Source organism: Manihot esculenta, chromosome 18 (genome assembly GCF_001659605.2).
Source record: "Manihot esculenta cultivar AM560-2 chromosome 18, M.esculenta_v8, whole genome shotgun sequence".
In the NCBI taxonomy this organism is placed as follows: domain Eukaryota; kingdom Viridiplantae; phylum Streptophyta; class Magnoliopsida; order Malpighiales; family Euphorbiaceae; genus Manihot; species Manihot esculenta.
The window spans coordinates 2937404-3052312 of NC_035178.2; the positions used below are offsets into that span (position 1 = coordinate 2937404).

General features: G+C 34.0%; 13 protein-coding genes and 3 non-coding genes across 29 annotated transcripts; 4 read left to right on the plus strand and 12 right to left on the minus strand.

Moving 5' to 3' along the window:
- The first annotated feature begins 2098 nt into the window (after positions 1-2098).
- On the plus strand, positions 2099-6961 carry LOC110606685 (nucleobase-ascorbate transporter 3). Of its 3 annotated transcripts, none has more exons than XM_043953299.1 (15): positions 2099-2226; positions 2586-2774; positions 3302-3399; positions 3496-3672; positions 3860-3960; positions 4106-4181; positions 4267-4323; positions 4403-4587; positions 4677-4773; positions 4912-4998; positions 5081-5139; positions 5815-5906; positions 5999-6076; positions 6187-6347; positions 6501-6961. In XM_043953299.1, the coding sequence occupies exons 2-15, from the start codon at positions 2618-2620 to the stop codon at positions 6717-6719; spliced, it is 1644 nt and encodes a 547-aa protein (XP_043809234.1). In that variant the 5' UTR covers positions 2099-2226; positions 2586-2617; the 3' UTR covers positions 6720-6961. The 3 variants fall into 3 exon arrangements, with proteins under 3 accessions (XP_043809234.1, XP_021601299.1, XP_021601300.1); XM_021745607.2 differs by lacking the exon at positions 2099-2226 and adding an exon at positions 2251-2399; XM_021745608.2 differs by lacking the exon at positions 2099-2226 and having other exon boundaries at positions 2251-2774.
- A 929-nt stretch (positions 6962-7890) lies between these two features.
- On the minus strand, positions 7891-10546 carry LOC110605766 (protein OSB1, mitochondrial). 2 transcript variants are annotated; one of them, XM_021744398.2, is made up of 4 exons: positions 10041-10546; positions 9807-9945; positions 9251-9434; positions 7891-8594 (listed from the first exon to the last, which is right to left on the minus strand). In XM_021744398.2, exons 1-4 carry the CDS (start codon positions 10385-10387, stop codon positions 8089-8091), a joined length of 1176 nt encoding a protein of 391 aa, XP_021600090.2. In that variant the 5' UTR covers positions 10388-10546; the 3' UTR covers positions 7891-8088. The 2 variants fall into 2 exon arrangements, with proteins under 2 accessions (XP_021600090.2, XP_021600089.2); XM_021744397.2 differs by having other exon boundaries at positions 7891-8618.
- A 4048-nt stretch (positions 10547-14594) lies between these two features.
- Positions 14595-15723, minus strand: LOC110606842 (transcription factor MYB73-like). Its single transcript, XM_021745829.2, has one exon. The coding sequence runs from the start codon at positions 15469-15471 to the stop codon at positions 14728-14730; it is 744 nt and encodes a 247-aa protein (XP_021601521.2). The 5' UTR covers positions 15472-15723; the 3' UTR covers positions 14595-14727.
- A 7418-nt stretch (positions 15724-23141) lies between these two features.
- Positions 23142-24507, minus strand: LOC110606319 (protein MIZU-KUSSEI 1). Its single transcript, XM_021745074.2, has one exon. The coding sequence runs from the start codon at positions 23926-23928 to the stop codon at positions 23236-23238; it is 693 nt and encodes a 230-aa protein (XP_021600766.1). The 5' UTR covers positions 23929-24507; the 3' UTR covers positions 23142-23235.
- Positions 24508-27100: 2593 nt separating this feature from the next.
- LOC110606746 lies at positions 27101-36237 on the plus strand. The gene is made up of 19 exons (XM_021745718.2): positions 27101-27507; positions 27581-27768; positions 27887-27991; positions 28117-28188; positions 28408-28555; positions 29600-29682; positions 29960-30015; positions 30482-30618; positions 30735-30825; positions 30923-30988; positions 31106-31328; positions 32310-32411; positions 32736-32821; positions 32910-33032; positions 33815-33884; positions 33975-34066; positions 35419-35523; positions 35607-35732; positions 35844-36237. The coding sequence occupies exons 1-18, from the start codon at positions 27149-27151 to the stop codon at positions 35718-35720; spliced, it is 2220 nt and encodes a 739-aa protein (XP_021601410.2). The 5' UTR covers positions 27101-27148; the 3' UTR covers positions 35721-35732; positions 35844-36237.
- A 1662-nt stretch (positions 36238-37899) lies between these two features.
- LOC110605843 lies at positions 37900-39321 on the minus strand. Its single transcript, XM_021744504.2, has one exon. The coding sequence runs from the start codon at positions 39170-39172 to the stop codon at positions 38108-38110; it is 1065 nt and encodes a 354-aa protein (XP_021600196.1). The 5' UTR covers positions 39173-39321; the 3' UTR covers positions 37900-38107.
- A 2774-nt stretch (positions 39322-42095) lies between these two features.
- Positions 42096-47348, minus strand: LOC110605969. 2 transcript variants are annotated; one of them, XM_021744669.2, is made up of 12 exons: positions 46706-47348; positions 46483-46571; positions 45914-46021; positions 45695-45811; positions 45147-45402; positions 44907-45061; positions 44470-44831; positions 44283-44382; positions 44063-44122; positions 43863-43946; positions 43654-43770; positions 42096-43521 (listed from the first exon to the last, which is right to left on the minus strand). In XM_021744669.2, the coding sequence occupies exons 2-12, from the start codon at positions 46540-46542 to the stop codon at positions 43219-43221; spliced, it is 1722 nt and encodes a 573-aa protein (XP_021600361.2). In that variant the 5' UTR covers positions 46543-46571; positions 46706-47348; the 3' UTR covers positions 42096-43218. The 2 variants fall into 2 exon arrangements, with proteins under 2 accessions (XP_021600361.2, XP_021600359.2); XM_021744667.2 differs by having other exon boundaries at positions 44907-45064; positions 46706-47331.
- A 6134-nt stretch (positions 47349-53482) lies between these two features.
- On the minus strand, positions 53483-53555 carry TRNAF-GAA. Its single transcript has one exon. It is a non-coding gene; the product is annotated as a tRNA-Phe (tRNA).
- A 79-nt stretch (positions 53556-53634) lies between these two features.
- On the minus strand, positions 53635-53707 carry TRNAF-GAA. The gene has a single exon. It is a non-coding gene; the product is annotated as a tRNA-Phe (tRNA).
- Positions 53708-53788: 81 nt separating this feature from the next.
- Positions 53789-53861, minus strand: TRNAF-AAA. Its single transcript has one exon. It is a non-coding gene; the product is annotated as a tRNA-Phe (tRNA).
- A 2152-nt stretch (positions 53862-56013) lies between these two features.
- LOC110605854 (serine carboxypeptidase 1) lies at positions 56014-61773 on the plus strand. Its single transcript, XM_021744516.2, has 8 exons — positions 56014-56475; positions 59709-59816; positions 59964-60232; positions 60328-60579; positions 60697-60803; positions 60995-61087; positions 61207-61312; positions 61396-61773. The coding sequence occupies exons 1-8, from the start codon at positions 56088-56090 to the stop codon at positions 61537-61539; spliced, it is 1467 nt and encodes a 488-aa protein (XP_021600208.2). The 5' UTR covers positions 56014-56087; the 3' UTR covers positions 61540-61773.
- On the minus strand, positions 61699-82017 carry LOC110605855 (uroporphyrinogen-III synthase, chloroplastic). 6 transcript variants are annotated; one of them, XM_043953268.1, is made up of 10 exons: positions 81748-82017; positions 80509-80593; positions 80005-80071; positions 79394-79512; positions 79145-79240; positions 78985-79040; positions 78334-78419; positions 78125-78259; positions 62298-62366; positions 61699-62201 (listed from the first exon to the last, which is right to left on the minus strand). In XM_043953268.1, exons 1-9 carry the CDS (start codon positions 81961-81963, stop codon positions 62318-62320), a joined length of 909 nt encoding a protein of 302 aa, XP_043809203.1. In that variant the 5' UTR covers positions 81964-82017; the 3' UTR covers positions 61699-62201; positions 62298-62317. The 6 variants fall into 6 exon arrangements, with proteins under 6 accessions (XP_043809203.1, XP_043809201.1, XP_043809204.1 ...); XM_043953266.1 differs by having other exon boundaries at positions 80005-80074; XM_043953269.1 differs by having other exon boundaries at positions 79157-79240; positions 80005-80074; positions 80506-80593.
- A 3140-nt stretch (positions 82018-85157) lies between these two features.
- LOC110606634 (polyadenylate-binding protein RBP47) lies at positions 85158-90014 on the minus strand. Its single transcript, XM_021745528.2, has 6 exons — positions 89239-90014; positions 87911-88379; positions 86336-86403; positions 86123-86253; positions 85927-86023; positions 85158-85621 (listed from the first exon to the last, which is right to left on the minus strand). Exons 1-6 carry the CDS (start codon positions 89608-89610, stop codon positions 85460-85462), a joined length of 1299 nt encoding a protein of 432 aa, XP_021601220.2. The 5' UTR covers positions 89611-90014; the 3' UTR covers positions 85158-85459.
- Positions 90015-98922: 8908 nt separating this feature from the next.
- LOC110606458 (nodulation protein H) lies at positions 98923-101249 on the minus strand. 5 transcript variants are annotated; one of them, XM_021745259.2, is made up of 6 exons: positions 100940-101246; positions 100169-100404; positions 99833-100091; positions 99575-99754; positions 99348-99503; positions 98923-99256 (listed from the first exon to the last, which is right to left on the minus strand). In XM_021745259.2, exons 1-6 carry the CDS (start codon positions 100970-100972, stop codon positions 99080-99082), a joined length of 1041 nt encoding a protein of 346 aa, XP_021600951.2. In that variant the 5' UTR covers positions 100973-101246; the 3' UTR covers positions 98923-99079. The 5 variants fall into 5 exon arrangements, with proteins under 5 accessions (XP_021600951.2, XP_021600952.2, XP_043809004.1 ...); XM_021745260.2 differs by having other exon boundaries at positions 98923-99253; positions 100940-101242; XM_043953069.1 differs by having other exon boundaries at positions 99575-100091; positions 100940-101249.
- A 1047-nt stretch (positions 101250-102296) lies between these two features.
- Positions 102297-105379, minus strand: LOC110606311 (probable inactive heme oxygenase 2, chloroplastic). The gene is made up of 5 exons (XM_043952940.1): positions 104771-105379; positions 104186-104409; positions 103235-103342; positions 103005-103143; positions 102297-102635 (listed from the first exon to the last, which is right to left on the minus strand). Exons 1-4 carry the CDS (start codon positions 105285-105287, stop codon positions 103051-103053), a joined length of 942 nt encoding a protein of 313 aa, XP_043808875.1. The 5' UTR covers positions 105288-105379; the 3' UTR covers positions 102297-102635; positions 103005-103050.
- A 4481-nt stretch (positions 105380-109860) lies between these two features.
- On the plus strand, positions 109861-111836 carry LOC110606841 (patatin-like protein 2). Its single transcript, XM_021745828.2, has 7 exons — positions 109861-110004; positions 110082-110263; positions 110353-110539; positions 110713-110874; positions 110964-111266; positions 111362-111540; positions 111628-111836. Exons 1-7 carry the CDS (start codon positions 109861-109863, stop codon positions 111695-111697), a joined length of 1227 nt encoding a protein of 408 aa, XP_021601520.2. The 3' UTR covers positions 111698-111836.
- Positions 111837-114909: the final 3073 nt, after the last annotated feature.

Below are 114909 nucleotides of genomic sequence, written 5' to 3' on the forward strand. Positions count from 1 at the left end.
ATAGCACTTGTCCCAACGCACCGCATGGGGTTCCTCTTTTTCACATGCCTGGCTCGAAATTTTATATCTTTTCTTTCCAGGGGTAAGGTCTTTATCTCCTTCATAAACCCCCAGTAGCAGTCGTGTCAATTGCCAAACGCCACATGTATCCCTATTTTCACTTCAAAAATGAAGATCAGCAGTCACCTCCACGGAGGAAAAAAGAACAGGAAACCCTCAGCTTACCATCCTTTGACTATTAAATCACCTGATCTTACCATACACACAGTTAACAAGATTTCTCGCCTGATGCATCATTACAGCAACTAGCAAAGATTCTTACTACGTAAGGCTAAAAAATAATTTTCCATGCACTATTTTTTTTTTTTTGGATAGGTTAAAGAAAAGGTGAGTTCTAGCAGTGTTTTGGATAGGGTGCCGACTATTATCTGTCCGTCCTCCCTTTATTCAAAAGATAATCATCTTATCAATTATGTGTAATTTGTTTTTAAGTGGGGACTAATCGTATGAGATTAAGGTGTTTGAATTTAGGCCTCTTTGGTTATCAGAAAGTGAGATTGCCACTTGCCAGCTTTTTCTATGAGAATATATATTGGCCACATCTTTAAGAAACAACCAAAAATAGAACGGTGTATGAATGTGAACAAAACATGGGTGAGGGGTCCTTTCATAGAAAAAGCTGGTCCGAGGGCTTTCACTTATAAAAGAAAAAAAGCTTAGGTCATTTCATTCAGTACAATCATGGAGCATATATGAAGCAACTATAATTTGGTCATGGTAAAGCAAGTTTTTCTTTTCTTTCTTATTTTTTTTTTTTTTCTATATCATCAATGTTAAATTCAATGCATTAAATTTCAAAGTGCTAAAAAGTCATGTTCAAAAAGTTGTCAGTTACATAAACCACATGGAAATTTTGCTTTTGGACCATTGTTTTCAAGTTGAATTGGTGTTGGTCTTGTTAGAACAAGAGAAAATTAGAATAAAAATATGGCTAATTTTTAATTTCCCATTAATTAATTTCACTCCATTCATCAAATCCTCTCAAATGCTTAAATATTAAAGAAAATCGAAGCCCACAGTCTCTAGTTTCTTGAAAAAAGAAAAAGAGAAAATTTTATATGCAGTTACATAATGTTTATTCAAAAATAAAGTTATATGAAATACAAATAAACTTTAAATAAAATTTATTTAAAATGAATTTTATTATTTAATATAACATAATTTAAAATATAGAATTTAATTAAATTTGACATAATTTATTTTTTTCATTTTTTTAAACTATTTATAAGAGTAAAATAAAAAAAAATTACTCTATTAAAATATTTTATATTCAATAAATTTATAATGATTAATAAAAATATAAATTTATTAAAAATATATCAATAAATTTAAAATAAATTTTGAAGATTTACATAATAAAATAAATAGTGTTGCTAGTAAGAAAAAATAAGTTTAAATATTATCAAATTAAAAAAATAAAAAAAATTATATAATTATCTATATATAATAAAAAAATTATTTTTATAATTTTAATGGGAAAATTATTTAAAAATAGCATTTTAGTTCAAAAGGTATTATTATGTAAGTTTTATAAAATTTATTTTAAATTTCATCAAATTTAATAAAAATTAATTTTAATTATAATAAATTCTATGAAATTAAATTTCTAATATTGAATTCTAATTTTTATTATTCAAACTAAACACGCGGAAATGACATTTAATTAAATTTTATAAAAATTAATAAGTACGACTAATTGGGTTTTGCCCTCTCTCGTGAAGACGCTGAAGAAATGATGATTTGGTCGTCATGGCATGGGAATGGAAATGAAGGGGACGTAACCAATTCTCGAGTCCTGACAAGGATAAGGCTAAAGAGTCGTTAAAAGCAATGGTAATGTCAAAAACAAAGGGCAATAATGAATATCAAGCTCCATATTTCTCACAAATATACAAAATCAATAGAAAATATATATATTAAAATTTTATTAGAAGATTTTAGATGCTGATGTTTAAATAAATTTATATTTTTTTAGTGAGTTAAGTGCATATTATCGGACAATGCGAGTAAAGAGCAAAAGCTTGATTTATTATTTTTTTTTAATAATCCAAGAAAGCTTGTTAAATTAACAAGTGCGAGATTGCGAGTTCCAGGAAAGAACTCGAGGCCCACGCGTTGTTCTGCCCATTCGTTACCCAAAGGCCGAAGCGTTCATGTTTATGTAAAGTTAAGTTATGCTTCTCGGTACACGACAACCTTAACTCAATCCAAAAACTCCATTCTATCTTCTACTTGTGCTGCTATTATTTTTAATTTCTCTCTGTTTCTGAATATTATTTATTGATGATTAAGGAATGATCTCTAACCCATTAATCTAATTTCCCTTTTCTCTCTTTCTGGTAATTTATTCCTTTTCCTTTACTGGAACTTCTCTATAGAGACTTTCCTCCTCCCTTCTTTCTTTTCTTACTCCATCGATTTCTTTATTGTTTCTGTCGGTGGTTTACTTCTAGCTTTTCAGCGTATATAGAGAAGTGTAGACAAGAGAGAGTTTTTGGAGTTTTATAGTTTATCTTTTTAAGCAGGGGAGGTATAGAGTAACTAAGAGACGATAAAGATGGGAGAGACAACCAACAACTACCAGCCACCTCCACCTCAAGCGGCTGCCCCACCACCTCCACCTCCATCTCTTGCCGTTTCAAGGGGTCCTACTTGGACTCCGGCCGAGCAACTCCAGCAGCTCCAGTACTGCATCCATTCCAATCCTTCTTGGCGTTAGTATCTCTTTTTCCTCTGTCACTGTCTTTTTGCTTCTCTGGTGATTCCTTTTTGTAGTTTATTACTTTAATAAATCAATAAATAATATATATTTCTTCACCTTTTGAATCCTCTACAGAAATTTGGAGGATAGAATAAAACTAATTCTGGTTTGTGCATGTCTTGGGCTTTATGATCATGGGATTGAGGCTTGGAGATTGATCTTGAATTGTATCATATATGCTTTATGTATCTTCTTTCTTTAAACTGGATTCTCATTCTGTTTTGGATTTTGAAAAGTCGGTGCTTTTTTCTGCCATTGGTGTATGTAGATACCATAGCTGATTCCATAGTATTCTATAGAGGAGCAAATCCGCATCAATGGTAGTCTGATAAAACTTTTATTAATGTACTTTTTGTTGACATTTCCCAGCTAAACTCAAAAAGCGCCACTTTTAAAACTTTAAAAGATTCTGATCTCGATTGTTTGCTATGCTTTATGTTCATCTGCAACTAATCCCAGTTGAGCTATTGAATTTTGCAGCCGAGACAGCTTTTCTGGCATTTCAACACTATATTGTGATGCTTGGAACTATAGTTTTAATTGCCAGTAATCTTGTGCCGCGAATGGGTGGGGACCATGTAGGTTTTATCCACCATCAGAATATTTTTCAGCTACTTACATATTGATGGACCACAGAATATTTGTTTATCTGAATTTGGTATTGCTATGAACAGGGTGATAAGGCCCGTGTGATTCAAACATTACTCTTCATGGCTGGGATTAATACTCTGATTCAAACATTCATTGGAACAAGGCTTCCCACTGTGATGAGTGCATCAGTTGCATTCACCTTACCTGTGTTGTCGATCATCAAGGATTTGGCCGATGAAACCTTTGCAGATGAGCATGATGTATGAAGTCCTAAACATAGATTTATTTGAAACTGGAACCAAAAAAAAAAAAAAAAATCATTGCTGCATTATTTGCAAGTTGTGGAAAATCACAACCAGCTTCCCTTTTTTGGTTTCTACTAACATTTCCTTGATGTTGTTGATTATTCTCCAAATCTCTTGATCACATTGATATGGGTGGTTGCAGAGATTTACTCACACTATGAGAACTATTCAAGGATCGTTAATTGTTTCTTCCTTTGTCAACATTATCCTCGGGTTTAGTTTTGCGTGGGGAAACTTGACAAGGTAAGTTGCTTTCAGATTGACTTCATTCTAATTCTTTTGGTACTGAATCTCTGAGATCAGATCTAGGCTAGAAAATCAGCATGTTTCATTTTCTTTAAAAAAAATGAGATCCTAAAATCATCTCCTTTTTCTTTAACCTTCCCAGGTTCTTTAGCCCAATTTCTATAGTACCAATGGTTTGCGTGGTGGGTCTTGGCCTGTTCATGAGGGGCTTCCCACTGGTAATTTCTTGTTGACAAGATTATAATGCTTTATGCTATTGAAAATTAATAACAAGAACCACAAATAATCCTGTGCATTACTCAGCTTGCTAACTGTGTGGAGATTGGTCTGCCTATGCTTATTCTACTAGTTATTTGTCAGGTAATTCTTCTGAAATGTCAAAGTTAACCATGAAAATTCTACTCTATGTGATTGTAATAGAACCTTGTGTTTGCTGTAGTATTTGAAGTATCTCCATCCAAGGGGCCACCCTATACTTGAAAGGTTTGGCTTGCTTTTCTGTGTTGGAATTGTCTGGGCTTTTGCTGCTATCCTCACTGTTTCTGGCGCCTATAACAATGTTGGACAACAAACTAAAACGAGTTGTCGCACAGATGGATCCTTTCTTATATCATCTGCTCCATGGTATCATTTGGATGATCTCTCTGTTGGATTAATTTATTCATTTTGTGTTATTTAGTTTATTGTAGTAATACAATTTTTCCTGTCTTAAGGGTTCGAGTCCCATACCCTTTTCAGTGGGGTGCTCCTATATTTAGAGCAAGCCATGTCTTTGGGATGATGGGGGCAGCACTTGTTTCATCTGCAGAGGTTCAATTGCCATGCTAGCAAATTTTTAATGTTTTATCAATTTGAAATTTTTACTGCTGTCATTTATTATTCAAATTAACACGGAAATTTGCTCTTCAAATTTTTATTTCCTAACCAACTTATGAACTTCTGATGTAGTCCACTGGAACATATTTTGCCGCAGCAAGGCTTGCAGGTGCTACACACCCTCCAGCACATATTCTCACCAGAAGTATTGGTCTGCAGGTTAAGTTTCTGTACTATGCACTCACTTTCCTTCATAAAACATTGTCACTTAGATATATGATTGTGTAGTTTTACAATTCAGGGTGTTGGGATGCTGCTTGAAGGAATCTTTGGTGCTGCTGTTGGCAACACTGCATCTGTGTAAGTTTGGCCCATTAGATACAACAATGTCACATATCCTGCAACTGCATGTTTGCTTTAGGCAACTATTTCCAATTTTCCATTGCATCACAGATACATTATCTGGTCTAGCAGAGAAAGCTGATCTCATCCTGGATAATGAGCCTCCAGGGAAGAGCTTAACATTGTATAGCCCATTCATGCATTGTCCCTTTCTTTTGGATTTGTCTTTGTCTTGAGTTTTAGCATTTTAAATGGACCAAGCAAGGTTGTCAGAAATGGAGTCACCCCCTATTTGTTTATTGTGAAATTTTCTTATAGGAAACAAATACTGAAACTGAAAGGGAAGTTTGGTTTCACATGCTTGCATGTGCACCTTGATAATGACACAGCCACTTTTAAGTAGCATAATTATTTTTTTATAGATATCTTACTAGGCAAACTGAACCTTCAATTTGCTATGCTTTTTCTTCATTCTTATTTTGATTTTGGGCTACCTTTCTGGCAAATCTCTTTAGAATTAGCTCGTCTGTTTGATTGCTGCAGAAAGACATGAGTTATTAAATTTGAAAAGAAGTTTGATTTTGAGTTCTGTGATGAATATGTCACTTAAAAGTAGTAGTAGTAATAATAATAATAATAATAAATAAATTGATGATAAATTGTATATAAATTTGTGTGCTGATGGTATTGCAGTGAAAATGTTGGCCTTCTTGGACTTACACACATTGGGAGCCGAAGAGTGGTGCAGATATCAACTGCTTTCATGATCTTCTTCTCCATATTTGGTTTGTTTCTGTGCATTCTTCATAAATTCCTTAAAATTTTTACCTGGGTTTGTAATTTTATGGGCTTTGACCCATTACCTCTTATCTTCCAGGGAAGTTTGGTGCCTTGTTTGCATCTATTCCTCTCCCAATATTTGCTGCTATATATTGTGTTTTATTTGGCATAGTTGGTGAGTGATTCTGTCATCATTTTGGATATTTTAATTCGTTCCTAATAATGTTATATAAATATAATTATGCACTTCTTAATGAGAATTTTCTTCTGTTTTCCTTCCTTCAGCTGCTATTGGGATTTCCTTCATACAGTTCTCTAACAATAACTCCATGAGAAACCATTACATCCTGGGCTTGTCATTGTTCCTTGGGATATCAATACCTCAATATTTTGTCAGCAACACCACCATGGAAGGGCATGGACCAGTTAGAACAGATGGTGGATGGGTGAGTTGCAATTTTATAAAAAATAAAACATAACACTTCTCTTTGGACTATCATTTGATTCATTTTTGCTGTTCATCCACTAGAATCTTGTTCCTATTGAGATCCTTTTATGTTGGTTGATCTGATGTTCATCTTCTGTGAATGTATATGCAGTTCAATGACATATTGAACACAATTTTCTCGTCGCCTCCAGCCGTAGCAATGATCACCGGAACGTTGCTGGATAACACACTTGATGCGAGGCATACGATCAATGACAGAGGAATTCCATGGTGGAAACCTTTCCAGCATCGCAAAGGGGATGTTCGAACTGAGGAGTTTTACAGTCTTCCTCTCCGGATAAACGAGTGGTTGCCCTCTAGATTTCTCTGAAAACAAAAACACTTTCACCTAGTTGTATAGTAGGCATACGAGTACCAAATTTCATGTTTATATGCATGATGAGGCATCAACATTCAAGCAGGTCTTAAATCTTAAGAAGACAAAAACTGTAACTATTGGGGAATGTTTTTCTTTTTGCCTTTTTTTTTAATATTGTAGTTGCAGTTGTTCCTTTCGTAGTTTGCAGTTTATCAGTTTATAAGAGAGTGAAAATAGAAAGCTCTTTCATTTTCTTTCTTTCTTTTTTTCTGGGAATAAAGAAATAAAAAAGGGAAAGTCAAATTAACCCATTTCAGAAATTAGATTCACAAGACTAAACCGTGAGAAATTCCCCAATAATTTAATCAACTTTGCTTGTATAACTTAATTTATTATTAATTTTTGTTTCAGGGAAAAAAAAATTAAGTTTTGCATTAGAGAATTTTTATGATACCATATGTCAGTTTGCATCATGACTAAATAATTTCGTCGCATTGGAGCTTGGACCCTCCTCTTTAGAGCGTATCCCTTCAATTATTTTCTTGATTTAGAGTTTAATTACTTCACGACTCAAATGTCATGATTAAAGCTTGATAGGTACAATACAACTAGAGGGTATGATTCCTTTAAAGGGAAAAAAAAAAATCAAAGATTTATAGATATCTTAATCGATTTTTTTTAACTGTAAAAAGTAACAAGGTCTCAAATCTAAAGATTTTAATTTATTATATAATTTATTAATTATTATTTTTGGTTTATTATATATCATATCTATTGTTTCATTCGCTTTTAACTAGAATTTGGGAATCTCTAATTACAAATTTAACTAAGCAGTTGCTCGTTGAAGCTTTCTTTCAGCTACAGTTGTTAAAATTTGTTTTTTTGAAAAATTAAAATTAATTATTTGGTTTCTATAAATTACAAAGTCAATGATTGTATTCCCAACATTCCAAGTTTATTAATTATCATCTTTCTTTTTATTAAATTACTTGCAAGTGTGTATATTTTAACGAAAATGAAAATCCACGCCTAGTTTCCTTTTTCAACTAAGACTCAAAGTCTTAGCATAAAAGCCGAAGGGGAGATCATAAAGAACGACATGGAAGGACAACTCGCATCTCGAAATGATACAACTGAGTATTCACATTCCATAACACTTGGCTTGGCTGTTGGCTCCATTACATTCTGTTAATAAACAATCTCATTTTAGTTCAATATCAGTACTTAATATACATCAGTTTCAGATTACAATTATCAGCCACCAATGAGATTTTAAAGCATTGATTTCAGTCAATATGTACAAACGAGCAGAAGCCAGAGATGAGGAAATGCAGAAAGTGTAACTATGTTGTGTTATAACTCCATTCATTTTAAAGATTCTCTAGATCAGTTCCTCACCGTCAAACTTCCATTTAAAGACATTTTCCCCTTGGCCTTGTTTTGCCATATTGGAATCATGAAACTGGAGCTGCCTTTTGACCCATGGGGGATCATCCTCACTCATCCAAAGAGCTTCACCGGAGAACTTGTGCTTAAAATCTGGTGACCGTGAGTTTTTCTTATTTTGCCTATTGTCCCTCCATTCATGTGGGTTTCTGAAAAAGACATGCCATAAGTGGTGCTGGCTTTTCCTTCCAATGCCAGATTCACATCCACCTTGTGCACGCCTTTGTTTTGCAATTTCCAAGTCAAGCAATTGCAGTTGTCTTTTGACCCATGGGGGATCATCCGGCCTCAGCCAAAGATTTTCACCAGTATTCTTGTGCTTAAAATCTGGTGAAGATGAATTTTGTTTATTTTTCCTCTTATCCCACCATTCATATGGCTTGCAAAAGAACAATTGCCACAAGTACAGATGGTTTGCGCAATTTCCCAAGCCACTTTCACCTGAATCCGTTGCAAGAGACATAGCTAGAGATAAGGATGGAAGAAAAGAAAATGTTAAGGATAAAGGAAATAAAGGATACATTAGCCTATGTCACTAATAATGTAATAGAAACATTCCCAATAAAACAGCAAGCTTGATTCCTATAGGTTCAAGTTGGGAAATTTGGCCTTGTCCTAACATACCTAGCTCTCGTTGGGAGGAGGTTTTTTAAAGAAGTTGTACGAAATTGAGAAGGTTTTCTTTTTAAAATCTCTAAATACCTTTGAAAACTTTCCATTTCTCCCAAAAAAAATTATAAAGATTTAAAAACCATGAAAAACCTTATTTTAGAAAATCTTACTTTACCATAAATGTACCAACGCTCAAATTAAGCATTCCTGCCAGGAAAGCTTTTGAGCTGAATACTTCTTTCTCATATGCAAAGAAGCAGTGAAGCCCAGAAAATGGCTAATTACTAGGATAAGTCTTCTCATTACTTTGTCAGTAAAACACATCTTATACTGTCAATCCACTCCATCTAAAGTTATGTCCTATTAAGTTGAATTGCAAATTGTTTCTAATTTGAAACCTCATATTAACTACATCAGGAGTAAGGCAAAAGGCAGATTGACATTTGCATTAAAATATACTTCAATAAATAGTTAAAAGCTGATACCTCTCACTGATTGTGATTCCTTTGTTCTTTCGATGGGCTTTGATTGTGATTCCACAGACTTCTGGCAGGGCTTTGATTGTGATTCCACAGACTTCTGGCAGGCCTTTGATTGCAGTTCCTCGGGGTTTTGGGAAATTGGGCCTTGATCACACGGTGCAACATAGTACAAATCTTTTACAATTATCTACAGAGAACACACGAAATCATCAAATTTTCTGGAGTCCTAGATATAATTATGCAGATAGAGAAAGTGAGCAAATGTGTTCGATGTGCATCTATGCTCGCCCTCTTAAATGATTAAGGGTACAAATAACCCCCAACTTCTACAGCATCCTGTAAACCCAACCTTCCCGACATGGTGACAAAATTTTGATTCTGTGCATAAAACATAAATTGTTGGTCATTTTAAGAATATCAAGCTTCAGTTGAATGGCACGTTCATTCAAACCATCGAAACATAATAGAGCAATATAAAGAAAACATATGAATTGAAAAGAAACGTACCAAAATTACATGACTAGAGATGAAGGGAAATAAACAAATTGCCAATATGCACCTTGTAAAATGATATGAGGTTTCCATTCCCATCGGCCTTCTTGTAAGACCCTAAACGTCCCGAAACATACACAGTATCGTTTTTCTTCAGATGTTGATTTCCCACTTTTGCCATATCATCCCGCATCTCCACTTGCATTCTGTTCATAAATTCTAAAATCTTAGTTCACCGATATATGGAAATCCCAAAAGAATCAATACAAAAAAGAAACGGCAGGCTTCAGTGGTCGCTAACCTAAACGTACAATTTGAACGACCAGGGTATCCCACATGGATAAAGGTATAAGCCCCAAAATCGTCGCCTTTTGTCTTGTAAATCTCCAGGGGCCCACCAACGCGTCCAATAAAGCTGACAGAATTCTCCAGCTGAGGTTGCCACCTTATGGTGGTCGGCCGCTGGTGCTGGAGAGCATGTCGATAAACAGAGCTGCCTCCTTCTTCCGCTTCAACGTCGTCTTCATCGGTAGAGGAACTGAGTGATCTAGGGATTGCAGACGAATACGAGGAGAAGGAAGCGAGTCTTTGAAGTGAAAATAGAGTAGCGTTCCTAATTAGGAATTGGAAAGGACACGCCTTCTTCATGCATTCCAAGTGTAATTACAGATGAGAAATGACATACATGGTTTGGTAATTGAGAAATCGTCCGGCTACGAGTTTTTTCTGGCGGTATTTGAAGGGTGGCGCGTCGCCGGGTTTGTAAATTCTGACAATCTGCTTAATTGCAACATAAACTAGCAAAATTAGAAGGAAACAGAAAAAGGATTAGGGTTTAAGGTTTAAAGGCTTTCAGGCCCAGTTTTTTCCAAGCGTAGTAGGCCTGGGCCTATTTAATGAATACACAGCATTTTTATAGAATTTTCCTGTTATATAAATGTTAAGTAGAAGTACGTTTAATAGGTTTGATTTAAATTAAATTAAATTAAATAAATTAAAATTAAAATTAAAATATTTATTAAAATTAAATTAAATTATATAAAAAATTGATGTAAATAAAATTAATCTAATTTAATAGTATTGATTAATTTTTTTTTATATTTTATTTTAAGTATTAAATAATTTAATTAAAGTATTTTAAACTTGTTTAAAGTTTAATCTATATATTATTAAAAAATATAATATTAATAAGTATTCAGTTTTGATTTTTTCCAATCAAATTAAAATAATTAAATTTTTAAAAATTAAAATTAAAACTAATCAAATAAAATATAAAATTAAACTGAATTTTTAAATTAATTTAATTTAATTAATTATTTTAATCTAAATCAAATATTAGTCTCCTAAATATTAGATAATATTTTTATAATTAGAAAAAAAATTATTGAGTTTCGATAGTGTATAAAAACTCATTAAATATTTTTATTTTTTATAAATATATTAACAACTTTTCTAAAATTTTAAATAAATTATTAACTACTAATTTTATTTATTAAAAATTAGACAAAAAAATAGTAAGTTTTCCTCTATTGTCTCTTTATAACTCAATATTTTTATTTTTTTTTCTTTTTAAAATTTAACTTCTTATTTCCTTTCCCATGCAAGACGATTTCGATTGATTATCGATAAAAAATTTAAATATTATTATTCCTATAGAGAGTTTCAGAGATATTCCAATCAATTTTCATAATATATAGATTTCTTTGACATATTTATGTCAGAAATTCTCGAACAGTTATTGTATTAAAAGATTTGATTCCTAATTACAAGCCAGACGTTTTATTTTTCATAGAAATAAAAATTATTAGCTCTCGTATGAAATATTTTTATAATTTTTTACATTTTGATGATTGTTTCTCAGTTAATAGACAAAAATTGAGAGGAGGTATTTTATTAACGTGGAAGAGTTAGGGGTTTGTTTATGTAGTTGACTTTTATTCAAATTTTATTGATTCGATTGTTTCAAAAAGTAATGTTGGATGGAGATTTACTAGTTATTATGGGTTTCCGGAATCGCAACAACGACCTCAATTTTAGAACTTTATTCGAGTTTTATTTTGTAGAAACTCTGTTTCGTTATTTTGTTTGATAGACTTTAATTATTTATACTCGAAAGATAAAAAAGAAGGAGAAATATCTTTGTCAAATTATCTTATATAGGGGTTTAGACATATACTTAACGAGTATTTTTATCAAATTATTTTATGCAGAGATTTGATTTTGAACGATTGTAAATTTTTATTAAACTCTGATATTTTTATTAGATAAATTCGTTGTAATACTACTCTAATTATTTATACTTTGATTAGAGAATCTATCAGATATGATCGTCTCTTTTTAGTATGATATCCCTCTTTATATAATAAAATTTTATTAATATAATAGATTAGTTTTGCTTTTAAAAAAAAATAAAAAAAATCCAAAATTAAGTGAAAAGTTATTATCTTAATAAAAATAAAAGAAATTTTTAAAATGGAAAATTTCTCTCTAGATGTTTTTACAACGTTTAAATTGATCTTTTAAAACTGAAAGTAATTAAATAGTTGGTGAGCATGGATGATGATGATGATGTCTTTTAAATGAATCCGGAAGAGTAGACGTACACATTTTAACCATTGAATAATTTCCCATGAAACTCAAAATGGGCCTCAGTTATAGTATATTGGTCTCCTTTGGCCCAAAAAATGAAAAAGAAAAAAGGATGCTGGGCTGAGGATGGGCCTGGACCATGCCCTTGATTGATTGTAGATATTACAATTTCATAAGACCTCTCTTCATAAGCTTAGCTACCATTTTAATTCTCATGAAAATGTAATTATGCATGTTTAATTTAATTAAATCCGGTTCCTAAGAGATAAAATCCAAGCCAGAGTATTACTGATAAATATAAACATTTACAATATGCATGTATCTCTTTGTTGAAATATAATAATAAAATCCAAAAAAGCAGAACACGATTTTCGGTACATTTCATTTTCACCCATCACTTTTTGGTTTCCCTAATTCTTTCTAAAACCATCCCTTTTTTTATTTCACGGCCTTCAACCTGTTACCTATTATATTTTCTTTTATTTCAATTTGTCCAATAGTAATATGTATCAAAATTTGCTATAACTTTTAATGATATATATTTGTTATGTATAAAATAATCTTGCTTTAATCCATTCTTTTAATTTTTTGTTTTTCTGAATACTGATTTTTAACACGTGTGTATATGCGTATGAGCAGCATTTCTTTCACTTTATAAACGTTTAAATTCTTTTTCTTTTTTTCCAATTGAAAAAGAAGTTACTTAGCTCTCTTGTCTTGGTGGTCAACTGTTCACACTCGCACTTTTCTCTTTATGTATATAATGTTTTGAAAAAATAATAATATTGGATGTTTAAAATGATTATATATTATCAATTGGTTATTATTAATCTTAAATATTAAATATTATGCGAGATTATTTTATTTAAATTATAACTCTTTTAGAGTAGTGTTAATTATCATATACCATAATTAATAACCGATTAAAAAAATATATTATTTTTAATATTAAATTTTGATGAATAATATGAGAAGCAAAATAATTATCAAGGTTTATGTGTAACTGATACTTAATTTGAGTATTAAATATTAATAGCATATAATTATTTGAATTCTGAAGTATAACAATATTTTATTAGCTTGAAAAGGAATTTTAGAGGCTGAACTTGGTTAACTTAACTTTTGAATTGGGCTCCAATGAAATTAGTAGTTCGACCTGCTGATCAGTTCCCATTAGGGCTGAGCAGAATCCGGTTCAAACCGAAAAAACCGACCGAATCAAACCGATTTGAAATTTTGATTCGGTTTTTTATACATTTCGGTTCGGTTCGGTTCTAAATTTCAGAAATTCTGGTTATTTCGATTCGGTTCGGTTTTGATAAAAAAAACCGAAAAAATCGAACCGAACCGATTAGGGATAATAATATATTTTTTCAATAATATAGAGAAATTAAATTATATTAAAATTAAAATATTTTAATTAAATTTTAAAATACTAAAAATAAAGAGTAAAAAATTAAAAAAATATTAAAAATCGAAACCGATCAAACCGAACCGAACCGAACCGAATCAGACCGGTTCGGTTCGATTCGGTTTCTGACCAAAATCGGTTCGGTTCGGTTTTCATAAAAACTAAAATTTCGATTTTCGGTTTATTCGGTTCGGTTCGGTTTTGAATCGAACCGACCGAATGCTCACCCCTAGTTCCCATTCCAATCACTTTAAGGGAAAATTACAACCTTCCAAACCATGACTGGAATTACTACCATGTGCTCTTTACCTCTTCCAAATCCTAATCCTCAACCCACCTTCTCTTTTTTTTTTTTTTTTTTTTTTAATATATATCTGTATATTTGTATTTATTTTATTTCATTGCTATAAAATAAAGTTCAAGAACCCATTAAAACGCTTTCTTAATAGTAAGTAGAACTAATATTTTTTTTTTTTAAGATAGAACTAATTTTTAAATTTTTCTTAATAGTTATATTTTAATTCAATTAAACATTATTACTTGCTATTTTAAACAATGCTAAACACACCTTAGAAAGCTATCTCTTTTTATATATTATTTTTCTCTCTAAAAACTCTTTCAAAATAAGTGTTAATTTTAAGAAAGTTTGCCTTCTGTTAGTAACGGATTTTCCTTCCGGTCTCCACTGTCCTTTTCTTCTCCTTCTTTATCTCTCTCCTTTATTTATTTTTTTTTCTGTTCATCTTTTAGAAATTTGCCAAATCCACCGAGGGGCTCTTGCTCTCTTTTATCAATTTAACTTTAAATTACGCAACCATATTATTAAATAAATTAATTAGTTATCCAAACCTTTAATTTGAGACATTCATAATCTTTTTATATTTTGGACTCCTTGTGAAAAGGATCGGAAAATACATAAAAAAAATTCCTATTAACAAACAGGAAATTAACTAAACCCAACAAAAACAACACCAGCAGTTTGTTTCAGCTAATGAAAACCCCATGTAGTCTCATTTACAGTAGAACTCATATAATCTCGCACTTCCCTCGCAATCACATTCCTCATCACATCCCAAAACCCAGATGGAAAATTATCCACTCCCCTCTCCGTTTCCATTTCACTGCTACCGCTACAAATACCACCACTACCACCAATCCCCGGCTGCCCCAGAGTCAACGCAGTCAACGCTTCCTCTTCTTCTTCTCCTACCGCCATGCACCTTCCAGATCCTGATGTTGCTGCTGCTGCTACACCACCACCTTCATTAATGCTGTTATGATCAATAGTACTCTCCATCGTCATTTGATGCTGCTGTTCTCTTGTCCTTCTCTTCAATGTCGAGTTCCAATGGTTCTTCACCGCATTATCAGTTCGACCTGGTAGCAATCGAGCAATGGTTGCCCACCGATTACCGTACCTAGCTTGGGCGGCCAAAATGGTCTCATCTTCAGCTGGAGAAAATGGACGATGTTCCACGTTTGGGCTTAGCTGATTGCACCATCTAAGCCTACATGATTTACCTGATCTCCCATTAATATATCTACTTATTAAGGACCAATTTCTGGGTCCGTGTCGCTCAACAAGGCGGGTGAGAATCCGGTCCTCCTCTGCACTCCATGGACCTTTTATACGCTCCGTTTTGTTCCCCTTTCTTGGTGTAGAATTGTCATTAAAAGAAGACTCAGATGAAGAAGATTCTGAAGAAGTAGAACACATGTTCAATGCTTCCATTACAGAAAAAAAAAAAAAGCTTTCGAAAGGAAAAGCGAGATAGAGAAAGATTTTGGGTAGTGGGGTTTGAACTTTGATCGAGAGGTACAATAGAAGAGGAAGATGGGCGAATGTGTTTATATATGAATGGAAAGAGAGAAGAAACGGAGAGGTGCATGAACTTGGTTCGGCGCCCAATTTGGTGTTTTTTAACTTGGTAAGAGCAGAAGGGCTTCTTCCTGGAAACTGGCTTTTGTAAAGTTGGTGGCTATGCACACCTTGGGTTCTGTTACCATTTGTTCTTTTTTTGATTTTCTTTTCTGTTATCAAATTTAATTTGTGGCTATCTTTTCTTTTTTTCCTTCGTCTGCCCTTCCCAAATTAATCTATTAAATTGTTAGTATTAGAATCAATGTTTCCTTAAGCTTTTCAAGTATAAGTGTGATTAATGAGGGGTGATATTTGATTCGTTGATTAATTAATTATTAAGATGCATATACGATATATATGTACGAAAAATTAAAATATCTACAAAAAATTAAATTATCCAAATCTAAACATTCTGTTAATAATATTTAAATTCATTTTCAACATTAAAAATTAATTTAAATTATATAAATTCATAAAAAATTAATTATTATTATTCGAATAAAATTTAAAATTTTATATATTTTAATTAATAATTTATATAAAAAATATTTTTTATTTAAAAAATTTAATATTTTTAAAAGTATTTAAATTTTAATTTTTAAATAAAAATATATAAAAAATTATAAATATTATTATAAAATATATTTTTTATATTAAATTAATTATTTATATAAACACAAGATAATCTATATAAAACTCAAATCTAATTCCAACTCCTTAATCATTTTTCTTTTCAAATCTAAATCGCCTCGAACCTAATTATAATTATTTAAATTTATTCAATTAAAAATCGATCGGATTAGATATTTAAAAATTTTCGATTCTAGAAATTTCCTATGCTATGCATATTATTATTGAGAAAAGTTCTATGTTTAAAATATATAGCTGTAGCCTTAGATTAGGGCATGGTACAACTTTATAAATGTTTTGTTAATAATTAGCCTTAGATTAGGGCATGGTACAATTTTATAAATGTTTTGTTAATAATTTTATCTAAAATGTCATTCCTTTCTTTAATTACTACTATATAATTTATATAAATATTGAAAATGATCAGATCAGATTTAGGTGTGGGGGCAAAAAAGGGAATAAAGAGAGACCAAGGGATCTTGAGACAGGAAAAATTAAATAAAAAAATAAATAAATCATTCTCGTACTCGCACAAGGCTAATAGAGTGCGTTTAAAACATGACAGGAAACGCAGAGCTGTTTAACACAAAAACAAACGTTTCAAAAACAGGAAAGTGGGGCCAATGTCTTTTTGACTAGTTGGCCAGATTTACAGCTGTGAGTCCAAATCCATAGCCTCAGTCACTACAATCAACGGCCTCAATCAACCGTCTCAAAAGTACCCCGTTAAAATAACTGGTTTTGAAGATGACTTCAACCTCTTCCACGTATGAAGGGCCCACTCCCAGCCTGTACGAATCTCACGTGATTCGAGTTGAATCCCTTTGACTTTCTGGTCTAATCCTTTAGAACTCTGAACACACTCTTCGTCTAAGAGCGTGCCTCTCACTAAACGCGCATTGTTCCTCCTAATTGGGTTTACTTTTAATTAAATTCAAAACAAACAACCAACCTTTTTTTAAAAATTAAAAAAATACACTTCAATTTCGTATCAATCGTTTTTCCCTTGTCACTTTGAAAAATATATATATATATATTTCCTTTATTATATATATATTAAATTTAAATTATATGTATATCAATTTATATTTATAAAATTTCATTTAATGATAAATATATCATAATAAATTTAAAAGCTCCCAAATTCTTTAATTTTTACAAAATATCATAATTTTTTAAATAATATTAATAAAATAATTTTCATATATTCATAAAATAATTATATCTATATATTGTTTTATTAAAAAAACCTATATATTTATGATTATTGGCTTTTTGATCATGGTTCACAGCAAATTATTCAATTGGAAAAATGATAATGCCAAACCATGAAGATATTTAGTCTTTTAGATTTTTAAAATATTAAAAAACATTATATTAGTGAGAACATCTGAGGTCTTAATCCGAGCACACATCAGGAAGTGTAGTTTACGCGCTTTACTAGGGCAGGGATTTCACAAAGCCATTATCTGAAACGAATCGTTATCATAATTACATTGTAGCCGCCCACGTGGCAAAAAAATAATGGATACTGGAATCATACGGTGGAGATATGATGTAAGTTTTGGGAGAAGCAGTTGGGCAGTTGATGCTACAGCTGGCATCAAAACCCTAACTCACCGACTAAGTTTTGAAGTTCTCCAACAGCACTTGAATTGAATAATTGTGTATTGGCAGTTGCAGAGTGGGACCTGAAACCGGACAGTTGATTGTGAAGATTAAGATGAATTTAGCCGCTTGATTTGTAGTTATTAGTAGGGTCCTTTCTGTTCCCTTCCAACCTATTTGCCGGTGGTTTCGTCCTGCCACTGCCCTGTGGCCCACTGCCGCGTGGGAATGGCTCGTTTGTCGTTTTGTTACCTAGTCAACCACTTGCTTCTCTTCTCTCCGTCTTTTTTTTTTTAAAGAATTTTCAAAAATTAAAGATCAATTCCAATCAGTTTATAAAAATGACTTTTAAATTTTATTAATAAAATATTAATATATTATTTATTTATATAGATATATTAATATATATCCAATATATAAAATTGAAATAAATTAATATTATTTAAAAAAGTAAATATAAAATAAAATCAATTATACTTCATTATGCTTGAAGTTAATTCAATCGAATTAAATATCTAAAAGTATTTGATTTATTTTCATTTATATTTATTATATTATAAAGCCAAAAATTAACAAAAATAATAATATTGATATGCACAAAATAATCATTACTTTTTTATTACTTAATTTGAAGTAGTTTTAAGCTTCTGTTTCCTTTATTGAAAATATTTTTAAGAAAAATAATTTTTAAATTTTTTGTCATTTAAAATATAAAAAAAGAATATTTTAATAAACAAAATTAAATCAAAATGATTTCCTCTTTTAATAAAAAATTAATAATTTTATTAATGCATTCATATAAAAACTTATTTATATATTTTATTTTTAGATTAAAATTAAACAATAAAATATAAATTCCATTGTTGGAAAATATTTTGTAGAAAATATAAATTATTTTTAAAAAATAAATAGAGACTAAATTAAATTTAATTACGACATTCAATGTGCATTTTGCTCATTATTATTATTATTATTATTATTATTATTTTCATTGGCATAACAATAAAAATATATTTTTTTCTGTTCTAAAAAATAAATTATTTTTATTCATTTCAAATTATAAGTAAATTTTTTAATATTGTAATTTATTTATAAATCTTATATATATATATATATATATATATATTAGAAAAAATAAAATTTATTTTTAATAATAAATTAATACTAACGGGATATAGATTGAAAAATATAATATTTATTTTATTTCATAATTTTTTTATATTTTTTAAATTGTTTTAAATTATTATTTATTTTTATATTATAATAGCATGTAAAGAATTATTATAATTTTATTTTATTTTATTTTTAAAAAATGTTTCAAAATATTTTTTAATATTTAATAAAATTTAATATTTTTAAAATAAATATAATTAAAAATTAATAAAAATTATATTTTTTATTATATATAAAAAATTAAAATGGACAACTGAAAAGAATGTATAAAATTGATACCATCGGATCGCCATGTCAACTTGTGCACAGCTAAAGTGCCTTGATATATTTATTAGGTTCTGTCGTAGCTTTTACCACTCAAACAAGCTACGTAATGTACTAACTGCTGAGCCAACTGGCATTGAAAATGACGCTCTATGATTTTGTTATTTGGCTTTCAAGATTTTTTTTTTCTCACAATTATTATTTTTAAATCATAATAATATAATATTTTAAATTAGTATATCAATTATAATAAAAATAAAATTATAATAATTTAATTACAATATAAAAATAAATAATAATTTTAAAATAATTAAAAAAAAAACATTATAAGGAGGATGAAATAATATTTATTAATTTTATTATAATATTTTAAAATTTTATCAAAATCACACTTTTATTTTGTTAAAAAGTTTAGTTATTTTCTTTATTTTCACAATGGATAATATGCAGGATTTATTTTAATTTCTATATTTGTATGGTTATGGGCGTGGCGTGTGTCTGGAAGTGATTGGATGTTGTTGGGTACAACTGGAACATTCTCGATTGGGCTTACTTGGGCCATTTCGTCTACTACTAAGATAATATAAGCAACCCATTACAGTTATAAGGTTAAGCCCAAAACCAAAACGGGCTTCAGTTTAAACTTTTAACACAAGCGAGGCTTCCCCCGCAAGGTGACATAATTATTATGGCCTTTTGCTTTGGACATCTCTGCAAACCATACATTGTCTCCAAAAATTCTTTCCAAACCATTTTTCAGAGAAAGAATTTTCTCTCTTCCTTCTGTTTCTTCCCTAAAGCCTAAGGGCTGTCTTTTTGCTGGTGCTGTGGATGGGACAAGAGTGGCTCCTCCTCCTCCCATGTCCGGAAGTGAGTTTGCTCCCTTCTCTTTTGGGTGAAGGTTGTATATAGTTTTTTTTTTTATTATTATTTAATAAATTATGCTTTTTTGGAATTTCTTGTAATCCTGCCTTGATAATTTAATATTTAGTTATTTCTTTGCTTCCTCCGAATCTTTACTTCATGTTCGAAGACTGACGATGGTGATCGATGATAACTCATAAAATTCCTTCACTTTTTATTGGTGTGTTTAGTTTAGACAGGTGCTTCTAGTTCTAATTAGAGACTCTTTGCGATTGTGAAAGTTATTCCTTCCCTTTTTATAGGGTCAGATTGTTCACCACCTCGTAATGCATGCTCAATGGTTTCAGCTAAATCCGGTTTTGCATGTACTTTTCTGCTGCTTCTTTACTTTTAAAAATCTATGATTTGTTGTGTAATGGTCTTTTATGATTTAATTCTCTAGAGATTTTTTTTTATCGGTTTTAGAAACCCATGTATTATGAACATCTGTTAAGTCATGAGTTTCATGAGTTTTGTACTGTATGGGTGCATTATGAATCTATCTTTATTTTTTATTTGAAAAAAAATAGTGTAAGAGTATATTTAATATTATTATTAAAATTACCGCTTAAAAAAACACTCTTTTAAATATGTTAATTAAAAATTATTAAAGATAATTGAAATATAAATTTGATAATTTTTAATTATAAAAATTATTTAAATAATAAAATAATTTATTTCTATATTACTTTTTTATATAAATGTTATATAATACGTACTCCTTATTTTATTCCATAATCATTATAATTCTATAGTGGTTAAATCGGTTAATTTTTATCCAGTCAACTAATTATTACTCTTAAAAAGTTTTTAAGAGCAAAAACATCAATATGTTTCATACGATATACTTCTAAATAAATAATAAATAATATAAAGAGAATTATATATATTTAATATAATCTTTAATTTATTTTTATTTTATACCAATTTATATTTATATTATTCTTTAAAAACTCTAATGTTGAAAAATTAATCAATACGACAACTGAATTATAAAGAAGAAATTTTATAAGGAATAAGAAGAGAAAATTGCTATAAAATAAAAAAATACTTTCTTTTGAAATAATCCTAATATGTAATATTACATTTTCGTTGGTTATTTTTTAGTAGATTTTTTTTTAATATTTTCTTTATAAATTTCATTCTTTATAAATTTCACTGGCATAAATTAATTTATTATATATAAATAATAAATTAAAATTTGATTGAATTATTTTTATATTTATTTTTTTCGTATATAATATTATAATTTTAATATATTATTATGGAATGAAATTATAAAATATATATTATAATTGAAAGACGAGAATAAGAAATTTTTTAAATTATTCTTAGTTGAATATGATCATAATATATTTATCTTTATTTTGATTGGTTAACAATTAAAAAAATAAAAATTAAATTTTGAATTGATTAGATTAATGTTTTTTTTAAATTTAAATTTTATTATTAAGTAATATTTATTTTTTAAATTAATCTAAGTTAAACTAATTATTATATATGTAATTAATTAAATTTTATTGAAACATCATTTTAAACAAATTATTAATTTACGATTTAATGTGTTAAATTAAATTTTAAGAAGCTCATAATAATTTATTTATTATTTTTATTATTTTTCATGCATTTCTTCATTCTAAGAATTTTTAACATAATATTTTATTTTATAAATATTAATTATTTTCATTATGATTTCATTTTATTTGTACTTTCAAAAAGTAATTTTTAGATGTTATAATTAATATAGAACTTTATTGTTAATTTACAATTTTAACTAAAAAAATTATAAAACTATTAAATTTTCTAGTTATTACATATTTTAAAAATAAATTCAACCAATTAAAAAAATTAATATTTGCCAATTTTAAAGTAAATATTATATTTTATTATGAATTATATTTTCATATAATTTATATTTATTTTATTATTATAAATTTTATAACTAATTTATTTTTAATAAAGAATAAAAACTGAAATTTATATATTTAAAGTTAAAATATATAGTTTTTTAAAATAAAATTATTTTAAAATAAAATTTTAATAAATTTTAGTTTTTTAACTTCCATGTAATAGCATTCATGTAGGTTTAGTCGGTAATTTTTTAATATTTTATCAATAAGTTATGATATTATTGGTTTGATATATTACCCAATATTTAGAGTGGGTAATAATTTCCCATAAAATAAGTGGATAAAGAGTGCGGGAGTAAGAATAAAGCTGGTCGACGATGATTGTGACGGTGACTATGAAGCAGCAGCGGCAGCTCCTCTAATAAAACGGTGGTCCATATTTCATAGTCTTGCTCTCTGGGGATGGTGACCCTCTTGCTGAGTTGTGACAACCTTCATTTCTGTAGATAAGGATGGAGACCCGAGACAGCATTCGACACTTCATTTATTTTTGGGCAAAAGCCCATTGCCCCACACCAAACTTTGATATTGAATGAGCTGCTGCCAACTCTTTTGATCTGTCCATTCAATAAAAACCACACACAATCTTCTCACATTCTGCTTTCTGCTTTTACCTCAGATTGGCTTCTCTGCTCTGGTTAGCTAAAGATACCCTTTCACAATCTTACATGTCGGCCGTGTAAAACTATGTTCGCTACGTTAATTTTTTTCGTTTTTAGTCTCATCAAATGTGGGTCAGGCATGTCATTGATATGAAATTTAACCATAATGAACAAGAATTTGGAAAAAAAAAAAAAAATCTACTTATCAATTTGGCAAATCCCCATGATCCTACCTTGTTTTGTTTGTTTAGACAGAAAGGCTTTTGGGGTATAAGGAGTTGATGAGAAACGCATTCTCCCAGTCATTAGATTCAAGAATCAAGAACAAAAGAGTTTTTTATTTTTTCCTCAGTTTTTCTGTTTTCCCACAGAAAACTGCAAACTATGATAATTTTCAGGTAATTGGCATGGAAATTGTATTAATTTAAGGTATTGCACAAAGTGATCTTCATGGGTTGGGTATGGGAAATTTATAAACCATACAAACTTGTTTCCTGTTATGAATTACACAAGAAATTGAAGTTAAGACATAGCACCTATAATTTCTAATGAGACCTGACAAAGAAAATACTCAATTCTGCCCCTGGTGCACCATCTGGATTAATCATATGCAAAGCTTCAGAATCCTTGGAACCTACCACTCTCTCAAACCTTGCCCTTATGTACGTCAATTCACCGTATGCTGTACTTTCCTTCTCATTCGGGCTTGGAAGAACGCCTGCGCCCATCGAAACACCTCTCAAAAGCTGCATAACATGAAGCTCATCATCGGACATTTGCTTCCTTCTAATAGAGTAACCCATTTTTCTTCCGTTACAATATACAGCCCACACGAACTCCTCCAGCACTTTCTTCTTATGAGTCTTGGTCTCGCTCTCTAGCGCGATTCTTACTATATCAGATGCCATTTCTTTGTGAAACGCACTCGTATGCATGGGTAGCTCTATAACAAACATTGGCACAGAATGAGGATCCTCTTGTATGGTTAGAGTTACTCTTCCTTTCCGGTAACCGAAGATGGTACCTGTAGTAGCATTGTCTTTAAGTAAAGGTTTTCGAGGCCTACCTAGAAGCGCAACCATCTTGCAACCTGAGGTTAACATGGGGAAAAGTTTGAATATTTTAAGAAGACCACCGGAACTAGATTTCGAGCGCTTCTCGCCGGTAGTTTTCCGGAGCAAAGATAGTATGGCTGGATTCTCCATTTGGAAGTAGGGGCTAGAGTGCAGAGGCGGCATTGTAGGAATCTGGGGTAAGGTTTCTGAAATTTAAGAAATAAAACACAACAAAGATATTGGAGAAATGTGTTGGAGTTGAGCTACTGACAAAGTATAAGATAAATATAGAGAGAAGATGGCCAGATTTGGAATCTCTTTGAAGTGAGAAGAAGGAGAGATCGACCCCTCCAAGTTGGTTGAGAGAAAAGGAAAAATGAGTAGTAATGGTAAGATGTGACCGAGTTTAGTGATGAAAAAAGAGATGGGACTTCGAATATGATAAAATAACAGAGGTCGGACCACATAATGCAGGGATAAAAACTCAAAAAAAAAAAAGATGAAAAAAAGGACTGCTAATGTTGGCATGGGCATGTGCCTCTCTGATCATTACATGGGTCATCAACATCACTTGCTTTTGGCTTTGCCAAACTCTTACCTTAATTATTGAAGTGCAGCTCATCTTTCCCTCTATACAGTTTCTCCATTGGAAATTTTTGCTTGCGGGTGACTCTCTCTTCCGTCAACAGGATTGCTTAGAGCCAATGAAGCATCCACACTACTGGGGTTCATTTACCTTCAGTCATCTCTACTGGGTACGCTTTAATTTCACCTTTGAATTAGTTTCATTTACAGTGACGGTGATAGTTGGAAAATCGCAGTCATCGCATTAAAATTTCTGATCTAATTAATCAATGTACAAACACAAGTTGATCCCTTACCTTTAAGTGCTCACCACATGCTTACAAAAATGTCCAAACAAAAACAAGTCAGTGTCCAATTAAGATGGGGTCCTTTTACATAGGCTAAATAGAAACAGGAAGGATATTGTATGTATCACCATTGTGCACCATGAAAATTTAAGTTACTGGTTCTTTGCTTTGAACACAAGGACATAAATGAATGATAAGAAATTGTTATGGTAGTGTCTAGAAACGGTATGGAGCATCCTCAACATTCTAATTTCATGAATTGCCCCCCCCCCCCCCCTCCCCCTTATTGAACACAAGAATCATCAAGCACATGTAGTGATTGGACAAGAGGTTATATTTTCATTTTCTATTTCTATTTTTTGTTTTGCTTATTACAAGAGGACTCATATTTCCTCGTTGATGCAACATAAAGCTGCAAGAACAGACACCCATGATCCTATGACTTGAAACAGTGTCAAGGCTTTATCTTAATTAACACTGTTCAGTATTGACATCTTCTTCTTGTCTGTTTTGTTTCTATAACTGGTTTTAGAGTCAATGAATTGGAAAAAGTTATTTAAAGCAAATAGGAGAGCTTGAAATTGGCTGAATTGATGTAAAATAAAATGATTCCACAATCTAAGCTATGCCTTTGTCGTTTGGCTTGTAATTATTGTGGGTGTGATGGGATACATATTGCCACTGATTGTTCCTCTGTCACTTATCTTTCAGTTCAGTCCATGTGATATTTAATTGCTTTTTGGTTACTTGCTATTAATAGATTTAATTTAAGAAAGAGAAATTGAAGCTTCATGTAATCTTTTTTTTTTCTTTTCATATCATTATTTTTTTTTATATGACCCACTAGACTAAATGAACGAGTTTAGCATTCTAGCTTCTTTTAGTGTTAAGTGGTGGGCTTCTTAATGCACTACTGGTTACAGCTAACAAGATGGGCAAACACCGATTGCTTGTAATCCAATCTAAATGCAGCTAAAGCTTCATAAAACCATTGGAAAAAATAACACACACATAGAAGCTAGGTTCTTATATCTTTGAAATTTAAAAAACTATAATGAATTCTCTCATACATTATTCTGATTGTAATTTTACTTAATATTCTTCCACCTTTAAAATGTAGTAAGGTCTCTAGTTTGATTCTCCTTATCTGTCTGTCTATTTTGATAGCTCTTTATGTTTCCATTGAATCCATTAAAAAGATTAAATCAATTTTCTTTTATTTGTTAAAAAAAATGAAAAATGCAGAATATGATATTGGAAGAGACTCATCCACCTTTATAGTTAATTGCAGGGCTGGCATTGGATAACCATCTTTGATAAAGAGCAATAACGCCCTGCTTGCATGTCCATTTTTGTTTAGAAAAGAGAAATAAGATGATATCATCATATTATAATTAAAAAGAGGATTCAGTAAAGCCTTCTCTTACTATCCTTAAAAAGTTTAGTTGATCATATGATTGGTGTGCTCCCCCAACAATGGCTGAACATTTTATAGTGTTGTGTTATGCCCCATGTGGATGATCTTCTTATATAATTATCCATTCTACTTCTCCTTTGAGCCCTAAAGGCTAAGGCTCCCACTTTGTTTTGTTTTGTTTTGATTTCATTAAAAGAATGATAATGTTTCATATTTCATATTTCATTATTTTCATTATATAATAAGTTATTTTTTAAAAAATAATTTTTATAAACATATTTTCTAAACAAACAGAATTTTAATATATGTAAATCGACTGGTTGAGGATATTGATTTTATTTCATATATGTTGATTGTAACTAAAAAAAGGTTGAAAGTTACTTTCAAAAGAAAATCAGGGAACATTTTGTAATTAACACTTTGTTTTTGCCATCGGCCTTTTCCCCTGGCGGATTTGGGTCCTAAAGGAGGCTCAAACGAGTTTATTCTGGACAGGCTAAGGCCCATTTTCAGCCCAAATTATCATGGGCCACTTGTGTATAGAGAGCCCGCAGTGTCCCTCCTGCTCGATCAGTTAATAATAATAAGTTAATTAATTAATTGAGGGACACTTTCTGTTATTAATTACATAGATTAGAGTATGTATAAATCTTAAGAATGTGAGATTTAGATAAATGAGGCAGTTTTGCAAGGCCAAATATAGAGTAACGTCTTAACTATCTCTTATCGTTAATAAAATATATATATTAAAGGAAATAATTTTCATATTTACATATAAAAAATAAAATAAAATTATTGAACCACAAATAATTAGCTAACTATAATTATGCATAAATTGAACCAAGGTAAAATTTATATAAACAAAATTAATTATATTATAGTAGTAAGATTAATTTGCTTTTTCTTTATTTGTATTTTTTTAGATACTAATTAATTAATTAATCAATCTAATATAATTGAGGCTCTGCTAGTGAGTTTTTAAACCTTCCATGATCGCTGCTGAGGACAGGAGAAATCCTGGTTTCGTCAAAATGAAGGGTGGAGATTTGTTCCAACTCCCAACATTTGTTCCCTCATAAAACATTCAAATAAAACTCTCTCATGTCTATATTTTATGCGACCAGTAACAGTCAACTCGATGGTTTTCTCGGTTACAGCTGCTCTCACTCGCTTATCTGCTCTATCTTATTCTCATCCCCGTTCTTCTTCTCTCTTCAGATTTACCCATATTCGTATAATCACCGCTACCATCTCGTCCAAGAGGCAGCGTCATCATAGCTCCAGAACTATGACTTCTTCAGTGCTGCCAGTAGAATCAGCTGCTATGCAAGATAAGGTCACTGCTCCTTACGGCTCTTGGAAGTCTCCAATCACCGCCGATGTCGTCTCCGGCGCATCCAAGCGACTGGGCGGTACTGCCATTGACGGCCATGGTGGCCTTTTCTGGCTTGAATCCCGGCCCACTGAAGCAGGGTATGCTCTATTATATCTATCTTTGTGATTTTAAGCTGTTACTGATTCTGGGTTGTGGTAATTTTTTGCTTAGACGATCGGTTCTTGTTAAGGGAGGTGAGAAATCTGGAGAGGAAGCTGTGGATGTTACCCCGAAAGAATTTTCGGTGCGAACAACGGCCCAGGAGTATGGAGGGGGCGCATTTACAATATCAGGGGATACTGTTATCTTCGCAAATTACAAGGATCAAAGACTGTACAAGCAATCTGTCGATTCCATAGGTAAAGCATGCGTTATTGCGTGCGGTTCTGATAGTGACAAAGTGCATGTGGTGTAAATTTTTCTCGTAAATATTCGATGGCAGTTTGCTGATATATTCTGTATTTGTTATGGTGTCAGATTCTACTCCTGTTCCAATTACACCTGATTATGGTTCATCAGTTGTCTCTTATGCCGATGGAATCTTTGATTCACGCTTCAACCGTTTTGTCACTGTAATGGAAGGTATATTATCGTGGATAATTCTGTTAATTTACATTGTTGGCTGTACGGAGTAGTTTGGGCTGGAAGTTTCAATTCATATCAGTATTTGTTTATGATTTTGATTTCTTCTCTATGCAACTTGATAGATCGTCGTGTAAGCAGCATGAATGCAATTACAACGATTGTAGCAATTGGGCTTAATGATTCTGATATAGAGGGTAAGAGCTTACTTGAACATGCTAATGTTTTCTCTTTTCTTTCTTTTTTACCTTAGTTTTACTGATGGTACTTAAAGAATAGACCTATATTTTGCAAGAGTTTTTACGATTGTCTAAGTGCCTGGTGTTCTTATTTCTGTCACTGTTAGATTTTTCACCATTTGTGGAATAAATGACATTCTTCGTTTTTGGTTCCCTTATTGTTTTCTTGACATTCAGAACCAAAAGTACTAGTTAGTGGCAATGATTTCTATGCATTCCCACGGATGGACCCCAAAGGTGAACGGATTGCATGGATAGAATGGGGTCACCCTAACATGCCATGGGATAAATCAGAACTCTGGGTTGGCTATATTTCTGAGAATGGGTAAGCAAAATATGCTATGTTTTGTTTATTAGGCACTGTTATCAAATATTCTTTTCTCAATTTTGATTTGCAAGGCTGCAAATTGGCATGACTGCTTACAAATGATGACATTGTTTATGTACAAAAATCGGTCTGGCATAATTCTGCGATGCCTGAACCTAGTTATTTTTGGTCTTGCCATAATGTTCTTATTATTCAGAAATGATATCTTGTGAATAGTAAAATTTTCTGGTGGAATTGTTTCAGAGCTTATGTCCGTAGGAAGTGTTTAAAGACTATTATCTAAAATACAAATCAGGAGGTGCTATTACCCTTAAAGTTGACCCTTTCTCCATTATTTTGTTTCTATAGATTTTCACCTGTGCCAATCTTCTCTGCTTCCTTGAACCTGCTCAACTTTTAAAGTTTAAATTTCTGACACATGTCACCAATCTCTTAGAAACAGAATTATATGATTTTTTTTTGAATTGTGGATAAAATTTAGTTTGAGTGATTAGTGTGCAGATTTACTCGTATAAAAGTGAATACTCACCCTAATGCATGCATATAAATGCTTCTACACACATAAATGTATGCACTCTTCAGACTGCATCCTTTGTTCATGTTTGCCCTTTGTGCTCACTGATCATTCCTGTAATCTGAATTCAACATGATTTGTTTTTGTTTTTTTGTTTATTTAGTTCAGTAGGTAACTAATCTCTAGGAGACAGAAGTATATGATTTCTTTTTGAATTGTGCATTTATTTAGTTTGAGTTATATGCTGATTTATTTAAAAAAAAATGAATAGACATCCATATCACCTGAATTATATGGACTCTTAAGACTTTTCCTTGTTCATGTGTGCCCTTTGTGCTCACTGATCACTCTTGTAGTCTGAATACTACATGCTTTGATTCTGCTTTTGGTTATTCAGTTCAACTGATGACCTATATGACTTTTATTCAAATTTGACTAGTCATTCAGGGGACTGATTTTAGTTTTGCCAATCGTCTTTTCCTCGTTTTATGGTTGATGGTGTTATTTTGATTGATTCTGTCATGCAGAGATATCTACAAACGCATATGTGTTGCTGGCAATGACAATAAAATTGTTGAATCTCCAACTGAACCCAAGTGGTCCTCTACAGGTATTATTTTCATTATTTGCTTAATGACCTTCATATAAAATGCCATTTAAAAAATCTATCATGCTAATTACAAAAGCAATCAAAGATCAAACATAAAGGCACTGTGACTAAAAGTAGCTATTGCATCAGCAACCTGGGCATTAAGCTAAAAATTCTAGTAACAGTTTGGTTCTTAAAGCTTTTTGTTTGATTCCATAGGAAGCTAATGGTAATCTTTTTTTTTTTTTAATGCTTCAAATTATTCTGTATGATAATGCGTTTATTTATATTGATGCAGGGGAGTTATTCTTTATCACTGACAGAAGAAATGGATTTTGGAATCTCTACAAATGGGTAAGTTCTATGCTAGGATATTTTAGATTTTGACAGAACTTGTTTTCCTTCATACATGGTGAAATGCTTATCCACCAAGTGGTCATAAAGTTGTGATGACATGTAGAATTTAGCTGTGTGGCAACGTAATGGTAATACCTCTCATTACATGACAGCAAAATTTGGACAACAGTCTGCACGGTATTGAGACATTATATTTTCCATTTGCAGCAGTTGAACTTTATTTAGTTTTACATACAAGTTAATGTGGAAATTCTAATAATTATTGTAATAGTGTATGTTTCTAGCAAGTGCCATAGAAGGCCCTCTTTTTTACATGAGAGACTAAAACATGTGCACGATTTTGGGACATATATGTATATATGTTAAAGTACTTGGGCTTTTCATTTCATGCACATTGCTTGGATTTGTTATCTGGTCAGTCATCCATTATTTGGGAGCCATTATTTTTAATATTTGACAACAGATTGAATCTGTAAATGATGTACAAGCACTCTATTCCTTGGATGCGGAGTTCTCAAGTCCATTATGGGTATTTGGCATAAACTCTTATGAGCTTATTCAGAACAAAGAAGGAAGAAACTTAATTGCTTGCAGCTACAGGTCATTTTGTGCTCTTTGCAATTGAATTTTTCAAATTTGTTTATCTACTACTCTTGAGTGCCACGTGTGAAAATGCAGAACCTCTTGTAACTGAAGTTTTCGATGGTTGCTTGCAGGCAGAAGGGTAGATCACATTTTGGTATTCTGGACTGTGCTCAAAGCTCCCTTTCTCTGCTAGATATTCCTTTCACAGACATCAATAGTATTGTAATTTTGGAAACCTTATTCTTTCTAAGATGCAGCATGAACAAATCTGTCAAATAGGATTTTAATGATTCTAACATGTGCATCTTTTCTCATACAGACTTTAGGGCATCATTGTCTGTACATTGAGGGAGCATCTACAATTCATCCATCCTCAGTGGCTAAGGTTCCGTGGACTGCCTTTTTTATGAATGGCACTATTTCTTTTCCATAAATACTGGTGATTCTAATTCTATTAGAGAAAAATAGTTGAGGTTAGCCATCCATTTTTGGTATTTTTCAGGTGATTTTGGATGACCAGGGATCGAAAGTAGTTGATTTCGAGATTGTTTGGTCATCATCACCTGATAGTTTAAAGTACACATCATATTTCAGCTCACCTGAGTTGATTGAGTTCCCAACTGGGGTTCCTGGTCAAAATGCGTATGCATACTTTTATCCTCCTTTGAATCCCATTTACCAAGCTAGTCCAGAAGAAAAGCCTCCATTGTTGTTGAAAAGTCATGGTATGTTAAGATTATTCTCATCCTATTAGATTGATCTCATTGGCTGTATGCATGGCTTGTTTGTCTATTTGATTTTGATATGTACCTTAGTATGTTGGTGTGGCAATGGATAGGTTGATACAAAATTAAAGAAAATAGACAATTGACTGAGGGATTGACTACTTTGGGGGGGCCAAATTTCGCCAAATTTATCACTTTGAATGTTGATATAGTATAACCTTCTTAAATAAATTAGGATTTCTTTTATGCAACTAATACTTTTTGTAATGTGGTATCTGCATTAGTTTCCTGAGATATAATCCTACCAATTAATGGACCCAAAAACTAAAAACAAGGAGATTAATTGACTCCAAATAAAGTTGTGTATTTTGAGTAATACTCAAGAAGAGGCATATGAGAGTGCTGTAAGACTATTTCTAAGATTCACTTTTGATGGTACTGTATAGGCATCAAATTGGGTTTTCAAGTCATTTTGACCTTTCTAAGGTTTTGAAACCCAATTTTGGTCCATGTTTCTGGCTTGTGTCCATTCATGAAAATGGTTTTTACAAGAGTATTTGGAAGTTGCCTCTGAGATCCTTGTACCTTCAGCCAACAGAGATGAAAAGGTTAAAAGAAGCCCTTTAGTACATTATTTTTGAGCAAACTATGAAATACGAAAAAAGCAGAATGAAAGAGTATCAAAACTTGACACTTATGGATTTATGTTGTAGTGATAATATGAAACAGTTTGTCTTGTGCATCAAAACATTTTTTTTTCTTTTTTGGGTTCAAATAAATCGTTAATGCTCTGTTATCATGTTGACGAGATGAGAGAACATTTTAGTGGAATAATTCTCAGAAGTTGAGGTGGTTGGACCAAGTTGTGTGTTGCTGAACTTGTCAAGTGATGTTCAGCCTTTTACTTTGTGCTTTCCATTGAATAATTAACTTGCATTACTATTAGAAATATAATATCTGGTGGTGTGTAACATGTTGTAGGAGGACCTACAAGTGAAACACGTGGGATTTTAAACCTGAGTATCCAGTATTGGACAAGCCGAGGTTGGGCTGTCGTGGATGTAAATTATGGTGGAAGCACTGGTTTGTCCTCTATTTGTCTATAATTTAAATTCTGAAATTCCATTTTCATGCAATCTGAACATAATAATTCATAAATCAGGGAGGGACCTCTTCACGTTGATTGTTTGAAATCTAGCTTGTGATCTTACTCAAAAGGAATTTGGTATTGTTTCACAAATACATTTGGTCCATTCTGCTCTTTTTCTTTCTGATATAAAGGAAAGAACCTGGGCAGTTTAAAGGAATTTGGTATTGCTATTACTGTTGTGGTTTCTTTTTGGAAAGCAACATTAGATTTATATGATCACATCTGTATGCTAAAGTTGCATGGATGTTGTTTTGAAGGTTATGGTAGAGAATATCGAGAACGATTATTAGGAAATTGGGGAATTGTTGATGTTAATGACTGTTGCAGCTGTGCAAAATTTTTGGTAAGTATTTGTTCTTTCTTCTACTCCCTGTGCTGGATATGCATGTAATATTCACCAAGTCATAATAATGTACACAATTTTCATCAAGGTGGACAGTGGAAAGGCAGATGGGGAACGACTCTGTATAACTGGTGGCTCAGCTGGTGGTTATACAACCTTAGCTGCCCTTGCTTTTAAAGAAACATTCAAGGCTGGAGCTTCATTGTATGGTGTAAGTGCCTCAGTGCCTGTCTGTTTGATCCTATACTTAATTTTAAATTGACTCGATTGCGGTCAAAGATATTGCTACTAGCCTTTGGCTGTTCTTTGGTTACTGAATGCAGCTCACTGATTGGGCGAATCTGATATTTGTTTCAATAAATTAATGCAGCTCTTGGAGTATTTCCTGCTTTTAGGTTTTATCCCAAATTTTCAGAGCTATTAGTTTTGACTTTTGAATAATTAGTGTCTTCCTAGTGAAGAAAGGTTCCGATGAGTTACTTTATGTGCTAGAAGTGACATGGTATACCTGTTGAGATTATTTGTAGATGAAGGTAGAAGATGTATGATTTTAGCTGACTCAAACTGACAGATACTTGTTCATGCTATTTTTTGGTGCCAATGGCAATAGACTGATTGAAGATCAGATTTCAGCATCTATTGGAGCCTTGAGTTTGTTGATCATTTGCTGAAGTTGATATTGGGCATATGAAAGGTCCTTTTCGGGAGTGATTATATAATTATCCGAAGTGTGCCATTAGATATAAAAAATTTGCATATCTTTATTGTTGTTATGTAATTTTATTCTGCGGCAAATTTAAGAGAACATCTTTCAAGCCTCTTTTCTTATTCTTATGTTTGATTGTGCTCCATTCCTTGCATTATTCTCTCCCATGTGTAACATAACTTATTTTCTTTTGTATTTATAAATATAGATTAAAGTTTAGAATATAAATTCCTTATCCAATGTACTGATACCTGACAAATTTTTATGCCATGTTGGTGTATGAACAGGTGGCTGACTTAAGCATGTTAAGAGCAGAAACTCACAAATTCGAGTCTCATTACATTGATAATCTTGTTGGTAAAATCAATAAAATGCCTCATTTATGTTGTAATTTGTATATAATCCATTTATTTCATTTAGTGGTGAGCAATCCTTAATTGGGTGCAGGTGATGAAAAGAATTACTTTGAGAGGTCTCCAATAAATTTTGTTGATAGATTTTCCTGCCCTATAATTTTGTTCCAGGGATTAGAAGATAAGGTATGAATACCATTTTTTTTTTATTCCATGTTCTTTGGATGTGAGAATGACATTTAATAAGCTTTGGACCGAAAAGAAGATATGCATTGCTGAAGTTGTTAGTGATTTTGTAAGGGATACATAGGACTAGCGATTATCTATTATTAATAGATGAAAAGTCCTGGTTGCTTTCCCAGTTCTACTTGAACTTGGAAATATTTGTTATCATCTATTATTTACATGGGTGCCTTGTTTATCTAACTTTTCTTTGTTTGTTTTTTTTGGGCTATGTAACGTGCCAGTTTGATTAAATTACATGCTGTGTCTTTAGTGACATGAGACTAAGTAATTAATCTGAATTCTTCGTCATCAAAGACTATTTATATGGGGAATCTGAATTTATAAAGTTTGGGCTTTTTCCTTCCCTAAAATGATGTGGTTCTTGTGTCAGTCTCTTCTGAGGTGATGTCTTTTTCTGTCTGTTCCTTTTACATTGTTTTTGACTATTCTTTTGTTATGTCAGAAACCTTGCACGTGAGGTAGTTCCTGGTAGAGTTAGGAACACAAATGAAAGAAATAGGGATAAACAGGGAGAAAAATACTGGACTGTATATTGAATACTCAAAATTTATCCAACCCCAAATTGTTTCAACTGCTCAAAATCACTATAAACTAAGAATCAGCGGGAAAAGTTCCCGTCTAGCAACTGCTAGCCCAGCAAATAGAGCTGAATATAGAGATAAGAAAAACAAGCATACCCTACACAATACTCATATCCTCTTTTTATAACTGCTTATTCAATAAATGGAATATTGCCTCATGATTCATGCTAGGGAATCTCCTGCAGTGCCTAACCGCCTTTTCTGCCATTTACTACAGCTGGGATATTCTGGACTCTTCCTGCTCCTCTACTCCAGCTCCGTTACCCCTTTTCTTTTCAATCTCTTTCTATAATAAACTCTTAATGGCTGTTGGTCATGGCCCGTGTTAGAGTTCAGCCCATTTGTTCTGCTTCTATCAGTTCCTGACTCCTTTGTTAGTCTTGCAGCTAAGGATTAACTGTTTGAAGATACTTCTAAATTGTCATTGATGATTGATATGACAAATGCTTTATTATTTTTTCCAAGTTTTAGGTTTTTTTGTTTAGCTTTTAGGATTTAAAGATTTTTCCAGAACTGAAATAATTTGTCATTTGTGCTTCCAATTTGAGCAGCAGATCATTTGTTCTAATGCCGAAGTATATTTCACATTTTGATTGATGCATAGAAATTAATGCTGCAATTCATTTTGTTTTTCTTTATAGCTGTAGAATATGCCATCCTGTATTTGTAATTTCCAAAGTGTGTTCAAAGCATTTTCTCTGCATGCTGCAGGTTGTACCCCCTGATCAAGCTCGTATTATATACCAGGCGCTGAAGAAGAAGGGTTTGCCAGTTGCTCTAGTTGAATACGAAGGAGAACAGCATGGTTTTCGCAAGGTATGCACTAATTTTGTGTATCATCAGACCACAGGATTTGTATTGGAGAAGGTCACATCAGCTTGATCTTTGATCGTTTACAGGCTGAGAATATTAAGTTCACCCTGGAACAAGAAATGGTGTTTTTTGCACGTTTGGTTGGAAACTTCAATGTCGCAGATGATATTAATCCAATCAAAATTGACAATTTTGACTGATCATGCATAAAGGTATCTGATTTCTGGGATTTCCAGTATCTGATATTTTGTGAGTATTGCTTGTAATTGGTAAAGAATGTTTTCTGCCGTCTGACCAGGGAAAACTAATTTGCTATTTTGCAGGAACTTAAGGGATTTGCTGTCATAATTTGACAGCAATGAATTGAATCAACTCCTTGATATAGGCAGTACCTTATATTTTCTTTTCCTTGAGCGTTCAACAACAAATTGTCTGTGATATTACCAGAAAAGCTGACGTACTAACTGGGAATTCGCTATTCATCATAATGTGTTGTTTTTGGTTAGCCAATAGGAAAAGGCTCGTGTTGGATAGTTTGTCTTGCAGCCAATTTTATGGATTGTTGGAAGCTTTTGTGTTTCCCTATGTAATTGAGGATCATAGATTTTTTTTTTTTTTTTTATCTATATCTGTTGAATGAATTTATTGACGGTCTAATTTATTGTCTGGGTGTTGGATGCTTGGAGTTTGGAAGGCTAACATGCATCCTTTGGTCAATTAGAATGCCATTTGGCCATCTTGAATCGACTATTGTCATGGTTGGTTAGATTGGCTTGAACTTGATTCGAGGAGTTGCATTTCTGGTGTCCCTTCGCTTCCCTATAACCTATCATCAGGATGAGGGATCCTATATTTCAACCTCAATGGCGGCTTCTTGCAGATTTTGTGTACTATCAATGTGTTTCGAGTGATTAGGTGACTAGCGGTGGGTTGCGTGACATGTTTGACAGTCTCTCTCTGCTAGGTGCCCTGGTTCCTACTCCCCAAGTTTCCGTTGCAGGAAATTTGCCTTGGTTGCATAGCGTAGCCGTTGCTATTCCACTCCAGGAAAATGGCTGATGTTATTACATCATCAGATGTCAAGCATTTAAGTGCGCCTGTAACGATTTCCCCTCTTCTAGAAGTTCACACAACCTCTTTTTCTGATTCAGACTCGTTATTTGTATTTTTATGAAGTTTTTTTTGTCTTACGGTTAATAATATTTATTGTACCTTTAATTATTTTACATAAATATTTAAATTAAGTAAAAATTAATATTTTATTCATATATTATTAAAAAAAATTTTAATTAATTTTTTAATGTTAAAAAGTTTAAAAATTTAATTTTAATCATCAAAATATTGTGAAAAATTTTAAAATTTTATAAAGAGATTAATTAGTAGATATTTTTATAAGATTAAAAGGTTAATAGAATTTTTTTGTATAATTAGTATATTTTTAAAATGTTATAGATTTATTAATATATTTTTTAAAATTAAGAGATTAATTAATTATTTTTAATATTTATTATTATATTTTTAAATTATTTTATATAAATATTTATATTTAAAAAATTATTATTTGGTTTAAATTTTAAAAAATTTACTAATTATAAAATAAAAATTTAGTAATTAATTTATTTATTAATTTTAAATGTTGTTAAAAGTCTTGAATTGAGAAATTAATTAATAAGTAATTTTATAAAATTAAAAAATTTTTGATAATACATAAAATGTTTAATAATTAAAATTAATCAACAAAATAATATTGGGATTACATAATAAATTTTAATGAATTATTATTACACTATAAAAATTTATTCAAGTGATTTTTCTTAAAAGAATTTTCACACCTTTTTAAGTTTATATTATAAACTGCAATATAATTAAAATTTTTTTTGTCATATGTATTTGAGTGGTTTCCTCCGCAGGGTCAATGACAAGTGGCCAACCATTCTAATAAGGCTCAACAGATTGCTTGTTGAAGTTGCTATGACTTTTCCATTGTTCATCTAGCATGAGCGCTTTGACCAAGTTGCCAACCCATAATATACATATATATATTTCATTTCAAAACAATACTCTTTATTCGTATCTAAAATTGTGAAACCTCAAATTTAAACATCAATTAAATTAATAAAATATATCATATATTACATTTTCTTTTTCAATTTTGCCCATTTTGATTCTATTCCTCCAGTCCCTTTTATTTACCATAATCCCATTGTAGGATTTTTTTTTTTAAATTATCCAATAATAACTGGAAGAAAACAAAATATGATTAGGTGCTTGAAGGACAATGCGTTAATATATAATTTTTTTCAATCTTGAAATTACTGGTACTAATCATATCATACTGAAAATGAACATTAAAAAAAACGATATAATGGCAAAGAGATGTAGGAAATTTGGTAAAGTGGGTGTATTGATAATTGCATATATCCTAGCTTTCATGTCGATATATGGCTTGTCATTAATATTGGCAGTCCTTTTACAATTGCAAAAATCGAAACAAAACAAAAGAATTCATGTGGCTCTACAGCTTTTTCGTCGATATCTATGAAAGAACAAAGTAATATGTATTGATTGATTATGTATCAAAGATTGGCTAACGGGCAGGAGATCCAAAGCCATTGGGATTAAACGCCAGTCTCCCCAATATCCCTTGCTTATATGGCAAGAAAGTTTTCTTCTTCAAATCCTCTGATGCTGCTTTATTCGTCGTGTAATGCAACTCGTGAGCCGACACTGGCCCCTTTCTCCTTGTCGCCGACACTGAACCCGAGCTATCTGTGGACCGAAAGCTCGTGTTCTTTGCATCGTCTGGTTTCCTGAAGAAAGCTGGATACTTGGTCCTCAATGGATCTTTATCGGCTGCTCTTCCCTCTGATGCGCTTCTGAACAGCAAGAAATCCCTCAACCTCCATTTTCTTGAAGAACTCTTTGTAGATGAGGATGAAGAAGAGTTGGAAGACAGTGAAGCTTTTGAATTGGAAGGTGCTGAGTGTTTGGTGGTTTCCCGTAGCCTTCTTTCTTCTTCTTCCCAAGGATAATCAGAAACTCTATATGGAGAAAGCGATCTTGTAGCTCTGCGGCTGGAACTCGATGCAAACGCTGGACCTCTGTCTCTACCCCTATCAGTTTCAGTTCTCTTCCCACCATCCTTTTCGGCTCTCTTTCGAGTATTTTCAGCAGCAATAGCAAACGGGTCTGAATCTTTCTTCTTTCTTGGAGAAAAAACCTCGCGTATCATCTTTTTCCCTTGAGCTATTGGTGATCTTGGTGACCTCGGTGATAAAAGTGGACTTCTCTCCTCCATCTGTAATCGAGGAGGAGGCTTCAAGGGCCGAATTTTTCCACCATCAAAAAGTTCCGCAGCAGAGAGAGAATTCTCCTCCAGTTCGGACCTGAAATCAAAAGCGAAGTCATCTCCACCACTACTACTGTGTGCAGCAGCAGCCATGGGTGAAAGAGGAGTAGAGTTAGCATCCCAGGCGAAGTCATCAAAACGACGATAGAACTCGGCAACGCGTGAAGGACTACTGGGAGCACTGAGAGAGCAATCGCCCAAACGTTTAGGAGTAGAAGGGGTGCTCAAGAATGGCATAGGGCGTGCATCGTTGAAGTCGAAATCCATGGCAGGTGGAGGCACTGCCACTTCCACTTTCAACATGTTGGATCCTGAGTGAAAGTTTCAGAGATGGGGGAGAGACAGGTTGGTGTTTGGAAGGAGGGAATATATACAAGTAGAGAGGAAGGAAATGAGAGGGAAGGAGCGGAAAGAGATGATAATGTTGACCATTTGAAGTCATATAAGATAGGAGCAGCCGCCCTGTAATACTTTATTGAAAAAAAAAAGAAAAGATTAATGTCACTGTATGAGTCTTTTATTCTAAGTTCACATGGGCTTCTGTTATTGGATGATTTGTATTTTAGCAGGTTGAATGTGTTCATTTTGGGTGGAGGAGAAGAAGAAGAGGAATAGAATTATTGTGAGATTTGGGTGTTAATTATAAATGTCATAAGCTAAGTGTTATTTTTAGATTATAATTCATGTTAATTAATCATTTTCTGACCACCCCACGTTTGATTAAAGAATAACATAAATTATTGGTTTCGGACCTTCTGGTTTGTTTCATCAATAATTTTTTTTTCATTTAAGAAAATATAACAAACATAATATAATACGGATTAATTATGAAATTCGATAAATTTCAAATAACCAATTTAGCATAAACCTTAATTGATATGCTCATTCATCATGTCCGAAGGTTGGATATTTAACTAAAATGTCATTGAACAATTCCGATTACTTGGTTTCAATTCAATCCGCAACTTTTTAGTCATCGCTAAATCTATTTTTAGTTTACATTTTCATAAGAATATCTATGATTTGACTCATTCAATTATTGTCAATCGAAATATTTATAACAAAAAAAAAATTTAATTATTGTGAATATAATTTAATTATAAAAAAATTTAAAAATACTTTTATAAATAAAAAATTCAAGATTCAAAATAAAATTTATAGTATTTGTGTAAACTTGGTCAAAGAAGATCGCGTTCCTTTATTTTTATTCTTTTTTCCTTTTATTTGTTAATAACGTTTAACCGTCTTTCTACTACACTACTACCTATTTCTGTCATTTAGATTCGTATGTACGGATGTGTCAGAACATCCCTTTATACCAGTCAGGTGTTATTTAATTCCCTTCGGCGCGTATGCTGTTAAGGCTGCGAAATGACTAGTCCAGTTATTCTCCCTCACGTCATATCACCGGACTGGGTTATCTCCTGTTGGGTCTGCGCCCATGAGCTATCCGGCCTACTCCATACTTCCGGATTAGGATTTGCAGTAGTGGGTCGATCTGCTTGAAGATGATCCAATGAATTTTAAAATTGTGTTCTTTTTTAGAGTTTAACATCACATCTGCTCTCATATGTAGAAAACCCGACGATCATCAACCGGTAAATATGAATTTAATAAAAAATAAATAATTAATTTTATCTATTACACTAGAATAATAAAAATATTTAATTCTTCACTCTAAAAATATTTTCACATTTCTCTTACAAGCAATTAAAATAAAAGATATTTTACTAATTTAAGAATTAAAATGGTATTCTACAAATATGGATTAGTATTTAATTGGATTCCTCGTGACTTTATTTATGAAAAAGAAAAGTTAGGATGGAAAATTTAGAAAAAAATTTGAAAGGTAACATAGTTGTAGCGAAGAGTAGTAGTAGTTGTTGTATTTTGATAGTGAAATATAGACGTGACATAAATGGGAAACCTGTGAAGTGAGATTTTGAAATCATTGGTAATGAAAAGTGAATTGGAAAATAGTCAAAGTTATTATTTCAACATTTGTTACCTTTTTCTAAAATACCTTTTTACAAAAATAAATCTAATATTTTTTTTAATTTAATCTAACTATTTAAATTTAAGCAAAAATGATAAATTTTTAAAAGTTTTATTTTGATTTTATTTGTAATAATGTTGTATATTTCCCTAACTAATTCTAAGTCATATCAGTTTTTAATATTTATTGGAAGAGTTGGAGAATATGAATCTATATATTATAAAAATTATTTAGTGGTGCTTTTGGTGATGGACAAATTAAATTATTCCATTATATTTAATTATTTATATGCACAGCACATGTGCTTAATTCTAAACAAGACTAAATCATACTTCTAGATTATGAGTTTTAAATATTTTATTTTATTTTATTTAGAAAATAAATTGGTAGACTGCGTCTAATGCAGCAATTAACTGGGGAATTTTTAAACCCTAAAATTAAATTATATTAAAATAGGTAGCTGGTTTGGTCCTGATCGAAGTTGAATTTGGTTAAACCAAATTGAAAATAATATGGAATAAAAGTTATAGCCTCTTTGTTTGATTTTAAAACAGACAATATTTTCTATTGTCTTTAAAATTAGTCCATTATACCTCTTTTTTCTATATATATGTCCAACTTTTTTATTCATTATTTTTTTCAAACTACAATGTATTTTTTAAAATTAAAAAATTAACTAATAAATTTTCATTTTATTTCATCATTACTGGGATATTATCAAAAGAAAAAACAAATATACATTGATGTGCATAGAAATGTTAAACATATATGATGGAACATCTTCTAGAGAGGAAATGAAAAACAAGCAAAGGAGGATTAAACAAATATGAAGATATGGATTGGGCGGCCACCGTGAAAGTGAATGAGTTTGTTGTACGTTAAGTGAGGAAATGGGAACACGTTTTGCTGAATTCTAATTTTTCAATTATAAAAATGTTTAACCTAATTAGATATCCATTGTATTTATTTTACTTCATTTTTCAATTCTTTTATTACTATCCAAAGAGCTAATAAAAAAAAGAGCTGATTAAGAGCTCAAGACTCTTCCAGTTGTATAAAGCTAGGTTATCGATTCTCAATATCTTTCATTGGGCTATCTAAGGCAACAGAGTTTAGGTTTTAGCCTACTCTAACTGGGCCAGTAACCCATCTTCCGTGAGTAGATTACCTCCGCCGCATAGCATTTGGTAAGGGAGAAAAAATCATAGAAAGAAAATAAAAAGTAAAAGATGAGATAATTCAGCCTTTTGTCTTAACCTCTGAATAAAAGTTGTAAATCATTGAGAATCAAATTTTTCAGCTTTTGCTATTTTTTTTCAAAGGTACAAATACAAGCCCCTATATAGGTAAATCATCACGAGCAAAGGATAATTGAAATCAGATCTGTGAACTGATATCCGACGGTGAAGATCGTAGCTGTATAAAAAATAGAGCTTAGCAAAGGTTGGGTAAAAGGAAGTACTGAAACCTTTATTCACCCTAATCCTTTTCATGGTCCCCTCACAATTGGAATAAAAACTTCACCATGCCCTTCGTACAACAAGCAAATACCAATATTTAACTTCACCTTTTTCTCACAATTGGTGAGTAATTGAATAGTGTAGTTTTATGGCATATGGGTTGTGATCCTTTCCTTTGGGAAAACACTTGCTCTGTGCTTCACATGGATGGCAGATGAATCCTTATCCAACAAAACGTTTGGACCACTGTGCTTCCCTCATTTAATTTTCTTTAGCATTGGACAAACTTTGTATCCATCAACTCATCCAAATGTGCCAGCTAATTACTTGCTTCCTCCCCTACTTCTCCACTTCAATCGCTACAGTAACCATTGCCTGCTCCTAATTGGAACTTGAGAACATACCCATTAGCAAACTCCATTGGGAGAAATAGAGTATCTCTTTAATGAATTAATCTGCCATTCCTTCTTTGTTTTCATTGTCAATGTAGATGGCAAACCAATTGCACCAAAGGGAGAGCAATAACAATGTCGTTTTATTGTTTCAGTACCAGAGTGAATCACAAGCAAGTCACTTTCCAAGTTCATTTTTCCCCACATCAATTGATCAACATACCAAATGTGCCACAAAGCAACATGTCAAGCAATCAACATACTGCTGATTTATACATTGATTGCGGAAAAAAAAAACGATTTTGATTTGTGGGAAAAAAGAATATTATGGGTTGGAGAGAATGAGGGATTTTTTTTTTTTTTTACAAGTACTTACAATAATATTGAATTATACATTTAGCTTTGCTATTATCCTATAGGATGTGTACAAAATCTGAATAAATGAGACACTAACTCTTCCAGAATCATGTGAAAAAAAAAAGGAGAAAAGGCAAATGAAATTCATTGTGTGTACAAAAGGTACCTAAAACTGAACTCATAAGGCATAATTTGGACAAACTGGGAATGAGGCTCCATTTTACCTCTATCAAGGCATTTAATTGCTTCCTTCCCTAGTTCACTTGGTAACTGAAGGCAGATCCAGTCCAGCAATGACTCCAAATCCTTTGCAAAATCAAGTAAATACCAATCCAACAACTTTGGGATTGCAAACTTCCTGGTGGAAATTCCAACTGCAGCTTGCAAATACTCCCTTTTCGCCACGTCCAGTTCATTCTCGACCTTAGATGCAGTGTACACTCTCACCTTCATTTGGCAATGTACATTAATCAGTAGAAGCAATGATGATAGAAACAAATTTCAATCACCCAGATAAACATAACTGGTATAGTACATAGATTAATAAATCACACCAGTGGAAATTATGCATGAACTTACAGCAGGGGAGGACCAGCTTCCGCATGAAAGTGCAAATGTGACTAAAGGTTCGGATAACTCCAATCCAAATTTGCTCCTCACTGTTATTTCATCATTTTTGGCTCCTTTTGATAAGGTCTGATGGTAAAACAAGAACAAGAGTTAAGCTCAGGAAGTCTTAATTACTTACAGAAGAAATTAGCAAACAAGTTGATACGTGCACCACTTACATATCTCGAGTGATAAGGCAGTCTGAGGATAAAATGTTCAATGGTTATTGCACTTAGCAAGTGTCCCCCAACGTTTATTGTTCCCTAAATATTAAGAAATGAAATCACAAAAATGTATAAGCAATGAATAATATTGAAGAATATTGCATTTCAATTTATTTGTAGGACAAATTCATAGCAAGTCAGATATATTTCAATACCTTTTGCATAAGTTCAACAATCATCTCAGGAGTTTCTGGTATTCCATGTTCTAGAAATGCCTGAACCAAGATAGCAAGGTAAGTAGTCCTTTCTATCAGCAATTGATGTTGGTGTAGAAAAAAATTACATAGTATTAATTGACAAATACAAATGAAGCTAACCATATGGAATTTGATAAATGAGAAGCCATTAAAAATTATACAAAGAGAGGCATCATACATTCATCATGCAGGAGTTGTATACGTTTATCCAGAAAGCAACCTTCTCCTGATGGGTAAGCTCCTGCAAGTCAACAGACTCAAGTTTCCCAAGAAGGAGTCTGAAAACACAGACCACGAATACAATTTGTGAATATCATGAAAAGAAGCCAAGAAGTCAATTAAATTTTTTGTATAAGAGAACTTACTTTAGCCTATGAAGTAGAAATAAAGAATTTGATGTTCGGTTTGGATTAATTGTGCCAGCATCTATAGCAAACAAATGCTTGTATGGACCAATATCTCTCTTCCAAAATTGTGAACATATACCATAAGGATCTCGATATTCAGTTTCGTCACCATTTCCTTCGGACACTAATGTAGACAAGAAAGGTAAATTCTCTGCAGTACGCCTGCTTTTTGTTGTGCTCATTCGTAAGAAAATGCTTGATAAACATTTCAATATGTCCTCAGAAATCTTGTTTGGGTTCTCATCTCCAGATAACCTTTCTTCTGTTGTGCTAACGTTTCTTGCTTCGGCATTTTCTCGAATGCTCCCTTTACATTCTATCTGGATAATTATACAACTCTTGTTAATTTACCATCACAAGTTTAATTAAATTTGTGATTATTACATGATAATCACCTGCAGCTTCTGAGGATTTAAATGCTTCTCAACTGGTTTATTGTCAAAGGGAGGTCTTTTTGCTGTACTTCTGCTAGCTTGAGCTTTAATAATTGAAGAACCTTTGTTCTGCTTCGTGGCATTAGTACATAACTGATTCTCTTTCCCTTGCCCATCTTCTAAAAAACAAAAACAAATGTATGTTAGTTTACAATTTCAACATTGGCAACAACCTGAATTTCATCGAGACCTGCCACTTACCAGAAAGAGATGGCAAATGCCGGATTGTGGATGTGGTGGATTCCCCTAAACTTTGAGCTATTGTCTTGACATAGTCTGGTTTAGAATTTTTAGTTGGGGACAAGTCATGCAAATCTGCAAAACTTTCCACATTTTTCTTGGAGCTTGAAATGTAGACAGCTTCTTGATATAAGTCTTGCCTAAAATGCACAACCTGTTCTTCAAGCCGAACAACCTCCTCTTCCAAAACAGCTACTTCTGCGAGAAGCTCTAGCGTCTAGAAGAATTAAAATCCAGGATCAAAATTTCTCTTCGAATAATGTGCATTTGCTGATTGAATTAATAATAATAATATCAACTGAAACTGGTGGGTCGCTCTGTTCCCCTGCTGCTCATTTGATTCTTCCGTTTTTTCTCAACTCTGATTAAGAAATTCCTACTATTTTGTCCTTGCATGTAGGGTGATGCGTTACCCTTAAAAATGATTTCTTTCCTTTTATTTTTCGTAGAAAAGGACAAGGAAGAAGTCAAAATCTAAGATAGAAATACAGGGAGTATGAATCACTTACAGCTGCAGGCAGATAAGGAGGAAGCCGAGGAAGAGCTCCCAAAGGTCTATTAAAAGCTCGCTTCAAAGCTCTGTGAACATTCTCTTCGTACCTGAGCTTCTTCTTTAATTTATCAACCTGAAATAATTACATTTTGAACACTTCAATTTTCCAAAAGACGATGCAGAAGGGTATGCATGAATATTGAATTGAGAAAAAAAAAATAAAAATGGATTATACATCTTGCTGCAATGCTATTTTCCGCTCACTGCTTGAGGCTCGTCGATTTTTTTGGGCTGTTTTTGTGGCATCTCTCTGCTTGCTCTTCTGTAGCTTTTCGACCTTCCCCTTCACGGCAACAGAGATTGATAAGTGCAAAGCAATAATGAGAAGAACAATTTGCTTACTGAATCAATTAAATTAAAAATCCTGTCCAAAGAAGAGTGAAGAATAGAGGAAAAAACAGAAATCAAAAGAAATGTTTTTCATAAAAATCATAATTATGCAGAGAAAATTTGGTGACTGCAGGAGATCGGAATGTCCAAAAGAAATCTACATTAAAAATCAAGGGAGATTAGCATTTCTTTTCTAGTAATTTTACAGATTTAACTGAAAACGCCGTTCGTATTTTCCTCATACGGCCACTTTATCGGGATTCCAGCGACTTTCAGCTTCGGAATCCTCGTAATTGAATTCATGAATTGGATAGAGAATGCAGAGTTAAAAAAACTGTTCTTTCAAAACAGAAAAGAACATTAAAAGATCAAACATCACTGTTTAAAATGGATTATTCTGATAAACTAGCTTACTTTATCAGACTTCACTGGACCTTTCATGGTCTGCAGCCTTGTTCCGGCTCTCGTGTTCATCTTTCACTATATTTCACTCCCCTCTAAATCTGCGAGTCGCATCAAAAACCCAATTCAAATAACTTGGTTAAAAACCAAAGAACCGAAAAGAAACAAAATTGGAGAACACAACTCCATTATTGAATAGCATTTAAGAAGCAGATAACTAGATTCATATCTATACCTTTTAACGGAAAGTTCATTCCCTTGAGAAACCCAATAAAATTCAATGCTCAACAATCAAGAATAACAACAAGGGTCACTTTTAATCTCTGCATTCCTCCATCATCATAAGTAAATTCAACAACACACAGATGTAAAACACCAAGGAAATTCAATGCTCTTAATGTTTATATGTACATATGTACCCAACCCGACACTCAATATAGAGAGATGACGAGAGGGAGAGGTAGTGAGTGAGATTTCACTGCTGTATCCGTTTGTTAATTGTTTATGCAAAGCTGGAAGATTATATAATGGCGTGGCAGAGAGAGAGAGAGAGAGAGAGATGGGCAATGTGGGCACTGGGTGGTGAAAGGTGAAATCTCAAAGACTTGAACAGGTTGGCTGCCAGGGAAAAGGCAAAATGGGCATCTCATCTGGGTGCAATATGTCGCCGTACGCAAGCTCCTATTGCATACACGCTCCGTGGTCTCTCAATCAAAAGATAACGTGCGGCTGCCATTTAAAAAATTCTTTGATTGCCTTTTTAGAATCATTCCGGAAATGCCCCTGCATCATTACCTGAAAGACCACAATGTCCACATGATATTCTTTTTTCTGATACAGCAAATGTCGATCCATATTTGTGAATAAGGTTAAGAGGGTTTGACTATGGAAGTGAAAGAGTGGCATCAGTTGGGACCAGAATTTGATTGGTCAAGCTTGGAATTTGGTTGTAAACTAATGGGTTTAAAGATACGGGCGGGTGAGTGATTATGGGATGCTATTACAAGGCAAAAGCTGCTTCAGTCACATGTTTGCCAACTAAACAATTTTTTGGTGTTGGGAAAATTTTTAGCATTTAAAAGGAGCTCCAACTCCAACCCTTACAGCCATTTCTCATTTAATATACATCCTTCTTGTTGTATTACATTGTTCTTTCTGCTTAATGTTTGCAATGAGAATATCCATTTTTTTTTATTACCATTAGTTTTAACTGAACTTAAATTCGAAAATTTTCAGTTTCAAGGACGAATTCAATGTTAATAAATTCATAAAATTATTATGATTTTTTTATTTGTTAAAAAAAATCAATTAATAAATAGCAAAAATTGGTGTCACAAATGTGGAACTGTATTTAAATTGGTGGGGAGGAAACAAAGGTAAAGCTCAAGTATGGAATCTAAGAATTATGTAAACCCCACGTCTTATGTAATGTTTGGCGTTGGTGTTAAGCTAGTTTCTCTTATCCACTCCCAAAAATCTCTTTTTCTTTTTTGTTTTTCAAGCTAATGATATGGGAATGAAAAAAGACGTGTTTGTTATTTTTTTCATCAAATAATGAAAATAATGAGATTTGGAATTTAAATTTTATTTAAATGAAGAAAATATTACGCATTTTTGAAGTACATAGTTTACTAATTATTAAATTTCTATTGAATAAAAAAATTTAACGGTTTAAAAATGAATAATGATGTGAACACATGGAAGGAGGGTGAGGGTGAGGGTCTGGGCGTGGATAGTTGTGGGTGGAGAGAGATATCATGAAGGGATGTGGGTTTAAAGTAAAAAAATGAAATGAAACGGACTGACCACCCACAATCACGTGACGAGTGAGTGGCGACTACTACTACTACAACGTATTAAATAATACCTTTATGTTTAAATCAATCTTTAATTATTAGGTGTTTATGATTTGTCCACTATATAATTACGTCTTAATTTAATTCTCATTTAATACTAATTGCTATTATTCTGAAGGTGATATGACCTACAAATCAAATAAGCTAGATTTGGACAATTATGGCAACATTAAGCTGACGGAATTGAAAACGTACTTGTTTATATTTGATTATTATGATTTGATCAGATATATTAGCTCAGCAGGTTTCCATTTATTTCAGAATTAAAATTTTTAAATTTTCAAGAATTATCATAAATTTCTCCATTTATGTCAGAGACAAAAGGTTTCTTGCAAGCGTCCAAGCGAGCTGTTCAGCAGCAGGCAGGTAAAATGTCAATTTTCTAATTCAATTAATAGAATCAGAATCTCAATTTTCTTGAATTTGGTAGTAATTTAATTTTTGCGTATAAGAAATATATATGTAGTAATTTAATAAAAGTAACAATGTTTAGTATTTAATTAAAATCCAAAATATATGAATATGATAAAAGATATTCTGATAAGTAGAAATGAATTTTGTGTTGTGTACTGAATTAGCACAAAGAATTATTATTTGGGGAAGTTTCGTTGTTATTGAAGGACAAATAATAAATGCTTCCAGTCTACATCCACTCAACGCCTTAGGCTTTGATAGGACAATGGAATGTAGAAAAGTTAGGTTAGTATTAATATAAGGAGATTATCTGACAAGGAGATTTAATTTTTAAGGGAATGAGAAATCGTTTGCCTACTGAAAGAAACTACACAATCAGCTTAATCATAGAGTAGTGAAGTGAGATGAATCCTGGCCTTGTGCCCTGTGGATGACAGCCATGGAAGTTGAACAAGTCTTTGCCATCTTTTGGACGAGCCTGCCACCATTTTCATTACCAAACAAGACATTTGGTCCTACAAAAGTACAGACATTTCTCTCCCACATTTATTCTTTTCATCGCATTATGCTCTCTACCATCAATCTTTTAATCCACTTTCATTCATAAGATAATACTGATAATTTACGAACAATATTCGTTTGATCTGATTTCTTTCTTTTAAATGATTCTTTTATGTACATAGCATACTTGGCTTGGAATAAGTCATGTGCATGCGCATGGAAGAAAAGATCGATGGTGACTGCTGATGAATGATTCTCCACTCTGAAAAGAGAAATTTTGTTAGGTCTTTAATGAGAGAGACCTGAGACCTGAGACCTGAGACCAGCAGGGATTCGAATGATGATGGCTCATTTACTAATCGCCCATCCACCAGAAAACTTGCTTCATATCAGAGCTGAAAACGGGGTGGTTTCCACTTTTCATTTGTTGATTGGTGTGGCCTTAGGAGTAATAACAATTTGATTAACTAGCCTCTCTGATGATGGGAGAGCCATAAGGACTATACCCCACAAGTCATCCCTTCATTTCTTTGCTGAAAGACACAACCTGGCTAGCTACTCATCGACATATATGCAGGTCTTTCTATATATATATATATATATATATGAATAAAGTGAAGGCTATATAGATGAACAATGGCTTTTGAAAGCTTTTTAGTATGGGGACTTGGATGATGAGTTGGAGTTGATGGCCATGCCACCACAACTGCAGAATGATTGTACTGCTGCTTTAATCTTTTACTAAAAGCTTGTCTGTTGCTCCCATATGATTTTTCTCTTTTTCCTGACCCCTCGTTTCAGCCCACAATTCATATAATATAATTAAGTATATATACAATATCATTCTTCATAAATCTTGAAAATTTTCATTGCCTCCCATCAATAGATTCCAGAAAAAAAAATATTTTTAAATTTTGAAAATGGTTGATTTCTTAGGAATGGTGGCAGTGGCAGGACAATATAATCTTGAATGCACATGGAATTAAATCAGATCTTGCAAATTTGAAATTAAAAAACAGTTGCAGAGATGATCAAGTATTTCAAAATTTGTTGGGTCAAGTTGAGAAAGATTTGGGTCTGTGTTGGTCCAGTTCTTTGATTTCAGGTGTCCCCTGTCATATGACAATAAAATTAATGCATCAAATGGAATAATTAGAATTCAGGCAGTTAAAAAGGACTACAAACTGGCACCCAATTCTCAAACAGGGGACACTACAATCATTCACCATATTAACCCCAATGCTACTCACTATTAATTAATAGCTTATTTATCTAAATATAAAAAATATATATATATATATATAAAAGTAATAAAAAAATGGGCAAATAACTTTTAGATTTTTTTTGGCATTAAGCCTTATTTTAGTACATAATACTGTATTGAAAAATTCTACGACATATGGATTACGTAATTCCAATGCAAATAATGATGGGATGAAGCCATGGAGGTCAAAGGACATTGGTCCTACTGTGTTTGGAAGCTGGTGGCTCAGTGCATGGGTTTCTGGTGCCACTACTTTTATCTGGGGCGTGAAGCCAAACTAGAACATGTAAAGTAGAGGCACTTGGTGGGCTGGTGACAATCTGATCAAAGGCCAAAAAAAGTCTTATCTTTTTATCCTCAAAAACTGAAAGGTGAAGATTAAAGGCCACTTTAGCATTTGGTGGACCTGCATGCATGGGGCTATTGAAATGAATGGGTTAGTTAGTAATTCATTTGAAAAGAAATCATCAGACACCATTAATCTCCATTATTGAAAAATATAAAGCTTAATCATAGTTCCTTAATGTAAATGTAATTCGAGGTGTAATCAAGAATTTGGTATTATTTATTTCCATTAGGCCCTAGTTAGCTCACACTGAGATTTTCTAAACTGGGATTGCCAGCTGGCCTTTCTGGGGCACAATCTTCTTATAGGGTTTGTCCTGTAATCACTAGACAGGATATCTACGACCAAACATAGCAGCTTCCATTTTTACATTACATTAATTAAAAATAGTTAAGTGGGTATTAATTATGATACCTGGTGCTAGATCTTAAAAAAAAAAAAAAAAGTAAATAGGTGAATGAATCCCATCTTAATTGCTTATTGTTAAAGAGAGCAGATGGTCCAGGAAAGAATAAAAAAGAATTGAGAAGATGCTAAACCAAAATAAAATATAAATAAAAAAGTAAATTAGAGATCCAGTACTGGTCCTGATTCCATACCATAGCCTAATAAGAATTCACACTTAAATAGAGAAAAAGGGTCTGAAAATTAATGGGTGAAGACAAAAAAAGAGGCAAAAGCACAGACAAAATCCTATAGGATGGATAGTGTGTGTATACAGCAGTGGTGTCGGCTGCTCTCTTGATTTAGGTTTGGCAAGCAGTATTTCTTCAGGATTTGATGGGTAACTTCCTAGTTTTTCACCCTTTCCTACTCGAAACCCTAAGTTTAAAGATCTCAAGTCCCAAAAACATATAAGAGATGTATGCATTAGTTTGGATTTTAGATTGAATTTGAGTTTGACGAATCATGCTAGACAATCAAATGATTATATCTTAGATTGTCTAAACTAAAGAAAGCCTCTGATTCAAGTAATTTTCTTTTCTTTTCTTTTCTTTTTTGCTATAACCAACTAGGACTGGGATGATGTAAGAAGAAAATTATTGATGTTATAGTAATGTGTGCATGGTTTCTTGAGTACGACAAAGAATTGAGCATGGGAGGACCAGCTCAACAAAGCCTCCCTAATCTTTATAACATCTCTCAGTTCAATTATTTACTTTCTCGTCCATATTTAGTTTCTTCTTTTTTCAATAAAAAAGCAATTTTATTAAAAAATCAGAAAAACTTAGTATGATAAATCCATATCAAACCCGATAATCAATAAATCCCAATTTACATATAACATTAATTTACATCGAATTTTCAAAAGTTAATTTGATGATTAGCTATTGGAATTGATATTTTAACCTTTTTACTTCCCAGTCTTCCACTGTTAGTAGATGCGTGATGGTTAATATTCAAACGTTAACTGCTGATTGCCCACCACGATTGCTGTATCAAACATGCCATAAATATGTGGAACTCAATTATTAATTCCCAATTTGAAACCAGCTTATCCACTTGGATGAGATTGAAGTGGTCACCAGTCGAGCTGGTTTTGCAAGATCCCTCATGTTTTATGTCAAGAAAACACGAACTCGGTTGGAATACTTAAACACATAAAAAAAAAAAGTGTAACGAAAATCTTGTTTACTGTCAGAACAACGCACAGAAGTAGGGCAAGAAATGCATGATAATGTCTGTGTAGACAACATTTGCACATTGCAAATGTTTAAAGTATTCTATAGATTAATAATAATTAGACAAATGATGAGAAATCTGCAGCACGTGTACAATAATAAAGTTGCTGAGGAAAAGAAGAAAGCAAGAGGGAAAAGGAAAAGTATGTCCTGTATACATCTAAAGTGGAGAGAAAAGAAAAAAAAAAAAGAATACTGATCACACAGAAATCCGTGGAGACAAGAGAAATCCAGAGTAATCGTCTGAAGGAAGAGCTTTAATTTCATCTTTTGCTAAACTTGGTTCTTACCTGACACGTATATAAAAGCTACATTCATGTACGTCTGAAAAAACTGCAATACCTGTATAGTTAAAAAAAGATGTTTGTCCAAAAAAAGAAAGGCTATACCTTCAAAATTCACTAAAAAATATCTAATTTGTCCATTTTTCCCGTGAACATTAGGTCTTTAAGTTTTACTTTTCTAAATTATAACAACATAAAAATAAATATTCAATCATACTAAAATTATCAAATGTTGTGTTATACATATGAGACAACATCCAACAGGAGACCCATTACAAGATTCCTACTTGGGCCTCGAATTGATCCATAATGTCCATATCTTAGCTCACGTAGGCTGAAATAGTTCCCCGTCCGTCTCAACATTGAAGTCACAGATCCATAAAATTCAGGCCCATCACAGCTTCCCAGGTAGCTCCCTTGAGGGGCCTAGATCTACAAGGTTCAATTGAGTCCATGCATCACTATAAAATCAGGCCCAGATCAGTACAGCAAAATAGGAGAAACGAACGAATTTTTGCGGCGAGGACGGATCGAACACGTGACCTTCAGATCTTCAGTCTGACGCTCTCCAAACTGAGCTATCCCCGCTCGGTTCAACTGAGCCCATGCATTGCTCTAACATAGGCCAGATAAGTCCAGCAAAATAGGAAAAAGCTAGAATTTTATGCGGTGAGCGTGGATCGAACACGCGACCTTCAGATCTTCAGTCTGACGCTCTCCCAACTGAGCTATCCCCGCTCGGCTCAATTGAGCCCATGCGTCCTCTAACCTGGTCCAGATCAGTCTGCAGCAAAAAAGGAAAAAGCTAGAATTTTTTTGCGGTGAGCGTGGATCGAACACACGACCTTCAGATCTTCAGTCTGACGCTCTCCCAACTGAGCTATCCCCGCTTGGCTCTGCTCAATTGAGCCCATGCATGACTCAAAAGTGTCGAGATCAGTCTAGCAAAATAGGGAAAACGAAGGAATTTATGCGGTGAGCGTGGATCGAACACGCGACCTTCAGATCTTCAGTCTGACGCTCTCCCAACTGAGCTATCCCCGCACATTGAGTTAGGAATCTACTACAGTAAACCCGCGCACTGTCTTTGATCAGTTCTCGGGCAATTCGACTGTGTTGATATACAAGGGGGGTAAAATTTGCCGGAACAACCTGCCGCTAAAGAGAGTATCTGCTTCGATCAGTGCTCATTCCATCTGACTACCCATCCTAATACAATGGGATTCATGATTTATTATTGTGTTGGGTCACCACAAAAATCTTCTTCTAAGCCTCTTGTATTGTGGCTTAATGGAGCTGTCGCCCCACTTTGTTAACGGTATTGTGGCTTTGACGAGCAGGGCTTAGCTGCTCTTCTCTTGGTAATGGAGTAATGACGGAAATAGCGTTCTTCTCTTCACTTTTGTAACAGCGGCGAATACTCCGAGGAGCTTAGGGGCTAATTTGTTTGGGCTATTTTCAGATGCCAATATTATCCGCTGTTGGGGTTGGATTTTCATATTCGAACACATCTGACTATTAATCAAGCGGAGATAATGCAAGTGCCCAGGTATTCTTATACATTATTAGTTAACTGGTTAGAGTTCGTGTAGGCCATTTTGTACCCCGGTGCCCAGCTTGCTCAAGCAATCCTTCACACCAAGAAGCAAGCCAACGAAGCCACAATCAGCTCAACGAAATTGCGGTAAGTTTTGTTCTTCATAGTGGAAATTTGAAGTTCATGTACCCATATCAACCTTAGTTAATTTGAGGAGATTCGTGATATTTTTAGATAGGCATTGCATATATCAACCTTAAACGACTGTGGACACATGTTCTGATAACTGAAAAAATGTAGTATGTAATTTCATCATACCGTAACTTCTCTTTTGTGAATACTTCTGATTCCTGCTGGGAACTTTTTAACCAACCGGCGGATATCATCGGTGACCTTTATCTCTATGACATGTTGACATCGTCTCTGTTGCTTTACATGTATGAAAGCTACCCAACTAAAATAATTTCCACTAATGGAAATTTAAGAACAGGTCTTTAACTTATCCCTGCTCCGAAAACTGCCTACTCCTACATTCCACCAAGTACAAAAGGCTCTAAATGCAAATGCTACTGTTACTCGTTATCCATGGGAAGCTTGCAGGTGCTACCTCAAATTATGTACCTGCTATAATAAAATTTTGAGGTTTTATCTAGCTATTTGTGTCTAATATTTGCTAACCTTGGCTTTATTATTTGGGGTTCTCCATATGTTCTAAAACAGTGAAAAAAAGGCCTTAGAAAGATTAAGCAGTAACAGCCTTGCCAATCATTTAAGGGTTGATGAACATGGGAGAGTGTGGATATGCATGTTATGAATTTAGTTTACAAGCTTATCCTCATTATATGCACATATGTTTCAAACGAAGGTAAAACTTTGCCAACTTACTTTGTATTTAAAAAAAAAAGGTTGGAGGGATTTATATTGTTCAACAACAGAAGACTTCTTGCTCTTCTCATCCTACTGTTCAATAACAGTTTATGTTGGCACAGAGTATGAATATTTTATATTACCTGCAGTGTTTTGTACCTCATATGGGCTGCTCTAAATGGTAGTTTATCTAACGCCGGTTAGAATATGAGATCTTAGAGGATTAAAAGCCTAGCATGGCGAGATATTTGAAGGGCTTGAAGCCTTCGAAAAAACCTTTTCTGTCAAGATACCTTTCGTTGAAGTTGCGTTTGGTACGCTTTCCATTTTGTCTTGTGGTCCCTCATCCAATGTTTCCCCCCGCTTTGGGTTCCTGTATATATATTCCTTAAAGCTAAGCAAATGAAGAATTTTAATTGACCACAAACCGATTCCATTCTGTCATTCAGTTCAATTACTCAAACCAAGATGCAATTTTAGGAGATCATTATGCAGTTTATTGCCTATGGTTATCAACTTGACGATACTTTTGGATCAGAAAACAAAAAATAGACAGAAGCCCTTTTCCTTGAGCCAGAATCCAGACAAAGAAGAAGACAAATTCAGGCCCAAGAACTTCAAAAATATAAAAGATGTTCCTTGTACGCCAAAGAAAGTCAAGCGAAAGTTCCCCTGTGGAGAACAATGCAGCAAGAATGCCCAGCCCCATAATATTTCTAGGTAATTGCTACAAGTTGTCAATACCTATGCTGTCATGCAATAGAACCCATCAGTATTATCGCCCTAGACAGCTATTTGTCTAGTGCTTATGTATAAATAGCACAAGTCCTTGGCAAATCAAACAATAACTTCCTGGCACCAAGAAAATGGAAGTGACCACCCTCAAATCATTGTTGTTATTGCTTCTCTCTTTCCACCTCTTGGCTATCCACAGTTTCTGTGATGCCAACCAGGTCAACAACCTCCGCGAGATAATTAGATCTCATAAACTCAACTCTGCTTCTCACACAGAGTCGTGGAATAAAGAAGATGCAGAGTACAGTCCCCCATCATCACTTTACATAGGTTCCCAGGAAGGATTGATGGAAGCTGATAAGATTGATACTTTGCCAGGACAGCCCAAAGGAGTGGATTTTAATCAGTATGCAGGATATGTTACAGTTGATCCCAAAAATGGAAGGGCGCTATTCTATTATTTTGTTGAATCACCTCAGAATTCTTCCACCAAACCACTGGTATTATGGCTGAATGGAGGTAATACATACTACACCTACTTTAACCAGCAATGTCAAAGGAAGTGAGAAAATAAGAAGTAGATACACAGCCTTTTTAGTAGTAATACACTGTAGGATCATCTAAGCATGTTGACAGTAACATATACAAGTGACTAACAGTCCTTTAGATTTCCTACAGATTCCTCATTTGCATACATCTAAATCTTATACGTGTTCATACACACCTAGAAGAAGAAAGGCATCTAGGTCTCCCTAGCTTGCTCAAACTTGTGATAAAATAGGACTTGAGTAATTCTGGAGTGCGTTTCTCAAATGAGGAAAGTTGCACTTGCCAACTCCAAAGGCCAACTTGCTGGCACATACCCAATTTGTTTCTGTTTCAAGCACTGAACTGCCAACATGATCATTTTCAAAGTGGGATTAGCACTTAAATCTTATCACATTTCCATAAGACAGTGACCTTTTTAAACTCAGCAATTATCTCTAGCTAAATATGAGTCGTTAAAACTCAAGAGGTAGCCCCCCCCGCCCCTCCCAACCCAGCGATCCTGCTGAACTTTTATTCTTTGGTAAAAAGTAACATTACTTAGATGATTTTAAAGCTCTGCACTTTCAAGGTTGAATCTACATTTTATACTATTTGGGACATCTTCATTGGACAGTTTCAACTTCAAATATTCAATCAATGCAACCATTAGAAGGAACACCTTCCCATGACATTGATATTGACCTCTCTTGATATTTTCATTAAAAATAAAAATAAAAATTAGAGATGATGGCTGCCTAATTTATTGTTGGACAAATTTTTGTAGAATGGGCTGAACCTTTGAGCTCCAACCCCAAAATGTCTAAGCCATATAGTTTGGATTCTAGCCTCATTTATAAAATTATCATTACATTTGCATCATGCATGGGCTAGCAATTGAGGTTCATCTCTTTTCAGCTCTGAACAGGGTTGCTGACGTCAGGTTCTAAAATTGTTGTGACCCATTGAGCCTAATACCCTATTGGATTTTCTAGACCTGGGCTCGAGGGAGTTGGAGCACAAAATGAGCTTAAATCTGCATACTTCTAGTAAAGATAATTTAAGCTTGATTTCATTACAAGCCATTTCTTTTTTCTCCATCATGGGCCAATGTGGGTATTTCCCACTTTTCAAGTTCCAACTGTGATCTGAGTGGAAACATTACACTTGATGCTTTCTCTAGAGCATAATTCACTAACACTCCTGTTGCTATTGTAGCGATTCTTGGGCTTTTTGCTTTTTCAAGTTTAAAAAAAAAAATTTATCAAACTGGTCAAAGAAAATTTTTTTCAGAAATCAAGGTGAAAAATGACATTTTAAAATTAAATTACGGTAGAGTATACCGCGACAAGCGCGATAAGAAAGAATAATTAAAAAAAAAATATTTAAATACATTACCGCGGTTTTGAAGTGCAGTAATGTATGAGTCGGTACAGCCGCACTCAATCATTTGAAAATATAAATTTAATATTTAATATTTTATTTTATTTATTTAATTATATATTAAATTTATAAAATATAATTATAAAAATTATATTAATATTAATTAATAAATTTTTATTTAATTAATTATTATATTTTATTAATTTAATTAATTATATATTAAATTTATAAAATATAGTTATAAAAATTATATTAATATTAATATTAATTAATTTAAATTATTTACAATATAATATTATATTTATCATATTTATTATTTTATTTTATTGATTTATATAATTTAATTAATGCTAAGAATATATATAAATATATTAATATAGCATCCACATACTTAATCTGGTGGTACAGGCATATATGTAAATTTGAAAAATCTCATATTCTATTTTTTTAATCCTCAATTTTCAGTTCAAAAAATATATTAGTATAATTTATTTTACAAATATATTAATTAATGGTAAGGATATATACAATTTATTTTATTAATCATATTTATCAATGTAGAAAGTATAAAAAATTAAATAAAAAAATACATATAAATATTTAGAAACAATAAAATATAATAAAAATAAGTTAATATATATCCTTCTCCTCCTTTTTTAAGAATATCGAGTTGTATATAATCTGTGGTCGACGTTCATATTCTCACTTTCGGCTATCAATATTTGTGAAGATTATAAAAATATTAAAAAGCAATATTTATAGAATATTTTTACGTGAGAAAAAAAATATAAAATAAAATAAAATTTAATTTTTTATAATTTTTATAATTTATAAATATTTATAAATTAATTATAATAAAAATAATAAAATAAAATGATAAATATGGAAGATATAATGTTTTATTATAAATAAATTAAAATAATTAATATTTATAATAATATTAATATAATTTTTATAATTATATTTATATAAATTTAATATATAATTAAATTATATAAATTAATAAATATAATATTATATTATAAATAACTTAAATTAATTAATATTAATATTAATATTAATATAGTTTTTATAATTATATTTTATAAATTTAATATATAATTAAATAAATAAAATTATAAATTAAATTTATACTCTCAATATTAATTTATTGAGTGCGGCTGTGCCGTATTCATACATGCTGTGAAGTGCGATAACGTATTTAAATAATTTTTTTTAATTATTTTTTTTATTGTATTTTTAAAATACGGTAGAATCTATCGCATTTTTAAGTACGGTAAAGTCACGTTTGAATGTAATTCAGAAAAAACGTTTTTTTGACCTTGGTTTGAGAATTTTTTTTTTTCTTTAATTTGGAAAAGCAAAAAGCTCGCGATTTCTTACAGTTTTTCGCTTATCATGACAAGTCACAGTCGGTATTTCGTTTTCTTCTTCTTTGTTTTTTATTTTTTTTTTCCCTTTTTCCCAGTCTACTTGAGTTAAAATTGATTTGCTTCCTAAACAATATGGTCTTTGATCTAGCATGAAAATACTTCTAGCGAAGGACACCTCAAATCCATCTATTTAGGACATTTCTAAATGGTTACTTCTAATCTCTTTCATAAATGAGCTCTAAAAGCTGTAAATCAATTAGCACTTACCCAGGACGCAGATCCCATCCCAGCTCCCAACTTTAACAAAAGCAGACGATGGCAAACAATGACGTTGCATATAGCAATCTGGAGAACTGCCGTGACACCGCCAACCTTGTCCTCATTGAGTGCATAGCTGCTGTAATCTGTAATTCTGTAGGAAACAAAAAATGGTTTCATGAACAAACAACGTGATATTGTTTTATTATACAGGGCCTGGATGCTCATCTCTAGGATATGGAGCCATGGAAGAATTGGGACCTTTCAGAGTCAACAGTGACGGAAGGACACTATACAGAAATGAGTATGCTTGGAACAATGGTAGCATAATTCTTTCCTCATCCTCGAAGTAATGATAATGTGTTGAAATAAAATTGATGATCGTGACACTTAACTGTCTCAATCTCAATCTTCATATACTTTATCGAACACATAATCTGCAATTAATGAATGATAAAAATTTGGCAGTTGCAAACGTCATCTTCTTAGAATCTCCAGCCGGAGTTGGGTTTTCGTATTCAAATACTTCCTCAGATTATATCACCGGCGACAAGAAAACAGCGGAGGATTCTTACACTTTTCTGGTGAACTGGCTGGAGAGGTTCCCCCAATATAAAAGTCGCGACTTCTACATAACTGGGGAGAGCTATGCGGGTCATTATGTACCCCAACTTGCTTATACAATCCTCTCGAATAACAATACTACAAATCAGACAATCAACCTCAAAGGCATTGCTGTGAGTTCATATTCCATAAAAATATCCAAATTTTTTGTCTCTATAGATTCATTCCTTCCCTTAAATCTCGAGAAGCTGAATAACTGATGGTACAGATTGGGAATGCATGGATAGATGATAACACTGCCATCAAGGGAACATATGATTATTACTGGACACATGCTCTGAATTCTGACGAAACCAATGCAGGAATCAACGAGTACTGTGACTTCCTTACTGGGAATTTCTCAAGCAAGTGCTTTGATTATCAGGACCAGGGAGATACGGAAGTCGGGAACCTCGACTACTACAACATTTATGCACCTCTCTGCAATCAATCACCACCAAAATCTGGCTCACCTGGTTCTGTAAGTATTCATGGAGATCACCAATTCATGTTCCAGGATAATAAAATAAAATAAGCAGCTGAAGCAGAAGGTGAGCTTGAATTGATTTATCTATATATCTATTTATTCAATCATTAGGTCAAGGATTTCGATCCCTGCTCCAGTTACTATGTACTGTCCTATCTAAATCTTGCCGAGGTGCAAACAGCTCTTCATGCAAAGGGTACAGAGTGGCAGGCTTGCAGGTATGCATTGCATAGCATAACTTGAATTCTCATGCCTTCCTTAATTCCCTTTTCCCCCTTTTCATTTTATACATAAATGATTGCTTTCGTTATAAAAGAGTTAAAAATGCATTGGCTTATAATTGTTAATTAATTACAATGAACATAATTAAATTTGATGTCTAATAAATTGGTTCCCACCTGGTGAGCAGAGGTCATCTAGTAAAATGGACGGACAGTCCAACAACAATTCTGCCCACCATCGAGAAGCTAATGGCAAGCGGGATTAGATTGTGGATATACAGGTGACTTGCTATTTCGAAATACCAATTATTCATTATTTTCTGTCAAGCCTATCATTTCATTTTCGCATGATAACTTGCAATATCTAACGCTTGAACCTCGTTCAAAATGAGATCTGCAGTGGCGACGTAGACTCGGTAGTATCAGTAACCTCATCTAGGTATGCCATAAACACCTTCAAACTTGCAATCACAACGCCTTGGCAACCTTGGTACGCCAATAATGAGGTAAATTCTAATAATTTCACACCCAGCATTAAAACCCAAACCAAGAACTAATTCATGTATTATTTGAATACAAACGATTTCAGGTTGGAGGATATGTGGAGGAGTACCAAGGGCTCACACTCGTCACAGTTAGAGGATCTGGGCATACCGTCCCGAGCTACCAACCAGAGAGAGCACTAACCATGATATACTCTTTCCTTCTGGGAACGCTCCCTCCTTCCTCTTAAGGACACATTGGAAGCCATTCCATGTAACAATTATCTTATCATTTATGTTCCAGAAACATTTAATAAGAACATGATCGAGTTTTGGGTGTAAAATTCATCTCAAGTTCAGCAAAAGAATATAGATCATCAAACATTTGATAGTTATGTGGTACAATAACAGAAATTTAAGATGTACACATTTTAAAATATAACAGGTAATATAAACATAAGTGTGAAAGCTTTTCAAGTTTTAAATCTCCAGAAGTTTCAAGTGTTCAATGGCTATAATACAAAGATACAGATAGACTAACCTAATAAAATTTTCCACTCGTTGTCAGAAGATCAAGAAGTGGTAATATTCCATTCCAGTGTTAGTGAACATCTACTGATTGATGTAATGAATTTTTTTCATAAAAAAAATGTATACACAAATTGAGAGGCTCCCTTGCTGGCAATATCATTTCAATAGCTTTGTTTACAGCAAAAACCTCAATGGTCTTCAAACTATAGCTCTGACAACTGGACTTGGATCTCTCCCGAAAAAACAAAACATTTTGCCCCCTTTTTGCTTGCAGCTTGAATAAATAATTTCATTATGCTTTGCTACCAGCTTTTGCAGGCCTTGGCATTTTAGGAAACGCATCAATCTTCTTATACCTTATATGCCGAGGACTTGCAGGAAACTAAAGAATATAATTCAATTAACCTTTTACCAAGAAGACAAGATTGTTGAGTACAGTGACTACGGATAAGAAAAGAAACAGAAAAGCAGCAACTACCTGAAAAACACTTCTAACTTCTAGGAGTTATCATGTGCACTCAATGCTTCAAGGATGCTCCCTACCCACCTGCCGATGAAGAAAAAGGCAGCTAGTTATCATGTGAAGCATTTGTTAAACAAGCCCTCTCCATGAAATAATATATTGAATTGAAGGGGAAAAAAGGCTAAACAAATTTATTCCTTTCATGAAATTAAAAGTAGCATCAAAGCAAGAAATGAAGAGACACATGAGCAACATTGTCAGAAAATAAGGGCTTGCAGTCAAATAAGAGATCTCTTTCACATAAAAGGATATAATGATGACAACAAGAATGACTGAGAATGATTTAGATTATAGTTACTGATGACCGCTGGATTCCACCGCTGGATTCCACTGCTGGATTCCTTCACCCCGGGCCAGGGGCTTGACCACAGCCCAAGGCCCATGACGTAGAGGCCCACACACCTGATATACATAACAAGCCTGGCTCATCCAACCCTCAAGGCCGGGCTCGACCCATCTTCTTCACTCAAGCCGGCCCGGCCCACACGAAGCAGGCCCTCTCCACTCAGGCTTAGCGTCCGGCCCAACTCTCGGCCCAGCCCAGGATCCAGAAAAATATTCACCAGACAGCCTGGCAGATCCGCTCGAACGTACGCACGAGGAGAATCAGAGGCCGTTACGCATGGAGCAGGCGGCTGATACCCTAGTACCTCCGAATCCGCATGGCAGAGACGCGTGGCCCAATCCTGGAGAGACCTTTACACGTCACCAGCAAGCAAGACAATGTATAAAAGAGGAGTCCCCTCCTCAGAAAGCTTAAGCCTTATTCAGTAATACAAAACCCTTGTAAAACCCTATTCTATTGGATCTCAGATCATCAATTGGCGCCGTCTGTGGGAAACGAAGGAGATCTTTTCATCACCGGAGTTTTCACTTTCAAAACCCACTGAGATCCACGATGGCAAACCACCAAGAAAGTAACCTTAATATTCCAAATGACCTGAGCTCTGCCCAAGATGGGCAGCAGTTCTCCTTTTCTAGCCCTACAACGTTGAATAACCAAACACCTATTTCTCTTAATCCCTCGCCAAGCTTGGCAGGGAATACTCCCACCATGACCCTGTCTAACCAAGACATTCAAACCATGGCTCTCCAGCTACAAACCACTGCTCACTGGTTGGGGCAGATAATGCAACAAAGGGGACTTAGCACCCCAGTAAACGCACTCCCAGTAGTGGAGGAACCCAGAACCGATGAACCCCAACCTACCTCTGCCCGCCTCCAAACTAACAACCACGATGCCGGAGAAGAGGAAGAACCGGAGGCCCGAATCCATGGGAGAAGGGCAAGAGAGTTGATAGAAAATGAAGAGGTGGACGACTATTCTGCTGAAACAACCAGGGAAACGGGAACTGAAACAGAGGAGGAAGAATGTAGTTTGGGCAAAAGATCCAGCCCGGAAGACGAGAAAATGAACCAAAAGCTGAAAAGGTTGAAGGAGCAGCTCCTAGCCGAGCTAGGTAAGAAAGATCAGAGTCAAACCTCCTTGCCTACTTCTTCTCCCTTCTCAAAGTTAATGCAGCAGGAGACCGTTCCCAAAAAGTTTATGATGCCGCCGATGGCGGCCTATAATGGGGCTGGTAACCCGAGAGAGCATGTCATGAACTATAAGACCTTCATGGAGTTGCAAACTCTGTCAGATGCTCTGATGTGCAAGGTGTTCCCAACAACGCTCTCGGGACCAGCGAGGGCATGGTTCAACAGCCTGGAGGCCGGAAGCATTAAAAGTTTCGGAGATCTTGCCACCCGCTTCATTAGCCGGTTCGTAGCCGGGGTGCCAGCAGATAGGAAGACGAGCTATCTGGAAACAGTGAGACAAAAAGCTGGTGAATCCCTCAGAGAGTATGTCGCCCGTTTCAATACGGAGGCCCTGCAGATTCCCGAGCTTGACGAAGGAAGGGCGGTAGAGGCCATGCAAAAGGGAACAACCTCTGCCGAGTTCTTTGGTTCTTTGAGCAGGAAACCTCCGACCTCACTGGCCGAGTTGATGAAGAGGGCGGAAAAGTATATAAGGCAGGATGACGCCTTAGTAACGAGTAGATTTGCCAAAGGGGTGGCAGGAAAAGAGAAAGCCCCGGAGGAGGGGAGGCCGGAGAAACACGAGAAGAAGCGTGGAAAGAGGCCTGAGCCGTACAAGCAGGCCTGGGAAATAAGGGATCAAAGGCCTCCCCTCCTCCCAGGGCTCATGAACCAAGAGTGCTCCCTCCTTGGGTCCCGAAAAAACCGACTCCATTAAATGCGTCCAGAGCCGAGGTGCTCATGGCTGTCCAGGATAAGGAGTTTCTCCAGTGGCCCAAACCTTTGAAGTCGGAAGCAGATCAGAGGAATCCTGACAAGTATTGTCAGTACCACCGGACGCATGGCCACGATACAAATAACTGTTTTCAGTTAATCGCGGAGATTGAAAGATTGATAAAAAGGGGGCATCTCAAAAATTTTGTGAAGAAACCGGAGGGGCAGAGGCCTCAACCCGGTCCGGCAGCCCAGATGCCCAGGAGAACTGGAGCTGGACCAGTGAATGATGGGTCCAGTGGGACTATTAATATGATTGTTGGAGGAACTGGAGGACGGATGAACCGTCGAGGAAAGAAGAGAAACCGGGAAGGGGAGACCAGCAATGGCGAGGTTATGCAGATCGTTGAACACTCTCCCATGACCATCGCTTTCTCTTCGGAAGATGCACAGGGCATTCAGATGCCCCATGATGACGCGCTTGTCATTGAAGCAGTCATTCATAATTTTCGGGTGAAGAAGGTTCTGGTGGATGATGGGAGTAAGGTCAATTTATTGCCATATCGGGTTTTCCAGCAGATGGGAATCCCAGAGGAACAGCTGGTTCGGGACCAGTCACCCATCAAAGGGATCGGAGGAGCACCGGTACTTGTAGAAGGGAAGGTGAAGCTGGCCCTTACCTTGGGAGAAGCACCCAGAGCTCGCACCCATCATGAGGTGTTTTTGGTGGTCAAACTCCCACTGAGCTACAATGCGATTTTGGGGAGGCCGGCGTTGTTCAACTTTGAAGCTGTCACTAGCATCAGGTATTTGGCACTCAAGTTCCCAACGGAAGAAGGAGTGGGAATGGTCCGGGGCAGCCAGGAAGAAGCAAGGGCGGTATACTTGGCCACAGTAACAGAGCCAAGCTCAACTGGAGAAGCACTTGACTCGGAAGTTCTGGAGGTCAGAGATGAAACAAAAGAAGCCCGGACAGAGCCAGTCGGAGAGTTGGAGACTTTCCCCTTATCAGAAGCAGATGCAAGCAAGGTCTTCAGTTTTAATGCCAGCCTCACCAAAGAACAAAAAGGTGAAGTCATGACCCTGATCCGAGGTCACGCGCCGACCTTCGCATGGAAGCCCTCAGACATGCCGGGAATTGACCCCAAAGTGATGACACACCGATTGAATGTCCTCCCCGAGGCCAGACCAGTAAAGCAAAAGAAGAGAGTAGTGGGAAGAGAGAAGCAGCAGGCTACCCAGGAAGAAGTGCAGAAGCTAGAAGAGGCAGGCTTTATTAGGGAGGTTATGTACCCACAGTGGTTGGCAAATCCTGTGTTAGTCAAAAAAGCCAATGGCAAATACAGGATGTGTATAGATTTTACCGACCTGAATAAGGCCTGCCCTAAAGATTGTTACCCCCTCCCCGATATTAATAAGATGGTCGACTCAACGGCCGGTTTTGATTATATGTCTTCTTTGGATGCTATGTCTGGTTACCACCAAATCCCAATGGAAAAGACGGATGAGGAGAAGACCTCATTTATAACTGAAGATGGGACTTACTGCTACAGAGCTATGCCCTTCGGATTAAGAAACGCCGGGGCAACTTACCAACGATTAATGAATAAAATCTTTAAGAATCAGATCGGCAAGAATGTAGAAGTGTATGTGGATGACATGGTGGTTAAAAATTCAACTTTTCAACAACACATAACGGATTTAAGGAAGATATTTGGGGTGTTAGATCAATACAGGATGAAATTGAATCCAGCAAAGTGTGCTTTCTTCATCAGGGGAGGAAAGTTCTTGGGATACATGGTGAGTGGAAAAGGCATTAAGCCCAATCCGGAGAAGGTGGAAGCCATATTGAATATGCCAGAGCCGACCTGTGTAAGGGACGTCCAGAGATTAACCGGGAGAGTAGTGGCGCTTCACCGATTTATGTCAAGGTCGGCAGAAAAGTGTTTGCCATTCTTCAAAAAATTGAGGAAGGTTCCGAATTTTGAATGGACAGAAGACTGCCAAAAAGCCTTCACAGAGCTTAAGGAATACCTCAGCTCGCCTCACGTGCTCAGCAGCCCCATAAAAGGGGAAGAACTCCTGATATACTTGGCAGCCTCAGAGCAAGCAGTCAGCGCAGTACTAGTAAGAGTGGAAGAAGGGGAGCAGAAACCTGTTTTCTACGTCAGCAAGGTACTCAGAGACACTGAGGTCAGATACTCGAACATTGAAAAATTGGCGTATGCCTTGTTGTTAGCAGTCCGGAAATTCAAAGTTTATCTGGAAGGCCACCAAGGAGTTGTGATGACGGACCAACCCTTAAAGAAGATCCTACGTAGGCCGGAAACTTCAGGACGGATGTTAGCATGGTCCGTGGAAATCAGCCCTTACTGTCTGGAGTACCGACCTCGGACAACTATAAAATCTCAAGCGCTGGCTGACTTCATAGCAGAATGCTCATTCAACGAGGAGAAGGAAGGATCATCCTCGGAGATACCAAGAAAAGAAGGAGAGGGAGAGCTTTCCCAAGAGTCCAGCTGGAAGCTATATGTAGACGGAGCATCAGGCTCTGAGGGCAGTGGCGCTGGGATAATACTTAAGGGGCCGGAGGGCTTTAAAGTATGTTATGCCTTACGGCTAGAATTCAAAACTTCTAATAATGTGGCCGAATATGAAGCCTTGGTGAACGGAATGTTGGAAGCTTTGGAAATAGGGGTAACCGACCTCGAGGTGAATAGTGACTCTCAGCTGGTGATCAACCAGGTGACGGGAGTATATCAGGCCAGAGATCCCATCATGCAGAGTTATCTCGATAAAGTAAAAACTGTGGAAGCCGACCTCACGAGCCGAGGAGTTATTACCAGATTTCAGAGGATACCTCGAGATGAAAATGAGGAGGCAGACCTGCTTAGTCGACTGACCAAAGAAGAGTTAGAGTAGCTCCCTGATGAAGTATACATACAGCATGTCAGCACACCTGCTTTCAAGAAGACAAACACAGTACTGCAGGTGGAACAGAGCCCAACTTGGATGACTCCATACCTGAGATACTTGGAAAAGGGCGAACTCCCCGAAGATAAAGTTGAAGCCAAAAAGATAGCAGCTCGAGCTGCCAATTACCAAGTAATAAGGAGAACTTTATACAGAAAAGGGAAGTCCAGCCCATGGCTCCGGTGTGTGAGTCCGGAAGAAGCTGCAAAGGTAATGGAGGAAATACATAGAGGCCTATGTGGGGCTCACGAGAGAGCAGGGACATTAGCTAACAAAATATTCAGGCAAGGATACTACTGGCCCACTGTTAAAAAAGAAGCAGAAGAGTTTGTCCGGAGGTGTGACGTATGTCAGAGATTTGCTAATGCCATCAGGACCCCTGCCACTCCTCAAGCAAGCATATCCAGTCCATGGCCTTTCTCACAATGGGAAATTGACATCCTGGGACCTTTCCCCAAGACTACGGGGCAAAGAAAATTCGTAGTGGTGGCTATGGAATATTTCTCGAAATGGCCAGAGGCAAAAGCAATAGCCACAATCACAGCTCGCAAGATGATAGATTTCGTATGGGGACATATCATCTGCAGATTTGGCATACCAAGAGTACTTATCTCAGACAACGGCAGACAATTTGACTGCAGCACTTTCAGAGCCTTCACGACGAACATGGGCATATGGCATAAGTTCTCCTCCGTGGCTCATCCTCAGACTAATGGCCAAACGGAAGTCACTAATAGAGCTATCCTTCAAGGATTAAAGAAACGGCTGGATGGCGCAAAGGAGAATTGGGCAGAAGAACTCAATAGCACTCTATGGGCACTCCGAACCACTCCCAGAGCGCCCACTCAAGAAACCCCGTTTGCACTTGCTTATGGCACAGAGGCTGTAGTCCCAGTTGAGTTGCAGATCCCCACTCATCGAGTTCAATTCGTTAGTGAGAACGCTAATGGGGACAAATTAAGGAGCAACCTAGATGCTCTTGAAGAAGTTAGGGAAGAAGCCCAAGTCCGAACTGCTGCTTATCAACAACGAGCGGCAAGATATTACAATCAAAAGGTCAGAGAAAGAAGCTTGAAGGTGGGAGACCTGACTTTAAGAAACCTGGAAGCTACAGGAAAAAGAGCAGCCGCAGGCAAGCTAGCACCGACCTGGGAAGGTCCATTCAAGGTGACAAAAGTGGTTAAGCCCGGGGTATACCGAATTGAAGATATGCAAGGAAACCCCGAGCCCCACGCTTAGAACATCCAGCACTTAAAAAGGTATTTCCCTTGAAATATTTGTAAAGAAAAACATTGTATTTTGACAAATATGAATAAATGAAAATTGTTTATACAATGTGATTATCTTTGTGAAAAACATTTTTCCATGAAAAAGAAAGAACAGGGCTCAGAAAGATCCCTTGAAAACAAGACCTCAGTTAGGCACAAAAACCAGCTGAGATGACGAAGCGACAGTAAGGCCCATGAGCCTGAACCTTGCGCAAGACCTCCTAAGGGAGCACAAAAAACTGCCGGCGGGGCCCCGAGGTCACCCCGGAACGGCCGGCGAGGATCTTAAAGATGCCTCCCGAAGCATGAAGACCGGGATCCCCTAGAACTCCCGGGAAAACAAAACAAAAAAACTACCGGCGGGGCCCCGAGGTCACCCCGGAACGGCCGGTGAGGATCTTAAAGATGCCTCTCGGAGCATGAAGACCGGGATCCCCTAAAACTCCCGGGAAAAAAAAAAAAAAAAAAAAAACTGCCGGCGGGGCCCCGAGGTCACCCCAGAACGGCCGGTGAGGGTCTAAAAGATGCCTCCCGGAGCATGAAGACCGGGATCCCCTAGAACTCCCGGGAAAACAAAACAAAAAAACTGCCGGCGGGGCCCCGAGGTCACCCCGGAACGGCCGGTGAGGGTCTAAAAGATGCCTCCCGGAGCATGAAGACCGGGATCCCCTAGAACTCCCGGGAAAACAAAACAAAGGATAGTCGGTGGGGCCCCGAGGCCACCCCAGCTCAGCCAGGATCTCGTAAGATCTCCGGAAAACAAAAACGGCCGGTGAGGGTCTAAAAGATGCCTCCCAGAGCATGAAGACCGGGATCCTCTAGAACTCCCGGGAAAACAAAACAAAGAACAAAACAAAGGACAGCCGGTGGGGCCCCGAGGCCACCCCGGCTCAGCCAGGATCTCGTAAGATCTCCGGAAAACAAAAACGGCTGTTGAAGGACTTAAGAGCCTCCCAAAAATAAAAAAATTTTTCCCATGCAGGGACAACTTACAAAAATATAGTTCCGACCTCACAAAAACAGAGAGGCCCGGAGCTACCAAAAAAAAAAAAAAAAAAAAAAAAAAAACAAGGTTCCGACCTACTAAAGAGGCGCGAGGCGTAATAGCTATAAAAGTGCCGCGGACGAGCTCCCAGCTCGGATAAACATATCTCCGCAAAAATTCAAGGTACGAAAGAAAAAGGCCGAGTTTCCAGCTCGGATAGTCAGGTTCCGACCTATGAAAAAGGTACAAGGCCTAATAAGCTAAAGAAGCCCCGACCTCGAAAAAGACGCTAACGCCAAAACTTTGCTTTCGAAGAAAAGGCCGAGCTCCCAGCTCGGATAGACTTATATTCTTAAAAACTCAAGGTCGAGCTCCCAGCTCGGACCGATATTCACAAAGGCCCAAGACCGAGCTCCCAGCTCGGATAGACTCATATCCTTAAAAGATCAAGATACGAAAGCCAAAGAGAAAGGCCGAGCTCCCTCCATAGAAGGACTCATAAATGAAGAAATCCTTAGGAGGATAAAAAGGCTATAATCAAAGCCTAAATCAGTTTATCTGGAACAAATATACAAAGTCACAACCAAGAAAGAAGGACTAAAAGCCAAAAACAGACATGATAGTTGCCATTAAAAAGGTACGAGATTTGATCTCTCAGACTATCAGCTAAGAGCTGAGCTCGCAACTTAAGATTAATTCAGAGCTTATGAATGAAAATATGTAGTTCACATCACAAATACGAAGGATAAATTTCAAAAAATATGAAAAACAAAAAAGAGGAAACTAATATTTCATTAATGACTGTTACAATTTATCTCTCCGGCGAGGTGGGAGGATAAATAGTCCTTAAAGGACTTACATCAGTAAGAACACCCTCGCCTGCATTATCTCTATTTACAGTCACCTCCGAAAGAAGCTCGGTGTCCCTTGGGCCAGAGCTCTCAACATTAATAGTAGGGGCAACTTCTGACCCAGGGTGGAGGCCTTCTTTCTCAGAATCAGGATCATCTTCCTCCGACCCTAGCTCGGATTCCCCTGAAGAAGACTCAGCTGGCCGGTCTATGTTCCTCCGGGAATCTCCTCGGGGCAAAGGGAAATCATCCTCCCCGTATAGCACTGACTCGCCATCTGAGTCCACTTCGCGCCTACGAAGCTTGGCCAAAGCAATATCAGGAGCCTGTCTAGCTTCTCTTAAACCGCGATTGTAGCCAGTTACATACATGCGGAAGGCCTTATCAATGATAGCCTGTTTCATTTCACCAGAAGCTTTATACTCATCAAGATGTTCTTCACAAGCCTCAGCTACAAATTCCTTAAATTCAGAAGAGTCTTTGTAGTCCTGAAGATGAGCTTCACAGGACTGTTCAATTTTAACCTTCAGCTCATCAGACTCCTGATACTCCGCTATATACTGTTCACGCTTTAGCTGAGCCTTCCCTTCGGCACACTTTACCACCTCGAGCAGGGCTAAACATTTACGTTCCAAAGCCCTGACTTCATTTTTTAGCTGTTGTTGGCGAAGGTTGAATTCTTCAGCCGATGAAGACAGATCTTTGATACGTTCAGAACTTGTGCCCAATTCCTGCTCAAGGACCTCCACCCGGGCTAGGGCACTTTCCCTCTGAGCCTTCACCTCATTCAGGTGAGCTTGAAGCCTTTCAAAATCAGCCTTTAAGGCCTCATACTGGCGCTGGACTTCAGCTCTTTGGCTTACAGCCTCATCCCTCTCCTGAAGGGCCGCTGTCATAGAGGACAGCTGCTTTGCAACCTCTACACAACGAGCTTCCACCTCAGCTGCCCTCTTATCAGTCTCCTGGAGAACCCTGCAAGTACGAGACAGCTCTGATTCCAGGGATTTGCTGTGCTCTGCTGCCTCAGCCGCTTTGTCTTCAGCCCTTTTAGAGGCCTCCAGTGCAGAATGCAACTCCACCTAGAGAGACTGGATCTGCTCCCGGGCGGCAACCAGGTGGCCCCTTGCGTCACTGGTGGCCGTCAGATTTTCATCGCGACGCGCTTCTTCGATCCGGCTGTCCACGGACTCCCGGAGAGAGTGGTCGCGAGCGTCCACTTCCATAGAAAGACCTGTCACCTGGTAAGAGAGGCCAACCTTTAAGAGAAAGAAATGAAGAAGATCAAAAGAAAGAGACAAATAACTTACCATCAGAAGCATTTCTCTAATCGTGGATCCGAGCTCCTCACGAGAGCGAGATCGGAAGGACACCTGCTCCTTGGTAGAACTGGCCAAGTGACCAGTCAGGGCCAAAAGACGAGGATCCGAAGCCTCTGTTGTTCCGCCAAACATCCGCTCCCGGAGAAGTGCGGCAACAGCACTGGCCGGAGACTCAGAGGTAATGCCTGACGGGTTCAGAACGTCGCCAGTAGGGGACGACGAGGGAACAACAGAAACACCCTTCTCTTTCCCAATGGGAGGAAGAGGTGGAGAAGGCCTTACAGCAGTCCTAGGTCTCTTCCGAGCAGGAGACGTTCCAGACGTTCCAGAAGGGGTCGGACGCTTGTCCCCGGTCTTTGATGGGACAACTTCAGACCCCTCAGGCTCAGTCCTCACAGAGGCAGGGGCACCTTCACCAGAAACCTCTGGGCTTTGATCCTCTAGGAGGATGATCTCCATCCCTGTCCCAGAGGTCTCCTTGTCTTCAACAGGGGACTTAGATTTTCCCCCTGACACCCCCTCAGTAGAATGGGCAGCACCCTGCCCCACTTGTTCAGTAGCTTGGGTCTGCTCCACAATGGCTAGGGAAGTTTCCCTCACGACCTCTGAGGAGGCTGGAACGGATCTAGACCCTTCAGCAGGCGTCGAGGTTGAGCTCGACCCACCACGGCTAGATGGCCGAGCTGATTTGGTGCTGCGAGAGCTCGGCTTGGAAGTTCGAGAAGAAGCTTTGACGGGAGGTCGGCTGACCTTCTTGGAGGAAGCGGCCTGAGCCAGCTCTGCAGCAATCTCAGTTACAGAACGCCCATCCCCAAAGGCGTCAAAAATTGCATGCATGTTCTCCCGAGACAGGTCAAGATTCTTGGGGAATTTGATGCCATCCATTCTAACCTCAGAAGCTGCAAGAAACAAGAAGTTATAAAGAGTCAGCATACTTCCTGATATTATGAGCAAAGAAGAAACAGAATAGCCGGACAAAGCACTATACCCGTGTCCCGGATATCCCTAAGGTTGGACGCAAACATACACTTCTCGACATCATACTTCCTCTCAACGGAAATCAGTCGAAGCAGCCCGACCTGCTCAATAAGACTCAATTCGGGCAGATCGTTACAGCCCGGAAAGATCTCCCCCCACCTTAGGTCCACATCCCACGATCGGCAGGACCCTAGTTTCAGCTCCGCCACAAGGAAATTCTCTACCCATCCCTTTATAGAATCCTTGTAGCCCGTAAGAAGAGATAGCCCATTACGGGGGAAAAAGTAATAGAAGTTTTGCTTCGCCCTAACCAGGCGGAAAAAAGTGACAAACAGACAGGCCGTAGGTGCGAAACCCCAACCCAGACAGATAGACTCGAAACAGGACATGAATAAAATGGAATTTGGGGATAACATTCGAGGAGTTACCCCAAAGTATTCAAAGACCTCAACAAAGAAAGGGGTAAAAGGAAACGGTAGACCAAATTCTCTCTGCTTCAGGAAAAACACTATGCTACGAACCTTTTGGGAATCCACTAAACCAGGAGGGAGAGGGTAAGGAAGAACTATCCTCTCATTTGGAAGAGGTGCTCGAATAAGATACAACGGAGTATCTAAAAGCCTCCGGGAAATGTGATCAGTTATGTTGGAAGGTGTAATATGCGACTCAAGGTCAAAAACATCAGGAAGCTTTGAACTTGCCATGGGAGAACAAGGAAGCGTACCTGAGAACACGATGGGATGAAAAACCGTACAAGGAGTTGCAGGAAGACAGAGAGCAGAAGAGAGCTAATTTCTTCGGAAGACAGAAAGAATTCGAAATGAAAGGCAATGATGAGACGGAACGTTGATCTGAACAGTTTTGTCTTGGAGCGGCGCGATCATTAATTGCTCTCGAAGTTTACCCTCTCAACGGCTAAGTAATAACCGGAGAGAAGGTAAAGGGGCAAAAGGATGATCGCTGGGCTTGTCTACATCTATCAAGGGCCAGGTCCACAATGATAGCCCATCACTTAAAAGCCTAGGCAAGCCCAACTTGTTCGGACCTGATTTCCAGCCAAGACAACTTAACCCACAAGATTCATCACTTCACCACATCCGTGGTAAGTATCAAGAAAATAGAAGGAAAAACTCAAAGATGCAAGCAGATGAAAGCATGATAAAGGTCAGACTTGCTCATCACTTAAAAAGTTATAAGATTTAATTTATCGTTATTAAACAAAGGCTGTGAGATCGGAAACAGGCGCCAAGAGCACCTCGGGATCATACAGAGCTGAGAGCTCAGAAATTAACTCAAGGATTAAAAGGCCGAGCTCACAGGTCGGATTAGTCCAGCTTGGAAAACATAACTTGAGAGCTCGGTCGGCTAAAGGAGGCTCAAAGCTCAATTCATCAAGAAAAGACCGAGCGCACAGGTCGGTTAGTCAAGCTCGGAAGAGTAAACCGCCCGTCTAATTGGTTAAGTAGACCTGAGGCTCGGCTCATCGACTAAAAGAAGAAGTTCGCGAAATACGGTCAATTCAGCTCGGAAAAAACGGAACAAAAGTTAGTTGGCTAAAGCTACGAAGAAGAGCAGTATCAGTACTTCATCCATGGCAGATAAAGAACAAGTATGTGTAAAAAACAAGAATTTCATTAAAAGAAAAGTACATTACAGCACGTTACAAAGGCCTACATTACAGAATGGAAGACTATCCTTAAAGGATTTACATATCCGGATACTTCATCATCTACGATTATCACCTACCCTACTATTCTAGTCTTCAGTTCGGAGGACTTCTCGCAGCTCGGAATGCGAGTTTTTTAGAAAAGGCCAAGATCTGTCTCGCTATTATAGGAGAACTGAACAAGTTGATTCCCATAAGCATTTCTCACTGTCCCCCTGGGCAAACGTTCGGTTACCCGAGTGTGATGCACGGTACATTCGAACAAGCTCAGATATTGAATGCCGGCCGTGCACCACACATGAAAAACATAAGTCTTCGGGCTATGGCCCCGAAGAGATCGCGAAGTACACATTCGAAGAAATCGCTGGAGACTTGACTGAGTGCAGCAGATCTCAGTCTCACATAATACTGGTACTTCACATCGAAGGGAGCAATAATACTGGTACTTCACATCAAAAGGAACAATAAGCTGAGCATTTGCGCCACTTCCATTCATATCAAAAGAAGATAACAGGGGGGGGAGGTCGACCAGAAGTCCTGGGCGAAGTAGTTTCAGCAACTTGCCGAATGGTCCCACCCATCGACCGCCCTACCAGAAGGATCCCCGAAACAACGTTCAAACTCCTTAGAGGTAACCTTCAATCCTCAAAAATTTTGAATTGACTCATCTTCATCTCAGGTACTGCAAAAGGGTCCCAAAACAGAGATAAGTTAGGATAATTTTCCGTCGAGATGATAAAAGCGAGATTAAAGCAAATTCCTGGGGCAATACAAAAATCCCGCCGGAAGAAGGAAACAGACAGACAAATTCGAAAGAAAAATCCCTTTGCTCCAACAAAATGCCTGGGACTGGTAAGGAGGTGATGTTAATATATATATCCGAAAGTTTGTATTTTGCAGGACAGGGGAGCCGAATTCTCAACTAATGCCGTCAGAGTCCTTAAAAGGTATTCATGGGAAAGGAAAGAAAGGACATGTCCAGATAATGATGACAAGAAAGCAAAGATAGCAGAGAACGCGGAAAGTAAAGAAAAGCCCGAAAGAGGAAAGAGCAGATAGGATTCAGAAACTACGCAACGATAAAAAGAGGAAAGGATGTTATTAAGGCACCTGAACCCGAACAGACGCGATCATAATAGTTCTTGGTATTCACCCCCTCGGCAGTTGGAGCAATAACTGCCGAGAAGGTGAAGGGGCAATTGATGACCGCTGGATTCCTTCACCCCGGGCCAGGGGCTTGACCACAGCCCAAGGCCCATGACGTAGAGGTCCACACACCTGATATACATAACAAGCCTGGCTCATCCGACCCTCAAGGCCGGGCTCGACCCATCTTCCTCACTCAAGCCGGCCCGGCCCAGCCCACACGAAGCAGGCCCTCTCCACTCAGACTTAGCGTCCGGCCCAACTCTCGGCCCAGCCCAGGATCCAGAAAAATATTCACCAGACAGCCTGGCAGATCCGCTCGAACGTACGCACGAGGAGAATCAGAAGCCGTTACGCATGGAGCAGGCGGCTGATACCCTAGTACCTCCGAATCCGCATGGCAGAGACGCGTGGCCCAATCCTGGAGAGACCTTTACACGTCACCAGCAAGCAAGACAATGTATAAAAGAGGAGTCCCCTCCTCAGAAAGCTTAAGCCTTATTCAGTAATACAAAACCCTTGTAAAACCCTATTCTATTGGATCTCAGATCATCAGTTACCATAAGTTAACTACTATTGCTAAGAGATATGGAACTTCACCATTTGTAACTAAGACATACTTGTCTTAGGACATAACCCCAAGCTAAAACAATATATATTATGAGATCTTGATAGGAGGTGTAAATGAGTCAAGCTCCTTGCAAGTTGTTTGCTCATTTAGAAATGACCCACGCTTGAGCCAATTTTTGGGCTCGTGGCTCGTTATTTTTTTTATATGAGAAATAAAGTTAAATGTTATACACACACTCAAAATAAAAAAATAAACATAAACATAAAATGGCATATTTATGTTTTTAATGTTTATTGGTTAATTATAGCATAACATATAACCACAATGGTTAAATCATTTGTCATAAATAATAAATTTACACTTACATATGGATAAATTTAATAAACCAAATTAATTTTTAAACCGAAAAACTAAGTATATCTATTTTATCCATATTGAATTGCTAAATAAATCATAACTACATAGTTTTAAGGTGATGAGCTATAAACATTGAACCTTGAGACTCTCTCTCTCTCTCTCTCTCTCTCCATGCTTTGAACCTTTAAAAGGTTCAAAATTCAAGTTTAACTAGTATAGTCTTAGTAACTAATTAAACTACATAAGATGTTAAATGTAAATAAAATATAAGGTGTTAAATAACTAACTAAATATAGTCCTAACAAGTCTACTATTATCCTCAATCGTATCGTCCTTAATGTCTAATTAAACTATATAGGATAAATTGTAGAAAAATAAGTGTCTATGAACTACATGGAGTTAAATGCTGAAAGTGTTTATTTTCTTCAAGGAAAAAACAAACAAACATGTGATATAGATATATACATACTTTTATTTTATTACTGGAATATAATTGTAAAAAAGTTGCAAAACCATATTTGCATAATATAAACCTAAAAAGTTTGAATCAAATAAAATGATTTAATCATATAGTGCCACATTATAGGTGTATGAGTGTACTATATATCTTTCAATTTTCAATTATTATTCAGTGATTATAAATTTACATTCTAATTAAAGTTTAAACTATTAATGAATAACTATAACATATATATAATAATAATAATGAAATTGAAATTTTCCTTTATTATAACTTATATGTAATTAAATGTTTAACTAGCGTTTGAGTGAATAAGTATTTAATATTTAGAAGTCATAATTAATCACAAAAAGAAAAAATACAAAAAAGTGGAGATTAAAAAAAGAAGAGAGTACAAAATGCAAAAGGGGAAAAATAAAAGCCTACCTGGGAATCAATCCGTGCAAGTATGACAAAACCTGCCATACTTTCACCACTAGACCACAATTGCATGTTGGTTAAAGATTAACATAGTTGTATATAAACAAACGTTTTCATTAGACAAGAACATTCCTTTAGTCCCACAATGGAAACTTTGGTGAGTGGAAGGGGTTGGCTTCTCCATAAAAAAGAGAAGCCCCCCTGCTTTTCTTGTAGGAGTTAAAATAAATAGAAAAAAAATTAAAGGGACTTTAATTAAATCAGAATTTCATGATGTCTATATAATTACTTTATACGTTTAATAATTTTTTATTTGTTTGTAATTTAGACAAGCTTAAGACAAGCTGAGCTTGAGTTTAATATATTTTAAACAATCCGAGCTTGAGCATGAAAAGAGAAAAAATATAACAAGCCAAGTTGAGGTCCTTTTAAACTCTTAGATCCTGATGCTAGTCAGTGTTAATGCTGTAGCTATGAGACAGAGATCTAGATACCAATAAGTAATGATCTAGAGGGAATGACATGAGAAAAAACAGGTAAATAGAGTGAGGAGTACCCTTCAAGACCTGGATGAGTTGGAAAGTACACATTTTTCAATCCCAAGCTTTTTGCAGCTGAAGCAGTTGTCTCACCAATACAGGCCACTGAATTATTCCACTTCTCTGATTCTGAAATAAGATTGACCCAGGCACTGTGCAATGGAAGCATATGAAAGAAGTCCACATTGTAATACTTGGTTAATCAGAAAGGCAACCAACAACTTACCGAACTGAAGATGGAGAAGCAACTGCAACGACCGGGCAAAGAAGTGCCTTCTTCAGCTCCATTTGGTTAACATGGTCAACTGGTACCTGAATGTGGCAATTATGAATGATGGGACCTGATGACACATCTCACTTATTTATATATTACATATTAGTGCATATGAGGTTTAAGCTATTGTAGGAACCGCAGCTGTACCACAGGCCAAGAAAAACATAACAATGCTACACTCTTAATAAATACATCTAAGAACAATGTGATAAACTGTAACTTAGATATTAGGACTACAAAAGTATTCTGCTGACCTAAATGAGGATGATTCTTTTGAGTGACTAATCTTGATTTTTAAAACTAAAAGGGCAAGAAATGACCTCAAGTCAAGTAATACCACTGGCTGCTTTAAAACCTAACCAAGGAGAGCCACCCTGATGAACCCACCCATGCACAAGCATCACATGTTGGAATTCTTCATGAGGCCTACTCTACTGATAAAGCTTTTACCCAGAAGGCAGTTACTTGTCATACATAATTTAACACCATTTAAGATGAGAAATTATGAAGATAGCACAAACAAAACTCAATTATATCAGTTTTATCATGCTCTTTCCAAGTACAAAAAAGAGCATAATGAAGTACTCAAATTAAAATACTTACGGTTGTATATGTATTTAATCTCATAACCTCAAATCCACGATTAAACAGGCCTTCCTCTGAAACATACAGAAGTAAAATTTTCAAAAATATTCATCTGCAGCTTCTGACACATATAAATCAATTTTTGCAAGTAAAGCATGTAACTAGAAGGATTATATACCAATCTCATTACTTGCTTTGGCAGAAGCTGGATACAAGACGGTACATCTTTCGTCCTCACTCTTTGGGAGTTCTGATGCCAACGCCTTGCCTGTTGCTGAACAGAGAAAGGATCCGTGAAAAGGACACACATGAGACACAGTGCCAAATGATCATAACTGCTTGGTGATCTATCAAAGCATAATAAAGAAAAGCTCAATGCATATTACAGATTATATTACTGCTGGCATATTTATACGTCTGTGAATACCTTTAGATGGTGCAAAGGAAATATCAAGAGATCGCCCTGATGACTGCATTACTTCATTAAAAATGCTTGCGGTACCTGCTCCTACAACCCCTACCTTAACCTTTGGGGTTCCAGCTGCCCTAAGGACCAAGTTAAGGACATTTACATTAAATATTTTAGAGATTTAAAAAAAATAATAGAGAGACGTATAGTGTTAATCCAAACAATAATAAATAATAGCTCTAGTCAATATGATTTAGATAACAAGAATTCTGTTTGCAAACTCCAATACACAGAATCCAAAGAAATATTTTGATGTACCACTCAAATATAAGATCCAGAAATGATGCAATTCATTGGAATATTTTCTGAGAGAGGGTGAGCTACAATACCAAGGAAAAAAAGCAGAGGAAAGAAAGGAGAGGAGGATTTAATAGAAAGGGAAAATAGTAGTGCATTGTCTTTATTCTACTAATACATTAACCAATAATAACTAGATCTGAAATTCTCCACATCCATGTAGTAAAATATACATCCAACGGAGAAGAATCACCAGTGCAGATTAATCAGGGGAGCACTAGTGAGATATTCAAAATGGGAAACTATCTTGTCAAAAACTTAAAAACACATACTTCCATGCCTCCAGAAATACTGAGCCTGCTTCAGGGGAAGTTATGACAATCCAGTCAAATGAAGCTTCTGCTGAAATCATTATAACGAAATAGTAAGAAAATTAGAACGTAGCTAGCACAATTGTTGTCCAGTCTAGGGAAAGCCAAAATAGTCATTATTACAAATATGCACAAGAAATTCCAATATCAACATATAGAAAAATCTGTGATCACCTTTTTATAACTAAATGGTGAGTAGCATAGAATATAAAGTATGAACAAAGCATAACTATCAGCACAACCAGCTATTTAGACATTAAAATACCAGGCTAGGAATCAGCCAGGTTCTGTCAGTAACGTTCAGACCTGCCTTGGGTTTGAGAAATGTATACAGCCTGATCCTAAGTTAGTTCTTTTTCAAGAGTCCAAATATGAAAAGCTGACAAGCAACAGTTAGCATGTAGTGAATTGAAATGAGTTTTCTACCACTATAAAACTAATCCATCAAGTTAGAGAGATTACTACTCAATACAGAAGGGAGTCTATCAAAATCAGGTCCCTGAGTGTGCTGAATTAAAGGAAGCTCCAGGCAATTGATACCAAGCTTGGCCTGAAAAAAGAAAATCTTTAACTATATATTCTGAGAAACATAAGCAACAAGGAATTATTCTCTTTTTATTTTGCATCAAATAACCAATATATGCCCATTGTACGCATCTTCATATCGTCTCATGCACTAATACCAGTAACAGCATTACCCCAACCCCTTCCTGATAAAGAAGATCAGCAAAACAATTTTTGCACAGCCTATAGAGCATGATGCACAAACCGTAAATGCCAAATTTTCAAACAGAACAGCTCATGACTGCTGCAAAGAACTGCACAGTCAATAGTGAACAGTTGAGACACTCCTGAACCTTCCATTGCTTAGGAAAACGAAAATATTAAGATGAATATATCGTTTTCCATTGGTAGGAGACCAGCGACCAAAACCATAAATGCAACACTTCCCATGAGATAAAAAAAACATGACATCTCTAGTGATTTCAACTTTTCTTGGATGATCCAATTAAAGAGTATGTAATATCAGCGGTTGCAGAATGCATTCAAGACACTTTTGCGATGGATGCATTTTTGGAAATCATCACGAAACAGTTTAAAGAATACCCAGCATTTTCTAAACTCATTTATTAATTATACAGGTAAACCACATCTAAATTTCATTTTTCACAATTATCCACACATAAGTCTCTGCCTTGAACACTGATAAAATGAGCACAAACTTGACTTAACTCGACTAATCCACAGCCCAAAACTTTTGAGTTGGGTTACAAGGACTTTTTTTCCTCCATATATTCAGTTTAGGGATGCAAAAGCTTCTAAAACCACCTCTACTTTTGACCGGCTCAAATCTCTAATATTTAGAGCAGTTCAATTGTGGAAACGGTAATGTAAGATTTGATTTTCTTACATGTCAAGATTCAACTGCATTTGTCGAATCACAAGTAAAATGCTGAAAATGCTGAGCGTCTCTTCCGTGCATTTAATCAAACACTTGAAATGAGAAAATCTTTAATATCCAAAAGCAAATACGAAAGTCAACAGAATACATAATCCCAGTCCAAATTCCAATAGAACACCGCATGCAATTTAAAAAACAAAATACAAATCCAAAGCATCAATAGAACGCAATAAAACAGAATGCTCCACGAACATAGAGCAAAAGAAGAAGAAAATGAGAGAAAGAGGAAGGGAGTACGGCACCAGAGCTTTAATGAGCTTGCCGTTTTTGCCTCGTTCTCTTGTGACGACGACTTTCGGCTTCGAACCGGAAATTGAAGTAGAAGACGAAGAGGCAGAAACAGGTCGAATTTGAAAAGACGGAGAAGAAATTCGTCGGTGAAGTTGCAGACGAAAAGGAGCAGAGGAAGCTGAAGGAGGAAGAAGGAGAGCAAAACAGAAGTGAGAGACTTGTGCCATTGGCGACGTGTTGGAAGAGAGCTGATTCCCAATTGGCCAGCTGTTAACAAATTAAGCCTCCGACTCCATAATTATTATTTTAATCAAAATATCTCAACGAAAAATAAATCATAATTAAAAATTAAAGCCCTACAATTAGAGCGTAACCAAACGATAAATTATGATATTGCAGTAGGTACACCTGTAGAAGTTGCTGCAAGCCACGTGTATACCGACTCTACTAACAACCAATGAGCGTCTGACACAGTAGTATCCCTCACGGGCTTATCATTTGTCACCAATCAAACCATCATGTGGTGTGGTTCCCCAGTGACTGACCTGGACCGTATTTCGCAGACATCTTATTTTAAATGTATATGTATATCTCTAAATGTATTATTTATAATTAAAAGAAAAAAAGGGTGAGGGAGGGGGGCATTGCATCCCAAGTCGGCGACCCGGCCCAAAGGTGTTGTGTGCCCCACGAGGCAAACACTTTCGGCTTTCCAGCTCGATTCCCCTGAAATTGTAATGGTGGGTTGTATTCTTGTCATGCATCGTGAACCACTCCATCAGGACCGTGGAGATTGCAGGATTGACTTCCAATGATGGAATCAATTGGGATGTGGAGGCTCTGATTATGAGAAATTGTAAAATGTTGGGTGTTGTGGGGTTGATTACGGTGTGTGCTTTTTCCCAATTTAAAATGGATAAATTTGGAATTTCAAAGCCATTCGGAATTCGCAGAGGCAAGGGAAACCCTTCGCGTAACTGTAAAGGTTACTAAAAACACCAATGCCTATCATTGTTCCTTCCTGCTTTGCTTTTTTTATTTATTTGCTCAATAAATTATTCTGTTTCTTTGTTCTAACAAAATTAGTTTAAATATATGTTAAACTCAATATTAATAATTAAATATAAACAACATAACATCTAAGAGATTCTATATACAAAATTTTGAGATTTAATAAGAAGATATAAACTTTTAAGTTTTTTTTTTAGTTTTGGAAAGCATGAATTGATTGAAGGCGAGAAGATAGGGAGAGTTTTGATTTTGATAGCTGGCGAAGCGGTACAAATTTAGTGTTTTTTCTTCAATATGTGGTGTATAATTTGATTTAGTTTTTCAAATTTAATTTCGATTTCATTCTAATTAAAATTTTTAAAATACTATTTCTTCTTAGTTTTCATATGAAATTAGATTTAAAAACCATATATAGTTAAATAGTCATGGAAATAACAATCTCACATGGTATTTACATTTCATATATTTTTTTTCAATAATTTACATTTCTTATGTCCGGATTTATTTAATAGATTTTAAATATATTTTAGATTTTATTATTTTTTAAAAATATAAAAAATAAAATAAAAATATTCAATTAATAGAGTTTAAACTATTCCAAATCAGTAGACTAACTTTAAAAACACTCTGAATTTAGTACTCAATAAGTTAAGTAATAAAACTTGAACTCATATTAGAGTGAAGAGTATTACAAATGAGATCCGGAAGAAAATGATAAAATATTAAAACTTTATACATATAATTTTTCAAGAAAAAGATTAATATTACTAAAAGATAATTTAAGAAGTTTTTATTTGCCTTCGATTATTATAATAAAGATATATATTTATATTTTTTTTTCTCAAAATACATTATTCACATTTTTTAAAATATATTTTCTTATATCAATTTTAATAATAAATGCTAAATAAAGCAATACTAACCATTATAACTATTTGGTAATTATTTTTATAGTCGTTAATTAATTTTTTATAATACACTCATTTAATATTTAAATATTAATATTTTAAATAAATTTAACCACTAAATATTATCCATTGTTTTGATTTTCAATTTTTGTACCTCGTAAAAAATTACAATACATTTAGAATTATTTTTAAAAAGTCAGGGAAAGATAATAAAATTAAAGTATTTCTTTTTACTGAGTTGGGTTAGATTTTTTTTTTTTCTTCATTGGTATGTGATATAGCTATTACTACCTGTTTGAAAAGAAAAATGCAGAAAAGGATTATGTAATATTTGATTCTCATTTTGCAATTTATAATTTATTTCAGATTTTATAATTTAATTTTATATCAAAATATTATTTCGAGTTCTTCATTAATATGGATTTTAAAAGATTTCTATTGTTTATTAGTAGTTAAATAATAAAAGAATTAATTTAACACAAAAATTGAACTATAAATTTTTAATAAAAATATACACTCTTAAGTAAAAAACTGATAAAATCATAAATTAATTTTTTACTTTTCCTTATTTATTTTAATTATATTTTAAATAATTTTACTTATTGAAATTCCATTTTACCTCTTGTGCTGATTGGAATTCGTAATTGATGGAATGAATTTATTGTGTAATTTCTCGCTCATAAACAGTGGTTATTATAAGAAAATATCACTTATACTAACCAAAACCACCACAAAATCGCAGTTGCATATTGAAGCAATTATTTTCTTTTTTTTTTTTAAAAAAGAACTGTATTAAACAGATAAAGAGCAAACCCAAATTAAAAAAAAAAAAAAAAATCAAGAAGTCGTCATTGTTTTTATGCATCACCGACGTAGAGACGAAAATCAACAATGACGAAAATTTAAAAATATTTTTATGTACTTTAAGATATAAATTAAAATTTTAATTATAATGACGACAATTTTCCAGTAAATCTTTACGTAAATTAAAATGTTTTCAAGACCCAATACCGACATCAGTATTGTAGGTTTATTTTATTCTTCGAACGAATTGGTCTATTGAGGCAAATTTTTGTGCTGATTTTTTGACCAACTTAACTTCAGCTGTTTTAAGTGGAATCCAGTGACTATCTAAACCTACCACTAAGCTCTCCTACTGGTTAGAACATGATCGTGCTGCTGTTGCATATGTTAGATTATTTTTGCCTTAGTTTGTTCTCTAGTTTACTAGTTTCTTACCAAAAAAAGAAAAAAAACAGGCAGACACTATGAGTCTCATAAAATTATGAAAATAAACTTATTATTCCAGTAATTCAAGTTGCAAAAATATTTTATTTTTAAAAAATTATTTTAAATAATCAACGGATGATTTTATTTATGACTACAAAACTCCATTTATCATCTTACATAAATTAACCACCAATTTTAATCTTATTCCTTTCACAAGCACATAAAACAATCTAACATATGATAAGGAAAATTATCGCCTACGGGTTTACATGGACCGCACAAATCCCAGACATGGTTTATTCATGAAGCGCACAGCCACTCATTCACAAATTCGTGCATTCCAATAAATAAGTTTCAGCTCAGCTACCGTAATTCTAAACAAATAATTAATTAAATCCATATAAGACTACCTCAGCCTCATGTCATCAAAATTCGGTTCCTCTCCACAAATTTGGAGGGATTTATAACAATTCTACAGAACCAACAGAGCTACCGAGAAAATAAGACAAGTTTGCTTCTTCTAGCGTGACAAATCCAGATTGCTAGAGCTACGTGATTTTGTGTTGCAATTTTTTCAGCTTACTTGCTGTTGGTGACTTCCATACACTGGGTAAGCGCCATATGCTGCAGCATACATACTTGGATCATGAGGTGGCGGCAAAGCATATCCATAACCATCATAAACCTGCCCTCCGTAGTATGCCCCACTCCATTGGTTGCCCAAATCTGATCGGAACTGTCAAATCCCCAAAATGATATAAGCAGATAAATAATCTAGTAGCATGTTTAACACTTGATTCATTTGTGTGATGATGGTTGGTATTTTCATATCTTCTGTTAGATCACGTTGATTATTCTGAAAAAATTTCTAAGTTCTAACAAGACTACAATTTAAACAAAACCAGGGTAATTTCTAACAGAGTAAGCAGCAACTACATTCTAAAAATTAAAAAAACAGATCACAGCCAACTTAAGAATAAAAGCTTTTCAACTGCTAAAACTCATTAGCATGAGGAATCGACACTGCAAAAGAATGTCAACCTGCTTATTTGCTGGATTGCGACCCCAAGAGAGGCGCACTGTTTGCTTGCCAATAACTGTCCCATTCAGTTTTTGCAATGCCTCCTCAGCATTACTCCTGTCAAGAGAAGAGTAAGAACTCAATATGAAAAAACAGCTGAACTCATACTTTAGCATTTCGTTAAAATGCAAAGCAGAGCAGAACTACAAGTTTTACCTGTTTCCAAATTGTACAAATCCACATCCTTTACCAACAGGAATTTTAACAGAAACTACCTCACCATATTGAGAAAAAGGTTGCTTGAGATCTTCATCCGTAACATTAGGGTCAAGACCTCCAACAAATATCTAAAAAGAAATATGACTCATTCAAACAGAAAAGAAAAAAACAGGCTAAAGGTTAAAACCAGATGAAGAAGCTTAAACTCACTGTTGTATTAGTGGAATCACCATCAGATTGGAAGCCTTGTCCAGAGGCACCATTTGATGCATATCCGCCTAAGAAAGAGCAGAATAAGGGTTTTTGACAAGAATCATAATTGAAAGTCATTTATGTTCTGATAGATTTTTAGTCCCATATGATGGCATTTAGTTGGGAGAAGATCGAAAGGGCGAAGATACACAACAAAATAAAAACCAAAAGCAACTAAATCAAACCACTTGTGGAGATGAGAAAATATATAACATGGATAACTTCTACAACAATTTCATAGAAACTATTTCGTTGAGACATCTAATGTTCCATCCTGTGATCACTGCCCAAGGAAAGGATGTTCAGGAGTTGAGTATGACAGCAATCATGGCATAAAAGAGACCCGTCATATTAACTCCAGACTCAATGTATCACCTAGCAGCCTTGACTTTCTTACAAGTCAAAAGCTCTGGCGGAAAATCTTGATAGTCACTACTTTTTTTCATGAAATAAAGAGAACAAGCAAACAAAAAGGTCAGAGCTTCACAAAACAGACTAAAAATGAACAATTCAATGTCAACTCAGATGAGAGGGTTATAATTCTAGCTATATGATTACTGTAATCATGTGAGCAATTGTGTGCTATAATCATGCGAGTGACCATGTACTGTATTTGTGAAATTGATTGCAAACTTCTATACTAGTTTATTTCTAAGCGTATTTATACACGATTCCCTTTAGATGCTTGAGAGAGAGAATAAGTTTAAGCAATTCTTCTTCCACACTCTTTTTCAGTTTCTCCTTCACTTTCGTCATAGAGAAACCGCTACTTTGCTAGCGTAGATACTTGAGGACTGGAAGCGCTTATTTAACAAGACTACCATAAGAAATGTTTACATTTCCCTTTGTAATCCAATACCATAATGCAACCTCAGATGAACTTTCAAGGCCTTCAGACACTCATATAAATTTACTTAAACCATGATATACAGTCTCCAGCTGGACTTCTCTTTCCACAGTACTATAATCATTCTAAAACACTATAGACTAATAGCAATCAACCTTCCTCAAATCATTGAATCTGCAATCTTGGTCTCAAAAAGCACTATTTTTTTAACCTATTTTGCATCTCTTACTAAATGAGCCAAGGTGGTATATAAAACCAAAGAAGTATATTATTATAATCCAAAGCTTGGGGCATTCTACAACCGGGTAACACCTAATAACAGCCTAATTTTGAATATACATATGCTGAACAGAAATCCAACTTCAGAACTCACAAGAATTTCACATGTATTCAAACCATGCCCCTCCCAAAGGAAACTTGCCAGCCAATTTAATGTATTCTAATTCCATTTCATTTCCACAATAGTCGTAGAAGAATGAAAAGGCTTGAACACTATTAAAAAGTCAAAGGCATAACCTTTTGAAAAAAGTGAAGAATGAAAAGATTTCCACCAAGTCAAGAGCATTTTGAGCAGTCAATAAGAAAAGTTTAAATATATATATATATATATATATACATAAAAGGAACAGTATCATCAATTAAGTTTGAACAATGCAAACCCAAAGTAACACAAAATAATATGATACCTTGTTGCTGATATCCAGAGGACTTCCTGGGAGTTGCAGCACCAATACGCATAGGCCTGCTTGAACAATGTACACCGTTCATTTCTGTCATGGCCTGCGCTCTTTCACTGTCATCTCCAAATCTCACAAAACCATAACCTTTTGAACGGCCAGTATTGGCATCAAATACAACTTTCGCAGCTTTAACAGATGGGTATCTATTAGCGAAAGTTTCATGCAATATACTATCAGTAACATCTGCAGCTAAATCTCCAACAAAAATAGAAAGATCAGGTGCATTATCTGATCGCTTATCACCCGTGCTAAATGTTGCCCAGTTGAGACGGAAGGGTTGTTCTGTATTAGGCATCAAAATGCCAGTATAGTTCTGTAGAACCTTCTCAGCTGTTGCATGTGTAAAAAATTCCACAAATCCATAGCCCTCAGACAAACCAGTCTGCTTATTGCGAATAACTTTAATAGAAGCAATCTGTGCAATACATAACTCTAGTCATTAGACAGGAAAATGTGTGATAGCCTATCAGAAAAACATTCACAGAAAGTTACTGTTTTTTTTTCCGCTCTAACTAGAAATGGAAATTAGGAAGAAAAAAAAATTCTATATTTTGCATAATATATCCAAATTTTATCTCTGTGCTTGGTACAACTATTTAGGTGATAACAAAAAGCCAATTCCTAAATATAACATTAAAAAATTTAACTTAGCAAAGGTCCATGTGCTCTCTACAAAATCATATTGGAGAGAAGTATATCTATGCAACTTCTATTTCTGTGCCCATTTCATCTAGACCCTAACAGATGATTCGACTTGAATATCACATACAATTATAATGCTTTGCCAAGCACTAAATATTAAGCACATAGTTTGTTTACAAGAAAACTCTGCTGATTCAAAAAGAATAAATGCTGGCCCATCGTCCTTTCATGCCATCATAACATATACTAGCATTTATTGTCTGACATAATTATTCTTTTTCGTTTTCTTGCAATGTAATGGCAAAATAATATGAATAAAGTTCAACTTCTCAAGAGACGTTGCAATCATATTCAAATTTGCCTCCCTCAATTCCAGTTCATTGGTAGTTCCTTAACCGAACACTAGCATATAGAACAAGTATATGCAAAACCAAACACACAGTTCCACCACCACACAAACACACACAGCAACCAGGATTCACAGAATTTAACTGCATCTATTCGTTGATTCTATGCAACCGTTGCATCTATACATGGAGAAATGAAAAACAATATACACCAAAAAAAATCAATTCATATTTCGTTCTTATATATGCCAATAGAGATAGATAAATAGGGAGAGTCATTTGTACCTCGCCGGTGGAAGCAAAACAGGTATGGAGATAATTTTCGTCCATCCAGTGATGCAAATCACCGATCCAAATCGTTTTATTCTCACCGCTAGATCCCTGGTTTTGATGATGTTGCTGCGGCTGTTGTTGTAGGTGCGGGTGGTGATGGTGGTATTGGTGGTACGCAGCCATGTAGTGCTGCGGCGGTGGAGGCGCGTAATGCTGAGGCGGCATCATTTGGTGCTGCATTACCATGGCAGCGGCTGGATACTGCATAGCCATCCACTGCTGCTGCTGCTGTTGTTGTGGTAGCGGTGGAGGAGGCGGCGGCTGTTGCTGGCGTTGGTTCTGCTCCTGCTTCTGCGGCTGTGAATCGGAGCCGTTGGATTGCATCTTACCTTATTATCCAAACGAATATACACTTATCTATTCTATATGGAATCGGATTTTAAGGAAAAAGAAATGAATCTGAGTTTTAAGAGAGAGAAAGATAGTAAATACGAATCTGAGTTCTGGTTTTAGAGAGAGAGAGAGAGGGAAGACACGGTTAGGGTCTAAGGAGAGGATTTATGTTTGTTTGTTAAAAGGGATATAAGGGTTCCTGTGTTGGGTTTGTGAACGCGGTTGTCGTTAGGGCCGTTGGATTGAGGTGGTGAGGTTTGATCATAGCCGTTGGTTTTGGTAAAACCAGACGATATGCATGTGATACCGCTTTGGTTTTCTCTCCTCTCTCGTGGATCCGCCGCCAGCTGCACATTTTTGGGTTTTGTGGTGTGGCCGCTCTCCTCCTCTTCTCTTCTCTTCTCTTCTATCACTAGACTAGATAATATTTCATTATTTTGGATTATTTACCGCAAATAGTAATTTTCTTTTTACCTTTTTTAACTTTGTGTCACCTCAGGGTTAATCAATCAAATTGTGAGCAAAACTTCCTTTTCTTTCTGACCAAATCCTTGTTGTTACAGTCTTGTATAGCTGCATGAAAAGGAAACTTTTTAAGGTTTCCTGTACGTTAAGAGCGGCATTGGATTTAACTGGAGTAAAAAGGTTAATAGTTACCTAATTGGGGTAAAAGGTAAAAAACTTCACATTAAATTCAATTACTGCTCTTGTAATTAATGATTACATGATTAATATGTTAGTGCAAGCAATGATGAGTGTTTCCCCTACCCTATTTATTAAATGCTAACTAAATTAATTAGGGCAATTGATTTGTTTTTAAATATTAATTAGGTTTGGGAGTGTTGGAATTGAAGTTATAGCTCATTAATTAAAAACAAGTGTAATTAAGTATTATCTAATTCAGATTCAATTCAATTTTCCTGATAAATTGATTTATATTTAAAAAAAAAACTCAGTATATTTGACTTAATGTTTCATGAAAAAATGATATACTATAATTGAAATTTTATTTTTTAATATTTATTATTATGTTCCAGATAAGTGTTAAAATAAAAATATTATTAAATTACGTGTAAAATAAGTTCGCATTAAGTTTCATAAAAGGCTTGAGTTGAAGACTAAATAAAAAAAGAGAAAATTATTATGAGGTCATTGTATTTCAATGAAACTAATTATTTAATTTTTATAATTTTAAACTTCAATTAAAAACTTCTTAAAATATAATCATTGCATCTCTTTGTTGATAATTTTAATAGTAAATAAATAAATCCGTTAGTCAAATGAAAAAAAATACTTAAAATTACAAAATTAATTTTGGTACCATCTCCTTCAATATTGTCAAACTACTAAGAAAATTTACAGATTAGCATCACAAAACCCCAAACTCTAAACTGTAATTTTTTTATCTAAATAAATTAATGTTAATAAATAACACAGAAGAAAAAAGTGAGACCAAAAGTGAAATAATAAAATGGTCATAGAACTCAAGAAGAGGAAGGGGTAGGGGCTCATTGAAAGAGCAAAAAAACCCAATCGATCTTTCTTTGGAACCAGGGTACAACTTTCGCATCATATAGCCTCAAAGAACCAATACCAATATCTTGCTACTACTATACAACTATAAACAAAACTTATAAGTTTTCAACATCAAATAACTAAATTCAAGATTCCTTTTTATGTAAAAAAGCCAATTAAAATTTTTCAAAAGTTTATTAAAACTTTTCAAAATTTCTCAAAACTTTTCGAATGAACTCTTTTACAATAAAGTGAATCATGATATAACAAATGTTCAATTAAATTAATAAAACACAAAAATTCTTCTTTTTTCAATAATTTTATTTACCTTTATAATTATAGTATAAGATTGCTAAATCTATTATTTCATCTAAATCAATTACATTTTTAATATGGAGACGTGCCTCCCTCTTTCATAGAGTCTAATATAGCGATAAAAATATGAGTCCCTCTGTGTCCACTTCTTCCAATGATATTGCGTGTTCTCATGTTCGATGGATTTTGTCGAGACTCCAAAGGTGATCGCAACTTAATTTTTAGAATGATTTTAAATACTTGACTTGGAGTTTTTTGCTCGACTTTTTATTTATCAGTAACGCCAATATCAAGAGGAGAAATTAAATAAAGTAAGTTTATTAAAACTCAATTTACATATGATAAATCTCGTTATTAAAAATGGAGTAAGACATGAAAGAATAGGATAAAGAAGGTTGATTGAAAGTAGTAGAAAGAAGAAGAGGAATTGTTTCTTAGAGTGGGAATTGAGAGTTGGAAAATCCACGTATATGAGTAGGCAAATCTTCGAACAGAAGAGTAAAGTTGGGATAGATTTTATGTGAGGAAAATTTTACATGGGTAACTAAGATTTTTTTTCACACACAGTTAACAGAATTTTTTAACTGTGATTAACATAAAGACTTTATAGCTATATTTTAAAAAAATAAAAAATATTTTAATTAGAGTTAAAAATTATAAAAATTAATTAATTAATTTCATTAAAAATCATAAATCTAAGGTAATTTTTCCATAAAAGAAAAATCAACTTATTCAAATTAAATTTGACCTTTTAAATTTAATTTGATTCTCTCTATATATATATTATATTTTTGTTTTCAGACTAAGCTCAGTTGCACGAATTTGGTTTAATGTGCGGACATGTTTTTGCACGTGTATAAGCTTTGGGCCAATTGAGCTGTTGGAGTTGGCATCCCAATAGTGAGCCGATAAATATTACTTCTTCTTCTTTTTTTTTATTAGAAATAAATACAACCTCTAAAAACATTACTATTTTTATTTTGGGTTATTATAAAAAAAAATTTAAACTTTACGAATTTTTAAATTTACATTTATACTTTAAATTTTTAATTTTATATAAAAATTTGTTATAATTATAATAATTTTTAAATTAATTTTAATTAAATTTAAATTAATTTATGCGATATACTATATATTATTATTTTTATCATATAAACAACTTGATTAACTGAAATTAAATTTTAATTAAGATTTTAAACTCTTAATTATATGAAATTCTCTTATACTTAATAAAAATCTTAATTGAAAAATTTAAATAATTAGAAGTTTAAGATCTTAACTAAAATTTAATTTAAGTTAATTAAATTATTTATAAAAAAAATAATGATGAGCTAATTTAAATATGATCAAAATTAATTTAAAAATTATCACAATTATACTAAATTTAAAAGTTAAAATTTTTTGATTCAAAATTAAAAGTTTAGACTATAAACATAAAAACTCATAAAATTGGAGTTTTTTTAAACCAACAAGCCTTTTATTTTTTGTCAAAGTACATAGTATTGCTAAACATATTTAGTATTTATCAATCTTTTCAGATAAGATAATGGCACTATTAAAAAAACTCAGATCAGCAGTTTTCTTTCGGCTCTCACATATAACATATGAAACCGGCTCTCAAATTTTATACAATACTCTTCAGAGTTATCGGAATATATTTTTATAAGATATTAGAGTAATTGTAGTGTCTATTTTAACAGTCGGCTCACATTTATAACAATTCTATATATATCATGAAAATTTAATATTTAAGTGAATATTATAGCAAAATTATATTTACGAGAGATATTACCACCAAATTGGATATTGTATAATTTTTCTCTTCTTTTTTAACTTCTTGTAAATTATTTGCTGCAGCAGTCTTGAAATGCAAGTTTCTTGTTACTTGTTAATTAATAATAAAAAAGGTCATACGTTTTATTTGTTTGGACAAAATTGAATGAGTCATGGGGTGATTGAAGGGCCTAATCGCAAATTTGCATAAATATGCTCATGGGCTTCATATGGGGCCTTTTCGTTCAACAATAGGTAAAGGCTTTTACCAGCCCATATTATTTGATTTTTTTTTTTAAAATTTTTATAATAAACTAACTATAAATAAAAATTTCCCATATGTTTACTTAATTTCTACTTGTTTCCTTCAAACATTTTAATTTTTGTAAATATACATTACACTGATAATTAGTACTCTGAAAATCTTTCAATTCAGTAATTAGATGATAAAGATTTTCAAATTGTAAAATATTCAATTAATTTTATTGTAATTATTTAAAAGAAAGAATTTCAAACTCTCTCAACTTTTTCAAATATAATTTATATTAAATAATTTTTTTTAACATTTACCTTTTAAAAGTATTATCAGTTCTATCTATGGTCGACTCATTTTTGTTAATTGAGTAAGATTTGAAAAAGTAAGCGGAAAATAATAGAGTGATGAGAATATAATGAAGCATTTAATATGTTAAATAATAATTAATTAATAATTTCCAATCATGTTGGTACGAGGAAGTGGAGCATTCAATAAGAGAGTAATTTATAATAAGAAAGCTGATAATGGAATGGTCAAAATTAAATTAATTTTCTGATGAAAAATTATTGGGATTATTCTCTAGCCACAAAATTTGAAAATGGCTCATATAAAATTATTATATACAACCCAAATTTTAATTTATTGCAGGAATGATTTTGGTATAGCCACTTTGGGTGATAATGCATAGTGTCAACATCTCTGTCAAAAGATCCTGATTCTAAATTCTGGGAACTTTTTCTTTCTTTTATTCTTGTTAAGGAATACTTTCACCTAGTTTATCACTCAAACAATTTTGGCCTCTAAATTATAATAAGTCAAAATTTATTAATTCTAAAATTATATATTAATTTAAACCCTATTACCTAAATTAGATAAATCTCTTTTTTGGATATTACTTTTCAAAGAAAGACACATATTGGCTGAACTCCAACTTAATTTATAGATAACATGATGATGAACATACATCACCATGGTTGAATGACATACAAATACATAGAGCATGATAGAAATACAAATAATATAATGCACTAGGGCACATGCATGCATGCATGCTTGCTTTGCTGCCTAGCTATGGGCATTTACTTATATAAAAGCGACATAAAAACCTACCAATATATATATCTAAATAAGGAAATTATATAGGGAAGCATAAATTAAATAATTAAAGTTTAATTAGGGCTTGCTGCTAGGGCCATTAGAATGACCGGCGCCAGGACTATGGCCTGGATTTGTGGGTCGGAAATCGTCACTGTCTCCGTCCAGGTTTCGGCGGTAGAAGTTGAAATTGCGGGTACTCATCACACTCTTCTGTTGGAGCTTCAACTGCCTTCCCTCTGTGGAAGTGATTCCATGAGATAACACTAGTGCAATGACCAAAGCAACAGCCAAAATGAAGTTAAATTTAGCCATGACAAATATTTTCAAGTGAAGAGTGAACAGAAAGCTGGCTCAAAGACAAAAAGTGAACTGGAATGAGGAATCTAGAGATAAGCAATGAGAGGTGTTTAGAGGTTTCGGTGCCTGCAAGCTAGCCATTGCCTTGTTGGGTTTATATAGACTTATTTTTGAATAATGGTGCAAATTACGTTCCGTAAATAAATAAAAATACAAAATGGAATAATTTGGGGAAATTGTGAAGTGGGTTGATGGTTTGATATATGGAATTCAATGGTTTTCATGATTATGTTCCCCAAGATTCTCTGTGTTGTACATTTCTGCATGCCCCATGCAACATATTATATTACAGTTTAATACATTAATGTCTTCTGTATTGATTTATGAGATTGCTTGAACGAAATTAATAGAATTGAAGTTAAATGCAGTGACTGATTAAAACTTGTACCCACCCACTTGCTATAGCTGAATATTACTCTATACACCATTATCTTGACTGCCCACAGAGACTAAATTCATGGGTCATGTACAATGACACATGTTAAATTATTTTTTATTTTAAATTGAATTTTTCAATATTTATTACATTATATTTAATTATATGTGCCTTTCAAATTAAAATCTTTATAAAATTTTAAAAACTTTTACACCAAATATTCAAATTACAAATATTACAAATTAAAAATTAAGAAGAATACATTCAATAGTACTTAAAAATTCAAATGAATTACTATTGATTTTGTTTTAATAAATTTATGAATTAAGTTGTGAGCCAATTTCTTATTCGACAGATTGAATCTGAGTTAGTATATAGCTAAACATATATATTTGACAAGATGTTCAGTGGGTTCTTGAATTTGAGCTCAAAAGGCACTGTTTTTGCATCATACTTCACGTGCTATATATAAATGGAAGTAATTAGTACAAATCTATCTTTATTGCCTACAATTACAGGAAAGATCCTGTCAACTTTCTGAAAGTGATATATAAAGATTAAGTGTGTTCGGCAGTTCTTAATTTAGCTTGCTAGCCAATGACTTGTACATCGATAGATTTTCCAAGCGGCATGCATATTCTAATCATCAATACTTAGTTTTACACTTGGCTTTCTTCTGGTTTGTCCATTTCTGCTCATTTCCAATGTACACAGTGGTTAATTAGGGGCTAATACATGATGCTTTTCTTTCAAAGTTGCATAACAGTATACATAATATATGCCTATAGAACTTTATTTATAGATGTTTGCTCTTCAAACTCTCAATATATTTTCTTAAGTAACAAAAAAAATTTCAAAGAATCAAGCATACTCATTTTGACTTTGCGAGCTCACATTCGGTGGCTGCAATACAAGGCGTATTCTTACGAGGCAAATAACAATACATGCCTATAATAATAATAATAATTAATAAATATTAGGTGAAGGAAAAAAAATTGAAATTTTATTCTTACAAAATTAATGTATCGTTCGATTAATTTTGTATATGCTAGTGCAGGAAACCTCAGCTAGAAAGATTTAGTGGTTATTATGGTGAGAATCAAAGGCAGGATTTGTGGGCTCCTATAATCAAATAATTAATTAAATATCTCATTCTATGTGTAAACTTCCAACATTTTTTCAACAATTTTTTATTCAATCACAAGCATGATTAATTAGATCTTGTACTTCATAAAATTTTGAATAACACCTCAAGATTTGGAACTCTTTATCTTTTTATATTATTAAGTAATTAACACTTAGTGAAAATCTTTTGTCCGAGTAATTAAGTGATTACTAAGATTCACCCACCCTAATTAAAATGCATGCATGTCACCTTTTAACAAAGGTGACATAAGAATACAAGTTTGGTAATGAAGCATATTTTTATTTCTCTTATTTGAAATAAATTATTTTTATTGTTTGAAATAAAAAAATTCATTTTTTTATAAATTTTAAAAAAAATATCCATAATTTTATGATAATTTATTTTAATTTTTATTTATAAAATGAAAGTTAGTCACTTGAATAATGCTCAATAAAGCACCATAGATGGTTTTGGAAAAAGATAGAAAAATATCCAAAAGGAGAAGTGTCATTAGTTGTTAAATCATGATGAAGAGATTGATTAATTGACATTAAAAATAAAGATTTGGTGATAAAAATAAATGAAGATTTGCTAAAGTGGCAAGTAATCGTGGCAAAGTGCGCACCCAAATTTTCAAAGCTTTTACCAGGAAAAGAAAGGTCCATAGCCCTTCAAACCCCACTTAAATCCTCCTGTCTGTGTTAGTGTACAATTCTGTATATTAGAGTACAAATCCCATAAATAAGATGAGACTATTTTATTAACACCCATGTTTTTTTATATACATTTAGATATTTAATTAATATTATATGGAATCTACTACAGATTTTAAGGTATACAAACAACTTTCACTCCATTCATCCACTTGCTAACTACGGAGATAATTTAACCTCAATGCATTGTGGGGATTGGAACCGGCTTTCTTTGCTTGGTGGTTCTTTGTACCCATCTCTATCTATCTCTTCTGATTGTACATTATGGTTGAAAACAAAGGAGATGGTGGCTGGTTGGCTCCTCAAGTTGGGGAAGTTCACTTCACTTGGACCCTAGAGAATGGGCAGCACTCAGCAGCTATAGTCACTAGCTGTGATCATATCAATCAAAATGGGAGATGGGGAAATTTCTCTTGAAAGAGAAAAGCCACTTATGTGAACCCATCAAATCCCAACCGTCCAAAGGGAGGAAAAAAACAAAAAAGAGAAAGGAATCTTACAACAAAGTCAAGGTATCTAAGGAATCTCTGAAAGAAAAAACAGCATAACATTGCCTTTTCCATGATCTTCTTCTAGTGGAAGATGGATCATTTATGGCTAGACAAAGGTGAAAAAATTAAAAAAGAGAAATATGTTCTCCTTGAAATGCAAGTGTTTGACCTAAAAAGAACCCATTTAGTGAGAAGTGGGCCAGGTCTAGCTAGCCACTGAAATTAGGGACATTGTGCTCCAGGGTGAAGAGGGTTGATTCGATTTCCATTTTCTTGCCCATACTATCTGGGGAATTGCTGGATTCCAGAAGAGCCAGCACTGGGGAATAAGAGTATTTTCCCTTTTTTGAATTTAATTCAACCTATAAAATATAATTATGACATCATAGATCGTAATATTTGTTATTTCCTGTGTATAAAAAGATAAAGTGCACGTTACTATTATTATTATTTTACACTATTCAAAATCAAGATAAGGGTAAAAATGGTATTCCAAGTTAAAATTTCTTAAACAAACCCATGTGTATAGACATCTCCTATTTATTTATTTTATTTTATTTAATAAATTTAAATATAAAATGTATCATATTTTATTTGACTCGATAGTGCTCTATGTATCTATTGTTGCTGAATTGCGATTTTAAAATTTTTCTTGCTTGGCTAGCGCTCCAGTTTATTTGCATGGCTCTTTTGAGTTACAACTATAGACAATTGATTTTGCCAGCATCGATGAGCTTTCTCTTCGGTAATTGTGGAGCAACTATCTTTGTATTTTTCGATCGGGACGAGTGAATTAGATTTTTAGAGTTGTTCTTTCATTGGGCTGGTTTATAGTGGATTCTAGAATCTTTTTGTAATGGATTTCAGGCTTAGGCTTAGGCTTTTCTGATTGTAATTGAGCTATATGCCGTTTATGAATGAAATCTATAACTATGAGGAAAAAAAAGAAAAAAAAAAAAACTCTACAACTGCAGCTGCCTACAAAGTTAATGGACTCATAGGTTGGAGTAACAGTAGTGTGAGCCTTAATTCACCTAAGAAACATAAGGCCCATTCGAAGCATAAGCTCCCAGCAGAATCAGGTCGGGCTCACCTGTTAACTAAAACTGAAACTGGAGTACTCTATTGTCCGATTCTGGACCCTCGGTTCCAGGAAAAATGAACTGGACCAGCCCATAGCGATGTCCGGGTCTGTATGGATGTTACTGTTGAAACCCAATGTATGCGCTGCTGGGCTGTTCAATATTTAGGTCAATTGCCCTTTAATTATTTGCATGATTAAATGAGGTAGGCCACAAATTGAGGACGAGAATTTCACTTGCTTTTGCGAATTTAAATAAACAGGATCTATATCTAACCACTAAGTAATACTGGGAAGAAAACAAAAGGAAGAGTAAGGCATAAATTGATATGAAAACAACTGTTATTGAAGTCATTATCCTATTTTCGATAGTCTGAATAAAGAAAGCTCTCATATGATGTTCCATCCAGTACTTGTGAGACCTCATCCCAGTTCTCAATTTGCTGTGATAAAGCTCCACTGTGTATCTTAACCTGGCGACTCGTGAGAACTCTATATGGCAACCTTAGAAACGCCTGAACCTCTTTGAGTTTCTGCTGATGAAAATTTCAGCAACCTTGTTTTTACAGTACCCCACAAATCGAATTTTATTCAAAATGTTCAAGTATAATAGTTTAAAAGCCTTACCGTGGGATTGCTGACAACATCTTCATAGTAAACAACTATATGGCGAGTGCTCTTGAAGTACTGGATGGCCATGGCAGCTTTATTGTCTACATGCTTCAGTTCGGCCAGCAAAGTACTGGTGTTTAATCTTGGCTTGTATTTTGCAAGTATATTGGCCTGCATTGCTTGTTTATCAAGTCTGAGGCCAATGCTTATTAGACACAGGAATTTTACTGAGAAAAACGTACCTCTGCTGATGAGTGGACATGAGACTTGTGGGTTCCATTGAGTAGTTTTTTGCTTTTGTCGTAGGAATTTGCAAGTACTGATATCATTCTTCGCAGCAAATTCCTTCTGAATAGAAAGATCGCATGAACTCCTTTCTTCTTGAAATATTCAACTATACCTTCGTGATATTCCAGGACTCCCTGCGAAGATGTATAAAGGGTAATATTTTTGCCTTGAATATAAGCAAGCAAGCAAGAAGAAGAAGTTACATCACTTGCCTGATTAAGCATCCATTTGAGCCCAACAGCAGCATTGCATTCATTCTTTGAAGCACTACTAAACCAATCAAGATTATATACTTTATCCAATGTCTGCACAATTGCAGAAACATTAGCCCTTCGATCTTTGGCCCCAAAGATTTCTCCATTAGAGCTAACATTAATATGGCTATTTAACAATGTCTCAAACCACCCACTTCCGGATCTCTGCATTGACAAGATTGCAAAGTATCTTACAGGATTGCAGACACATTCCTCCCTGCATATATGCGCCAGAGTCATTATCTGCAAGAGAACAGGAACATGGACCAGAACTTTAAAAGCTTTTTATATTACCTGCTAAATGTTTCAGGTTCTGGGTAGTGCATGTAATGGAGCTCCCATGGTTCTGTATTTGAAATATTACAGTGTCGTTCGAATACTTGGAAATTTAGGAGTGTTGATGTTGTGTGGGGTCCTATCTGCTTTAAACATATGGAGCAAATGTAGACTCCACAAATCATAGCAAATGCTAACACCACCAATCTCAATGCTAATGGAGATTTCTTAGGAGCCTTTATGATCAATGAATCCTGTAATTGAAGAATCACATCAAGTTAATGAATAGATAATGCCAAGAAGAAATTGAAAAGATAGAAACAGAATAAAATAAGAACAAGGAAAGATAGATCACAATCATACGGTGGATTCCATCTATAATACTCCATGAAATTAGAGTGAGAGCAAAGAAGAAACAAGAAAGTAGGGAGGGATTTGGGTTTTATGCTGAGAATTCATTTGAGAAAATTAAGGCGATAGAAATGGTCAGAGCATCGGTTCACTTGAAGAGATCAGTTCAAGGCAAAACATTCACGTTATGACTCGTAATCAAAGGAAAACAAATCTATGACACTTAGGCTTGTATAAATGCTTGCATGTAGCCTATACTTGTCCTGCACTCATGAAAATTAGGAAGGGAACAGACAAGCAACAAAGAGTGAAAAATTAACTGAAAACCCCCCAAAAATAAATAAGTTAATTAAATATTAAATTGAATAATAAAATAAATATTTTATTTTATGAAGATTTCTAAAAAATGAAATGAAAATAGAGAATTAGCCAACATACCGTCTTGAATAAACAGACATCTTCAGTCATCATCTAGGAAAGAAAATAAAGGAAGGCAGATGAGAAATAAAACATTTCTAAGTTGTTCTTCTTTCTCCCTTTTCTTTCCTTTTTGCTGTGATCTTTCTAAGCAACTTCTCACATTCAGGTTTTACAGCTTTCTGTCTGAAAAAGACATCATTTTGAATTCAATTGTTCATTTGTTCAGTTTTTCTTTTATATATCATGACGCGTTTCTGATATCATTTTCTTTTTAGAGACATTTGTGAACTAGTCCCTGCATAACTTTCAACATGTAGAACTTTTTTCAACCAAATAATAGTGACTTACAGAGAGATTGGCAACTTTATAGCATTTATTAATGGATATGTTTTGCCTTTTTCTAATAAAAATAATGATGGCCTTAAATAAAATAATTTAGTTGTTGCCATTCCATTGTTTTGCAAATCAACTTTATGCCAAAAGGTGTCACTATTATTTGACAAAATCGATGCTAAGCTTTAACTTTGACTTTGTGGCAAAGCATTACTATTCTCATCTCTTACTTGGATTCAATGGAGCCTGCCTTTTCCATCAATTCTAGCAATTTTAAGTGTCCAAACAATAATGGGTCTTGCTTGCATTATTTTAAGAGAATTTTGAAAAGGTTAAAAAGTCTCGCCGACTGTTATGGCAGAAAGAAAAGATGCTGAAACGTATGGAGAAGATAGCGCAACCTCGACAGAGACGTGCCTCCCACTGATCAATGTCCATGGAGAAGAGTCTGCCAGAACATTGTTGTTATATTCCTTTTATGGTACAATCTGTCTTTTCGTGCATTACTTGGTTTGATTTGATTTGTTTTATTATGGTCAAGTACTTAAGTTAGGTTGGTTAATGGCCTTGGTCAAAGTAGGCTGGAAATTTTACACTACAATTGCTCAGAAGTAAACTTGTGGGTGCATTGAGTAAGTGGCTTAATTTACCAGTTCGATTTAGGCGTGTTGTGAACGTATCCAAAACGATGATATAATAAAGAAAAATTATTATTTAGTTAAAAAATTTACTAGTATTTTGGAAAATGTTTAAAATATTTTTAACATGTTTAATTTTATCCTTAAATATTTTATTATATAATCTTTATAATTTTAAAAAATTTATTATTTAGCTGTTCATATTTTAAAAAAAAATTATTAATTATTCTCCATATCAACACCATTTAAATTTTTTTTTAATATTTAATAATTAATGAAAAAACTAATCCGTAAACTTTTTAAAACATTAAGAATATTTTAATGCATTTTTCAAAATTGATAGATAAAATAATAAATTTTTCTATAGTATAAAAATTAAGAAGTAATTTTCTCTATAATAAAAATAGAGAATTTAAAGCTCGTGTTGTAACATAGATAACATGATGTATTACATGTGTTAGTCAACAACAGTTTTGGTCCATCGTTTTACCAGTTGAACAGAGTCTGTTAAACAGTTATGATTCAGAAGAAGAAGAAGAAAGCATCAGAAACAAATGCTAGGTTCTGAAGGCATGGCCTTGTAAAGAAATGAGATTGGGGGGAGATCCGCCACTTCACATGGCTCAAAACACACGTTGCTTCCCATGTCGAGTTGCTTCATATGGGAACCGCACTCCTGCTTGTTTGCGAAGTTGACCACCTAGAGACAGGTGTTAAGTTGGCCACAACAGGATTAATGCTACCTGGGAAACATGAGAGAAAACTATGAATATGTTGTGTGAAACAAAAAAGCCACGGCAATGAAAATAAGATTATATTTAAACAACACCAAAAACTGTTGCCAGGGATATAAATTAATATGAATGTCATCAGTGCACAGTCGTACAGTTCATATTATTGGTGTCAAATTTTTTCAAACTCACGCTAGCTCTTTGATGGCTGTTTAATCATGAAGGCGTATTTAAATTAAGTAGACAGGATATACAGGGAGAGAGAGTAGAGAGACTTTCTCATAATATGCCATGCATATGGACTTGTAGGCATTCATATCACAAGAATGATAATCAAGGTTGAAACAAGAAAATAGAGGAAGATAGAAATTGCAGCCTCACCCAGCGCGAACTTCCGAAAACTGTTGAATGCGAAAACAAGTTTGCTTTACAAGACGATCAATCGGACTATCTGCCCCAAATACCTGAAGGACTTTGTTGCTTCTTTTAAACATTTGTTTTTCACATCTCGGGACCAGTGCTGCAGTAATATGTAAGAAAAATGAGATGATAATCCCCAACAAAAAGCTATTGCAAAGCCAAATCAAATATACTAGTCTCGAGCAATCCACCTCTCCAACCATATTGAGCTTCTCACGTGTTCCCTTCAGCAATTCTTGAACATCTCCCTCCCATCTATAGAATTCCAACTCTCTCCCTTCTAGAAGCTTCTCAGACACCTATATAAAAATTTGAAAAGTTTTAAGAATGATAAAGGTTCTCTATGGGGAAAGAAAATTCAATGTCTCAAGTCTCTGAAGGATACAGCCATTCAAACACTCAACACAACTAGAACAGCTAAACATTGACTTTGAAAAGTTTTAAGAATGATGAAGGCAAATTGATTTTTATTTTCAACAAACCAAGACGAGAGTGTAACGGACATGGCTTAGCATGTTCAATTTGCCACCTCCAGTGTGCCCTAAACAATAATAGACATGTTTTAGTGTCCTTGCCTTGATTTTGGAATTTGGGAGCAGCAGCAGATACTGTGTGATTTTGAATCAATGTCCTATGACGTATAGCTATACCACACAAGAAGTCATATTCTTTCGTATCTGTATTTCTATTTCTTTATGGCTTCCATACGCCTTTCAATTTTTGATCAAGCACCATAAACAAACATGAAGCTGTGAAGCCAAAAAATATCTATGCAACAGGAGTTGGAAAAAATTCTCAATGAACACATAGTTTGTCCACAAGGAAGGTCAGGCATGCATTACCAAATTCTAAGCAGCTAAAACTTTTCTAAGCTCGAAATGGTAACCAGCCATGAGGGCTCACTTAACTTGAAGGATGTAGGTACTACAATAATAATTATTACACTTTGAAAACCTGATGCATATGATACTCCATCCATAAATTTTAAGTTGAGCACAATATATTAACTTCAGTGATGTTTTGTCAGGACAAAGAAAAATCAGACTTGGTAAAGCAATTCTAAGGTCGATCAACTTGGTTTCCATAAAGCTTATAACCACAAATAATAATCTGAACACACATATATAGTCAAGCCAACATACCTGTCTTGCTATCACTTGCCCACTTGCTATATGTGAGAAATATATATTGTAGAAATGACAGAGAAACAAAGGGGCACTCTTCTCTGCAAGATCCTCCAAATATTTGGCATATGAAACTCCAGGAGTACTAGGTTCAGGAATAGCAATATCATGTTGGGTAAACCATTCAAGATCTTTTGCAAGACCCTCTGATCGTTCCAATCCAGTTTTTCTAAAATAAACATCTGGAACAAATAACAACAATAATAATAAATACATTATAGCAGGATTCAGCAAGCATCATGACAAACTTCTTCATTCCAGTATATGCATTTTCATCCTAGGCAGCAGAAAAATAAGATAATAAGACAACTACACAAGTCACTTCCATTATCCAAGAAAAAACTGATAATTCTATAATGCTTTTACACCAAAATTGGGAATGCTAATGAAGCAAGGAACAATATAATCATATTATAGATTATCCCAAAAATCCCTTAAAAACAATTCACAAGTAAAACGGTAACGACCAAGAACAGGAAATTTTAATGGCACAAATTGGGACCAAGAAGAGAAGCTAGATAAAAGGAAGGAGAAAAACTTTACAAGAAACGTCATCGGATTTATCAACAATACGTTCGATAGTGTCGAAAACGAGCCTGCTGTCGACCAGGTACTTAATGAAACCTTCCATACTAGGAACCCAACTCTCCCCATCACCCTCACCCTCCTCACCCGTGTTTTCTTCTTCTTTGGAAACGTTACAGTCTTGTGAATTTTGGGAATCATCATCATCATCATCACTGTTATCAGACTCGCGGATGTTTTTTCCTTCGAGATTACGAAGCCTCATAGCAACGAATCTCATTTCTTCAGTGATACCCTGTTTCTCTCCTGGGTATGGCTTCCTGTATCGCTTCCTCTTTTTAATAATCGGAGGACCCAAGTTCGATGTCGTCGTATTTGTGGTTGAAACTGAAGAACTAGGGGTGGAATTGGAAGGGGAGCAACACATGATTCCTCTTCTCAACTTGGAGGAGTGTGTCTTATTTTCGGTGGGTATTATGAGCTTCAATTGAGAAGATGTGAATAGAGAGTTTCGCAGTGCATGACACATTGCCATTGGTGCTTTTAAGGAACACACACTACGCAGAGTTTCTGGCTTCTGCTAGAGTTGTAGTCTGCAACTGCAAGATGGTGATAATGAGAAGGGTTTGTTGTTGCTGAGCTACAACTTGAATTGAATTCCAAACTGCAGGCCCATTACGTGGCCCATTTATAATCTAAAATAACGTCATTTCCAATTTCTATTTCTCATATCGTTCGAGCCGAAACGAAATCGCTTCGCGGCCCATTTATAATCTAACTGGACCCGTTTATGAAACGAGGTTCGCAAAGTTACTGGTTTGGGCTGCTAAACGATTTCTTTTTTTTTGAAAAAATCAGACGAACGATTTAATTTGTTCAAATAAATTAGGAAAGAGAATATAGAATTTAATTAAACTGGAATTTGTTAATTAATCTGGGCCCTACATGTTGATCAATCATTAGTATAATCAAGTATAGTTAACAAGTTGATGCAGATGAGATGATAATGAAAAACCTCAGCAAATCACAACCAGTTGCGCCAGCCACGTATTCTTACATTACTTCATTTGTAAATGGACAGCTTGTAAAAGACTCAAACGATTGGTGAATTATTGAAAATTCGATTTGATAAAAATTTGATTGGATTCGATTCGATTTTTAAACGAGTCAAATTCAAACTTAATTTTTAAATTCATTTATTAAACAAGTCAAACTTAAACTTCGTAGTATTCGACTCGTTAAAATTCGTGAGTTAACTCGTTAAGAGACTCGTAAACAGACTCGTTAAAATAGTTGTAAACATACTTGTAAAGATACTCGTTAAGATGTTACCACTTAATCTATTTATCATATTTATTGTTAATTTTTATATTTCTATTTCTTAATTATATAACTATATTATTAATTTATATATTTATTTTTTATTATATATTTTTCTAAGTAAATATTTTTTTAAACTATTAAATATGTTAATAAACTATTGATATTATTATTATTTTTATATTTTGATATATATATTTGTATGATTATTTTTTATTTAATATTATTCGCGTAATTTTATAAATTAAAATTTTTATATAATTTAAATATAAATCAATATAATTCTATTGAGTGTAATGTATATATATAATTATATAATTTAAATTGATTATACTTACAATTAATATATTTATTTTATGTAATATTTTGTATTTATATTATATATAGTATTTCTTATACAATAAAATAATTTAATATAAATCGTAATATATTAATAAATTTTATATAAAACTTTCTATTGATACTAATAATAAAATTATACATATTTAATTAAAATTATGTAATTTAAAAAAATTATATAATTTAAAAAAAAATTTCCTTTCTCTCACCTGAATAGGGTATTTAATTCAGGTATTTATATATAGATTTATATATTTATTATATATATTTCAATTAATTTTTAATGTGATATAAATATTTAAATAAATAATTATTAAATTTATTATTATATCATTAATTTTATATTAAATATATTTTATATAATTCATTAAAAATTTTATAATTAGTATTTGAATAATAAATATTATTTGAGGTTATAAATAAATAAATAAATATTTAAATATTAAAATTTAAATAATAAAAAATATAAAATTTAAATAATAAAAAAAAATTTCACCATTTATTGTCAATGCAACAAACTCACTTTTGTAAAATTACTATATATTATTTTATACATGAGGTATTGAAGGTTATTGAAATAATATCTCCTATCCCATATCGAAAATTTATAAATATGAATGGATAAAACTTCTTTATAAATAAAAATTTTACTTTCTATCGTATAAATTAAGAATTTAGTTATAATAGACTTTAATTAAATTATATTTAATTTTAAATTTTTTTTTTACTTTTTAATTTAAATTTTTAATATTTAAAAATTTAAATTAATTAAGTTTCATTAAGAGCTCTTTAATCGAGCTTGAACTTGAGTTTGCATTAGATTCGTTATTAGTTTAAACGAGTGTTTTTTATCGAGCTTTCGAGCTCAAATTTTAATTAAACTCATTATTAATTTAATCGAATTTTTCACGAGTCGAGTTCGAATCGAGTTCAAATATAATATTTAATTTTTTAGTCGAGTTCGAACTCAATATTAAAATTTGAGTCAAATTTGAATTGGAGTTTGAATTGGAGTTTGAACTTATAAAATATTTTAATAAATGAGTATGAGTTTTACAAAACTCGGCGCATTTAATTACACTCAGTAAATGAATACACAATACAGGTGCTGATCAGACGTTCGGTAAAAGTCCTGACTGATTAATCATAGGACTACACAATCCAAATGCATATGTCGTTAACCTAACCACAAAAGCTTGTGCGAGATTTAGCCCAATAAATTGCACGCCTCTCTTCCCGTAAGAATGAAATCACCTTATGTGTTGTTTACGTGAGATGATGTTTTCAATAATTGTGCATATTATAATTAAGACAAAACATGTGGTTCAAGTTATAATAGAAGCCAAAAAGAAAATTATTATTAAGTCTGAAGATGTTCACGTGTTGTTTTATATGCTTTCTCTATTAATAATCTATATATCATATGCTTATCAGATTCGCAAACATGCGGCTGTGCTACATGCATATCTTGAAAACCATGAACATGAGGTACGTGATTGGATGATTAATGAAGTCAGTATTTAGAGCATAGCAAAAGATGATTGTATTTAAAAACTGGGAAAATCAAGCTGAGTCAGTTCATGCATCTTTATACAAATTGAGGAATAATTCGTCAGCTAGATAAGAATCATATATAACTATAATATTTGGTATGTACGTGATCATATGTGCCTTCTACGCTATTAGATGTACTCGCTTATTACTTATTAGATTACAACTTCAAAAGGTTTTGCATGTTTATAAATATTTTATATATATATATACAAATTATCTTACTATTGATAATAATCCAAGGGAAGGGAGGAGTAGTATTTAATTTAAATTGAATTAATTTAATTTAAATTGAATTAAATTAATTTAAAATTTTGATTTGAATTTTTATTTATTTCAATTTGATTAAAATTTTAATTTTAAAATTTTTAGTTATTTTAATTCGATTCAATTTTAATAAAATAAAATTAAAAAAATTGAACCGAATCGATTAGTGATAATAATATATTATTTTTTATAACATAAAAAGATTAAACATTAAAATATTTCAATTAAATTTTAAAATATTAAAAATAAAGTGTAAAAAATAAAAATTTTATTAAAAAACTCAATCAATTAAACTGAACCGAATCGAATTTAATTTCTGTTTAAAATCAATTTAATTGAATTTTTATAAATATTAAAATTTTAATTCAGTTTAATTTTGAACCGAACTGACTGAATACTCACCCTATCATGTATATATTTTATGTGAAAAATAAAAAACGGTCAATTGCATTTAAAATTTTTTTAGTAAAAATAAAAATAAATCTTATTATGATCCTTATTTAGAAAAATAATTGATTTTAAATAAAAAATAAATCTTATAAAATTGTTAAAAATTTTTATAAGAAATAATTTTATAACTTTAAGACTATTCCTTTTATTCTTTATTTTTTCTTATTTGTTCTAATTTTAAAATTATTTCTTATTTTTTAATTAGTAACTGCTCTTTAAAAAACTTAATTTAATTTAATATTGACCATTAAATTCAATGCATTTATAATTACTAACAAGAACTTTATTATATTATTTTATTAACTTTTGAAAAAACCATCTTAATTTATGTAATTTTTAATGGCAAAAATTATGTAAGATTTAGTTTTTAAATATTATAAAAATATTAATAATGGTTTTTTAATGAATGTGATAAAAATGATTGTTATTTATAAGAATAAATATTTATGTTTAATGTACAAAATAATAAGAATGATGTATAAATCTAAATAATAAAAATAAATATTTATGTTTAATTTAAAAATAATAAAAATATGAATAAATTAATTTAATTTGAATTTATTATTAATTTTTTAATATAAAATAATTTAATTGAATTTTCTATTACAATTAAATTGATTCTCGATAAAAAAAAAATTTATGAATAGAAATAAAATTTAATTTTTTTTTACAAGAAATGCATGCCAAATAAAGATATAATAATATGGGAAAGGGAAAAAAAAAATTATATGTACATAGGATCGCATATTTTCCATAGAATTGAAAATGTGAATTTGCTTGCAACTAGAATAAATGACCAAAAACTCTTTGGTGTTAGTTAATTAGCCTCAAGGTGCCTAATCGTGAAAGTTATAGCCAATGCTCACACAAGAAAATTCTTATTATGTGGACATGGAAGATATTTTCCCAATACAAAAGCTCTGCTGAAATTCCAATACAAGAGGAAATTAAATCTACAGTCCTCGCTTTCTTTTGTTGCTGGAACTAGTCCAAGTAATTGGATTTGGGTGTGCCAACTTGTCTTGCAGAGTTGTTCTATAAATAGGCTGTTGGTGATGCCAAATGCTTATGCAAACTGAAACTTCCTCAGTTGAAGAACCTGAGCTTTCTTTTCTTTGCCTGCTAGCCAAAGTCTAAAAGCCGTTATTATATCCTTAATTGTTGGTGGGTATATCTTTATAATGGAGAGCATTCCAACGTCACCCCTTCTTCAAATTCAACCCCCAACTTATGGGAATTTGATCACCATACTCAGCATTGATGGGGGTGGCATTAGAGGGATCGTTCCTGCTACAATTCTTGCTTACCTAGAAGCACAGTTTCAGGTATGCACATTTTATTAAGTCTATCAATGCATTATGCATCTAAAATGAATTCTTACAATCTTGCGAAACTGGGGCAGGAGCTGGATGGCGAGGATGCAAGACTTGCAGACTACTTCGATGTGATTGCAGGAACAGGCACAGGTGGTCTCATAACTGCAATGTTAACTGCTCCTAATCAACAAAATCGTCCTCTCTTCTCCGCCAAAGACATTAAGCTCTTCTATCTCCAGCACTGTCCGAGAATTTTTCCCCAGAAGAGGCAATCACACCTAATATTTTAGCAAGCAATTTGAATTTTTATTGATTAATTATATGAAAAATTTAATAATATTTGGTTGCAATTTTCAGGGGCATATGTGGGTCGTTATGGAATAGATTTAAATCATTATTAGGACCCAGTTACGATGGAAAATACCTTCATAGACAAATAAAGCAGAAACTAGGGGAGGTCCGAGTGAATGAGGCATTGACAAATGTCGTGATCCCTTGCTTTGACATCAAGCGATTACAGCCCACCATTTTTTCAACTTATGAGGTATCTTTCTTTTTTTCATGGAAGGTATAGAGTTGTCTGAAAAATTATTAGCCTGACATGCAATCCACAATTAGATTGTACACAAATCCAGCATTAAAGTAACAAAGCAAGTTAATTAATTGCATCTTGTGAAAACATGGAAGATAATAGAAGACAATTTCATGCTTACGCAGGCAAAGAAGTCCCCATGCCTAAATGCTAAACTTTCAGACATATGCATTGGCACTTCGGCGGCTCCAACGTACCTTCCAGCTCACTACTTCAAGAATCAAGATCCGAAAGGAAATGTCAAAGAATTCCATCTCATTGATGGTGGTGTGGCTGCAAATAATCCGGTACATGAACATATGACTCTCACCACACATATTGTTTATTAAATTTATCAATGAATCGGATTTAAATAAGAATGATTTTTTTTTGCCAGACATTAGTTGCAATAACCCAAGTGACCAAACAAATATTCGATGAAAATCCTGATTTCTTTCCGGTTAAACCCATGGACTATGGGAGATTTGTTGTAATCTCAATAGGCACCGGCACACCAAAGATGGAGCAGAAATACAATGCTAAAATGGCAGCCAAATGGGGCACTTTAGGCTGGTTGCTTCATGGTGGTTCAGTTCCACTAGTGGATGTGTTCACTCAAGCAAGTGCAGATATGATTGATTTCCATATCTCCGTGGCATTTCAAGCACTTCATTCTGAAGCAAACTATTTGAGAATTCAAGTGAATTATTAAACCTCTCATATTTTATTAATTTTCTTGATCATATCAAGTAATGAGAATATTAATTAATCATTTAGTATGTAAATGAAAATCAGGAGGATACATTAACAGGAAGAGATTCTTCTGTTGATATTGCAACAAAAGAACAATTGGACAGACTGGTAATTATTGGTGAAAAGCTATTGATGAAACCGGTTTCCAGGGTGGATTACTTGGAGACAGGCATTTCTGAGCCAGTTCAAAATGGTGGGACTAATGCTGAGGCTCTTACCAAGTACGGAAATCAAACTCTCATACAAAAATATATATTTTTTTCACAACAGATGACAAATATTTTTTACATATAAATTATTTTCTGTAGGTTTGCAAAAATGCTTTCGATGGAAAAGAGATTGCGAGAGAAAAATTCTCCGACTGCTACTGATATCTGACATCCTTTGACACTGAAGAAAAGTAGCAACATATCAAATTACAAGTTTGGTCAATAATTGTAGTAGGCCAACTTAATACAGTTTCGATTCATTTATTCTCAAGGGTCTATCAATTTATGTACGGTTGTGTGTTTGAAAATTACTGTGAAAATGTCTATATTATGTGTATTTTTTAAATTTGTGCAAAGAAAATAAAATTTCTCATTAAAGACTAATTCAGCTTCAATTTGGTTATAATCCGAGTAAACAACTAGTTTCCTTGTAATTTTCATATGGATTTATTCTCTTCATATATGATTTCCGTTCGGCCTAACCGTTCCCGTGTTCGGCCTGTACATGTGGCTGCCCAATACTGGCCGTCGCCTTCCAATTCATGAAAATTGATTAAAATTAATATAAGAAAACATTTTTATTATCAGTTTGAATAAAGATTGATTAAAATTATTAAATTATATAAAAGTCCATGTTATAATAAAAAAAATTAATATAACAGTTTATAATTTGTTATACATATACAATGTACTCCTTCAAATTTTGGCAAAAAATACAACTTAGTCCTTTTTTAATGGGGATATAAATGAGTCAAATCGTTCGTGAGCTACTCGAGATTTGATTTGATAAAAATTTGATCGTGCTCGACTCGATTTTTAAACGAGTCAAGCTTGAGCTTATTTTTTAGGCTCGTTTGATAAATGAGCCAAACTTGAACTTCATAGTATTCTGCTCATTAAGGCTCGTGAACTCGGCTCGTTTCTGAGTTCATGAGTAGGTTCGCGAATAGATTCGTGAACATACTCATTAAGTAAGCTGAGATTATTATCATAAGAGAAATAAACTCAAACCCTGCATATACTTTCATGAGTCAAACCTAAATTTTCTAAAATTTAGCTCTATATAGTTTAGTTACACTCTTAAACTTGTATATATTTGGATCATTAAGATTTAAAAATTATTTTTTATAAGTTTATGAGCTAATTTGTAGATATACTTATTTAACTAAAATTATTTTAGTTTTAAACTTATTAATTTTAAACTAAAACTAGCAAGTTTCCCTCTGTGGTCTCTTTGTGGTTCGATACTCTCACCTTCTCCTCTTTCTTAAACCTAACTTCTTCTTTCTCCTTCCCCATGAAAGACGATCTGCGTCAATTGACTATCGATGAAGAAGAAGATATTGTTATCCTTATTAAGAGCTCTAGAGATATTCTGATCGTTACTTATGATTTCTGTATGGTGGGATGTTTCTCACATGCAATCCAATTAATTTTCAGAATATGCAGACCTCTTTAGCAGATTTATGATAGCAATCCTGGGACAATTAATGCATTAAATGATCTGGTTACTAGTTATAAATCGGATATTTTATTTTTGATGGAAACAAAAACTCTTAGTTCTCGTATGAAATTTTTTCGTAATTTTTTATATTTTGATGGTTGCTTCTCAGTCAATAGATAAAGATTGGGAGGAGGCTTTTCGTTAATTTGGAAGAGTCATTTGTTTGTTTCTGTGATTGGCTTTTTTCAAATTTTATTGATTCGATTGTTTCGGAGGGTAATGTTCAATGTAGGTATACTAGTTATTATGGTTTCCGGAACCGCAACGATAACGTCAGTCATGAAACCTTATTTGAGCTTTATCTCATAGAAGCTCTATTCCGTGGCTTTGTTCGGGAGACTTTAATAATTTATACTCGAGAGATGAGAAAGAAGGAGGAATATCTTTGCCAAATTATCTTATACAGGGGTTTAAATAGGCACTTGAGAAGCATTTTTGCCAAATTATCTTATGCAGAAGTTTAATTTTGAATGATTGTAAATATTTGTTAAACTTGATATTTCTGTTAGATGGATTCATCATAATACTACTCTAGCTGCTCATACTTTGGTTATAGAATTTATCAGGCATAATCATCTCTCTATTTGGGATGATATCCTTTTTTGTTTGATGAAATTTTATTAATACAATCAGTAGTTTTGCTTTAAAAAAAAAATTCATATATATAAATAAAGTGAACTACTCGTAACTATTCGAGACTAAACTGGATAAAAATTTGATTTGTCTAAATTCATTTATTAAACGAGTCAAACTTGAATTTCTTAATATGCTGCTCGAGTTCGAAAAGAGAAAATTTCGAATTCGACTCGAGCTTACAAAAATTTTAACGAATCAAACTTAACTCTTCAAAATTCGGCTCGACTCGATTTCGTTTACACCCCTATTTTTTAATAAAAAATAATTTAATTCTTAAATTTTCATTTGATTAACAAAATAATAATTGTTTTAAATATATCCATAGTTAAATTATAAATTTTAAAAAATAAATTATTAAAAATACAAAGATTAAAAGAATGATTAAATTATTATATTTTAATAGTAAAATTACAATAAATAACTAACAAGATTAAACCTCAAGACTAATTATTCTCATTAAAAAAATAGAAATTAAGTGATGGTTTTAATCAATGATTATATTATAATTATTAAAATTTAAAATTATGACAAATTTAAATACTAAAATTAAAATACTGGATAATTAAAGATACACAATTGTATAAAATTAAAGATACACAACTTTTATTCTATAATTTCTCAATTATACAATTGAAATCGCTATCAAGCTCCAAGTTTCTCCGCATATCTTTGCCTAACTCGCCTTATTCTTTCCTTTACATGCATATGTTTCACGTTATACAATGTGAATTTTTTTATTAGTACTGTTTTTTTTTAAATTTAATTATTGTAATTAATTAACTCAAATCCGCAGTCTAATTGCCGTGCTGCAATTCTTGAGTAACGTACACCTTCAATTCCGTGCTTGGAATTTCTCTTTTGTTTTAATCATCCATATGCGTATATTGTATTCGATTTTGTAATCTTAATTAGATTGTTAATCTTTTAGTAAATTATGTTAATTGTTGTCATACTCATAGTAATCATCAGTGATGATGCAACGTCAGACGTGCATATGTATGTTGATCAAATCATGATCTAAACAGCAATAGTTTTATATGGTTGAACAGTGTGCTACAAACTGATTCAGTTAATGGTTTTCTCTTCCATATTGAAAAAAATAAAACAAAAAGGAAATACAAGAGTTATATGTATAGGACAGTTATGTCATCTGCAACTACCACTCTAAAATAATAGGTATTGTTTAAAAAATCTCTGAGGTAATCATAATTAAATTAAAATATAAAACTCAAATTCAATCA

Bases quoted from the DNA above. Each gene is read 5' to 3' on its own strand.
- LOC110606842 (XM_021745829.2), bottom strand. From the start codon at position 15,471: ATGGAAGCATTGAACATGTGTTCTACTTCTTCAGAATCTTCTTCATCT.
- LOC110606746 (XM_021745718.2), top strand. From the start codon at position 27,149: ATGCGACCAGTAACAGTCAACTCGATGGTTTTCTCGGTTACAGCTGCT. The intron at 30,989-31,105 runs GTTCCGTGGACT...GGTATTTTTCAG, and splicing joins ATCCATCCTCAGTGGCTAAG to GTGATTTTGGATGACCAGGG. The intron at 35,524-35,606 runs GTATGCACTAAT...GATCGTTTACAG, and splicing joins AACAGCATGGTTTTCGCAAG to GCTGAGAATATTAAGTTCAC.
- LOC110605766 (XM_021744397.2), bottom strand. From the start codon at position 10,387: ATGAAGAAGGCGTGTCCTTTCCAATTCCTAATTAGGAACGCTACTCTA. The intron at 9,946-10,040 runs GTTAGCGACCAC...ATTTATGAACAG, and splicing joins CGTTCAAATTGTACGTTTAG to AATGCAAGTGGAGATGCGGG. The intron at 8,619-9,250 runs GTATCAGCTTTT...CCTTATCTCTAG, and splicing joins GGAATCACAATCAGTGAGAG to CTATGTCTCTTGCAACGGAT.
- LOC110606634 (XM_021745528.2), bottom strand. From the start codon at position 89,610: ATGCAATCCAACGGCTCCGATTCACAGCCGCAGAAGCAGGAGCAGAAC. The intron at 86,404-87,910 runs GTATCATATTAT...GCTCTTTCTTAG, and splicing joins CTCTGGATATCAGCAACAAG to GCGGATATGCATCAAATGGT. The intron at 85,622-85,926 runs GTTGACATTCTT...GGGATTTGACAG, and splicing joins GCAATCCAGCAAATAAGCAG to TTCCGATCAGATTTGGGCAA.
- LOC110605843 (XM_021744504.2), bottom strand. From the start codon at position 39,172: ATGTTGAAAGTGGAAGTGGCAGTGCCTCCACCTGCCATGGATTTCGAC.
- LOC110606841 (XM_021745828.2), top strand. From the start codon at position 109,861: ATGGAGAGCATTCCAACGTCACCCCTTCTTCAAATTCAACCCCCAACT. The intron at 110,005-110,081 runs GTATGCACATTT...AAACTGGGGCAG, and splicing joins ACCTAGAAGCACAGTTTCAG to GAGCTGGATGGCGAGGATGC. The intron at 110,264-110,352 runs GCAATCACACCT...TGCAATTTTCAG, and splicing joins AGAATTTTTCCCCAGAAGAG to GGGCATATGTGGGTCGTTAT.
- LOC110605854 (XM_021744516.2), top strand. From the start codon at position 56,088: ATGGAAGTGACCACCCTCAAATCATTGTTGTTATTGCTTCTCTCTTTC. The intron at 59,817-59,963 runs GTAGCATAATTC...AAAATTTGGCAG, and splicing joins TGAGTATGCTTGGAACAATG to TTGCAAACGTCATCTTCTTA. The intron at 60,804-60,994 runs GTATGCATTGCA...CCTGGTGAGCAG, and splicing joins ACAGAGTGGCAGGCTTGCAG to AGGTCATCTAGTAAAATGGA.
- LOC110606311 (XM_043952940.1), bottom strand. From the start codon at position 105,287: ATGGCAATGTGTCATGCACTGCGAAACTCTCTATTCACATCTTCTCAA. The intron at 104,410-104,770 runs GTAAAGTTTTTC...TATTTGTTCCAG, and splicing joins TAAATCCGATGACGTTTCTT to ATGTTTATTTTAGAAAAACT. The intron at 103,144-103,234 runs GTGGATTGCTCG...ATATTACTGCAG, and splicing joins AGCTCAATATGGTTGGAGAG to CACTGGTCCCGAGATGTGAA.
- LOC110606458 (XM_043953069.1), bottom strand. From the start codon at position 100,972: ATGATGACTGAAGATGTCTGTTTATTCAAGACG. The intron at 100,092-100,168 runs GTAATATAAAAA...GCATATATGCAG, and splicing joins GAACCTGAAACATTTAGCAG to GGAGGAATGTGTCTGCAATC. The intron at 99,504-99,574 runs GTACGTTTTTCT...CAAGCAATGCAG, and splicing joins ATGTCCACTCATCAGCAGAG to GCCAATATACTTGCAAAATA.
- LOC110605969 (XM_021744667.2), bottom strand. From the start codon at position 46,542: ATGAACACGAGAGCCGGAACAAGGCTGCAGACCATGAAAGGTCCAGTG. The intron at 45,812-45,913 runs GTATAATCCATT...TAATTATTTCAG, and splicing joins AAATAGCATTGCAGCAAGAT to GTTGATAAATTAAAGAAGAA. The intron at 44,832-44,906 runs GTGATTATCATG...ATAATTATCCAG, and splicing joins TAAATCCTCAGAAGCTGCAG to ATAGAATGTAAAGGGAGCAT.
- LOC110605855 (XM_043953264.1), bottom strand. From the start codon at position 81,963: ATGGCACAAGTCTCTCACTTCTGTTTTGCTCTCCTTCTTCCTCCTTCA. The intron at 80,075-80,505 runs GTAATCTCTCTA...TAATGATTTCAG, and splicing joins ACTCCCTTCTGTATTGAGTA to CAGAAGCTTCATTTGACTGG. The intron at 79,513-80,004 runs GTATGTGTTTTT...CTTGGTCCTTAG, and splicing joins GTATTTCTGGAGGCATGGAA to GGCAGCTGGAACCCCAAAGG.
- LOC110606685 (XM_043953299.1), top strand. From the start codon at position 2,618: ATGGGAGAGACAACCAACAACTACCAGCCACCTCCACCTCAAGCGGCT. The intron at 4,182-4,266 runs GTAATTTCTTGT...TGCATTACTCAG, and splicing joins TCATGAGGGGCTTCCCACTG to CTTGCTAACTGTGTGGAGAT. The intron at 6,348-6,500 runs GTGAGTTGCAAT...ATGTATATGCAG, and splicing joins TTAGAACAGATGGTGGATGG to TTCAATGACATATTGAACAC.
- LOC110606319 (XM_021745074.2), bottom strand. From the start codon at position 23,928: ATGCCGCCTCTGCACTCTAGCCCCTACTTCCAAATGGAGAATCCAGCC.